The sequence below is a fragment of the Peromyscus maniculatus genome, chromosome 5 (assembly GCF_049852395.1).
Source record: "Peromyscus maniculatus bairdii isolate BWxNUB_F1_BW_parent chromosome 5, HU_Pman_BW_mat_3.1, whole genome shotgun sequence".
Classification (NCBI taxonomy): Eukaryota; Metazoa; Chordata; class Mammalia; order Rodentia; family Cricetidae; genus Peromyscus; species Peromyscus maniculatus.
In genome coordinates this window covers 76,957,054-77,076,108 of record NC_134856.1, presented here as the reverse complement: position 1 = coordinate 77,076,108, position 119,055 = coordinate 76,957,054, and the positions used below count along the sequence as shown (strand labels likewise).

Below are 119,055 nucleotides of genomic sequence, written 5' to 3'. Positions count from 1 at the left end.
CCGGTAGCCAGAATATTCTTAAGCACTCTTTTTCCCCAGTCAAACTAAAAAATACCATGAACAGAGTGCAATTTGAACCCTAAAAGCAAAAGTGATTGACAGAGTCTGGGTCACCCCTGTATCTTTCAGCATTCACTCAAGCTTCTGAGTACACACTGGTCCATTCTGTCTTCAAATAGATGAACTGGGCATGGTGCATCCGATGTAGATTCACACCTATGTAAAAAGCAGTGACTGTTCCCAGAAAGTGGAGCTGCAGACCCACCATCATCACTTTATGACAATGTGGTGGGTGTCTTGGTAGGTCATTCTAGAAGTATCAGTTGAGCAGAGAGCCTGTGGATCTGCTGTCTGCAGGAGCAGATCCACATTTTAAGATTACACCTGGGGAGGCAGTCTTCAAAAAAAGGATACAAAAGTTAGATATGGAAGTGAAAATGATAGAATATAATGAGATCACAAGAAATTACCACATTCTTGAGAGCAGATGATGATGCCAAACACCACAAATTGCATACAGTTGTGTACTACTGATTGAAGTTTATCTCCTGATATATTTCCTCTTTACTGGTTTGCTGTAATAAAATATCTACGGTCACCCAGACAGGAGGAATGAAGTTTCTCTTAGTTGTGAAAGCTGGAAGGAAGAGATTTCTGCCTGGTGCGCAGCTTTGACCAGGCAAGCCCCAGTTCTCCTCTGGTCCTCGTTTCCTGATGCCCTACGCACCTAGGCATGCCTAGCCATTCCGGGATGATTGAATAAGACAGTCTCTGTCTTGTTCTCCTTGCTGATATTTCCTGTTATCTGCCCCCTGTCTTTCTTTTCTTTTTCCTTTACTTCCTTTTTTGAGACATGTATTTATGTCTCCATCTTCCAAGTGCTGGGATAATAGGAGTTTACCACCATTGCCAGCTCCCTCTGGTTTTTGTATCCATGGTTGGATCTTGTCTTACCAACCGCTTCTATATTCATAGCCACATAAATTTTATTCCAGTCTTAATGTCTGTTTGCTTTGATTCCCCCAAATGCTCAAGGTCATCCCATCACTACTCATTACAAGGAGAAGATGATAGGGGCCAGTTGAAACGAAGAATCTAAAGCAATTATAATTCAGGGTGTCTTGGTGCATGCTTGTTATCCCAGAGCTTGAGAGGCTAAGACTGGCTAATCTCTCACGAGTTGAAATGTATCTGAGCTACACAGTAAGCACCAGAACATCCAGACTACAAAGATAAATGCTATCTCAAAAAAAAAAAAAACCAAAAAACTTTTTGATAAAAATTAAAACTGCTATAGCTAAAATGTCTTATAAAAAAATCTTTATTTTAAAAACAAAACCATAGTAACCAGGCATGGTGATTCACTTCAGGCTAAGGCAGGAAGATTGTGAGTTTGAGAGAGACAAGCCTTGGCTGTAGAACAAGACTCTGCCTCCCACCACAACCATCACTACCACCACCACCAACAGAACAACAACAACAATCCCTGCTAGGGTCTTAGAAAAGACCCATGTAAGCCAATGGATCTAAAGTATAAGAGGCAGTGGCCTTTTTCTGAATGCCAGGAACTGTCTGGGAGAAGCCATTTGCATGTACCCCTGAAGAGGGTCTCGGAGTGGGGGGGATCTCAGGGGAAGGAGGATGGCAGAGGTGGGGCTTGGAGAGCTGCTGGGATAAGAGGCCTTGAGCAGAAAGGGAGAGGGATGTGGAGGGGCAAGCTGGCCTGGGACTCTTCTGTGGATTCTGATGGGCTTCCTTCTCATTCTCCACCTGCTCTCAGAGCACCCTCATGTGTTTGGACTCAGGCTCTGGTCATGTGACCTACCCAAGGGACCAAATAATGAAAGCTTCCTGTGTGACCTGGCCTAATTTAAGAGGCACTTTTGCTTAATATACATTTAAACCCTGGGCCATAATCTAGTATAGCCACAGGGAATTCAGCTCAGAGGCCTCCACATTTCATGTCACAGAACTATTATGTGCATAAACACACAATGATCAAAAATCACCATATCGAGCCTGGCGGTGGTGGCACACGCCTTTAATCCCAGCACTCGAGAGGCAGGTGGATCATCTGTGAACCTGAGGCCAGCCTGGTCTACCGAGCAAGACCCAGGAAAGGCGCAAAGCTACACAGAGAAACCCTGTCTTGAAAAAAAAATCACATTATTCCCTTCTCAATAACAAACCAGAATCTCTTGCATGCTCTTTCTTTGCAAACCCTTGTGTTACTAGGAGAATAAAAGGCCCACATGAGTGAGAATTTCTCAGCTGAGATCTTAGGGAGAGCCAGTTTTGTTAAACAAGTGTGTTAGGTTGTGATTGTAATCACCTGGCCCTCACCTCGGACCTCTTCGATCAGAATCTGGGTGTGGGACTCAACAGAACAAGTGAAACTCTCGTGTGTGTGTGTGTGTGTGTGTGTGTGTGTGTGTGTGTGTGTGTGTATGTGTGTGTCTCAGTTGATTAAGTGCTTGCCCGGAAAGTATGAAGACTTGATTCCCAGATCCCCAGAATCTGTGTAAAAAGTCAGCATGGTGGTAATGAGCGCTGGTAACCCCAAGGCTCAATGGTCAGTTCAGCCTAATCTGTGACCTCTAGATCAGCAAGAGACGATTCTTCCATGGAGGTGGACAACATTCCTGAGGATGACATCTGAGATTGTGCTCTGGCCTCGGTGTATATGTTTGCATAAAAACAACAACAAGCAGAAGAAAAATTCCAGACAGTTTTACTGGGTAATGAGTGGCTTGATGGGCATCCTGGGATTTGATTGACACCCTCCTAAAGCAGTGCTGAAACCTGCTAGTTAATGAGATAGTGTTGACAGGTGGGCTGTTTCGTGGGCCTAGGTCAGGGACACTTGCTTTGGAGTTGTGATTGGGTTCCTTAGGAAAGAGCCATCACACACACAGAATCTTAGTCTTCATGCCTTCTACCAATGAGGACCAAGCCTTCCTTTCCTCTGAAGCACCATGGAGAGGTCGCTAGCAAGATGCTCATACCTGGAATGTGGATTTCTGCTGGAAAACTGGGACAGTAAGTAGTCCTGTTCTTTTAAGTTACCTACTTCTACTACAGCAGCACAAAGGGCCTCCAATGGAAAGAAATAGGATTAAAGAGTTCTAGCTGATAGTGTGAGTTATTCCTCCCCATTCCTGATTAGTCTGAATTCCTGAGAAGTAAATGTAGTGATCATTTTCACAGTTACAGGAAGAGCAGTGGACCAGTTTCCTAGTATAGCATGACTGCTCAGAAAAATAACTAATTTTCCTTGAAGATGGGCTTTAACCAAAAATCACTGTGTTATTGCCCTTTTTACGTTTCTGGGTTTTTGTAGGGAATACGTATCATGTCCAAATATCACATAAGAAAATGGCTTTAAAATATTGTTCTTGGTTAAGACTCAATAGATGTTATCATAAAAATGTACCAGGAGGAGACGGTTTCAGTTGGAAATTTTACCCAAACCACACCACCAAGTACCAGGAATGCATGTTTTTTTTTTTTTTTTTTTTGGTTTTTTCGAGACAGGGTTTCTCTGTGTAGCTTTGCGCCTTTCCTGGAACTCACTTGGTAGCCCAGGCTGGCCTCGAACTCACAGAGATCCGCCTGGCTCTGCCTCCCGAGTGCTGGGATTAAAGGCGTGCGCCACCACCGCCCGGCTGGAATGCATGTTTTGATATTAGCAGTTCTTTGGCATTCTTTAAATAGTATTATTATTATTTTTTTTTCATTTAGAAGGGATCCCTGACAGTCAGTTCTTTTAAGAACAGGTGACAAGGACGTTAGAAGGCTCCCTTTTGTGGCTGGAGACACCGAGTGCTGCTAATTAATTTATGTGGTGATAATTACTGATCTTGAGCTAGTCCTGAGTGCCAAGTGGAAACCCTCAGCTGCCCGGCTTTCTTCTTTGGGGTCTGACTAGTACCCTGGGGATGTTAAGGAACGCTTCATAACTGCCAGCCTTTTCCTTCCTGGTTTTCAGATTTTATTTGTTTAAAATAATGGCTGTTTATTTACTTTCTGTAAGGACAAGAAACTCCAAACTCCTCTGTCCTTGGTGCATGGTTTTGGTGGTAGTGGCGGGGGATCTCCTGCTGTCCACTAGAGCCCTGGGAACCTGTTCCTTTGAGCCCATGCTTGAAATTTTGATGAAATACCTTGGCCAGAGCCCTGGAATCTGCATGTCACTCAGCTTCTTAGGAGAGTAAAGAAGGCCTTCCTTAGTCTGACAATTTGACAAACACTGTGTTTGAAGTCATATTGGATTAAAATAGTGTTTCTCCTAATTGTTAGAAATCTGACATTACCCGAGGGCACAGGTCAATAAACCGGTAGCATCTCCATTTTTTTCCCCTGTCAGGAACTATAGGTGCTAAATTCAGCTCCTGTGCTTGATGCAGATTGCGTCATAAATGGTGCCCAGTCCTGGTCCCAGAGTAGCTGTGGGGGGCAGGGGGCAAAACAGCTTGACCACACAGCTGCCATGACAGGCTTAGAGGCCCAGACACAGCTTCAGGCAGACCCCACCCAGAGGGGGCTCTCTGCTCTCACTGCTGCATCAGACAGAGCCCAAGCTCTGAGCTTGAAAATAAAGGCTCTTTGCTCTCACATATGGGATTTGGTCTCTGTGGTGGTCTTTTGCGGGGGGAGTCCTCACAATCTGGACACAACATAGCATTATTGGGAAATGAAGAAACTTTTGAGAGATAAGACCTTGTGAAAACACCTTGCTACTTAAAGGTATATTCTTGAAAGCAATTGCCCCTCCCCCAAGTCCCTGTCCCTTCATTTTTTGTTCTCTGGCTCTTTATGAAGTGGCTTTGCTCTTCCACAGATGTTGCCTTAACATAGACTTCTGTGATGATTTCAGTGAGAATGGCCCCTATAGGCTCACATATATTTGAATGCTCAGTCACCAGGGAGTGGGGCTGTTGGAAAGGATTATAGGGATTAGGAGGCGTGGCCTTGCTGGAAGAAGTCTGTCACTGGGGGAAAGGCTTCACAGTTTCAGAAGCCCATGCTAGGTTCAGATTCTCTCTGTATGGATCAGGATATAGAACTCTCAACTCCTTCAGCACCATGTCTGCCTGTGTACTGCCATGGTGGAAATGGACTATCCTCTGAAACTATAAGCAACTTCCTAATTAAATGCTTCCTTTTATAAGAGTTACCTTGGTCATGGTGTCTCTTCACAGCCATAGAACAATCCCCAAACAATGGGTCCACTTAGCCATAGGCTGGAATCTCTAACACAATGATCAAAATAATGTCTTTCCTTCCTCCTTCCCTCTTTCCTTTGCTTCCTCCCATTTTCCTCTCTTTCTCCTCTGCCTGTCTGATTTTGAGACAAGGCCTTGCTGTATAACCAAAGCTAGCCCAGAACGTGTATGTAGCTCATTCTGTCCTCAACTTTTCATGGTCCTTATGTCTCAGCACCTGAGTATTGGCATACAAAGATGAGGTACCACACATGATAACCTTTCCCTCTTCATAAATGAATAGTCTCAGCTATTGTGTTATAGTGATAGAAACCTAAGAGCATGACAAGTTTCCATTGAGCTCCTTCTCTTTCCTGGCATTATACTATTCCCAGGTCCCTGTCATCAGCACCCTTAATGAGTATGTGCAAGCAAATATTTCTCATTTGTCTAATCCTGGAGTATGAACTCCAAAAGAAGAATGGTCTGCTATTCTGTAGTTCTGGGGCAGAACTTAAATCTCTGTAAAAAGAACCACATCTCTACCAAATTGGTGATAAGAGTGAAGTGTGCCCCCAGGGTGATGATGCTGACCTCATGAGAATTTCAGACTCCTTGGGTCAGAGTTCTCTCATCTCCTAAAAGGAAGGAAGCAGGAACTTCTGTGCTGAGAGCACAGAATGAGCACATCTTGTCAACACAGCTTTATTCTCTATTTAAAATAAAAAGGCAGAAGTAGAAACTGCAGCAGCTTCTTAGAAATGGCAATACACATTTTGAAGGAAATCCTGCCTCTTTCCCCTCAAGTGTGTGAATATCAAGGTACCTTTTGCTATAATATAGTAACCGATTTGGTGCTCATCAAGTGTGTGTGGGGGAGCAGTAGCGTGTAGTCTAATGGATTCTGTACAGTCCTCCTCTGCCATGTACCACCCTAGTGACTGATTCCAAAGTCTGAGGTCCTGGCTCTTACACTGGTGGGGCAAAGGAGGACCTAAAGTGTGCAGTGGAAAAGGGTTGATGTGTTTTAGGAATCTGCTTCTTTAAATAGAAGCATTTATTTGGCTGGTAAGGTTAGACTCTCTGGGCAATGCTCTGAACAGAGAGATGGACTAAAGCCCATCTGCTTTTTGTGTTATTGAGTTTGAGTCTCATAACAAGTTCTGGTTTCCTTTTATTACTTGTGTATGTATGTTTGTATGTGGGCATGGTGTACATGTGCACATGTGGAGGCCAAAGGAGGCCTATCATAGGTATTGTTCCTTGGATGTTGTCTTTTTTTTTTTTTTTTTTTTTAATGAGTCAGGCTCTCTCACACAAATTCACCAAGTAGACTGGGCTGGTTTGTCAACAAGTTCCCTGTCTCTGCCTCCCCAAACCTGGAATTACAGTGTGTGCTACCTTTTTAAAATGTAGGTTCTGGGGATGGAACTTAGGTCCTGGTACTTGCGTGGCAAGAGTTTTATCCGCCGAGCCATCTCCTCAGCCTGACCATAACCAGGAACAGGTCCTGAGATATGTGCTTCCTTCAGAACAGTGGGTTCCGTGTTGAGTGCGCTCTGCAACCTTTGCTGACAGCCCTCTGTCCGAGCAGGCACAACCACCTGACTGAAGTGTCAGCAACGAGTCTCAAACACTTGTGACCTCTGCATCACAGGTGCGACTCCTCTTTTGCAGAGGGTATACCTCCTCCAGGCAAAACCTGCAGGACACGAAGAAAGCAGACTCAGTCGGGACCTTCGCCTGAGCAGCTGACTCGAATCTACTGCCAAGTAGCAAGGAATCTGGCATTCGTCCCGAGCACCTCGGCCAGCTTGAGCCGATGAAGCCCAAGCTCCCCTCTGCACCCCCTCACAGTGTGGGATAGTTTTCCTGTTTGTTTTTGTTCCTTTCTTGTTTTGTTTAAAAGTCAGATTTCTTCCTTGAAGGGCAACAAACAACGCGGGCTCTGCACATAGACAGGAGTGAGGGGAATAAGCTGAGGAAGTAGAGGCTGTATCAGGTCACCTTTCCTGAAGTTGATCCTTGCACAGTCCAAGCCGCTGTGTTCTTTTGGACTGTCTTCAACCGACTACGTTGTGCGGTGCCAAGCCTCAGGATACCAAAGAACTGCTTACAAAACACTTGCTCCTTCACAAGAAGCAGACTGGTTTAGCCAAGAGAATATCCCTGCCAAGAAATCTCACATAGGCTAAGATCAAAACTAAAAGCCCCAGCACATGAGAGTGAGTTCTTGGTAGAACAAGGCACAGTAGGTCCTGCTCAGCCTCCCAAGTGCTAAGATTACTGGCGCATGTACACCCTGCTGAGATCTGGAAGACTCAACTGTGGAGGTCGGCTTTCAGTGTGGGTGGGTGTCTCTCTGTCCACTGAGGGCCTGGAAAGAACCAAGGGATGAGGAAAATGAGTCCACCTCTTTGCTTCTAGTCGTCCTGTTTAATCTGGGAGCGGCAGGCTTCACTGCTCTTGGACTAGGAGTCATGCCACTGATTGGTCCACCTTGCTTTGTGGGTCTTAGAACTTAGACTGGATTCTACCACCTGCTCCTCTGGGTCTTCAGCTTGTAGGGAGATTTTGGAAATCTCAGCCTTCACAAATTTGTGAATCAAGTTTTCATAATCTTACTAGGATACATATCAGATATAGACCTTTATAAATACATCTCTCTATATGTACACATGTATATATCTATATGCATCTACACACATGCATATATACACAATTTAGTTTAAATAGGGGCAGAGAACAGACTAGAACTGAAGAAAATAAATAAGTGAATGAAGGAAGGAAGTGGGATGATCCTTCAAATTCATTTTAGGAAATTCCTGGGTATGAGATAAATTAAAGGATGCCGTGACAGGGCTCACAACAATCTAAGAGTCATGAGTTGAGCATTTAACCTTCTATGCCAGGGGCGGTGGCTCTTGCCTTTGCAATGTTCCTGCTTTCTTCTGAGGAAAGCTTGAGCAGCCCAAACAAGGAGACACATTTCTGCTTAGAGATCTGTTATTAATGAACCAGAATATACTGCGACCTAGTTTGAGGGTCCATTATGACTCCCAAGGACTCCTTGACAGCTGTGGCTAAATACCAGTTGGTACCTAGTGATAACTATTTCGTTCAAGGATATCCCTAACCTCTGTGGTCCACTTGATTTCACACAGACATTCCCATGTTATTATAAAGTTCAAAGCCAATTTAAATTTTATTGACCCAAGTTTTCCATGTTCAATAATGAGTTAAGGCTTTCCACAGAGCACTGAATATCCCCTCCTTAATTTTTTTCAGTGTTTGAGAATTTCATACATGCATATAACATGTTTTAATAAAATCTCCATTTCTTCCTTTCCAATTTTTTCCTACCACCCCTACCATTTTTCCTTCCCAATTTCAACTCCATGGTTTTTGTTGTTGTTTTGTTCTTTTTAAACCCACAAAGTCTGCTTAGTGTCCTTTCTATATGAATGAATATAGGATTGTCTACTGGAGCCCCTTTCAGGGGCTGCATCAATGAAGAAACTTGATCTCTCCCATCTTCAGCAGCTGTCAATTAACAATAGCTCCTTTGCTATTGTGAGGATCCACTAGTCTCTCCTTCTCCATGTTTGAATTTGAGCTGGCTTGATTGTGTGCCTGCAGTCACAACTGTCATCAGTTGTGCTCTGAAGATATATTTCTATTGTTACTGTGGTGGTTTAAATGAAAATGCCTCCCTACCATGGACTCATATATTTGAGTGGTTGGTTCCCAGTGGTTGGACTGTTTAGGAAGGATTAGGAGGTGTGGCTTTGTTGGAGGTGGGTCACTAGGGATGGGCTTTGAATTTTCAAAAGCCCACACCAGGCTCAGTATCCCTCTTTGTTTGCCTCCAACTTGGGAATAAGATATAAGCTCTCTTAGCCGGGTGTTGGTGGCGCACGCCTTTAATCCCAGCACTCGGGAAGCAGAACCAGGCGGATCTCTGTGAGTTCGAGGCCAGCCTGGACTACCAAGTGAGTCCCAGGAAAGGCGCAAAGCTACACAGAGAAACCCTGTCTCGAAAAACCAAACCAAAAAAAAAAAAAAAAAAGATATAAGCTCTCAGCTACCACCCCAGCACCATGCCTGCCCACTCGCTGCCATGCCCTCACCGTGATGGTTATGGAACTCACCCTCTGAAACTGTAAGCAAGCCTCCAATTAAATGCTTTCTTTTATTGGCTGTCTGGGTCATGGTGTCTCTTCACAGCACAGAACAGTAACTAAGACAGTCACCCTCACAGAAAATTTAGGATCATCATACAGCTTATCCTACCACCCATGTAGCAGAGACAGAATTTGAGCCTTGATGGCCAGGCTCTGAGTAATCAAGCTAGGGCTCTCAAGTAATCAAGATAACCTTGAAAGAAAAAAAAATGTTAGGAGAACAAGGACTTTTATCTGTGAATTTCTTTCCCCCAGCAAGAGGAAGAAAAAAAGGGTAAGGATAAAGTGGAACTGGCCATGAGGTGGAGCCAAACCAAAGGCCAAAAGAACCCAAAAGCAAGAGTCAGTGTCAACCAGAGGCACAATCAAGAGGAAGTGTCCCAGAGTGGGGAGAGCAAGGTTCAGTGGGCTTCCCTGCTCCCTCCACATCTCCCTTCCCAAGACAGGAATGGCCCTGGGACTAGTGTGCTACTAAGGGCCTATTTTTCCTAACATTATCAGCCCTGAGGACAGCCAAGGCAGAATCTTACTGCAGTTGCTCTGTCCACCATTGTTCTTATCTCTCTCAACTTCACAACCTCAGAATCATGAACAAATAGATAATACATTGTAGGGTAGAGAGAAAGAAATTCTATCCCTTTAATTCTGTATAGGCTCTTTGACTACATTTGGCAACCCACTTAAGTCAGGAGCTGATTTGCAAAGCGAAAAGATCCAGAGTTTTTCTCATAGCATGGGGATCTTTACAGCAGAGTAAAATCCAAAGAAATGGCCAAACCATGATGCTTCTATATTTTTCAGGCAAAAATAATAATAATAAATTTGTGAAGGAAGAGCAGGCCAAATAACTAACTGGATTAGGCAGTAAATTCTAGGGATGTTACTAAAAGATGGGTGGAGGGGGGTTAGTACAGGCTAGTGGAAGATAAGGGCCACTTCTGAGTTTGTTTATTTAAATCTGTAACAGCCCCATTAATAGTCTCTGATGTTCACAGCCATTTTTCAGCTTTGGTGTGGGAAGGACATCTCATGCAAAAGAATCTTTATGGTTCCTGTCACATGGAAAGTCAGGCCAAATACCCTTGCCTGAAGTTATAGCTGCTTAAGTTATATCAGTTGGAAAAAAATTGATATGCCAATTTGATCTATTTTGTCCTAGCTTTGTCAATACTATATATGTATATACATACCTATGTATACACTCCTATGCATGTCCATATGTACTGCATGTCGCTAGAAAATATAAAAGTTAAAACAGTAGCATTTACATACATATAAACTTCCATATATAGCAAAAAGAGAAAGCAATATATACTTCCTCTTGTTATTTTATACAAATGCGAAATTATATGCCTTCTTTTTCCCTTAAGCTAGCTTTTAAAAATTATTCTTTAGTAGTACATCTAAAATGACTTGGTTAATTGGCTGCATAGTGGCCAACTGAAAAGACGTACCACAAAGTAACTGGTTCTCTGTAGTTAGCCAGTTGAAAGGGCCTGAACCTCCATGATAACTATATAGTTGTGGTCATTGTTCAACAGGTTTCTCTTTCCTTGGCCAAGGGAAAAAAGACTGAGAAGATATCCCTTAATAAAGTGCTCTGATTTGAAGTGATATCTGACTTGGGTCTTGAAAGAAATAGAAACCTGCAGGTTTAGAAGAAGAGGGGAGAAAAACAGGCCATTTTAGTCTGGTATAATTGCATGAGAACTTTAAAGACTCTCAAAGAAGCAAGGGATGTTGGCTCAGAGAAGGAGCCAAAGAGATAGAGACTGCATCATTCATTCCTGCTCTCATTGGGTTGATAGATACCTGCCAGCTGCAACTTAATGAAGAAAGGGTCTGTCTGAGCTCACACCTTGAGGTGCAGTCCATCATGTTTCACGTGGGAGGCATAGCGGCAGGAGCTGGAGGCAGCTACTGGGGGGTGTCTTTCTATGTACTGTGAATATGTGTTGCTATACTTGGTTAATAAAGAAACTGCTCTGGCCTTTGGAAAGTCATGTTATAGCCAGGCAGGAAATCCAAGGGAGAGGCAGGAAGAGGAAAGGAGAAATGGAGGAGACACTAGCCTGCCACCTAAGGAAGAACATGCCAGTAGACCAGTAATACCATGGCCAAGTGGCAATACATAGATGAATAGAAATGGGTTAATTTAAGATAAAAGAGCTAGCCAGCAAGAATTCTTAGCTGTAGGCCATACAGTTTGTAAATAATATTAAGCCTCTGAGTGATTATTTTATAAGCAGCTGCAGGACCATGGGTGATTGTGGGGAGTGGGTGGGAGCAGAGAAACTTTCAGCTATAGGCAGCTGGTCATGCTTTTTCCACAGTCAGGAAACAGAGACACAAATGTTCTTGGTCATCTGGCTTGCTTGGTTTTATGCCTTCCAGCACCCCCACCCATAGAATTGTGCCACATGTGTTTAGGGTAAGTCTTCCCAATTCAATAATCCAATACAGATAACCTATCATAAACATGCCCAAAGGTTTGTCTTCTAGGTGAGTCTGGAACTTGGGAAGTTGATAATTGACATTAACTATCATAGGACTTGAGGTATGTTTTCTAGAACGACACTATAGAGCTTGGATAACAATTAGAATGTGATAAATACATTTATGGGGGGGGCGGGCATAAATGTGCCAGATCCAAAGTGTCATAAGGACAGAGGATATTTCTATTGAGTCCTACTTGGAGCCAATACTCTTTGTCTCCAGACATACAGATGTTTATTTCTTCTAAGTCCCAGCTCAAGTATCACAGAATTTTGCTATCATTGTGACCTGATTTAAGGCCAGGTAGTTTTAAAATTCTGTTCTGAAGAATATTTTACTCTAGTGGAGTTCCACATACAATAAGAAATATTTTTCCAAAGTGCAATTATCATTACCATTAGATTTATAAATTATGGTACCCACCAAGTTTTTAAGAAGACTTTTGACACTAAAATAAATAGTTTTATTAAAAATAAACTGTTGATTTAGTTTAGTCTTCCCTCGAAAAAAGTGACAATTACTTTTCTGACTATGTAAAATTATATACATTTTTTTAAAATCAAAGTTTGGGAAGTATAAAAAATACAAACTTCTATGTTTCATTCACCAGTGGATATCTTTAATTAATACTTTATTAATATGCAATTACTTGGCCATAAAAGATGAAATATAGCTATGATTTATATAACATTATATATAAATGTTTCAGTGGTTTTTTCTTTTAGGTAATTTTTAATTGATTTCTTGCTGTGTATTCCAGATTGGCCTTGAATTTTTGATCCTCCTGTCTCAGCCTTCCTTCCAAGAGCTGAAATTACAGGTATGCACCACTAAGCTCCAGGACATTACTCACAGAGGCCAAAAGTAACATAAATGATATCTAATTGTTTCTCAGATACTGGAAGCATCCCTTTTTATATTATGACTAAATCCAGTGAATAATAAGCTTTGAACAACTTATTTGATAGAATACTCATCAATGCCATTAACTTAATTAGCATAGTGTCGAATCATTCTTTCTTAGCAATATTTGAGCTTGAACTTTTAAGAAAGTGTTCTTATTTTGAATGCTATTTAAATGGTAAAAATTTTAATGTAACTTACATGATTTGATATATCCATTAATCAAATTAAATATCTTAAAAGAATAAAGAATTCTATTTTTTCTAAGAACACTGTAAAAAATAGCAATGCTTTTGGTCTGAGAAATAAAGTTACATTTGATTATATTAGTCTCTTTTATCACTATGAAATGCCTGAGGCAGGCTAAATTTATATATAAAAATGTTTATTTTGATCACAGTTCTGGAGGTTCAAAGTTGGAGATAGAGTGGGCCCCTCTGGGTTAGCCTTTAGTGAGGACTTGGCAGTAGATGGCATTACAGAGAAGAATCGTCTCAGAACAAGAAGCCAGAGAGAATCAGGAGTGAAGCTCATTTGTTAAAGCTCTCTGAGCCATCCTGTGATGCTGTTTATTCTGTGAATATGTATTGCTCTCATTTTTAATTATAAAACTGATTGGCTGGTAGCCAGGCAGGAAGTATGGGTGGGACAACCAAACAAAGGAAGGGAAGAGAGCAGCGGAGTCAGGCAGATGCCAGCCAGCTGCTGAGGAAACAAGACATAAAAATGAGGTAATAAGCCACCGACCAGGTGGCTAAACATAGATAAAAATTATGAGTTAATTTAAGAGTCATAGCTTGTCAGTAATAAGCCTGAGCTACTGGCTGAGCATTTATAATTAATATATGCTTTTGAGTGATTATTTAGAAGCAGCTTTGGAATGGGGCGAGACAGAGAAAAGCCTCTGACTATAGTGTGATGATTAACCTCAAGCATTGATTTGATAAGATTTAGAATAATTGAAAGATGGGTCCCTGCATGTCCCTATGGGTGATTATGTTGATTAGAACACTTGCACTGGGAATATCTTCCCACTGTGGGTATTGTTCCCTGGGCTGAGAGCTTCAACTGCATAAAAGGAGAATGTTTGCTAAGTCAAAGCATTCAGCACTCTTAGCTTCTTGACTGAATACAATGTGCTCACCTGCTTTAAGCTGCCTTGCCCACCATGATGGACTATACCTTCAAACTATGATCCACAACCAAGTGTTACTTCTGTAAATTACTTTTGTAAGTTTTTTTTTTATCATAGTAACTGAAGAAGTAACTAAGATAAGTCCCATGACAACTATCCACTCTCTGCCAAGAACACCCATGATCTAAGACACTCCCACTAGATCATACTTCCTAAAGTTTTAATCTCCTAATACTGGCATCCCACTCTAGGGACCAATCTTCCAGTAATGAGCTCTTGGGGGAACATATTACATCCAAACCATATAAATGTTTATGTGCTAAATTTTCAAATCATAAAGTATCAATTTTTAGTCAGTGTAAAATTACATACCTGTAATCTCAGCATTCAGAAAGAATGCGTGTCTGTGGTTAACCTAAACTATCTAGAGAGTCTCTCTCTCTCTTTCTCTTTGTGTGTGTGTGTGTGTGTGTGTGTTTGTGTATGTGTGTATCTCTGTGTGTGTATGGGTGTGCACATGAGTGTGGAGGCATGACAATGATGTCTTAATCATGTTCCACCTTATTTTTAGAGATAATGTCCCTTATAAAAACTGAAACTCACTCATTTGGCTAGATTGATGGCCAGAAAGTTCAGGAATCTTCTGGCTCTTTTTTCCTGGCTCTGGATTACAGATAAACTGCCATTTCTAGCTTTTTGTTCAGTTCTGGGGTTCACACTCAAATCCTTGTGCTGGTGCTTGTGCAGAAAGCACTTTACCAACTGAGGTATCTCTCTAGCTCAAGAGAGACTTGCAAATGGGTGTGAAGTGTGGGGTAGTTTATAATTTTAGGATCAAGCAAATAAGATTCATTTTTTTAAAAGAAAACATCCCCAATGTTTTACTTGATTATTAAAGATTCTGAATAAATAAAAAGGTTAAGTCTATCTTTTGTTGATATTTGCAGCTAATCCAGGGGATTTAAAAATGGGTAAATTTGGAGTATGGTCAAGAGATGACGCAAATGCCATCTTCATCCTCACAGCAAGGGCCATGGATAACAAGAATGCTCTTTTGGATGCTGCAATTAATTTATAACTTCTTACCCTTTTTCCCTTGGTAAACTGGACCATATGGTATCCCATCTAGTGTGAGTGGGACCGATGATTCACCTTTAACCAAAACAATGTAGATGTTGCTCCAGTTAGGTTTCATCATTTGGTAACACTCATGTATGCTTGAAAGGGGACCCCCATTTAGGCAAGTCTTCAAAAGAAACCCTAGCCCTGGCTAAAAATGTTGCAACTTGTGACATACCCTGAAGTAGAGGATTCCTGACCCACAGAAATGGCAAGGTAAGTCATGCATCTTGTTGTGATTTATTTCATGCTCATTTGTCATACAGAAACTCAGGGCAGGCCTTGTTTACATAGAGACTCATTCCTAGTGACTCAGAATGTAGCTATGAAATTGAAGGCACCCACTACTTCTCCTAACACCAGCTTTCTGTTTTTGTTAGTTTCTCTCACGCCTGAAAATGTCACTTGAAGAAATAGTGTTGTAAAAAGATGGCAAGAAATATTGTTGTTGCATCAAGCTGTACTCGGGTTGATATTTGGCTCAAATCAGTGAAAACCCTGAAAGTACATTTACAAAAATGGGAGTTTATTGGTCTTACAATAAACTCCAAAGATGACAGCCAGCAAGTCAATGAGTGGCATGAATAGCATATTTTATCTCAGTTCTCTGAGAAGTGAACTTTCGAGATGACAAATATGTATCTTACAAGATAGAGCAGATACATGTCTAACAAGACTGATAGGCCCCTGTAGATAAACAGTGAACTCAGAAATAATAGATATATAATAGAAATTTCATTAAAAGAACAAAGAGTGAATGTAAGGTTAAAAGGCCAGTGAAAGAACACACTGGCCCTGAGACAAGATCCAAGGAAATACACCCTGCCCCTAACCAACTTAGAACTTGAAATCTAACCAATCCCTGAACATGAAAACAAACCAATCACCAAGCACAAAAATAAAACAAACCGTGAGCATGAAATCCAACTAATCTCTGAGCTTGTCTCAAGCTCAGGATTTGTGATTTTACCAATCCCTATCTTGAAAATCTTCACCCTGAAAAGCTCTGCCCCTAAGAAACCCTATGTAAGTCCTGTGCCGGTTCAATTTGCTGCTGCCCTTTTCCACCCTGGCAGAGGCAGCCACTCTCCTGGATTCCTGCCTCCACTAAATTTCTTGAGTGAGGTTTGTTGTAACGACTTTCTTTTGTTGGAGTGGAGCAGAGCTGTCACAACTTTGCCAGAGCCGAGTTGTAATGGCTCCCACCAGAGCTCACAGAGGAGAGCAAAACTGCACAGGGAGAAACTTTCCCTTAGAGGAGCAGAACTGTGAGGGTCTTCACCAGAGCAAAGCCGAACTGGAGTAGAGTAGAACTGTAACACTGTAGCTGGAGAAACTTTCCCTTGCTAGAGTTGAATTGTTACACTCCAGGAGAGCTGAGCAGAGCTGTAACACTTCCCTGGAGCAGAGTGGAGCAAACTGTAACAACCTTGTTGGGGAAACCCTCCCCCGCTGGAGCAGAGAGTTGTTATACTTACATTAGGGAAACCTTTCCTGGAGCAAAAACCGTAATGCCTTGCTGGGGAAACTGTTCCCCCACAAGAACATAGCTGTAACACTTCCGTTGTGATAATTTTCTCTTCATAACTAAAGGTATTCCTTGGCTTCTGACTGCCAGGATACCTTTCCCTTCCAAGCTGTAGCTGTTTCTTGGCTCCTAACTGCCAGGCTACCTTTCTATCAGAGCTGTAACACTTACAGTGAAGACCCAAACTATTGAAGATAATCTCTTTTGTCTTTAGTTTTTATCTTTGTTGAATAATTAATGTTTTTAACCTACTTGATTATTTATTTTTTTTTAGAAATTTTAATTTGTAACCATGCTTAATTTCTACATGGAAAAGAAACACTGTTGGAGAGTCACACATAAAATTCATAGCTATAGTTTCTTTTATCATTTCCTATCAACTTCCAAAGGAACTGCAACTCATAGGGCTAAATTGAATAAAAAAATTCTAAGTATTGGAAATACTATGACTTTGCAGTGTCACAGAGAGGAATATGTGACTGGTCCCTACCTGTAGCCACTTCCTGTTTGGTTGGATAGTCCATCCATACTCCGTTATAGCCTGGAACTGCTATAAAGTTTCATAAGAAGGTGTGGTTCACAGCTGATGGTGCTGGTAAGATGTAACTGGGTGATGAGTATATTAACCTCATCAGTGGATTACTGTATTGGGTTCATAGATGAATGGGGCTATCAGGAAGCAGAGCTGGTTGAAGAAAGTAGGTTAATAGAGGTGTGTCTTTAAAGGGTATATCTTGTATTCTCTCTCTCTCTCTCTCTCTCTCTCTCTCTCTCTCTCTCCCTCCCTTCTTGTACTCCCTGAGGTAAGCCACTTTCCATGTTCCCTGTTGTGATGTTCTGCCTCACTCCTTGCAGGCCTAGAAACAATGGAACCAAGTAACCATGGACCAAGATCTCTGAAATTCCGAGACAAAGGAAACCTTTTCTCTCTTAAGTAGCTTTCTTAATATTTCATTACAGTGATGAAAACTAACACATACACAGAGAAAACTATTTAGAGAAAAAATATTTAATTTGATTAATAATATATGTAGTAATAAATATCATTAGCAAATATTACAAATGGAGTAAGCTTTAAATCATATTTGTTTGAAATTTCTACCGCTAAATTGTCTTTCTCTGAAAATACTTGGGCTGAAGGGGCAAGAAGACAAAATGTAAAGCATAATGTGTTATTTCCTTTGCAATGTATCCTCATGATGTCTTAGTTAGGGTTTTTTATGCTGTGAAGAGTCATCACATCGTGACCACAGCAATTCTTATAAAGAAAACATTTAATTAGGGTGGCATGCTTACAGTTTCAGAGTTTCAGTCCATTATCATCATGATAGGGAACATGGTGGCCTGTGGGCAGACGTGGTGCTGGAGCTGAGAGTGCTGCATCTTGCAGGCAACAGGAAGTTGACTGATATTCTGGGCAGTACCCTGAACATAAGGAATCTCAAATCTACCTCCACAGTAACACACTTCCTCTAACAAGGCCATATGCATTCCCACAAAGCCATACTTCCTATGAGTGTCATGCCCTATGAGATTATGAGGGCCAAACTACATTCAAATTACCACACATGGGAACCGTCTGTCCCCTGAATTATAAATCTATTATCTACATGCAATTTGGGAACTTAAAAAGTATGGGTGAAAGATGGATCAGCAGTTAAGAGAGATTACTGCTCTTCCAAAGACCCTGAGTTTGGCCTGTGGTACCCACCCATACTTGGTGGCTCATAACTACCTACAACTCCAGTTCCAGGGCATCTTATGCCTGTTGTGAAACAATCTTTATACATTAAAAATATATATCACTCTCATTGGTTAATAAAGAGCTGACTGGCATATAGCTTGGCAGGAGAGCTAGACTAGGAGAATTCTGGGAAGAAGAAAGGTAGAGTCAGAGGAGTCACCAGGTGACAGAGAGGGAGCAGGACATGCTGGAAGACAGGCAAGGCCACGACCACGGCCACGTGGCAGCAGCACACAGATGAATAGAAATGGGCTAATTTAAGTTGTAAGAGGTAGTTAGTAATAAGCCTGAGTTATCAAACTGAGAATTTATCAAGAAGTTTTCATGTGGTTTTTCAGGAGTGACTGCCAAGACACAGAAACCCTGCCTACAAATGGTGTTCCAACATGGGGCTCGAATTTCCACATCAGACCTGACAAAGCTTTAAAGAGAATTCTATTTTTTTTTTTGAGACAGGGTTTCTCTGTGTAGCTTTGTGCCTTTCCTGAATCTCGCTCTGTAGACCAGGCTGGCCTCGAACTCACAGAGATCCGCCTGGCTCTGCCTTCCGAGTGCTGGGATTAAAGGCGTGTACCACCACTGCCCAGCTAGAAAGAATTCTAAACACACAAAAATGGAGTTGAGTGTGGCTTCTTGGTAACTGCCTTTTCTTGGGTGGGCTTTGTTTGATCATGGCAGGCAGAGGTGCGACTCCTTTAAGATATAGCTTCCTGGCTCAATGCTAGTGGTGAAAACGAGCCTGGCTCTTTTAATAAGCCTTGCCACTGAACACTTAAATGGGGTTCATGAGCAGCAAGCACTCTGCTCAGTGGCAGCTGACAGCAGGGATTCAAAAGCTCCCCAGAGTTGGGGACGGTAATGATGCTAGGCTCTCAGGGAACCAGGCAGCAAAGCCAGCTGTCAAAACAGAGGTGGAGGGCCTAGCCATGCTCCATGCTGCTTAGCAGTTTAAAGGCTCATGCAGTCAGAAAATGATGACAGCTACTCAGCAGAGACAGATTCAGACAGAAAAAAGAAACTCTAAACATGTTGCAATGTGTTTATAAATATACGTAGTCTTAGGAGAGAAAAGAGAAAGGGTAGAGACAGTCATAGATTAAAAACTAGTTTAAAAATATTAAAATAAAGTCCTTAAAATGGAATAGAGTAAAAAAATACAATAAGCCATGTAAAGATGGAGAATACACAGAGTCTGGATTCTGTATGTTATTGTGTTGACTTCAGATTTTCTGATTGCTAACAAAGGAGCAACAGCTGCTAAGACACACTGGAGAAAACTGGTGGATTAAACCAACCTATATATTTTTAAAATGTTTTGACTTCAAAATGGAAGTAAAAAAAATATGTTACAGTGGAGAAGAGGTTATGCTTTTATTTCCACAGGAGATGAGAGGCTATAGATTCATTACGGATTAAAGAAAATCAGGTTTGGTCAAGGAAGACCCCCTGAAATCCTGGCTGCAGACATATTAAAATTAATAAACCTGCAAGAACTACAAGACATGTAATGTATATTTCACCTGCTCAAATAAGAACCAAAAAATTATCTTTAACTGACTTAGGCACACTACATATTCCATACTTGTAATGTATATTATCTTTAAAAGTTTATGTATTTTCAGAACAAGGGGACCAAATATCAATGAAAATGGATGGCCTAGGTTATCCAGCATTTCAAAATGCCTCTGTTACACTTTCCTCAAAATTGTGCAGCTTCAAGGCTGCTGGCTGAGATGGTCCAACTTCACAGAGTACTGCAGCTGGGACTTCATTATTATCCTAATTTTCTCAAGGTTCCCCCCCAAAGTGCCAGTACCTCCAGACAACAGGAAGCAGTCTAGAGAAAACAATGCCCACATTCCCAAAACATTGGTTATGGATGTTTGTTATCATTTAAGGGAAGTTGGTTACAAATTGTTATTGGTCTTAGTTGAAAAAAAAGGGCTAAACAAAAGAGTTAAATTCAAAGATCTCTTTCTAAAGGGAAAAAAGGGGGTTATGATAAAGAAATGATGAGATAAAAGGGTAGATTATTGAGTCTACTTTAATCTGAAAAGCAACCATTAATCTCAAAATATTTTACATTGGTATGGATTTGGGTTCATTAATACAAATTTAAAGTTATTTTCGCTATACTATATGTACGTTTCTACTCTTGTTTGGGATATTGTGTTTATGTAACTCATTTAAAAATGTAATGTATAATGAAGAAATAAAGGGCAGTACTTAGATGTCTATAATAATCAAATTTGTGATAATTTTAGGTATGTTTTCCAGATTAAGTAGATATATTTAGATAGATAGATGGTCTTCAAACAGTTCAAAGACCTACAGAATATGGCATTTAAAATGTTTTAATAACATAAGACTTTTCTTAACAGTGAGACACATCTGCTCCTGGCAGCACCAATCTACTTCAGAGAAGATGATGGGCATCAAAGAAACTCCATATGGAGTTTGCTTTCTTTGTGGCAAAAGTTAGCCACTGGGCAAGAAACTGCCCTTACCTTAACTGCTGACAGCATGCTCTCCAAATTGGACAAGCCGGACACAAAAGAAAGCAACTGGTGAACTTTACCAATACAAGGTGGGACAGTTCTTCAAAATCCCTGCTTCACAGAAAAGTCTATCAAATATACTAGGCCTGTAGGCCAAAGTTGGATGCCCCAATGTTGTAGAAGAACTTTGGATGATTGGCCAGAAAGCCAGATGTCCCTGTCATTAGGTAACATTTCACCCTTCTGGGGTTTTTGATGGAATTGAAGACTAGATAGTCATAGTTAAAACTTTCCTTAATTATTATAAAGGCAAATTAGGTATAAAACTTTAAACTCACAAAGAAAAGGTAAATAATAGAGTATTTTCTCTAATTTTGCCAAATACAAATGGACTGGATATTGTAACTGTAATTCTTACTTGATAACTGTTTTTGTTGTCTATAATTTTACTGTTAAAGTTAAAACCTTCCCTTTTAATTAGACAAAAAGGAGGAAATGTTGTGGAACAGTCTTTGTACACTGTAAATATGTATTACTCTTATTGGTTACTAAAGAGCTGACTGGCCTATAGCTAGACAGGAAGGGATTGAGCAGGAGAGCTAGACTAGGAGAATTCTGGGAAGAAGAGCAGAGTCAGAGGAATCACCAGGAGACACACCGGGAGCAAGACATGCTAGAGGACAGGTAAAGCCATGAAGTGGCAGCTCATAGATTAATAGAAATGGATTAATTTTAGTTGTAAGAGCTAGTTAGTAATAAACCGAGTATTTATAAATAATAATAAGTTTCCATGAGCAACTGCTGAGGTAGAGAAACTTCACCTACAGATGTTCCTTTTTGGCCTCTGTGGGTGCCTGCACACACATGGTTCACATACATATATTCAGACAGACAGACACACACACACACACACACACACACACACACAATTTTAAAAAAACAAACAAGCCATGGGTCACATGACAACCAATGGTTGCTTGGCAAGGCATACACCAACTCTGATGTAGACAGGCTTAGATTTCGGGTGACACACACTAACTGACCCTGAGCATTTCAGAATAGTACAGTGAGGATTTTTGGACATTTAACAGGTTTTTGTTTTTGTTTTTTCATGATGAAACTGCTGATGCAATACTTAGGCATAAATCTAGAGACACTATTACAAATGACATCTGGCAGGGCTAGCATTTTGAAAAGAAGGAAGTAGGCAGCACAAAGTGAACACAGGGGAAAGTGGCCTAGAAGTAGCTCATACCGCAGTTCCGGATTATTGCCAGGAACAGCTTTGTAGAGACCACTGGGTGCCCAGGGAGAGAAATGTCTCCTGCCGTGGCATCAGATCAAAATGCACAATGTGTAAATTATTAGAAGCCTCAAGATATCTACATGTCTTAAAATCTGTCATAATCCACACAGAAATTCAGGATTATTATGGAAGCAAGACTCCATCCCTAGACTGGCTTACCTGGATGACTGTACCTCCAGGATGCCTCCAGCCTTGTTTCTCATCTTAAATCACTGCTCTCTCACATTTTCAGAGGTCCTTTTAAGTTCTATTTTGATCACAGAACATGTATAAATACACTGTATGGCAGAAGTGTGATGCTCGGGACGCATGAGAAAGCCAAGAACTGAATGAAAGAAAACTAGTCAGCAACAATCAGCCCCCCTTTCCACTGCAGCTTCCTATGTTAGAACAAACAAGCATCTATAAGTTAAGAAATGCTGCATCAGATGAGATGGGTCCCATATGTGAGCCAAATATATCACATATTTCAATAAAAAGTGAATTATCCCCTTCTCTATGCAGTTAATAAACATATGAAGTTCACTTCCTAGAAATTGTCTGGATTGAAAATAGAATAATTCCCTCCAAAATAAAATAAACAACAACAACAACAAAACCTTTAAGCCAGGCGGTGGTGGCAGCATATACCTTTAATCACAGTACTCAGGAGACAGAGGTAGGCAGATCTCTATGAGTTTGAGGCCAGCCTGGTCTTCAGAATGAGTTCCAGAACAGCTAAGGCTACACAGAGAAACTCTACTGTCTAAAAAAAAAAAAAAAAAAAAAAAAAAAAAAAGGAAACACACTTAAGAAAGGTTAATTTCCAGCTTTTCCAGCTTGTTGGGAAAATAGGCAAAGTGAACACAATTTGTGTCAGCTACACCTCAGAGTCAGAGAACCAGAGACCACATATGACTTTCAGGCTGGACACTGGCTAAAAGGATCTAGAGAGTGGATGAAAGCAATGGAGCAGGTTATGCTATGGGAGTTAGATGTAGCTGAGGATCTCTTCCTTACAACTGGATTAATGTATGAGGAGATTAAGACTAGCTAATTTTTTGCATAGGTAGTGAACTATCATTTCTTTAGTGACCTTTTAATCAGGCTCTTGAGAGTGGGTAGGCCAAGCCTTTACATGGTGGTTCCTAAGGCAGGGACAGCCCACTGGCCATGAGCACATGACTTTAGGGGAGTTTTAATTCAATGTTCTGAGGTCCAAAGGCCACAGTCTCTGAGTTCCTCAGCCCTTGCTAGACCCTCAGATTGGAAGTATTAACTTTGGTCTAACTCCTTGCCTCTTGGCTGAGTCCAGCCTTTAACTCCAGTTACCATCACCATGGTGTTCACGAGAACAAGGCCAGGTCTCTTTCTTTGACATCTGAGACAAAACCATGTACACAATGGATAGCTAAATAGAACCCTGGTGTTTTCTGAGACTATTATTCTTCCAAATATCCAACACTCCTAGAAACTTTCTTTTGTGATTATCTCACCCTGTTGTGCCCAGTTTTCATATTCAATAAGTGATTAGCCTGAGTCCCTCATTTCTATCTACTAACACTGTTTATGAAGTCCTTACATCTTGTAAACATTTGCAGCTAGTGAAATGAAGTTTTAAAGGGCCAATCTTTCCGCAAATTCTTGGTTTAATCCTGGGTCAAACAACGATCAGCTGGACAGGAGAATACTTTATCTAACACTGATCTCTTTCACTTTTCAAGGTAGAATTTTTTTGACCTAGATTCTGTCCCTTGAAAGGCAAATGACTGTAGATAATTCTAAAATATTGTGCTAACTGTTAATATAAAAGGATAATTCCCTAACTACATTTATTTAATTATCCTGAAAATCTGTCAGGCAGAAACTGTCCGCTTTTATCCACCTTCATTTTTTACCTTCTGAGCAGCCCTCTCCATAGCAACTAGAAATGTCTCTGGGCTGAAATAATCCTCTCCAGCTCCCAGCGTACAGTCAAGGAATTTTAAAAACAGAACTTTGGAACCACGAAATGCTCTCAGAGATTTAAAGGCCCTGGGAGCTCATGCTAAATAACCATTTCTCTTTCTTGAGGTAAGTGCTGGGTTTATGAAGGTTTGTGTCTCCCTCTAACTTTTTAAAAATGCTAACATAATAGTCTAAAACTGTCTTTAAGCCATAAAAATAATCTCAGGATCTTCTTATTACCCTCAAAGTCATTATTGACTCATTTCTGGATCCTGCAAGAGATGCTGTTAACATTTTGCACTCCTTATACAATCAACTAAAGACTTTTTTTCTCCAAAAATTTTGACTGATTCTGAAGACTCTTCCCTTCCTCTTAGAGACTATTGAGTAAGTAGATTTATCATCCTTCTGGAGCCTTGAAATGTTCTCATTTTTCTAAGATATTCATTATCCAGAGTCTTGATTTCTACTAAGCTCAACACTACTGTTTCCCAAATGTAACTAATTTTTTCTAATAAATTGTCCTCTTGAAAGATTCTAATTCAGTGTAATACTGGAAATTTATTAGAAGTCATTTTCTCTTTAATTTTCTTCACTGACTTCACAGAATTATTTTTTAATTATTATTATTTTTTTTTTACAGTGGGGTGTCCCACTCCAGGTCCTGTGCCAGGCACTGCCTGCACACAAGGGAAATGAATGTGCCCTCTTCTCAGCATTTAACTATTTGTGGATTTAGTGTCGGTCCAGTTTCCTGGACACTGTGAGTTGGGAAGTTTCCTGGGTGGTCTTTGGGGTTACATGCTACATACAAACCCCTGTTGTTGCCGCTGCCAATCGGCTTAGCCACCCAATTCGTGATTCCTTTCAAACATGTTGCAGGCACAATAACTGAAGCCTTTCCCTTTCCACCACAGAAATTCCCCTGGTGGTAGGTTATCCTGCGCATAGCTCCTACCTCAGGCCAACTCAAGCCAAAGGAAGAGTGGACATGTGCTTCCGGACAAATCCCCGGGTGTTGATGGTGCTGCTACCGCTCTGTCTCCTCAGCCTTGTTTCCTCTACTGAGATGAACAAAGACCTCACTCAGGATACTAGCAGCACTGGGAGTCAAGGCCTACTAGAAGTCTTGAGGGTCCTCTCTGCCGGTGACCACCAGTCCCTCAACCATCCACGAAGCCTCATCAAAATTCTGGTCGAGAAGACTGAGTGTCCACAGAGGACACATGGAATGCAAAGAGACTGCAAGCTGGTTAGTAAAATAAAGTGGGTTTGGGTGCTTTAAAGAAGTTGGAAAGGGAACAGTGGATCTCATAGAGAGCCGTCTATCACAGTGAATGGAGTACAAAGCTCTTCATACGCAAGGGGGAAGTTTAGCGTAGCATGATGATGTCTGGGGTATGACAACCCATTCAGCATCCTGCAAGGAGCATATCCAGACAACGGACTGTTTTATTATTGGGAAAATAATGCTTAAGCTTTCTGTACCCTTTCTGCTTTAGAGGCACTGGCTTGCTGGCATGCATGCTCAATCCTTCCTCCTTTCTGCTTTTCTGAGATCGTTTTCATTTTTTTATGTTTTAAGCCTGCAGTAAACGTGCATGGTGTTAGACAGAGGCGATTGCCTTTTCGTGAGACAATCACAACAAAATGGCATTTGTCTCACATTCAGCTCCTGGGTCCCTCTCCTGGGTGCCAATGGTGTTTTCTGAGTGTGTGTGTGTGTGTGTGTGTGTGTGTGTGTGTGTGTGTGTGTGTGTGTATGTGTGATAGTTAACACCTTGGTAATCATTAACAGTGAGGTGTTGGCTTCGGGAGAGAAATGCTGAGTTGAGTTGAAACTGGACCCATGCCTCTCACGGCCTGTTCCACAGCCTGTCATGCTGCTTTCGTTCTAACCTAGCAAGTGAACCGACCCTTGGCTACTCACCGAAGCAGTTGTGCCAGCCTCATGTTTACTCCATCGAGGCTTCCTCCTTCCCAGACTGAATCTTGACTTCCTTTTTTTTTGTTTTTGTTTGTTTGTTTGATTGTTTGATTTGATTTGTTTCTTGAGACAGGGTTTCTCTGTGTAGCTCTGGCTGTCCTAGAACTCACTTTGGTAACATAATCTTAAAAAGGTCTTATAATAAAAAACCCAGAGCCAGATATTGGGTTGAAAGCTGAAAGATCAGAGAAGCAGAACAAGCAAGGCACAAGTTCTTACCTCTAGGAAACCCTCAGTCTAAAGAGAGTGAGTTCCTGTTTCCTCATGCCTTATATATCCTTCTGTGTCCTGCCATGTTACTTCCTGGGATTAAAGGCATGTGCCACTGCCTGACCTTTATTTTTAATTTAGTGGTTGGCTCTGTGCTCTGATCCCTATGTAAGCTTTATTGGGGTACACAATATATTACCACATTTCCCCTTTTTTGTCTAAAATAATAAAAGAAGGCTATAACTAATATATGAAAAACTATATACAATAAGTATATACAATATATACAGGCAATAAATACATCAACAATGTCTAGTGCATTTGCATTTGACAAATTCAGAGAAAATACTCCATTATCTATCCTATCTTTGTGAATCCAAAGGATTGTATCTAATTCACCTTCTATCCTAATTTGCATTACCAACCCAAAACTATCTTTTGATGTCTTTCAAACTTACATACTTTACACCTCTTTAGTGAGTTTCTTTTCTGAATTTTTTTTAACAAGGAAAACTGTAACCTATCTAATCTTCAACTCCTTCAGAGACTCAGGAAGGAAATAATATTAACTAAGTAAACAAGAAGTACAGGCCAGCAACTTCCAAAAAGTGTGAGGAATAACAGAAACAGCTGGCTGCCTGCACAGTCACTCAAGGTTCCTTTGCAACATTAGGGCATCCATCTTCGGCCTACAGGCGTAGCATACCTGACAGACTTTTCTGTGAAGCAGGATTTTCTAAAGAGCTCTCCTACTTTGTATTGGCAAGGATCAACAGTCCTTTCTTTTGTGTCCTGCTGGTCCATTTTGGATGGCATACTGTCAGCAGTCAATGTAAGGGCACGTTCTTGCCCAGTGGCTAACTTTTGCCACAAAGAAAGTAAACTCCATATGGAATTTCTTCAATGCCCATCATCTTCTCTGAAGTATTGGTATTGCCAGGAGCAGACATGTCTCATATTCGTAAAAAAATCTATGTTATTAAAACATCTTAAATGCCATATTCTATAGATTTCTGAAGTGTTTGAAGATGATCTATCTAAAATACATTTCTCTTTAACCTTGAAAACATACCTAATATGACTACAAGTTTGATTGTAATGATTAACTATTAACTTGTATTTCTTATATCCTAGCTAGTAGGCAATAATAACCTTCAAGGACTAGCAATTTACATTGCATTGTTAAATGAACTGTATATGTACAATACCTTGAACAAGATTAGAAATGTATTACAGTATTTTCTAACAAAATCAATCTCAAATTTGTATCAATATACAAATTTTATATACAATACAAAAATCTAATCCAATGTAAATTATTTAAAACTAGTAGTTACTTTTTAAAAGTAGATTCAGTTATCTACTTTTTTATCTTATCATATCTATATCCTCCCCTTTTTTCTTGTCAGAGTAGATTCAATAACCTACCCTTTTATCCTATTATTTCTATATCTTTTTTTCCAGAGTAGATTGAATAATCTACCTCTTATCTATATCATCTTTTTTCTTTTTCTTTTTTCTTTTCAAGAACCCCAATTCTAATTTCCTTGGTTAGCTGTTTTTTTATTTCTTCACTATTATTAACTAACAATTTGTAAACAACCATCCTAAACAATGACAATTATTCCTAACCCATTGAAAGACCCAAAACCATCCACCCTACCTCTTGGAAATGTGGGTGTCATTTTCTTAAAATTTACTTCCTGCTCTCTGTGGCAAAGACATATTTAGGGGATCTTGAAAAGAAATTTTTTGAGTTAATTTTCAAGTCCTGGGAGAGTTAGCTATATCTTTTGTCCAGTCTCTGCATAATGGGAAAGTGCAGGGCTTGTCTCAAGTCCTTGATCGAGCAGTCTGTGAGTCTAAATCATCTCAGCTAGCCACCTTGAAATTTTCCTGAGCAGTTTGTAGTCCAAAACTGATATTTGGGTGGTATTTGTCATCTTAGTGGTATTATCATTGTCCTGATGGAATTGTTGTGGGACCCCATCATCTTTTTGGGGACTTCAAAAACGCTATTAGGCATAGTCATGGTTTCCTGCAGAAAGCTGATAGAAACTCAAACCCCAAATCATGTAGAGAAAGCTAGATGAAGCCTTTTTTCTAAAATTAGTTAGTACTCTATATGACCATTAACATCATGACAAAAGTCCCTGTTGGGCGCCAGATGTAACACAAATCTTAAAAGTTCTTTTAATAAGAAACCCAGAGTCAGATATTGAGGTGAAAGCTGAAAGATCAGAGAAGCAGAACAAGACAGCCACAAATTCTTACCTCTACAAAATCCTCAACTAAAGAGAGTGAGTTCTTGTTTCCTCATGCCGTATATACCTTTCTGTATCCCGCCATATTACTTCCTGGGATTAAAGGCATGTGTCACACTGCCTAGTTCTATTTCTCTCATGTAGCCCAGTGTGGCCTTGAACTCACAGAGATCCAGATGGATCTCTGCCTCCTGAGTGATAGGATTAAAAGTGTGTGCCACCAATGTCTGGTCTCTATGTCTAATTTATGTAAACTTTATCGGGGTACACAATATATCACCACAACTTTGTAGACCAGGCTGGCCTTGAACTCACAGAGATTCACCTGACTCTGCCTCCTTGAGTGCTAGGATTAAAGGTCTGTTTCACCACTGTCCAGTGAGTGTGCTTTAAAAACCCTCTCCAGATTGCTGTAACATGAAATTGGTGGGGACTGAGAATCCGTCTGTCATTAGAGTCTTTGGGTGTCATGAGAGGAGGTTCATCAAGTCCCACTGTGGAGGAGAACCTGGGTCTTAAAACAACTGTCAACATAATCCCTCTTTGTGACCCCATTCCAGACCAATGAAAATTTTAAGGAAAAACTTACAAATACATGGATAAGTGAAAAGATAAACAAATAAAAAAGAAGCATGTAACTGCTTCCAAAGTCAGTTGTGACTGGCTTTCTCAAGCCAGCAGAGTTCTAGGCTAAGGATGGGGTGAGGGAATGCATTTCCCAGTCACATATTTCTGGTTTTGCCTCTCTTGTGACAGAAAGGGTCTTGCACAGATGGATTTTTTTCTCTGCTCTTTGTGAATGGTAAATATTTCCATAATTATTAAAATGCTCAATGGTTCCCAGAGGAGATGTGTTATAATAATAGGCAGCTCGTCTGTGATGACATTAATAGATATAGATAGTAACAACAGACATCCCACTGGAAATAACCAGGAGTCATATCTTATTAATGTCCACTGAGAATCTGCTCCGGGACCATGTTTGTCTTTAGTGACATGAAGTGCCTTATTTAAGGTGGTTGAATATTAGTTTTGCTGGGTGAATTGTTCCTCATGTTTGGGGCTGAGAAGGAGTGGTTGTTTTATGGTTTTTTTTTTTTTTTGTGTGTGTGACATTATCAAGGGTTTGGTCAGTTCGGCTTCCACTGGAATTATATTTATTCCTGGGCTTTGAAATGCTCAGTCTGAGAGTGTTGCATGTGCATAGCTGCTCTTCCTCTTCTCTAGGAAACTGAGGAGAAGGAAATGTGATAGGAGAAGGCTTGATCCCCCTCAGGGTTCCTTCTGTAAGAAGCCTAAGCAATGTTTTCTTGTCCTTCATGAAAACCCAGTGGAAAAAAATCATTCAGTTTGACAGTCACTCAGGTTCTCACTCCAACCACAGGGTATGGCTTGTTGTTGAGTCTCTTCACTCGTTTTAGACATCTTGTTGACAGGTGAGGCAAGATACTCTGTGGTAAAGCATAAGAGCAAGAGGATGGGTTTGTATCTCTCAGTGTCTGGGAAAAGAAAGACTCAGGTTGGTGGTGCTATTGAATTTCTGAAAAGGAAAATGTAAAATGGGATTATAAAAATCAATATGAGGTTTCTGAGGACAGAGGCACTTAAAAATAAAACCATTCAAGTTGTAGTCTTTTAAAATGAACAGTTTGGTCCTCATCCTGGATTTCTTTATTTTCTTCCTTCCTTCCTTCCTTCCTTCCTTCCTTCCTTCCTTCCTTCCTTCCTTCCTTCCTTCCTTCCTTCCTTCCTTCCGTCCTTTCTCTCTCTCTCCTCTCTCTCTCTCTCTCTCTCTCTCTCTCTCTCTCTCTCTCTCTCTCTTTCTTTCTTTCTTTCTTTTTTCAGAGCTGAGGGCCAAACCCAGGGTCTTGCACTTGCTAGGCAAGCACTCTACCAATGAGCTAAATCCTCAACCCCGGCTTTCTTTATTTTTAAAAGTGAGAATAATCAGAATGTTTTTGTTTTTCAGTGCCAGGAAGAATTGAACCTAGGTCTTCATGCATGCTGGGCAAGAGCTCGGCCAACTGCCCTGTATTTCTAGTCCCTAGAATAGAGTTTTAATGGACTTACAGAGTGATTAAGTAACCCCCATAGAATAAACCCACTCACAGTGGGAATCAGGACCCTGCATACCTTCCTGGAGTGGAAATAGCTCTGTTCTGGAATATCTTCCTGTTCTAATCCTTAATCAAAGGCAATGAATCTTCTCTGGGATACCGCTGTATAGCAGTGGTTTTCAACCTTCCTAAAGCTGTGACCTTTTAATATAGTTCCTCATGTTGTGGTGACCCCCAACTGCAAAATTATTTCATTGCTACTTAATAACTGTAATTTTGTTATTGTTATGACTCATAATGCAAATATCCATGTTTTCTGATGATCTTAGGCAATCCCTGTGAAAGGGTCATCCGACCACCAAAGGGGTTGTGACCCAGAGGTTGCTAACTGTTGCTCTATAGGATCACATGGACACAGATGTATGTGCTGTTACATGGAGCTCACAATGTCTTCAGTCCCTGACAGTCTCTACTTTTAAAGGCAATGTGATCTTTTCCCAGAGTCTCTGGAGCAGTGACATTCCTTAGAAACCCCCTCCCATCTACCCCAGATATCCCCCCTGCCCAGCCCCATCTGTCTCAGATGCTTAAGATTTTAACTGAATTTTTCAAGCAGTTTTCAGATCCTTTCAAGGCTATGACCACTGTTTTAAGAAACCCATTTTAGCTCACACCCACTCCAACCCCCAGCTCATTGTTGTAACTTTGATGTGTGTGTCTGGTTAGTTTATCTGAACTCACTTCTATCTCTGTTAGTCAGAAAAGCCAGAGGTTATAGTGCATCCCTGCCACCACCCAACACCCTTCAAGCTCTTTGGCTGGGAAAGGAAATGATATAATTTCCTTTTTTAAAAAGTACCTTATAAAGGTCTAGGGATTTGAAAGAGGTTAGTACATTTACCGTTAACGCCAAAACAAATTTAAACACTGGTGGATTCTCAACTTCTAAAGTTTTCTTCTAGCAGGTAGCAACTGTGTTTTCTTTTTTAAACGACGTGTTTGTTTTTTTACTTTTCATGTGTGTGGGTATTTTGCGTGCATGTATGTCTGTGCACCACATGTGTTCAGTGCCCACAGATGCCAGTAGAGGATGTCAGATGCTCTGGGACAGGAGCTACTGACAGTTGTGAGCTGCCGTATGGGTGCTGAGAATCCATTTAACAGATCCTCTGGAAGAGCAGCCAGTGCTCTTAACTGCTGAGCCTTCTTTCCTGCTACACACACGTCTGTTTTGTCGACATATATTCTTTGAACAAGGTAGTTTTCATAAGGACAATTATTTAAGTATATCACATACCTTGGCTATATTTTCTACCAGTACCCTCTTCTGTCTAGTCTTACTATTCCTACTAACCACTTTCCCTTTCCCAAAGTGATTTATTTTCTCTTTCCCAAAGAGACTCCTTCTACTTTCATGTCTATACATACATACATACATACATACATACATGCATACATACAAGAAAGAAAAAGATGACAGATAGATAGATAGATGATAGATAGATAGATAGATAGATAGATAGATAGATAGATAGATAGATAGATAGATAGATAGATAGATAGATAGATAGACACAACAAGATGCAAACATATTTATCAGTTCTGAACCTGGCTTTTTTAACTGTCTTTCTGCTGTGACTATCGAAAGCTCTCATACTGCTCTCTGTGGCTGCAGTTCTCGCCTGGCATAAGCAGAGCTGAATTATGCATTAGAAGGAGGCAGTATGACTTGACTTCAGTGAGTGATGGGCAATTACCACCAAGAACCTGGGTAGGCCATTGAGCTTGTAAGGCAAGCCCTTGCTTGGAGTTTAATTTATCTTTTCCCCAGCTTCATTTCTTTATGAAGTCTTTAAAAATGAATTCTCTGACTCTGCATTTGTTTTTTTCTCTTTAAACCCCATGCTTCCACCTGACAGGATTGAAAGGGACATTAATGGATGATTCCCAAATGAGGCTTTTCTTCTTTAACACCTAATATTTTAAGCAGTGTGTGGCCTTGGGTAGATTTGGTTCCTATGAGATGGCAATACTTGTAAACTTTTGTTAAACATCCTCTCCCAAACACAGCTGTGCCAACAGCTAAATACTTTAATCACGAAACTGAATCGAGCTGTGATGAGTGGGGAGTTTTCAGCACCTTTCTCCCTATTGCCAACCCCAGTTGCCTAGGGGAGGAATTAACATTATTTTAAGCCTCCTGTAGCTTTCTTTCTTCAAGGCATTGCTCTCTGTAGCTTCTCTAAGGTATAGTTATAAAAACAAAGTGCTGTGGGATGTTCTGTATGGCAAATGTGTTGCTCTGATTGGTCAATAAATAAAACACTGATTGGCCAGAGGCTAGGCAGGAAGTATAGGCAGGACTAACAGAGAGGAGAAAAGAGAGAACAGGAAGGCAGAGAGAGTCACTGCCAGCCTCCGCCAGGACAAGCAGCATGTGAAAATGCCAGTAAGCAATGAGTCACGTGGCAAGGTATAGATTTATAGAAATGGATTAATTTAAGATATAAGAACAGTTAGCAAGAAGCCTGCCACGGCCATACAGTTCGTAAGCAATATAAGTCTCCGTGTTTACTTGGTTGGGTCTGAGCGGCTGTGGGACTGGCGGGTGAGAGAGATTTGTCCTGACTGTGGGCCAGGCAGGAAAACTCTAGCTACAACAAAGTTTGTTTTTTAGCGTATTTGATTCATAGTTATATTTTACTGCACCAAGCATCTGAAAAATTCAGGCAAAAGCTAGGTAACTCCTATTTGGTCTAACAAAATCTTGTCACGAAAAACAAGATGCTTCTAGAACTGGCTTGAACTTTTTAAAGTCAGAAGGAAGCTACTTTATCTCCCATGTTGTGTGCTTTGAGCTAACCCATTCTACAATACCTGACTGTGCAGTTTGGATGCACACTCCACTCTGTGCTGCCACATGCTACTCACTCCATGCTGAACATCAGGGAGGAACCAGGAATGGCAGGAGTCTCAGGCACACCACAGAGTATACGGAGTGGCTACTGCATCATCAGGGAGGAGCCAGGAATGGCAGGAGTCTCAGGCACACCATAGAGTACTCGGAGTAACTACTGCATACACTCCAGCGTGCCTGTTGACTGCATGTGATTGGTGTGGTGGCCTCATGTGCTTCCTAGACCCAGTGTTGCTGGAAGCTTTTTACTGGCCCAGCCCAGTACAACAACGACCTTCACTGAGATGCCCATTCAACCGTCTGCACCATCCTAGTCTCATTATCACTGGCATTAGACTCTTCAGTATCCTTTTGTCTCTCTCAACTTACCTCTCTTCCTACAAAGTAGAAAGGACAGAAAATGATTTGTTAAAAGATTCAAGGTTTATATAACTAACCACTACTAGATGTGTGTCTTTAAGCAAGTGACTTAGCATCTGTTAAATCTGGTTATTATAAGTTACACTATGGGCAAACATTTTCCATTGGAGAGAAATTACATGTTTCATTCAGTTCAATATCCTTGAATATTAAAAAATTATTTACTAATTTATTAACTATTAAACAATGGAATGATTGTTATTATAAAATAAATGCCCTATATCGTATGGCTATATTTGGTGAATTATTAAAGAGGTAGCAAATATTTTCCCATCAAAAAATAATAGAACAAAATTTCTAACCTCAAAAAAATAATCACACATGAGGCAGAGTCAGGCAGATCTCTGAACTGGAGGCCAACCAATGCTATTCAGTGAGACTTTGTCTCAAAAAAAAAAAAAAAAAGCCAAAAAAAAAAAAACCCAACCCAACCACTGTGCAATACATTTTCCAGCATTAGCTAGGTTATATTCTGAGAAACATCTGATGTGTGAAGTGCTTGTTGTATTGTTAGGCACAGCATTGTCACTCCATCATAAGTAACACTATCTGCAGTGTGGCTACACAAGGTTGTTTAGGACGCAGAATAGTTTCATCCTGATAGTTTCAACCCAGCTACTTTTCATGTCTTGGTTTCGGCATTATCATCAGCCACCAGTGCATCTATTCACTGTAGGAAAGGGGCCACTTCCCGAATACAAAGGGGAGCTGTGGCTTCACACTGAACATGGATTTTCATGTGAACTCTGTGTGTCCCCAGAAGTTGAATTGTTAAGGAAGTAGACTACAGAGCATTTGGTTTTGGGAAGGACACTTTCATGCTCTGCTCTGAAGATGGATGTCTGCAGTGTCTTCCTGATGTGTATGGCATGTACTATCTGTGACCCAGCATGTCACATGAGCCATGTTATTAGAACCTCTCAGTCTTACACTTCAAAGAACACATTACAAGACCCTGGGGTAATGATCCCCACAGTAGGACGAACCTCCCTGAAACTTGAGACAGACATTCCCCAATGCTTCAGCCTGGGGCTGTTGCTAGGCAACAGAGCTGCTTCTCAGCTGCTGAGAGAACTCCCCAACTGTCCCTGACGATAGCTTTTCTCTTGTTGAGAAAGCTTTCCAGTCACAATTCCTGTCATTTTTTTCACTGTCCAATGTTGTTACTTTGAACCCCTTAAGTCATTTGACTCTCTCAAATTAGAGGATCTACATTCCTCTGTGGCCTGTGGAAGAGTGCATCAGAGTGTAGGGTAGAGAAGTCTTTCCATCCAGCCTTGAAGGGTTCTGAGACTACATCAAGTGACTAACAGAATAAAGACAGATTAACAGGAGAAAGGTGTGTATGTTTTATTTGTATTGATATTTTATGTGGTGAAGACAGCTACCCAAAAAGACAAGAATGCCCCCAAAGAAGTAGGGCATATATATTACTTGAACAACAACAAAAACCCAAAACAATGAATTGTGGAGCTGTGACAAGAGGAAGGAAAAATGGCTCAGGGGTAGTAAATCATGAGGACTTATTAGGAAATATCAAAAGGAAACTAAATGATAGTAGGGGTGATTTGGGAAGTCTGTACAGATCAATAGGATTGTATCAGTTCCCTGGGATAAGAATGTCCTGTTCTTGGTACATAAAGGACACCCTTCTCAATGGAAATTTAGCCCTCACTTTTTAGATGGAAGGGAGAGGGCAGAGAGCACTTCCATATCCCAGGTGCCTTTGCTTCAAAATTGTCAATACGCCCAAGTGATGTATTTGAGGGATAATATGTTCTGATCCCCTTCAATGGAAATATGTTTGGCAATTCTCTTAGATAAGAATAGAAGAGGGCCAGTGGATCACTGCACTTTTAATACCTCCTAAGTACCAGGTTTTGTGCCATGTGCTGAAAAAATACCTGGAAACCTGACCAAATAAACACTTGTCCTTGTTGGAGAGAGACCAAATACACAAATTAACAAAAGAGTTTTATAATATAGCACTATGAAGAAAATGAGAATATAGAAATGTGCTGCCCAACACAGTAGATATAGCTACACATAACTATTGAATACTTGAATATGACTTGTATGAGGTCAGATGTGCTGGTAAATGTACACTAGATCTCAAAAACTTGTACCTACAAGTAAAACCATATATCATCTCATTAGCCATTTTCAACTTTTTGATTAAATGATTAAATAATTGTATCTGAAATATGTAAATTTTGAAAATTACTGAAATGAGTCTCATGTGTTTATTTTCACTATTAAAAATGTGGCCATCTAGAAAATTTCAAAGACATATGTGTCTTGCATACTGTTTCTATAGAACAACATTGTGAGGGACAAAGCAGATTGAGAGCTTTGTGGAAGGCCTCAGAAAGAGTGACATTTTTGTTTGTATGTTTGTTTGTTTTGGTTTTTGGTTTTTCAAGACAGGGTTTCTCTGTGTGATAGCACCAGCTGTCCTGGAACTCACTTTTTGAACCAGGCTGGCCTTGAACTCACAGAGTACCTATCTCTGCCTTTGAGTGCTGGGATTAAAGGCATGTGCCACCACACTTGGCTAAGAGCAACATTTTAAGACCTAAAAAATGAGGGCAACAAGAAGACCTCTAAGACAGTGCAAGGAGCTTGATGTAACTTCACAGACATGGAATCACAAGAGCAGAAGTTTAGAGAGACGGCAGAGAAAGAAGAAAACAAGGCAGAAGGGACAGTATCGACGAGAGTCGGGCCAAGGAGAGAGTTGGAGAGATTGGATTGGATGCTATGTGGAACAGGGCAGCTTTTCCCCCCCAGTGTTTGAGACAGTGTTCCTCTGTGTAGCCCTGATTATCCTGTAACTCAATTTGTAGACCAGGCTGGCATCGAACTCAGAGGTCCACCTGACTCTACCTCCCAAGTGCTGGGTTTAAAGGTGTTCACCACCATGCTGGGCCAAGAAGTTGGTTGGTTTTATGCAAAAGAGCAAATCAACATCTTGAGGACAGAGAACCCACTTTTACAAAAAGGGGTCCCCAGGAGGAGATGATGGTCAAATAAAAGTCTCACCATGACTCAGTCTTTGGATGTAGTTGCTAGGACTGACTGCCTTGCCCTCTATTCACAAGGCACAAGCACTCGAGAACTTGTGTGGATCATACTCTGGAGCTGTGTGCAAAACTTGGCTTTGTCTCCCTTACCTTCCCCCACAGTGTTTGGAACCAGATGTGCTGTTACTCACAGCTGGTGGAGGTTTTGAGGATGAACTTAGAGAGGAGGTGGTCCAGAGAGTTTCTCTCCTCCTCCTCTATTACATCATTCACCAGGAAGAGATCTGTTCTTCAAAGCTCAACATGAGCAACAAAGAGTATGAATTTTACCTGCATAGCCTGCTGGGCCTCAGGCAGGATGAAGACTCCTATTTCCTTTCACAGAAGGAGACTGATGACATCTTGGCTCTTACCAGGATGTACTTTGGCACGTCTGGTAGCCAGGTAAGAAGTGAAGAACTGCTGTCTGTATCCTGTTGAGGTGTAGGCTGGGACTTACTTATGTCCCTTATTCTTAGGAAATGGGTGGACTTCTAAGAGAGGAAGGTATTTCGAGTCTTAACTACAGGATAGTAAGTGACATAATTTAAAATTTGAAGTGGAAATGGAATGACTAAGTGGACGATGACTTTTAGCCAGAAGCTAGGTGGGTGGGTGGGTAGGCAGGCCAGGTGACAGGGCAGTTCTCATCTCCTGAATAACTATGACTCAAAGATTTTGATCAACGTCCAAGAGATGAAAGATCATGGTGGAAAGCCATATGTCTGTTTGTCTTGGCTTCTGGCCAGGGATGAAGGCAGGAACAACTTAAGAGATGTATTTATCATCAGTGATTTCATTGATGAAATAGCTTGCAGAAGCATTACTTGCAACAGTCAACCCTAAACAACACCCCTCTGCCACATAGCATGTTGTAGCCATGCACATGCTTGTCATGTCCCGTGTGCCCCCGCCCAGCCCTCACTCTTGGGAAATGGGCACCTGTTCTTCTGTTGCCTTCATCACGGTTCTAGGAAGGCTGGCTTCTCAAGTACGCTGTAAGTTTCGGCACACAAAGGTATCCGAACATAAAGTTTATTATTATTATTATTCTCATCTTATGCAGCTGGGGGGGCACTCATGGGTGAAGTGCTTGAGGCACGAACATGAACACCTGAGTTTGGATCTCCAGTGCCTCTGTAAAACCAAGTGTTTCAATTAATCCTGGAATCTTTGGGGTTGGAGGGACACAGGCAGATACTTGAGACTTGAGGTCAGCTTGTCTAGCCAAAATGACAAGCTGCAGGGTTCACTGACAGACGCTGTCTCAAAAATGAAGGTAGAGGGCAATAGAGGATGATAACTGATATTGACCTCTGGCCTCCACGTGAGTACACACAGGCCACATAGATATTTACACACATATACATACACCACACACACCCATCACCACCATCAACATCCTTACCATTATCACCATCATCACCACTATCATCATTATATTGGGGATCGAACCTAGGCCTTTGTGCATGCTAGGCAAGCACTACTCTACCACCGAGCAATACCCTCCACCCTATAAATCTTGAGTCATATTTCCAGAAGGGTTTATTGAGGATCCATACCACACTTTGAAGAGTATAAACATTAGTTATGAAATAGTGGCCATGGCTTTTCTCTCTTTTGAATTATTCATTGATTTATAAAAACAAGCTTAATTCTTAGTCTCCATTCTGTTGTTGAAAAGCCAAAGGTCTCTAACTGTCCTATTTCAGAAAGCACCCCTCCAACAGGCTGCAGATGGGCTGACTATCTCTTCTTATTGGTATGCAATGAAGAGCATATTTACTAAGCACCTTGCAAAGGTCTTTATGGCACCCCTAATCCTGTGACTGTCAATCTTCAGCCCATTGTTCCTGTTTCCATAAAGGTTCCTTGATGGAATTCAGTTTTTAGCCTGAATGAAGAGATATCCCTATATGTAAGATTTTTCATTGTAATTTCTCTATGATATAATATTGGCTTGAATCACCCACTAGGATTTTAGGCAATCTTGCACATTTACTGTCTTTTGAGACAGATTAAACAGAAATGGAAATCTAGTACTTAAAGGCAGATGGTGAGTAGCAGTAGGTTTCTGGTTATGCTGCACATACAGTCAATGTCCAGACTTTCAGTGTTTGTAAGATCAAACATTTTTAGAGAATTAGCTCACAGTACATAGAAAACTACTTTTTCCATGTGGTTAACAAGAACTAAATTACTATCATGAACCTTTCCTAGGTTTTAGGGCAGTGATCCTCCAGACATATCAATGTCTGTGTCTCCTAGAAGGGTCCTGGAACCTATTTACCCACAATTACCTAGGTAGTTAGTCAGTCCAGACTTGGCAGAAGGCTGTTGACATCTCTTTACAGGCTGTTGATTTGTCCTAGACAGCACCGCACACCAGCCCACTGCTCACATTCCCAACTTTTCATCTGTACAGGACTCAGCTTCCGCAGTCAGCCCCATGGTAGCCATCCCAGCGGTCCTCAGCAGACTTCCGGGGGAAGTATCTTTACATCTCAGAGTCCTCATCCAGTCACACTCTAAGACCAGATTATAAACATCACCCTGTTCCTTCACTCTCATGTGCACAAGGAACTATGTTTTACTGTCTTTGATCAATTCCCAGTGCTCAGGAGTTCTCTCTGCTGTTTTCTGGGTCTATGGTAAACATACATGGATCTGTTCATAGCTCATCCTAGCACCATCTCTTCATGGAAGATAGGTATTCACTACATTCTAAGGACTTTTTGTGTCAAAACAGTGGCTGGAATTCTCCTCTATTCTCAATAAAACCTTATGATTATAATGCTTTCTTTTTCTTTTATTCCAATCTCTACAAAAAAATTCACTGTGAGGGTCATACTGTTATATCTCAACTTGTTCCTTTCACTCATACTACTTCCCAAAATTTGTCAAAAATGTGATAGCACTGCTGGGGATGTAGCCCAGAGAAGAGCACTTGCTTAGTCTATGTGAGATCCTAATTTCCATCCCATGTTTCATTACTGCTGTAAATAGACATCTGCCTAGAGGGTACCACCAGACCTCAGAGAGAATAACTCCAATAGACTGTTCTATTCCTTCTCCAACATCACAAGAATTGAAGGTTGATGCAATAATTTATGCTTACATCCTCTTTGGATGAACCAGATCACCCCAGTTCATTGATAGTGGGCTTATCATAGTACAAGGCACACAGATATTTTAATAAATGAGAGAGGTTAATAATAGGATTTAAAGCAAAATTCTACCTTGTCAGATGGGCATAATTTAATCAGGAAAAACTAACACACACACACACACACACACACACACACACACACACACACACACACACAATCTACATGTCCTGTGTTCTGTAGGAATTCATGATTCTAGAGTGTACCATATACTCAGTGTAGTAAATACACACTAAGCTTGGGACTCAAGGCTGATGTAGAAGTAAAGGTGGTATCTTAGTTACTTCTCTGTTGATGTGATAAAATACCTTGACAAAATCAGCTTAAGGAAGTATAAGTTTATTTTGCCTCATAGTTCAAAGTACAGCCCATCATGGCAAGGAAGTCAGGGCAGCAGGGACTTGACTCAGCTGGTTACACTGAGCCCCACAGTCAGTCAGAAGACAGCAACAAATACATGTAACCAGCTTTTCTCCTTTTTATACAGTGTGGAATCCCAGCCTAGGGAGGGATGCTCTAGTGGATGGGTCTTTCTACCACAGTTAACCTAACCACGAAAATCTCCCAAAGGCACACTTAGAAACCCTTCCCACAGGTGGTGATAAATCTTTTCAAGTTGGCAATTAAAATTAATCATTGCAGGTTTCAGTGTGCCATCAAAGCTGGGATACAGAGTTAAAAATTATTTAGTTTACAAGAGTCCTTGAATTTGGGAGAAAATTCACCAAAGGAAAGGATGCAAGCTGTAAGAGCAGGGGATCCCCTTGAAAACAGTGCATCTTTAAGAGAGGAAGTGTAAAGAGTCAGGAGGGTGGGATTAGATTTGAAAAGGTCAAATGTTCCCTAAATCGAGTTCTTTCTGGGATAGCAGAGTGACGACTGTCATTTCTACAAACCAATTTTCTTTTAGATGAACAATTCCTCATGCATTGGGGGAAATTTTAGAGGAGACTTATTGAGTGTGACTCCAGAAGCTAACGTTTTCTCTTTGTTTTTGGCGCTAGTGTGTGGAAACTAAGACCCTACAGAGGACATCTGGCATTCAGGGCAGCAACGGTGCTGATGAAAAGACGCTTCCTCAGCTGGCCGCAACCATCCTTGCCCTGTCGCTCCAAGGTGTTTGCCTGGGGAGAGGAGACCTGCCTTCCCCAGATGACTTCACAGACTATATTTTCAGTTTCCTGAATAGTTCCAATTCCCTCCCCCTCTCTGGTAAGGTTGTTTTTCATGAATTTCATTTGCAAGTCATATCTGTCTAATTAGTTGTGCCAAAAAAAAAAAAAAAAAAAAAAAAAAAACAAAACAAACCAAACCCCCCAAAAACCAAAACCAAACAAACAAAAAACCAAAGGCTAGAGCATTTCTTTGACTGAGTTTGTTCAGGTCTGTTTTAAACACTGTTTTATCTTGGCATGTGATAAGAGAGCACAGATGGCCTCTCAGGACAGAAGTATATTGGTTGATGAAGCATAAACGTGAACGTGGCCCATTTGTGTGGGGATGGAAACTGTGGCTATAGAGTCAAATGGACAGATTTTAAAACCCGTCTTGAGAACTAACTAAACACTTTCCTGTTTCACCCCTAACGTTGGGCCTGAGATGGCAGAGCAGTGTAGGACGATGGAATAGTATGAAATGGTTCAAGAACAGTGTAGCAGCTTGCATGTAATCATGAAAGTAAGCCATTTGTGTTTACACAGAAGTAGCTTGTATGTTATTCATCTACTTCTGATAACCAGCATTTGGAGGCTCTGAGATGAAATGCGATGCCAGGAAGGAACTCTGAATGTTCATTTTGTATGTTTCTTTGCATTTAGTAAGGAACATGGCTTGAAAGTTAAGTATCTGAAATGGTTTGACAGTTCCAGTATCTGAATCCAAGTGTCTGTAGGTAGATTTTCTTTCTAATTTCATTACACAACATCAACCAAAAATGATCACTTCTCAGTATTAGAGAATGTTGAATCACATTTTCCTGAGTTTTAAAAGTATTCTTTTTTTTTTTTTTTTATTGAATCGGGGTCCAGATAAGACCCACAAAATGAGCTAGGAAGTGGGATCAGGGGGTGATGTGCTTTCAGTGAAAATGTGAGAAGCCGAGTTGAGGTCCTAGTATCTAAATAAAGCCAGGAACAGTAGTGATCTGTGAGCCCAATGTTCCTATGGCAAGATAGTCAGATAGAAGAATCCCCCAGAAGCTCATGGGCCAGCTAGCCTGGCATGCACACTGGGAACAAGAGACCTGTCTCTACCATGGTGGACTGGCACCTTAGACTTCCACATGTGTGACATGCACATATGTGCCTATACTCAAACAGATAAGCGCGCGCGCGCGCACACACACATACACACACACACACACACAAACTAAAATCGATACAATATAAAATGTTGGTATATTTCTCATTTCCTTTACAAGTGACATTTATCTCCACCCTCATTCTGTCTACTTTATCACAAATTATTTTGTTGGGGGAGTAAAGGGGTTTTGTCCTGTGGATCACTGATTGCATTCAGAGTTAACCTGAACTTTCATGCCTATCCTGTATGCTGGTGGTTGTATGTAGAGATTGGATTAGTTTTCAGGTATTTAGTGAAGAACATCATTTTATGGTTGGTGACTTCCACCAGAAGACTTAGAATATTTGCTTCTCTTCTGAATGAGGGTTGTAACCTTCAAATGACTGTCTAAATTGGCTATTTGAAGCTTATAAAATGATGTCCTGATGCTCTCATTATGGTTTCCTCTCTGCTCTCTGGTTCTTTTGATGCCCATTGGAAGAATTTGGAGGAGAAACACAGTTTAAAAGATAATCAGAGTTTATTTTATAGTAGAGGAAGGTACACCCTGAAGTGATGACCATAGTCAGTAGATAAGGGGCCTTTGTGAGCAGAACACCCAATAGGGTGAGAGTAGATGATGGCCAGAGACAGTTGTGTCAACCTACATTGTAGGTAGTTTTTGTATTAGTTTTAAGACTGGAATAGAAACCTTCCCATGGGGTATTTTTTTTTTACCTGTCTAAGTGATTGAAAATCCCATTTGGATTGACTCTGACGGGAGAGGGCTGTGGTCCACCCTTGTTCTTTATCAGAATGCTTCCTGCCAGATGGTAAAGTTAGGAGGTTTGGAGTCATAGAACCAGGTTTAGATAGTTATCAATTCATGACTTTTTGAGAAGTTTGGAATGTTACACTCTTCTCCCAATTATTACTCAGATCCATTCTTCTGGCCACGAATGAGAATTTGTAGTTTCAGACCTTGCTGTTGGTTATGAGTGAGGGGTACACCTCTGGTATCCTTCAAGTTTGATAATATCTAGCTACCTATTTCTTGATATTATAATTCTATAAAGGAAAAAATTTCCTCCCACACCAATTTCATTTTACTTGGGTTCCTTTTATTGCATATGTATCTGTGTGTGAGATGTATGTGCATGCATAGTTGTATGTGTATATACACATGTGTAGTATATATATATGTGCATATGGAGGTCAGAGGTTGGTGTTGGGTACCTTCCTTGATGGCTCTCCACCTTAAATGTTGAGGCATGGTCTCTCACTTAAACCTAATATACACTGATTCAGCTAGTCTACCTAGCTAACTTGCCTTGGGAATTCTCTGTCTCTGCCTTCTGAGTGAGCTACTCTACCTGACTTGCATTTTCTTGGGTGCTGGGGATCTGAACTCCAGTCCTCTTGCTTGTATGCACTGCACCATCTCGCCCACTCTTGGCTCATGTTCTTAAAGAATAAACTATTTCCAAGATTTTCCTGGCTTGTTTGTAGATTATAATTAACATTACTAAGTTGTTGAGCCTGAAAAACACTGCATGCAGGCACACTTATATACGTGTGTGTGTGTGTGTGTGTGTGTGTGTGTGTGTGTGTGTATGTGTGTGTGTGTGTGTGTGTGTGTGTGTGTGTGTGTGTGTGTGTGCACATACTTGGAGAAAAATGACAACTATAACATGTTACATATTATACCCAGTAATAATATATCTTTCAACGTTGTCATGCCCACATGGGTGTTTTATTATTTGCAAGGCATGGGTCTTCAGATATGTCTTTTTGTACTTATATTTAGGCAGCCCACTTTCTTCCTGGTCATCTTAAATGAGATTTTCTTTCATCGTGTCTTCTGATTGATGCTTATATAAGTGAGAGCTACTGACTTTTTTTTGATTAACTTTGTAATCTGCTCCACTAAAACCATTGCTTTCACAATGCTTTTCTGGGGAGTTTCAGATATATATTTGTATCATTGCCAAATATTTATAGCTTTGTCTGCTTCCAGTTCCTGTAATTTTGTTTGCTCTCTCATCTACCTGCTTTAGTTAATGATTGAAATACAGTGTTAAATAGTATTGTGTGTGACCTGTGTTCCTACAGTTCTGAGTTTGAAAGAAAAGACTGTATTACTTTTTTCATTAAATTAATATTTATAAATATATCTATAGAATCTCTTATATTAACCTACAATTTCACATTTCCAAAACTCTTCATTTCTTATAATAAACTTGAATAAACTGGAAATTTTACCCAAAGGAAGGTTTGAGTCATTTCTTTTCAACCTGATGAATTTCATTCTGGGGTTGTCACGATGGCTCAGTGGTAAATAGGTCTCACTGCTCTTTCAGAAGACTGGAATTGTGTTCCCAACATCCATATCAGGAGGCTTGCAGCTTGCTTGAAAATCCAGCTCCAGGGAACCCAATGCCCTCTTCTGGCCTCTGTAGGCAACTGTATACACATATACATACTTAGCCACACATATACATATATGACATATATACATATAAATATAAATAAAACACATCTTTTATAAAAATAATGTAATATATTTCTTGTCATATATGTGCACCAATAAAGAATTCTCTCATTTACTGTTTACCAGGATTTTGTTTCTTTCTAATTCATTTTGAGGGGTTGTTTTGCTGGGTATAAAACCATTGATTGATAACTGTTTCTTTCAGTTCTTTGAATATGTCATCCTACAATTTTTTTGGGGGTGGAGCCTTCATTGTTCAGATGGGAAGTCAGCCATTTGCTGCCCCACATATATAAATCACTTTAGCATGTGGTCTTGCAAGATTTTATCTTAGATTTTCATCAGTTTGACTATAATGTATCTGAACATGGATGTTAGCGTATTTAAGTTGCTTTGTGTTTAATAAGCTTCCTTAAAATGTGAATGAAGATTTTTATAACACACTTGGGAAGTTCTTGGCCATTCTCTTCATCACTTTTATTCCTGTTATTCTTTGTCCTCTCTTTCTGTGGCTGCCAATCCATGTCTGTTGATAATAAGTGTTGTTTTCTAGGTCTCTGAAACTTATTTCAGTTCCTTCTTTCTCTATTCTTCAGGAAGAATTACTTCTGTTACCCACTCTAAATGATCAATGATTTTTACCTTCTGCTTTCTCACATATATTGTTGAGTGCTTTTTGTGATTATATTTCAATTTTATCTCAAAACTACACAACATCTATTTGGAACTTTATGTAATTTTTTTCCTTCTTATTGAAAATTTCTTTTATCTAGTTTATTGCCATGCTTCACTTTAATTATTTAAATATGATTTTCTTTAGTTCCTTAAACATACTTTTGCTAACTGCCTGAGGACTTTGGGACTAAATCCAACATCCAGGTATATCTAGAGTTGCATTCATTGTTTGCTATTTTTCTTCAACATGGGTCACACTTTATCAGTTATCTGGAAAGCTCATAATACCTTTTTTTGTTGTTGAAAATTGGTCATTTGCAATAAAATTACTTGGTAAATTTTATATAACTGATTATACTGTTTAGGAAAATTTCAAAGACATTTTATTTACAGGTAAGAAGAAGAGTGATGCCATATAAACTGGCTATTTTATTTAATCATTTTCTGTATAATAATTTTAAAATCATAGAAATGAATTGAGGAAACTGAACTGTAATATATGTGTGCCATTAAGAACAGATTTAAAATAATAAAATCTAGTGAACCTCTCTGTCCTTATCTTAATTTCATTTATTTTCTTTGTTCTGCATATACATCTAAAAGGAAAGCATTTTGATTGACTTATATACATTAAAGAAATACACAATTTGCTGAAGATGTAGAGTACCTTCAGGGAGTAAATTTCCCAAAGATCAGGCCACTTTAAATTTTTAATTTGAATTTTATTACATTGTAGTTATTTTATGTATATATATATATATATATGTGTGTGTGTGTGTGTGTGTGAGTGCATGAATATGTTTATGTGTATATGTGTGTGCACATGCGTGTGCCACAGTTCATAAATGAAGGTCAGAGCAAATCTTCCTGTAGTTGGTTCTCTCCTTCTACCACTCAGGACTCAGGCATCAAACTAATTCATCAGGCTTGGCAGCAAATGCCTTTACCCTGAGCCATTTCTTTCTCCCCTTCATTATAATTTTTTTATAGCAAATAAAACACATGTCTCAATGAAACATATGTCCACTAGCTACTCACTTTTATTATTTCTAGGATGCAAAAATGTAGGGTTATTCTGGGAAGACTTGTTCATCATCCAAGTTTAACCAAGGTCTTTTAAGGGCATCAGCACCCACATAAAGTATGAATACTCTTTAGCTTTGTTCCAATATAACCATTTTCAGTAGAACCAAGTTTATCTTGTAAAACATCCGAGCTGTAGCCATGGAAATTGTGACTGTTCTAAATGTGACCTGTCTATTCCATGTGACACCAGATTTTATATGAAATTTCTAGGACTAGATCAACTCCTCAACATACTCTTTACCAGAGGGGCCTGTGCCAAAAAGGATTCCCCCCATCAACACCAAAGGAAACAAAACACGACAATATATAGTTGGGGAGACCCTAAGACACCTACAGCGACGGAGAAAGATTCCGATGATCCTTCTGTTTCCTGGGATCAGGTATTTTTATTTTTTTATGTTATCATTCTCTATTGCTGAAGGAAGTTGATAGTTCTGTCAGAATTATTAAACTCTTATGAAGATACTATACATTTTTCTTTAAAGTAGTCTCTCTGTGGTATGTTTATGGTTTTCTTTTCCTTTTTTTTTTTTTTTTTTTTTTGTAAGTGGATTTCTACAGACATAGAAATAGAGCCAAAATATTTAGCATTTCTCTCAGGTCCATATTAAACATATAAATAATTAATTTAGAAAAGATACACTAGCATTTAATATGAGCTGGTAGTACCTTGGCATGAAGAATGCCACACTGGGTTAAGATAGGCTTAGCCCTGAAGACTCATACCAATCAGTTTAGGATTTGAATATTACGTAAGTCCCAATAATGATAAGCATACAGCCTAAATTTAAGATAGATTAGGAAGAGATTCCTTTGTGCTTTGACTTATGGAAGCATATTTGTATAATAGATTGGTCCTTTCAAGTGGTTCTGGTGTTTGAACCTGGGGCTAGGTAAATACACTTATCTTTGAACTACATCCTTTGCCCTTTTAAAAATTTTATTTCTTTCTCTTGACATGTATGTGCATGCATGTTTGTGCATACCCATGTGTTTAGAAGCCCAAGAGGGTAGTGGAGTCTTCCTGATTGATTGTCACCTTATATATTGAGGTAGGGTCTTTCACTTGAATCTAGAACTCACCAGTTCTGTTAGTGTAGCAACCTGGTTTGATCTGGGAATCCCATCTGTTCTTGCAGTACACTTGAAAGTACAGGTGGGTTGCCATGTATGTGCATGCATGTTTGTGCCACTGAGCTACTTGGCTGGCCCCATGACTTGTATTTTAAAGATAAAAAAGTATTTAGATGTTCCTAACAATACTGGATGTTGTACCCACAGATTATGAATACATTGCTGTGGAATATCACATATTCTTGCTACCATGTCTTTGAAAAAGTCATTTTCTAGGCTGGAGATATCCCTCAGCAATAGATCACCTGCTTAATGTGAGGGAGGCTGGATTCAATAACCATCATCTCTTCTTGTTTTCTATCACCTTTGCTAGGCATAAAATGTGTCTATCAGACTTTACTTTTTCAAGCCATATCTATGGTATTTACCCAAAGGTGACAAGCATTTACCTCCAAGTTAATCTTTTTACATCCCCTTTGTGATAGTTTGAATGAAAATGACCTCTATAGGTTCATAGGGAGTGGCACTATTAGGAGTGTGGCCTTGCTGGAGGAAGTGTGTCACAGGGTGTGAGCTTTGAGGTTTCAAATGCTCAAGCCAGGCCCAGGGTTATTCTCTCTTCCTACTGCCTTTGGATCTGGATGTAGAACTCTTAGCTACCTCTCTGGCACCATGTCTGCCTGTATGCTGCCATGCTTTCTGGCTCTGATGATAATGGACTAAACCTCTGAACCTGTAAGCCAGCCCCAACTAAATGTTTTCCTTTGTAAGAGTTGACATGATCAATGGTGTCTCTTCACAGCAATAGAAACCCCAACTGAGACACCCTTAAAAGCCAGTTCAGTGCAACACAGTGCTGTCCCCCACCAAAACAACTGCCATCTTCATAAGACCAGCTATATCTCCTTCAAAGCTATCAATCATTTCTGTTGACATTCTCACATAGAATGAGAGTTTGGAGGGTCCTTGGACCCTCACCTTTGTGTCTAGCCACTCTTCCCAGGCATTTGTATGCTATGTTGCCATAACCAGATGTGTTCTGTGATGTGGGGAAGGGGCTAGGAGCATACAGACTGTGGAGGACTAAGGGAAGGGGAAGGAGACTCCATCTACTTATCCATGGGACAGCCATCATCCAAGCTGGGTGATGTCATAGCCTTTTCTAAACCCTTTGGCTCATCACGATTTATTGTTTGCATTACAATGTATACCAATGCCCAAGTCACCCAGAATTGTACCAGAATACGTTCTCCTTGTCTATGGGCTTTCACTATATTTTCTTTAATTTGATATCATATTTTGGGATCTAGAGTGTGCTTTCCAGGAAACTAAGGATTAGATTCTGTTATTTAGTCCTAGCACTTTTGAGCTGGGCTTTAGACATTGCTACACCACTCTTTTTTAGGAAACGATGTATCAACTCACTATGTGCTGGTTTTCCTACTTTTAGCCACATATTAATCCCTGCTTACCTCCTTTTTCAGAGGTCCTTGCATCCTCTGTTAGCTTTTCATTTAGGTCCCTGATTTGGGGGCCACTTTTCAACTTTCGTGGACCTACATAGATCTATCTGTGAGACCTGGGATTGGAAGATCTTAAAGAATGGGCTAGACTACAGTCTAATGCTTCAGACGATTTTACTTCAGTTTCTTTTTTCTTTTTTGGTTTTTCAAGACAGGGTTTTTCTGTGTCGCTTTGGTGCCTTTCCTGGATCTCACTCTGTAGCCCAGTCTGGCCTTGAACTCACAGATATCCACCTGCCTCTACCTCCTGAGTGCTGGGATTAAAGACGTGTGCCACCACTTCCCAGCTTTTACTTCAGTTTCAATGTACTGAATGCACTAATGCAACAAAGAAAGCAATGATTCAAGGAAGGCTGTTTGAGTTTACAAAAACATGATCAGAAAAACATGTAAATAAACTTCAATAAGCACATACTAAATATTAACAGAACAGCCCTTTCCTGGAACTTTCTCAGGACAGAACAATTTAAACACAATTACCTGGCATGTACTACAGATTATATCTGGGAAAGCATGAAAACAAGGCAGAGGGCCATATCCAGATCCAGGGTGCACTGACCAGATTGGATTCTATAGCTGTGTTCTGACATCTAACAAAAATAAAACATGTCTTATAAATTGAATGCAAATACTTGTCACAGGAGGCACGAAATCACATCTAAGAACAATCCAGGGAACAAAATGCACCTGAGGTAAAAGGCCTTTTGCCTATTTTTCCTGGAACCTCTCTCATAGTTTCCCAAGGCATTGTCTACCACGCATTATTCTTTTGGCTGTGTTTTGATAGTACTTTACTAAAAGGTCACTTTAGAGTGGACACTTACATGGCTATGTGCTTATAGAATAAGCGGACCATACTGTGAGAAGAAACATACACACAGAGAGAGAGAGAGAGAGAGAGAGAGAGAGAGAGAGAGAGAGAGAGAGAGAGAGAGAGAGAGAGAGAGATAAAGAAGATTCTTGGCCTCCAGGACAGGCCTGTATGTGCAACTTTGATACTTGGCATTCAGGACAGGCATGTATGTACATCTTTGGTTCTGATTTTTCAGTTTAGGTTATGGATTTTCCTTTGTACTCTGGGTTTTCTTGTTGTATGAGTGTGTGATTTTTTTCTCATTCTTTTGTAGTCTCCTCTTGGTTTTCTTGCTTGTGTGGCTTCTCTTTCATGAAACCAAATATTTTCTGGCCAGAAGAAAGCTTTCTTACCCACAGAGTCACCACCAAAGATTTTGAAATGGAGAGAAAACCACTAGGTGTTTCATAATTATGTCTTGATTAACATGTCTTCACTGAAAAGTTCTTATATTCTACACCATAGAAAATCAGGCCAGGCTTGTAAATCATTGCTTATTTCTAAAAGTACCGTACTGGTTGTGATTAAAGTCCACAAAGCCACTGGGTTCTTGTTTCAATAAAAGGACTCATATAAAAACTATATTTCATTCTCATTAAAACTTTCAGGGCCTGAGAAGATGTATCAGTGTGTAAAGTACTTATCCTACAAGTCTGAGGACTGGCACTAAGATACCCAGAACCTATGTAAAAGCCTGGTGGCCATGGTAACCCATTTGCAAGGTTTGGGAGGTGGAGATGAGGGATTCCCTGGTCAAGCTCTCTAGCAGACTAACTGAAATGGGGAGCTCAAGGTTCAGAGAGAGATGAGAGACTCTGTACTAAAGGTGGAGAGTGGTAGAGAAACATGCCCCATGTCAGCCTCAGGCCTCCACATGTACATGTATACAATGTGCATATGCATCCACATAAGTACACATGTCCTCACATTTGAACACAAATACATACATGCACAGCACACACACACACACACACACACACACAAAAAAAAAACCCTAAACTTTTTAAGTTGCAATTTTTGGTGCATACAACCCTAGTTTTTACTTTTAAATTGGAAAAACACCTTATAGTAGGTTTTAAAGGCATGTTGCATTTATTTTAGGGATTTCATCTAAGCATGCCTATGTAGTATGAAGAAACATGAAATTGTAGATAAAGCAGGTAACGTCAGTCAAAAATAACAATTATTTCTGCTGCTTTTTATAGAGAATGTTAACAGAGAAAGGTCACCCTAGTGTTGAACATACATATTGGCTACCTGACATAGCATTCCCTTCTAAATTTAACCTCTCATTTCATTTAAAAACATGTTTCTGGCTCAGGCTTGTTAAGTGAGATGGTACCAAAGCCAACAATTTCATTACTACAGGGCTCCCTTTTATCATGTGAAGTCACAACTTTGCACATACAAAGATTCCGCCATTGAAAAATGGGCAAAACAAAAATATGAAAACTTCCGGGTGTGTGTGTGTGTCACTGGTTAGAACATCATGCAATGCATTGCAAATCAGTCTCTACTTTCCAGAAAGAAAATATATATGCCAGAAATATGAAATGATACTCAGAATAATTTTTAAATGAACCTTGGAAGATAGCGAGCGGTAAACAATGCAAAGGTAGCAACTCGCGATCACGTCACCATGCAGCTGTCGCAGCCCTGTGTAGTTCTGGCCCCTGAAGTGGCTGTTGTATCTGATTGAAGGCTGAGGTTTGTAACTGTGTGTTTTCTTTATACAGGCTTGCTTCTCTGCTAGGCAGCTGGTGGAGATCTTTCTACAGAACCATAGTAGTCCTTCCATTTCTAAGGAGGACTTTAAGAAGCTAAGTCCAGGGATCATCCAGCAACTACTCAGCTGCTCTTGCCAAATGCCCAAGGACCAGCAAGCAAAGCTCCCACCCACCACTCTGGAGAGTAAGTCTGGGTCCCACAACCATGTGCACAATGCATGTAGTAATAGCAGGAAATGTAGAGTGCTCACTGTGTAGAAGGAGCAGTCCTGAGCACTGTACATTTACCAAATTATTTAGTCCTCCATATAGTGAGGAGGGACGATTGCTATCATTCTCATTTTACAGATAAAGAAACACAGACATGTATATGCTTAGTCACAGGTTAAAAATTATGGACTTGTTAACATGATGACATTGAAAGTCAAACCTAAGCAAGCCAGTCTTAGAGTTCTATTTCTGTTGGTTCTGATGCTTTTCAGTGAATTTTATGAGTATCCTAGGTGAGCCTCAGACTTACAATCCCCCTACTTTGTTCTCCCCAATGCTGGCTGGGATTATGGATGTGTGCCAACATATAAAATGATATTCAAAGCATATTTCGTATTTTTTATATAATTCATTAAATCAATTCTGTCCTTCATATTTGACTAAATGGTAAAGCAACTTACAATTTTATGATTCTTAGGGGGTCCGAAGAAGGATGAATAAGTAAAGTGCTTATGAGGCAAGCATGGGGGACCTGAATTGGGTTTCTAGCACCCGAGCAACAAAACAAAACAAAACAAAAAAAACTGAGTGTAGTGGTATGTGCCTGCAATCTGAATTCTAGGGAAGTAGAGACATGAGTATCCCAAGGGCTTGCAATCTAGGCAGATTGATGAGTTCTAGGTTTAGTGGGAGATCCTGTTAAAAAAAATACAAGCAATTGAGGAAGGTAATGTGTTGATTCCAGACTCCACATTCATGAATCTGTACACACACACACACACACACACACACACACACACACACACACACACACACATCTCTCCATAGTTTACACCCTTTAATAGTTGAGAAGTGACAGGGTAAAAGAGAAAACACACCAGGACTGGAATGGGAAATGTATACCTGAGACATATTCTTTAATCTCAGGAACTGTGTGATCTTAAGCAATTTCTAATTCCACTTCTTGGGACTGGCTCTTTTCAACTTAGTGGGAAGTAGATGATACCGTAGAGTGCTTTAGCAATCCCCACATCCTGGAACTTGTGAAACATGAGGGTGTATTGGGGTAAATGAAGGTACACAAGCTGGTCTGTGTTGGAGGTGCCAAAGCCAGGGAGATTACAGCCTCCCAGGAATGGCTGGTGGCTCTAGAAAGTGCAGGGACTTTACACTCTCCTGGATCCCACTGAGTCACCATAGCAGTAACTTGTAGTTGAAGTTTTCCTGTGTTCACCCAGCTCCTGCAGCCACTCAGACCCAAGTAAACACACAGAGACTTACATTACTTATAAACTGTATGGCCATGGCAAGCTTCTTGCTATCTAGTTCTTTTATCTTAAATTAACCCATTTCTGTTCATGTATAAGTTGCCATGTGGCTTGTGGCTTACCAATACTTTTACATCTTGCTTCCTCTGTGTCTGGCTGGTGACTCCTGACTCAGCCTTCCTGTTCCCAGAATTCTCCTCTCTGCTTATCCCACCTATACTATACTTCCTGCCTGGCTACTGGCCAATCAGTGTTTTATTTATCAACCAAATCAGAGCAACACATTCACAGCATATATAGCGATATCCACACAGCAGTAACTTATTGATTTTATAGGGAACCTACAAGGTGCAAATTGGATAAAGAGTTCAAAAATGTGTAGTACATTGAAGCTTTATGTAGTTATGACCTCCATCTCCCTAATATGGTGGCCAAGAATAGCCATGACACAGTGAAAATATAAAACTTCAAGTACTGACCATTAATGGACCATATATATGATATATATGAACAGATATGAATATACATATTTAGAGTTGTATACTTTGTGATAGACTGTAATGTCTACCATTTAAAAATTGAATTATCCAGCTACTTATCTCAAAGTTACAATGGATTCTTGAGTGGTAAGTAGCTCATTTGAAGGTTTACTGTGAGCAAAAGCATGTTATGTCTAAATACCTAAAATGTCCTAGCTGCTGGGAGAAAAGACATTTCACTAAAATGAGGAGCCTAGAAACTTAACACGTGTGGTCAATGATGCTCACGAGTGATGGGACAGAAGTGCAGTACCTCTGAGCACGTGGCATGGCCATACTTCCACCACTGGGTACGGTGCCTGGTGTGTACAAACCCCTTACAGAAAAGCTGTTTGAACATAAGACCTATGGGGGAAAAAGGTGAATGGTTTATCCTCTTTTTTACGAACATCTAGACTCTTCTAGAGAAATTTCTTTAGCAATATCCCATTAATAATATACAGCAAATAACCTCTCTTAATAGATGTCTCTGTTCGCAATTTAAAATGTGGCACTATGTAATTAACAGAGGCTTTGAAACTTAGAGCAATGGGAGATGTTGCATTAAAGTGGGATGAACACAGGGAGATGTTAATAAGGAAGCAGAGTTCTATGGGTTGTAACTCAAGCCTTACGTGCCACCTTCAACCTCATTTCTAGGAAGGAAACGTGACCATGTTCAGATCAAATTTCAGACCTGCTCTAAGTAGCTGCTCTGCAAAGGCTAAGAATTCAGTGTGTAGTTCCAGTTCTGTCATGATGGGAAATGTATATTGTTAAAATATCAGACACCAATCAAGGTACCATAATGCTTGGCTTGGGGCTGAGGGCAAATCTGCAGTCCTTTTACATAACGTCATAGATTTTTATGATTTCCAGGCTATCCCACCCACAAGAAAGAAGGCAAAATCTAACATAAAAGAGAATTTAAAAGCTCCAAAGTTATGGAAACAACCATTTTCCCGCAGCATCACTTTGTTGCTGCCCACAGGACAAAGAGAACAGGGAGATAGGAAGTGAGACATGTCCAGACTCTAATGTGTCCTATGAGTTTTTAGCCTGTTATGGTCTCTTGTAGGCACTATTAAAAACCTTGAGTTGCCCATGTTGAAATCCTAATAACTTTATGTATTTAGGCGAGAATAGTGGCATTTGTGAATAAAGTCCAGCTGGGGATGGATGGATGGGCTATGAAAATCTTCAAAGATATTTTAATAACATGGGAGTCCCTGTGTTCTTAATAAACTAGAATGAAATAAAACAGCTGTGTAGGTGCATGACCATCCCAGCCATCCTTAAAGTTATTAAAATTAATTGTTGTAAAATATGCACATCATTAAATTTATCTCCACTCCTTTCTTTAGATACAAAGTGCCCCGTGAGTTCTAAGCACACGCTGTACCACTGGCCTGTGCTCCTGCTCCTTACTTACTTTGGTTTGTATAATTCAGCAGTGCTCAGTATATTCACGTAGCTATGAAACAGCTATGTTTTCATATTTCCAAACTGAGAAGACCAGCTCTTCATTGTCCCCTAGAGCACTATAGAGAGATGCCACAATGAAGAGGTGGCAGAGAAGCTGAAAGATCGAAGACTGTCAATTTCCTGCCTGTTCTTGTTATACTACCAACTCCATTTATCCCAATAAAGTGGGAACTAGGAATCAACAAAAGTCCTCTTAAATCGAGCTTAGTGCTACATTAATATGCATCATTAATATGATCTGATGTGAAGGGTGAACCTTCTTGAAAACCTAAGTTTGGTGGGAAAAGAATATTACTTTTTAAAAAATAATATTCACAATTTTTTCTTGGACAATTTCATACATACATAGAATATATCTTGATTATAGCTACCTCTAGTTCTCTTCTTCCATTACCCTGAGTCCCCTAACACATCCCCCGACTTCCTGTTCTTTTCTTAAAATAAAACAAAAACAAAAAGACAAGCCAGGGGGTGCAATTAGTGTTGTCCACATGTTAGTGAGCCATCCAGTTGAGCTGGAGAAACCTACCAGCAGCCGTACCCCTGAAAAAGCAATGACTACCCCCACACACACCAATAGCTCCTCAGCTAGGAGTAGGGCCTCATGATCCCCTCCCCCAACATTCTTCTATAATAATAAACTTTAAGAGAATATTTTCTTTGAGACTACAGTGGAGGGACTACAGACAACTTGGCAGCAAAGAGGATATACAGCTCTTATGGAGAACCTGGATTTGGTGCCGTACACTCATGTCAAATGACTTAGGACTGCCTGCAACTCTAGCTCCAGAGAATCCAATGCCTTTGGCCTCTGTAGGCACCTACACATTGATGCACATAAACATCGACACTCATGAGTGTCGATGCCTATGTGCACACCTCCCTAAGGGATTGGGGGTTTGATAGGTCCTCCCCCCAATGCAGGCAGTTTGATGAGTCAGCATGGGATGTGAGGAAGACAAGGTCTTTATAGCTCATTTCCAAATGGGGGATTTGTGGGCAAACTAGGCAGAGTTACAGGAACACAACATAAGCATAACAAGTTAGTCACAGTGGCCTCCTGAAACAAAGACATGATTTGCAAGGTGGTCAAAACAACATGTAGTTGAAACAAAGGTAGAGTTGCAGGATGGTTATTAACCTTTTTAAACAAAGACATGATTGTCATCCCTGGATAAGGAAGTATATTTGTAGTTAAGGTTGCAGGAGGGGCATAACCCAATCCTTGAGAAACAAAGATTTAATCAGAAACTGGAGCGAACCTAATTTGTTTTTAACTATGAGATAGTTTTTAAGCCTAAGATGGAGGCAGGCTGGTTCTTCAACAACCCCCCTCTCCCACCCTGGCCAAGTGGGACAATTCACACAAGGTGGAGACTAAAACTCAGGACAATGAAACTTGGGGCATTATTATCTTTGTGGGCACTAGGACTGTGACCCAGGGACTGACCTCTTGATTTATTTTTCTTACACATTTAAACATAATAGAACTTGTGACCTTTATGATAAGAATGAACTCTATTGACTGATAAACAGAGCTTAGGGCTAGAGCCTAGAGGAAGGATCTGTGATAGGCACAAGGTGGAGGATGCAAAGTCCATGGGGATTCTCTCATGGGGATATGCTCTATTCACTGCAGGGTTAAGACCTAAAAAATGCTCAGCATATTGGGGGGATTCAGGTGGGAGCTGGCTCCTAATAGAATAGCAAAGAATCACCAAGTTGATTGACCACTTTTCACTCTGGCATTCCAGGTGACTAGGACTCATTCACTTGTTGAAGAAAACAGGCCTATGTGATTGACAATCCTGGTTTTTTCAATGCTTATTCTAAGCTATATTTCCTACATATATGTGCACAATTAAAAACAATAAAAATAAAATCTTTAAAACTACAATTAGATTTAAGTATTATGATAGCTGAAGTATTCCATTTCCTCCTCAATTTTTCCTTACACATACATTAATTTTTAAAAATAATCTTAACATCTTACTGTATTGGCTACTTTTATAGTTGCTGTGAGAAAATTCCCAAGGGAAGCAACTTAAAGAAGGAAGCCATGCTTTGATCCACAGTTCCAGGGAATAGTCCATCCTGGAGGTGCTTGAGGCGTCTGATCACATTACATACAAAGTCAGAAAGGAGCTCAGCTCACTTTCTCCTTTCTATTCAGTCCATAGGATGCTACTGTCTACACTTAAGGATGGATCTTGCCACCATGATTCACTTAAGCTAGAAAACCACCCAGAGATCTGTCTTCTAGATGATTCAAGATTCTGCAGGTTGATAATCAAGTCAAACCATCACATTTACTTTGCTGGTTATTAAAACACTGTTTGGAGGCCTAGATACATGGAATAAATTTTAGGGGTTATAAGAATTCTTCATAGAATCTAAAATGTAGACTGTTAGAATTTATATTTCCAATCGTTCATATTGATGGATCAATTTTCACCTATAAAGCCACTCATTTTAGTTATTGAGAATAGCATCAATTTTTACATGTCCAATCGTTTTGGACGATTTTAGAAAGAAGTTCTCCTGAAGTCTGTGCTCAGTTTGTTCATAAGCACTGGTCTGCAGTGGAGCCCCACTCCATGCTTCCCCAAAGTATCTCCCTTGCCTTTGAAGTGTTTAAAGTGATTAGATGGGAATCAGTACTTGGGTCTCCCTACGGGAGTTTATGGGAGTGTTGCATTTACCAGTAGGAAAAATGCCTTTCTCTGTGGGTGGTAAGTGTCTGGGCATTTGCTTGCTTAGGTGATTTTACATAAAACATGGGGTAGCTCTGCATGTACACCTGCATATGGAAGAGGGAATCAGATCTTATTACAGATGGTTGTGAGCCGGCATGTGGTTGTTGGGAACTGAACTCAGGACCTCTGGAAATGCAGCCAGTGCTCTTAACTGCTGAGCCATCCACAGGATGCCCATGGCTTGAGGGTCCCGTGATGATGGTGTGCCAGAGGCCAGAGGCCTTGAAATAGACCAATGACTCATTGCAATGAACATTTTGTGGGTTGGGCTGAGTGGACAAAAGGGTACACCACGTGACACAATGCAGCTCCCAGTGCCACTGGGATGAGTGAAGAAGTGTTGGAAAGATGGGGAGCAAGGTGGGTTTTTTTCGTTTTCTTTTGTTTTAATTAATTTGGGGGTGCATGCTGCAGGGGTGAGGGGCAGATTGGAGGGACTGGAGGAGAGTGGGATTGGGGTACACGACGTGAAATTCCCCAAGAATCAATAAAAAATTAAGTTAAAACAAACTAAAACAAAGAAACATGGGGTAGCTTCAAAGCCACGGTCAGGTGAAAACTTAAGTCTTTGCTGTAACAAAATCATCTGGGTGGCTTATGAACAACAGAAATGTGTCCCTCCCAGTTCTGGAGGCTGAGAGGCCCAAGATCAATGTGTTGGTAGACTCTGAGTAGAATTGATGGTGGTGGCACGGTCTGCTTTATGGTTCATATCATGGGACCAGCTCACTATCTCCCCCTGCTGGGAGTTCCTTATAAGGCACTTACCTCATGCTCTTGGACAGAGCCCTCCTGACCGACCTCTGACCTCCCAAAGGCCTCACTTTCTTTGTACTGTCACCTTGGGGGCTGGGTTCTAGGGGGTGGGTGAGAGTGGTAATAAACATTTAGACCACAACAACTCCTAGATGATCATTGACGTTCACTCTTCGCCTTAAAACTGAAAGTAATCTTTTACCCCATACAAAACTTAGAAAGCCATTGCATGTCCCAGCAAACTGTTATCGTAGGAGAGCAGATCTGGAATTTCTGCCAGCTGAGGCATGAGTGGACAGCAGTGTGCACTGACAGTCTTTGTCGCCTCCTTTGACCAGAGTACGGCTACAGCACGGTGGCTGTGACATTCCTGACGTTGGGGTCTATGCTTGGGACGGCACTGGTCCTTTTCCACAGCTGTGAGGAGAACTACAGTCTTATTTTACAGCTCTTCGTGGGCTTGGCTGTGGGAACGCTCTCTGGGGATGCCCTGCTCCACCTCATCCCTCAGGTAACCTTGTTCTTCTGTGGGAATCTGTTGGAGTCCAGCTCCGACCTGTTGAAGGGTTCTTGTGTGGGAGGAGAGAGGAATGAGAAAGTATTAGATAGAAATATAGGTGGAAATGGAGAAAAAAAGAACAGAGACACAGGATAGCTCCGGGAGGGCCCTGGGTCAATACCCAGCCATCTTGAGGTGTATTCCAAAGAGCTTTTTATACAATGCCAAGGGGTGAGGCAAAAGACCTCCCCCTTTCAAGATCAAAGCACAACGTACAGCCAAGTGTAGACCCTTTAAACACCTGGTAACCATGTCCATGGTCAAATCATTCTATTATGCAGTCCTGCTGGGTAAAGCAAGATTCTCTGACCTTGAGTAAGGTCATTTAGGGAGCCTCTGTGGGCACCCACATTCTTTCCATTGCAGATGGGTGGCATCTGGTTCTTCTTTCCATTCAATAACTTGAGATATTTATGCAAAATTTTTGGTGTGAACCTCAGTGAAAAAATACCAAGGCTGGGGTTTTCCTTGGAAAGAACACCTCTTGCCCTGAGCATCTTTGCACCAATGGAAGAGAAGAAAGAGATAAGCAGACATTGAGTCCATCTCCAATTATCTTTGTTTTTGAAATAAAGGTAGTCAGTGTAGATGCATTTCTAAACAGTCTTATTAAATAAAAAACATGGAGCGAGATATATGTATGGGTGAAAGTCTGGGAGAGATCAGGGAAACAGAGAAAGCCACAGCTAACCTTACCTCACAACTGGACAGCTTCCAAATGCGAGTTACTTCCTGTCTACCCATGCCTATGTGCCTTGCTGTTTTGCCATCTGGTTCTCTGTTCAGCTACATCACTTCTTCTTCCTGCCCAGCTCTGTCACTTCCTATCTGTCTGTACAGACCTCCATACCTCCATGGTTAACTAGGGTTGGAATTCAAAGCATGTATCACCACACCTCGCTCTGTTTCCAGTGTGGCCTTGAACACACAGAGATCCAGACAGATTCCTGCCTGCCAAGTGGTAGGATTAAAGGCATGTGCTAACATTGCATGACTTCTGTGTTATGGCCGGCTTTTGCCTCTGATCTCCAGGAAAGCTTTACTTATTAAAGCACAAATAAAATATTACCACATTTCAGCACAAATAAAATATCACCACAGGTCAGGTTATTAGATTGGATTAAGAAAGGTTCAGGAGGCAAATGTCACAGAACACACACACACACACACACACACACACACACACACACACACACACACACACACACACACACACAGTCTTTGAGTGTGATGCTGGCCTTTCTCAACTGCTTCCCTTTACCCTAATGCATCAGATCTGTTTCCCTCTGTTCTTGTGTTTTGCCTCAAAGTTTGATTTCTTGCCAATTGGATTTTTGCCTGGTTTCTGCCAGGGGAAGTATCACAGGAAATTCGGGGCTAAAGGAAGAGGGGCAGTAGCATTTCTTCTAGCTTTCTCCTGACTCTGGCTCTCACACCTGATCCAAAAGTAGCCATAGACTGTCAGGTTGTATCTGGAGGCTCCCTCCATAGCATCCCCTCTCTCAAAGCTTCAACAATGTCATTTTTTACTGTTGTCCCTCTAGAGCTACAGTGGAAATGGGTTCTTGGACGGCTGTTCTCTGGATCCCTTGTTCCTTAGCCCTGCCTGAGTCTGCCTTAGTGTCATTATTAGCATCGTTGTCTTTGTGTTTGAACCCTCAGAGTAGACTTCTCTTCCTCACAATAATAACGGTGTTTGGGTTATTTCTTTTCTTTTTGTGGTGTGTGTGTGTGTGTGTGTGTGTGTGTGTGTGTGTGTGTGTGTGTATGCACCTACATATATGAGTATATATGTATGTATTTGGACATGAGTGTGGTTGCTAGATATCAATAACAGTGTTTTCCTCAGTCATTCTTCACCTCACTGTTTGAGACAGGGTCTCTCACAGAACCTGGAGCTCACCGGTTTGGTTACACTGGCTGGCTGCTGAGTTCCAGAGATCCACCTGTCTTAGCTGCCTCAGTCCTGGGCTTATGGATACATGCTGTGGCACTCAGCTTTTCATGTGAGTGCTAGAGATCTGAAGTCAGGTCCTTGTTTTTATGAGATGAGTCCTTTGCTGACAGCCCTTGGATTTCTTTCCTCAAAAGAGCCAAAAGCACCAGAAAAGTGGCTATCTGTTGAAGTCCTCGGAGGCTTTTTTCTTTATCAGAAATGAAAGGACTAGACTTGAGATGTGCGCGAGGTGAGGTGGGAGCACTGCCCAGGAGGTCTGTTCTTGATAGGGATGGTGACAGCACACTAAAGATCATGCCTCCTGTGAAGTAGGAAATGGTCAACATTTCCACAAGCTGCTGGCAATTTCCTTGGGATCACTGTTGTTGCTTAGAGGCTCAATAATTATTTGATATTCAAAAAATGGCAAAATGAGCATTGGAGAAATTAAACAAGCCACTATTGGTTTTAATTTCCCTCATAATCTAATTTTCTGGAACTATTTCAAGACTCATGTATTGGCTCGAGGCAATGGCCACAGCCGCTTTCTAGGTCACTGCAGCAGATACAGAGATGTTTGTTGCCTGGGAGCCTGGGAAATGGCAGGAGGTTTCCTCCGAGGAGCAGTGCACAGCTGGGGAGCAAACCTGGACTTGGGGTGCATAGGAAATGCTGCAGATCTGCGCAAAAAGGTTAGCTTGTATCTATGACATCTGAAGGCAAAGTTTTTTCTTGAGAAAAGAGATGAGGACAAGCATTATTAGAAAGATGAAGAAGGATCTCCTGTAAAGTGTGTTGGAGAACTAGAGAAATCAGTGGTTCCTAAATGCGATCTGCATTTTCAAAGATCTTTACAGAAGTAAGAAAATACCACTGCTTGATGGATTTTTATCATTGCTAAATTTGTTCAACCTAAAGATCTATGTCTTAACCCGAGATTGTGATCTGTTCATTTATTTAATTGTATGATATTATAATGCTCCTAACTTTACGAAATGTTGGTTGCATGAGTATGAAGTGAGTGTATATTAGTGTTATTACCAAACAAGTTAGTACAAGGGGACTACCATATTCTGGTTTTTAGTTGTAACTGCATGTATGTACTTACCCATATATACAAGGTATCCATTGTGGGTTGCTTCTAAGACTCCTGAGGACATGAAAGCCCACACATGCTCAAGTCTCTTTGTGAAAAAACTGTATTGAACTTGCATATATCCTACATATAGCTTGTTACTTTAAATAATTTAGATCACTTACAATATGTAATGCAATGTAAAATGTCTGCAATACTCTACTATTCAGAGAATAATATAGTGAGAAGAAATTCAGTTATTTTCTTCTGAGTGTTTTCATTCTATATTTGGTGGATATATATATACCCCAAGACTATATTACATAAACATAAATGATATATATGCATTTATAATTTCTATTTTCTTTATTTGAAACTCAGAAACAACCTACTCTACAAACCCCTGAGCTATTTCACAAATTGCTATTTTTTGGGAAAGGAATATACTAGATGATAATTACTTACAAGTAGTCATAAAGTCAATGAGGGACTGAGTGAATGGAATGAGTAAGTTAATTAGAGGGAATCTCACAATGCCCTTCAGACCACTGATAACACTCCTGGTCACACTGTAGGTGGAGTTTTTCTGTGTCCCAGCAGTCAGCTCTGTCCTACCAATTGGCTTCCAAACAACCACACTGAGACTTATTATTAATTATAAATGCTCAGCCGATAGCTTAGGCTTATTTTTAGCTAGCTCTTATAACTTAAATTAACCCATTTCTATTAATCTATGTCATGCCCCAAGGCTTGTTTACCTCATCTACATACTGTTCATCCTGTATGCTCTGCTTCTCATGCTGTCTCCCTCACATCTCCCCAGCCTTCTCCTCAGCATTCTCTCTGCCTAGCTACTGGCCAGTTAGCTTTTTTATTAAACCAATGGCGGTAACATATATTCACACAATGTAAAGGAATATTCCACACATAGAGTATACACTCTGTGATGTGCTAACTTTCAGGTAGATTTCTCTATTCAGATAGAACAGAGTTAAAAGTTTAATTGCAGTAGTGCATGGGACACATTGACATGGGGACATACTTTGTGTGTGTCCCATGCAGAAAGCATATTGATACCTTATGAAGCATTACTATACACACAGAACTCTTGAAAAGAAACCAGCTAAAGATAAAATGTGTGAAAATGAGGCAAGGTGCTAACATAGAGCATTGGCATCTATTTATTCATTAGCAGAAGCTATTCAAAATTTGCCTTTGTTTTCTGCTGTTCACGTTTTCTTTGATACTGATTACACTATGTAATGGAGGTATTTACATACCCTACAGTACACTAAAATTTGAATGATTTCAGTTGCTATGGCATTCCCACAGACTAAGAGTTGAACTCATTCAACTTCTACGTTTACTCTTTGGTATTTAAGTCATTGAAAGTTATTTCCTTCTTTCATTGTTTTATTTTTCCCTTTATTGAAAATTGATTTTTTCTTTCATAGTACATCTTGATTGTGGTTTCCTTCTAGTCTTCCCAGATCCTCCCCATATCCCCTCCCATCCATATCCACGCCCCTGCTTCTGTCTCTCATTAGAAAACAAACAGGCTCCTATGGGATACTAATAAAATATAATAAGATACAACAAAAATCAACACATTAGAATTGAACAAAATCAACAGAAGGAAAAGCACCTAAGGGAAAGCACAGGAAACAGACTTATTCACTTGTACTTTCAGGAATCCCATAAAAACACTAAACTAGAAGCCATAATATATATGCAAAATACTGTAGGATAAAAAGAGAGAAGAAAATAAATAAAAACAGTGAGATAAAATTATATAAGATATGACATTATAAGACAAGGAACTTCGAAAATGCCATTGAGTTCATTTTAAGTTGGCCATCTATTGCTGGGCATGCAGCCTTCCCTTAAGAGTAGTTTGTTTTCTCTAGTGAGACATACTTGGAGGAAACTAAAGTTTTATTTGCAAGTGGTTATCAATTAGAAATCCTTCTGGGTTGGGCCATATGTCCACTTCTCCTTTCAGCTCTATGGCCCCAAATGGTGCAGACTAGAGTGGACCCCATGCATGCTGCTGCAGTCTCTTGTGAGTTTATATGTATATTGATCATGCTTTAGAGAGCTTTGTTTTCTAGGTGTCCTTCATACCCTCTAGCTCCTACATTCTTTCTTCCTCCTCTTCCAGAGGGTTCTCTGAACTTTGAGTTTAGATTTGATGAAGACAGCCCATTTTGAGCTGAGTGTTCTGAGGTCCCTCATTGCATAATGTCTGGCTATGGGTCTCTGTATTTGTTCCCATCTGCTGCAGGTGGAAGCTTCTCTGATGATGGCTGAGGAACTGATTTATGAGTATAGCAGAATGTCATTAGGAGCCATTTTATTGTTACTTTTTTCTTTTCCTTTCTTTTCTTTTTTCTTTCAGAATAGTAGTATTTGGTTTTACCCTAGGTCTGTATGTTGTGAATATGTGTTGCTCCCGTTGGTTAATAAATAAAGCTGCTTTGGCTCATGGCAAGGCAGGATAAGAGCCAGGTGGGAGCCGGGCGGTGGTGGCACACGCCTTTAATCCCAGCACTCGGGAGGCATTGGCAGGCGGATCTCTGTGAGTTCGAGGCCAGCCTGGTCTACAGAGTGAGTCCCAGGAAAGGCGCAAAGCTACACAGAGAAACCCTGTCTTGAAAAACCAAAAAAAAAAAAAAAAAAAAAAAAAAAAAAAAAAAAAAAAGAGCCAGGTGGGAAATTCAAGCTGAGATACAGGGAGAAGAAGGGAGGAGTTGGGGGGCAGATGCCATCCAGGCACCCAAGGAACAAGATGCCAGCAGACACAGCCATGTGGCAATATATAGATTAATAGAAATGGGTTAATTTAAGTTGCAAATGGTAGTTAATAATAAACCTGAGTCATTGGCCAAACACTTATAATTAATATAAACCTCTGAGTAATTATTTTATAAATGGCTGCAGGACCAGGTAGGATAAAGAAAAGCCTCTGCTACATAGGTCAATACCTGGGCTATCTAGTCTCAGGTTCTTGGTCACGAAACAGTGTTGGGTATGGGTTCCAGCTCATGGAGCGGGCCTTCCGTCAAGTCAGATGTTGATTAGTGACTCCCACAGGATTTGTGCCACCATTATACTAGCATATCTTGCAGGCAATACATCATTGTAGATCAAAGCATTTGGAGCCGACTTGGTGTTTACATTTCTCTTTTGGTGGCATGCAGACTGCCTTCCTGTGCTAAAGATAGAGCATAGGGCTGAAAACTCTACAGAGGCACCAGCTTGACTTCTCCATGTTCCGTGAGTTATATAGTTATATATAGTCAGCAATGGGAGAACTTGCTCTTTCTTTTGTGGAGAGTAACCTATAGTCTTGGCAACAGCCTGGGTTGTTTGAGGATTCCCATGGGACCCCTTTGGCCAACAACTCAATGAGATGTAACCCAATTCCAGTACTGGAAGCTTCATTTGGTGACAGGAGATGGCCACATGGGGCTTTGTCTCTCCCATTATTTGGCAGTTTCGTTTAGGTTGCCTTCATATGTGTATATGTTTCAGGAAGCATCTAGTGTATTAGATTTGCATACTACCCCTCAAATGGTCCTTAATATTAGCCATATCTTCATGTATTCACTTCTTTATTCCCCCCTTACCCCCCAACTTGATCCTCCCATTCCAGTCCTCCACATCCATCCATAACTATCTATTCTATTTTCCTTTCCTAGGGAGATCTATCTGTGTCCCCTCTCCCAACCAGTCCCTTACTCTATGCCTAAGTCTTTGGTTCTACAGATTATAGCTTGGTTATCTTGAGTTAATAGCTAATCTTTACATATAATGAATATATTCAGGCTTGAAATATCTGAATTAAAAGTGTATTTTCCTGCTTCAAAAGTCTGGATTAAAAGTTGATCTTCCTACTTCAAATTAAGCAAAATCTCAGAGGTGTGCCCTCCATTTTTGGGATTTAGTTCGAGATGTAGTCAAGTTGACAACCAAGAATAGCCATTACAAATTCACCTTTTGTCAACTTGACACACAATCATATCTCCTTATGTTGTGATTAATTTCCCAATGGAAACAATAACCAGGTCATAATAATACCTGAACATGATATAATTATCCCATGTGCAATCACATATGCATTATATGTACAACCAGGTCATAATTATGCCTAACATACTCTAATTGTCCCTCATACAACTGCAAATGCATTATAAACTTAGAATAGGTGGCAATGTCCCTTGAGGGACATTCTTTTAGTATCTCAAACCTAAATATGATAACCATTGACAATATCTGTACACATCCTTAAAAAAATAGAACAGAAACACCCATGTCAACTATGATCCTCATTTCTGTAACTGGTCCCATGGATTTAGCTGGTGTTTACAACCACCTTCCTCTACTACCCATTGTGTGTTTCTTCCACCTTCTGTAAGCACCTCAGCATGTCTTGGCTCTTTTCCTGGAGGAGTGGCCCATACCTTCATTCCTCATGGGTCTGTGCCCTTTGTCACCCTGCCTGGATTAGGCTGTCATAGTTTCCCATTGATTTTTAATCACTGGACATGGTATCACCAAGAGATGCCCTAAACTATCTCCTGCACTTGAGATATAATTTTTCTTACCACATGGTGAGAAGAAATCCAATTTCTCCATGGTAATCTGGATCAAACACCCCTCTTAACACTGGTATTCTTTCCTTAGCCTGTTGATTTAAGGGCATTAGAAGCTCAAAGTAACCAGGGGGAAGTCTGAACTTCCAGTTCAATGGAATGTTTGTTGTGGCTCCTGGGAGGAGTGCTCCTCTCTCTGGAACCCAAATCTAAGGCAACAGGACATAAGAGTTCTGGAAACAGGAAACAAAAATTTTCCTAGTGGGCCATTAGGAGTGATAGTGAGTGGAACTATTCCCTTTCCCACTCCTTGGTTCCTGGATCCATGGACCCTGGCTGTGGGAGAAATCATACCATACATTGGATGCTGATTCAACACACATACTGCTTCTGAAGAACCCTGTCCCGGGCCTCCGGGCTGCTGCCACCTAATTGGCACTGTAACTGTGTCTTCAAAAGGCCATTCCATCTTTCTATCAGGCCAGCTGCTTCAGGATGGTGGAAAACATTGTATGACCAGAAGATTCCATGATCCTGGACTCAGCATTGCATTTCTCTGTGTGTCAAATGATCAAAGCTTCCTTGATCAGAAGCAATACTTTGTGGAATACCACGATGGTGGATAAGGCTTTCCATAAGCCCACCGATGGTGGTTTTCATGGAAGCATTACATGAATGAAAGGCAAATCCATAACCAGAATAAGTTTCTCTTCTAGTAAGGACAAAATGTTATCCTTTCCATGGATGAAGTGGTTCAATATAGTCAACCTGCTACCAGGTCACTGGCTGGTCACCCCTGGTGCAGTGCCATATTTGGGGCTCAGTGTTGGTCTCTGTTGTTGGCAGATGTGGCACTCAGCAGCAGCTGCAGCCTTGGTGAGTGGAAGCCCATGTTGTTGAGCCTATGCATAACCTCCATCTCTGCCACCATGGCCAACTTTGTTCATGAACCCATTTGGTAATGACAGGAATGGCTGGGCAAAGAGGCTGATTGTCCACAGTACATCCTATCTACTTGATTATTGAACTCCTCCTCGGCTGAAGTCACCTTTGGATGAGCATTTTTTTGTGGAATATAAGTATGTTCACATCCTCCACCGATTTGGAATGATCTACCCACATACTTCTTCACCAGATGATTTTCTTACCAAATTTTGAATCATGCTCTTTCCAAGTCCTTTACCATGCAGCCAACCCATTGGCTACAGGTCATGAATCAGTGAACAATTGCACGTCTGTCCACTTCTCCTTCCAAGCAAACTGTATGACCATGTGTACTGCCAGAAGTTCTACCCAATGTGAAGATTTCTCTTCACCAGTGTCTTTCAGTGTTGTCCCCAGAAAAGGGTTGTAATGCTGCAGCTGTCCAGTTGTGAGTGGTGCCTGCATAACATGCAGAACCATTAGTAAATCAGGCCCTAGTCTTTTCCTCAGTCAGCAAATCATAGGGAACACCCCATGACACTAAATGTGCTTACCTGACATCAGATAGCATTTGTAATGGGAGTAGAAACCAGAGGCATTTAGGTAACTTCTTCATGTAACTTTTTTGTGCCTTTAGGACCTGCTCAGGCCCAGTCATGTATATACCACTTACATTTAGTAATAGATTGCTGCTGTGCATATCCTACTTTATAACTTGGTGGGTCAGATAACACCCAGCTCATGACAGGAAGCTCAGGCTGCATGGTAACTTGGTGGCCCATTGTGAGAGGTTTAGTTCCCACTGAGGCCATATAGTAGGCAAACAGCTGTCTCTCAAAGCAAGAATAAATCTGTCTGCAGATTATGATAAAGCCTTGCTCCAAATCCCAAAGCTGGATTGAGGTAGATCAATTCCCATCTTCCTGAGGTACCAGCACATTGATTTCCATAGTGGCTGTACAAGTTTGCAGTCCCACCAACAATGATGAGTGTTCCCTTTACTCCACATCTTGGCTAGCATGAGCTGCTTTTGGATTGATCTTAGCCATTCTGACAGGTGTAAGATGAAATCTCAAAGTGGTTTTGGCTTGCACTTCCCTGATGACTAAGGGTGTTGAACATTTCTTTCAGTGTTTTTTGGCCATTTGAGTATCTTCTATTGAGAATTCTGTTTAGATTTATACCCAATTTTTAAATTGGGTTATTTGTTTTCTTGATATCTAATGGTTTGAGTTCTTTACATACTTAGATATATATTATATGTATTAGCTAATATATATATATATATATATATATATATATATATATATATATATTAGCCCTCTATCAAATGTGTAGTTGGTAAAATATTTTTCCATTCTGTAGGTTGTCACTTTGTCCAAGTGACACTGTCTTTTCCTGTACAGAAGCATTTCATTTTGATGAGGGCCCATCTATTACTTGTTGATCTTGGTGCCCGTGTTAATGGTGTTCTGTTTAGAAAGTCTTTTCCTGTGCAGTGTGTTCAAGGCTATTCCCGACTTTCACTTCTGTTAGGTTCAGTGTGTCCAGTTTTACACCAAGGTTTGATTGATTTGGAGTTGAGTTTTGTGCAAGGTCATAAGTATGAGTCTGTTTGGGTTCTTCTACATTCGGTCCTCCAGTTTGGCCAGCGTCATTTGTTGAAGATGCTGTCTTTTTCCCATTCTGTATTTCTGGCTTCTTTATCAAAAATCGGGTGTCTATGGGGATGTGAGTTTATGTCTGGGTCCTCAAATTTGATTTTGTTAATTGACATATTTGTTTTTGTGCCAATATCATGCTATTTTTTATTACTATTGCTTTATAGTACTACTTGAAATCTGATATGGTGATACCTTTCATAGTTCTTTTATTATTTAGGATTGTTTCAGCTATCCTGGGATTTTTGTGTTTCCATATGACACTGAAAAACCATCCTTTTAAGATCTGTGAAGAATTTTGTTGGAATTTTGATAGGGATTACACTGAATCTGTAGATTGCTTTTGGTAGAATGGTCATTTGTACTGTGTTAATCCTATTGATCTATAATAAATTATTCAATTTCTCAAAGTTTTTATTATACAAGTCTTTCATTTGCCTGGTTAGAGTTACCCTAAGATATTTTATATTATTTGAGGTTATTATGAAAAGTGTTGTTTTCCTGATTTCTTTCTCAGTCTGTTTGTCATTTGTATTTAGGAGGGCTGTGAATTTTTGTGAGTTAATTTTGTATCCAGCTACTTGGCTGTAAGTGTTTATTAGCTGTAGGAATTTTCCAGTGGAATTTTTAGGGTCACTAATATGTGTACTATCATATCATCTGCAAGTAAAAATACTTTGACTTCTTCATTTCCAATTTGTATAGCCTTGATCTCCTTCAATTGTCATATTGCTCTAGCTAAGACTTTAATTACTATATTCAATAGGTATGGAGAAAAAGTGGGCAACATTTTCTTGTGGCTGGTTTTAGTGGAATTGCTTTGAATTTCTCTCCATTTAAGTTGATGTTGGTTATGGGCTTTCTGTAAACTACCTTTATAATTTGAGGTATGTCCCTTGTATCCTTAATCTTTTATCATGAAGGGGTGTTGGATTTTGTCAAAGACCTTTTCTCTATCTAATGAGATTACCATGTGGTTTTTTTTCTTTTAGTTTGTTTATATGGTAGCTTACATTTATTGATTTACATATGTTGAACCATCTGTGTATCTCTGGGTTGAAGCCTACTTGATCATGGTGGATGATTCTTTTGATGTGTTCTTGGACTCAATTTGCAAATATTATATTGAGAATATTCACATTTATGTTCATAAGAGAAATTAATCTGTAATTTTTTCTTTGTTGGGTCTTTAAGTGGTTTTATTATCAGGGTAACAGTGTCCTCATAAAGTAAGTTTTCATGCCAAAAATTGGCAATGTTACTTCTGTTTCTATTTTGTGAAATAATTTGAGGAGTATTGGCATTAACACTTCTTTGGAAGTCTGGTAAAATTCTTCACTGAAACCCTCTTGGATTGGCTTTTTTTGGAGGGGGTGGGAGACTTGTAATTACTACTTCTATATCACTAGGGATTATAGGTCTGTTTAAATTGCTTGTCTGATCTTGATTTAACTTTAGTAAGGGATAAGTATTGAGAAAATTTCCTTTAGATTTTCCAATTTTTTTGGAGTACAGGTTTTCAGAGTATGTCCTTGTGATTCTCTGGATTTCTTTGATGTCTGTTGTTTTGTCCCCCTTTTCATTTCTAATTTTGTTAATTTGTGTGTTTTCTCCCCTCCTTTTTGTTAATTTGGATAAAGTTTCACTAATCTTATTAATTTTCTTCAGCAACCTGTTGGAAGGCTTTTCTGGTCAGAGGTTGCAATTTATCATGGCCTGGCAGCTTTCCCCAAAGCTTGGCAACATGAGGACTCCCTCTCCACCATAGAGACTTCCTGCTCCCTGCCTGCCCTTACCTAGAGACTGTCTCTGGGACCCAGGACTGACCTTATCTGAAAGCCTCCTCTAAGCCTGGATGCCTGGTTTATCTCTAGTGTGACCCTTGGCACAGTTTCCTGCTAGAAGCCTTTCCCCTACTGCACATATGGTAACTAAGACTTGTACTAGGAGCTTTGTATAGGACCCAACTGCCACATACAAAGCCTTATGATAGGAATGTGCCACTTAATGCAAATTAGGGTTTGTCCCCAGATTCCCCAATCCTACATACATCCCATACTCTGAAATAAAGCTGAGCTGATTCACCAAAGTCTTCTCCCAGAGGGCTGTCGCCATTGTACCCACAGCCTTCTGAACCCTGTTCTCTGCTTCTGCTTCCTCCTTCATTCATGGACCAGTGCACCAACAATCCCAAGGAAGAAGTAAAATCCCAGAACCAACTGTTGGTTTCATTGATTTTGTATTGTTCTCTTTGTTTTTATGTTATTGATTTTATCCCTGAGTTTAATTATTTCTTGCCCTCTACTCCTTTTGGGTGTGATTTCTTCTTTTTTGTTCTAGAGATTTCAGGTAGGCTTTTAGATGACCAGTATTAAATCTCTAATACTAGTATTAGATCTCTCTACTTTTCTTATGTAAGCACTCAGTGCTATGAACTTGCCTCTTAAAACTATCTTCATTGTGTGCCGTAAGTTAGGGAATGTTGTATATTCATTTCATTCAATTCTAGAAAGTCTTTAATTTCTTTCTTGACTAACTTTTTATGTAGTAGAGAGTTGTTCAGCTTTCATGAGTTTGTAAGCGTTCTGTTGCTTTTGTTGTTGTTGATATGAAGCTTTAATCCATGGTGCTCTGATAGGATGCAGGGTATTATTTCAGTTTTCTTGCATCTATTGAGATTTGATTTGTGCCTGATGGTCAGTTTTGGAGAAAGTTTCCTGAGATGCTGAGAAGAAAATATATTCCTTTGTGTTTGGGTGGATGTGTTTGGTTTTTCATGTTTGGTTTCTGACATCAGTTAGCTCCAGCATTTCTCTATTTAGTTTTTGTCTGGATGACCTGTCTATTGGCAAGAGTGAGTACTGAAGTCTCCCACTATCAGTGTGTAAAGATCAACATGAGATTTAAGCTGTAGTAGTGTTTATGACCTTGGGTTCCCTTGTGTTTGGTGCATACATGTTAAGAATTGTCATGTCCTCTTGGTGGATTTTTTCCTTTCTTGAGTATATAGTGTCATTTTCTATCTCTTCTGATGAGTGTTGGTGTAAAGTGTATTTTTTTCAGATATTAAAATGGCTGCATCAGCTTGCTTTATAGGTACGTTTACTTGGAATAGTTTTTCCATCCTGTGGTGATTTCTATCCTTAGTGTTAAGGTATGTTTCTTGGTTGCAGCAGAAGGATGGATTCTGTTTAGCATCCATTCTGATAATCTGTGTGCTTAAAAAAAAAACAACTGGGGAATTATGATCATTGATGTTGAGAGAGATTGGCAAGGTTTAGCATTTTTTGATTACTGCTGTTTTGATGTTCTCTCTCTCTCTCTCTCTCTCTCTCTCTCTCTGTGTGTGTGTGTGTGTGTGTGTGTGAGAGAGAGAGAGAGAGAGAGAGAGAGAGAGAGAGAGAGAGAGAGAGAGAGAGAGAGAGAGAGAGAGAGATTTCCTCTCTTTTGATTTGCTGGTCTGGGATTACTTATTTCTTGTGTTTTCTTGGGTGTGGTTAACATCTTTAATTTGGGGTTTTCCTTCTGTCCCCTTCTATAGGACTGGATTTGTAGATATTTATTGCCTAAATTTGGTTTATTGTAAAATGTCTTATTTTTTCCACTTATTATGGTTGAAAGTTTTGCTGGGTATAGTAGTCTGGACTGACATCTGTGATCTCCTGGAGTTTTCAGCACATCTGTCCAGGCCCTTCTGGCTTTTTGATTCTCCACTGAAAAGTCAGGTATTAGTGTAATAGGTCTGCCTTTATATGTTACTTGGTCTTTTTTCATTGCAGCTTTTAATATTCTTTCTTTATTCTGTATGTTTAGTGTTATGATCATTTTGTGCCAAGGGAATTTTCTTCACCCTCATCTATTTTGTGTTCTGTATGTTTCTTGTACCTTGATAGCATCTCTTCTTTAGGTTAGGACCATTTTCTGGGCCTTTGACCTGGGTTTCTTGTCCTTCCTCTATTTCTATTAGTCTTAGATTTGGTCTTTTCATAGTGTCCCATATTTTCTGGATGTTTTGTGCCAGGATTATTTTGGATTTAACTTTTTTTGGTCAAGATATCCATTTCTTCTATCATATCTTCAATGCCCTGAGATTCTTTTTTCTAATCTCTTGCATTCTTTTGGTGATGCTTGTCTCTGAGGTTCCTGTTTGGGTTTCTAGATTTTCATTTCCATGTTTCCTTCAGTTTGGGTTTTGTTTGTTGATTCGATTTCCACTTTCAGATCTTAAAATGTTTTATTCACTTCCTTTCACTGTTTGTGCTTTCATAGATTTCTTTAATGTATTTATTAATTTCCTCTTAAAGGACCTCTATCATAGTTATAAAAGCTTTATTAAAGTCTTTGTCTTGTGCTTCAGTTATGTTGCAGTTTTCCGGGTCTACTATGGTAGGGTTACTGGACTCTAGTGGAGACATTCTGTTCTGGTTGTTATTGATTGTGTTTTTATACTGGTATCTAGACATCTGGGTTTGGAAGATTGTAATTCTAGGTGCTGATATCTGCTTTTGTCTTTGTCAGGTGAGTGTTTTGTTCCTTCGTTTCTGTTGCCCTCTCTGGTTCTTAGGTTGTGGTGGCTATGTGGTACCTGTTAAGAAATTCCTCTGGGATATAATAGGTGCAGCTGTTGTTGGATTCTGGTAAAATGTGTGTTAGGAGGTAACACTTAGGGATGGGTATGGGCTAGGATAGGGAGCTGAGGGGATCCACAGGAGAGAGAAAAACAGGGTGTTCCACCAAGATCTGCTTAGTCCCCTGGCAATGAGGGTAGAGAGTAAGTGAGGAGAGGCCACAGTCTGCTAAGGAGCTGAAGAAAGCCTGAGGGATTTGAAATGGAGGAGAGGAGAGAAAGTAAAGACTTGAAGCATGCCTGCCTGCTTCTCTGGTAGGTTTGGCTGGTGGGTTTCCAGGAAAGGCTGCTGGAGTGGGGGCTGGAATAACAGAAGGAGTGGGGCGGAAGATTGAGGAAAAGATCTGAGTTATCAGCTGGAGATAGAGACAGAGAAGGAAGGGGGCAGCACATGGTTTGCCACAGAGATGGGGGTAAAACTAAGAGGCATTGGATGTGGAGGAGAGGATGGAGCAGTGAAGAGCTGCAGTTAGGTCACCAGCTTCCCTGGCCAGAGTGGGGCCTGGGATAAAGTGGTAACTAGAGCAAAGAAAGGTTGGAGGAGAAGATCTGTGTGTTTAACTGGAGATGGGGGGCAGGGAAGGAGGTGAGGGTGCAGCAGGAGGTCTGTTACAGAGATGGGGGGGGGGCAAGTGGGGTTGAATTTGAAGGAGAGGAGGAAGAGTGAAGATCTGAAGTTAGCTTCCCTGCTTCCCTGGCGGGAGTATCCTGTGGGTTGCCAGGTAGTGCCTGCTGGAGTTGGGAGGCTGGGTAAGGTAATGAGTAGGAGAGAGAAATTTGGACTGGAAGATCTGTGTGATCCACTGGAGATGGGGACAGAGGGGAAGTGAGGCCACAGCAAGTGTTCTGCCACAAAGCTGGGGATAAGTCTGGGAGTTGGATTTGCAGGACTGGAGGGAGAGGTGAAGTTCTGTTGTTAGCCTACCTGCTTCCCTGGCCTGAGTCTTCTTTCATTTTTTTTTAAGGTTCTTGGTTTACATAAGCAGGAAGCCTCAGAACTTGGACATTTCCATGATAGCCAGAGTCCTATTTGGAAGCTGTTAGGATTGCTTGGAGGCATCCACGGATTTTTCATAATAGAAAAATGTTTTATCCTTCTTGTACCACCAAATACCAAGGTATATGTCTCCTTTATCCTTTGCTTTAAGGTTTTATTATATTTATATTGATTTCAGAAATACTTCTTTAAACGTAAAAGTAACCAGTATGTTGTAGTGCATGCCTTTCATCCCAGGAATTTTAGAGGCTGACAAGAGGTTCACAATTTCAAGGCCAGCCTGAGCTACGGAGCAATACTCTTTCTTAAAATTATAAATAAATAAATAAATAAATAAATAAATAAATAAATAAATAGGGAGACTAGGGATGTAGTTCAACTTACAGTGCTTGCCTAGCATGCACAAGGCTCTGAGGGTTTGAGCCTCAGCACTATATGAACTGGGCGTGATAGTACAAGACTATAACACCAACACTTGGAGGGTGGAGGATGGAGGATCAGTTCAAGGTCATTCTCAGCAATATAGAGAGTTCAAGGCTAGCCCAGGCTATCTCTAACTAACTAAATTAATTCACTATCTAATTAATTTAAAGATTAAAAAACTAAAACACTGGGAATCAGTTTGGTGGTAGAGTGCTTGCTTTGCATGTGCAAGGACCAGGGATTGATCCCCAGTCCTGAGAAAAAATTAGTGACATTTCCATGAATTCATCTATGTAAGGGAAGACGTAGCAGTTTCAATAACCTACAGATCATCTGACTAACATGTTCTTCTTAAACTATAGTTATTAATGTTTTTTAAAAGCCTGTTACTGGGCAGTTGCTGAAATCTTTGGTTTTACCCTCATGGTTGTTTAAAAAGTTGATCATTTCAGATTTGAGAAGTGTGAGGGCCTAATGTCCACAAAGCAATCCTCTGACCGCCACACAAGTGCTGTGTCTCATGTGTGTGAGACACATTTAGCAATATTAATAATAATGACAACATATGTTTAAGGTCCATGTTATTGTACACAATAAAAGGAATACAGATGTTCAAATGTTCACAAATGTTTAATTGAATAATAATGTACTTGGGGAGACATTATATACAATTTGATAATAATTTTTGTACCTATATCAGAAAGAATTAAAATTCAATTTTTCTGCAATCGTAATTTTTAGTAAATAAAACAATAATATTAAACTACTTCCATTTCAACCTCTTTCAGTCACAGCTAGACTTTCTGAAGTCACATTGTTAATATATTCTGAGTATGTGCAATGTTTTTCCAAGGTGAGATATTTTAATAAATACTTATCACTACGAGATTTTCCAGGTAGTTTTTTCATGTGTCTTCTCCAGAACTTTGATAAGCTAAATGATAGAGCATGGAACTGAAAAAATCTACATATGTGTGCTTCTGGCCTCTGGCTAATTTTGCACTGTCCCCATCCTACAGGACCTGCCATTGGTAAATGGACACGTGGGACATGCCCACCACCTTGCACTCAACCCTGAATTAGATGACCGGTCAGGTGGAGGCAAGTCTGTTTCGACCATCCAACTGGTAGGTCACAGGTCTGAAGTGGTCTATAGTTTCAGCTGCCTTTTCTGTGTGCTTGCATGCATAGAGGAAGCTCAGCGGGGTAAATGAGCAGGACCTCCTCCCCATTTGCCTGCTCTTGACCATTAGGAACACGGTTTGGAAAACTTTGCCAAGCACCTGAAAGCTATTTTTCTTTTATTTTCCTTCCTTCCTTCCTTCCTTCCTTCCTTCCTTCCTTCCTTCCTTCCTTCCTTCCTTCCTTCCTTCCTTTCCTTCCTTCCTTCCTTTCTTTCCTTCCTTCCTCCTTCCTTCCTTTCTTTTGCACAAAGCACACTATCCACAGATAACGTGTTAACTCACCACTGTCTGAATTGTGTAACACCCACGGATCGGGTTGACACAATAATTTTCATCATTTTAGTTACTTGTTTTCACAAGCCAGTTGACCTTTGGGTTTTCCATTTTGTATAATTCTAAGTCATTTCTTGGTTAATGAAAATAAATGTTGGGCAAGGGATTTGCTAGTTTGTCTAGGAAGAGAATGTTCCTTTTATAATCTAAAAGAGAACCTATTTTGTCTAGTGATGTGTGCCATAGTAAGTACTATTGATGCGGATGGATTTCTCACAACAAAATTTTCCATATTAATTTTAAAAATAAAATTCAAATCAAGTTCAAAAATAATCTTATTCTATTTCTTAAACAAAAACATATAGGGACAGGGGAAATGGGAAATAGCATACACCTGTAAACTTGTGAGCATGACTTTTGTATGGAGGTCAAAATTTAAGGAGAAGCTTTAAGAGAAAAGATGCTAGATACACATGTAATATACACACAGCATGAGAAAGGAGCCAGAGATTGCAGATCTAATGTTAACTCTGAGATGGGGACATAAAAGAGTTCCCTTAAAAATGATTTTAGTTCTCTCTGCATATATGTAATAATTGTGTAGTTTGATCTATTTGTGGGACTCCTGGTAATTGGAGCAGGGCTGTCCCGGGTGCTTTGACTGGCTCTTGGGAATCTATTCCTCATGCTGGATTGCCTTGCCCACACTGAACACAGGGAGAGGTGCTTGGTCTTACACAGTTTGATAGGCTGTGCTTTGCTGATGCACAGGGGAGGCCTGCTCCTTTCTTAGTAGTGGACTGGGAGGTCAGAGGGGAAGAATGAGGAGAGAGTGGGCAGAGAGGAGGGAGGGAGACTGGGTCAGGATGTAAACTAAATAAACTAACTAAATAAAATTATTTTAAAGCTGATCATCGTGGTGTACACACTTAATCCCAGCACTGGAGAGACAGAAGCAGGCAGATCTCCTTGAGTTCAAGGCTAGCCTGGTCTACATAGTGATTTCCTAGCTACCTGCATAGTGAGATCTTGCCTCAGAAAAGCATAATAATAATGATGGTGATGATAATAATTAGTTAATGAAATAGAAATTATTTTAATGTTTTAGTATATTTATTGTTTAGGTACATTAAAATGTGGTGTGACAGAGGATAACCTAAGGCTAGGATTAGTTTGAAAAATCATATTCCTGTTATCTTTATTATTGGGATTGAAATGAGGGGTCTGGAGCTCCAACATCTCTGAAAGCAAATCTCTGAAGATGACTTAATGAGCTTTGAACTGTCTGGACACTCCTTACCCTAACATAGTCACAATTCATTTTTCATTTAAGCAGAGTATTGAAAGAAAAATTGAGTTAATATCAGATTGATTTGATTTTCTTCCTTTTTTGGGGAAAGTGTAAGTAGAAGAAGGAAACTTTATTATTTCTCCTCATGTATAATGTCTTGGAGGCTTGCCTCTAAATTCCATTATACTGTGAGATGATATATAGATTTCAGGTAAAGTGGATGACGTAAATATTTGAGTTTATGTCTTTTAGTAGAACCATAGAGCTTATGATCATAAGTACATGTCTGGATAAGGTATAATTAGCATACTGGCTTTTTTTTCTATGCTCACTCATTTCAGGCAAGGAGATCTACTGTGCCCTATAACCCCTCCCCTTTCTTAGCCCTCTGTAGCTGGAATCTTAAAAAGTTCTTATTAATAAGATCAAACCTGGAGCCAGGTATTGGGGTGAACGCTGGAAGATCAGAGAAGCAGAACAAGCCACAGCCACCTTGCCTCACCAATTCCTCAGCTGATCCCGTTTCCTCAGACTAGAAGCCTCTCAGTCCTCATCCAAAATGAATCTCAGCTGAACTGTGCTGCTCAAAGCCTAAAAGCTGAACCAGCCAAATGCTTCTTGTTTTTGGTCTTCACGCCTTATATATCTTTCTGCTTTCTGCCATCACTCCCTGGGATTAAAGGTTCACTTCCTGGGATTAAAGGCTTGTGAGTCACCATGCCTAGCTGTTTCCATTGTGGCCTTGAACTCAGAGATCCAGGCAGATCTCTGCCTCTGGAATGCTAGGATTAAAAGCGTGTGTGCCACTATTTTCTGGCCTCTATATCTAGTGGCTGTTCTGTTCTCTGACCCCAGATAAGTTTATTAGGGTGCACAATATTTTGGGTGACACAATACCACCACAGCCCTCCTTCTCCCCAAATAGTCCATCTTTTGAACAGCTGCTGTTACCTGTGAACTTCAGCTTTACTTTTATGTAACAATGACAATGATACCTCAAGTTTTTGTCTTATGTTAAATTGTTGTCAGTTTCCACAACTTTGGCTGAAAGAATTATATGCATTCACTTTTTAAAGGAAATATTTAGTAGTGGATAAAATGTATCCTTGGTGATATTCCATTTATACAGCTAAGGGAAAGTCATAATCCACACTGGGATGAGACTTTTTGGTGATGTGACTGTTGTGGGTCACTCATGCTCCTCCAAGTATCCCCTCATTCAAGTCCCTAGAAGTAAGCCAACAAGCTCAGCTGTGGTGGAATGGTTATTTTAAAAGTATCCTCTTTATAATTTAGAGTAAGAATCTTAAGTATAGACAGAGAATAAAGATCACAAATTGAGCTACATACAGTCCAATTTCTGAAATTAGAATCTTAACTTGTGCCCATGGCCATTTCAGAATCTCACAAAGTTGAAAGCTTTGAATAATCTAGTTGTCTTTTGTGTCTATTGTTTGACATTGTATATGGGCAAAATTCTCTCACTGCCTGACAAAGCAATAAGAGAGCATTGTGCTAAAGAGAATGAGTAAGACTTTGGGTTTACTTGGGTTTTTCTTCTCTAGCCAGAGTGTTCTATCCACTTATGGACTGAGAGATAAATACAATGACAGCCTTCAGGAGACATGTCAAATCAGGTCAAGGACCATTTTCTAAACTTTTGTCTTTAGTAAAGGCTTATGTAACTTAAAAGGTTTGAGTGAACAACAGGTTAGCTCAGAAGCATCAGTCCTCTGTGGAGGATGCAGTTTCTCCCTGCACATGGGTAGTACAAAGTTTATGTTCTCCTCATAGACCTTGCTCTACTTTGTATGTTGTATATGTAAGATGGCAGTTCTAATATGGATCTGGAGTAGTAAAATGTTTTTTAAATGTCAATGTAACTCTTTAGATGTTTCATGTTTCAACCTCATGTGACAGTTACTCACCCTTCATTAATTATATTTTAATTTAACATAGAAAGGCCCAGAAGATTCACAGACAGCTGAGCTACCCATTGGCGATGTGTTAACCTCCAACAGAAAATGTGAGTCCCAATTTTACGTAGTTAAAATTTAAATATAAAAACTGACACAGAAAATGATTATATCTGTTTTTAAACAAAATATGTCAAACCTAACAAGATTGCATAGTGGGTCTCTATTTCATGATGAAAAGGTTTGCAATAAGATCACCAGTAAGCACCCATTCTTGTCTGCCTCCTAAGAACACCACATACCAATATTAACTTCATTCCATTATTTACAATTGATTTCTTCAATTATTTAATGCCACTTTCTGAAATCTTCCATTAGGGTATATGCATATGTATTTTCTAGGGTTCTTTTAAAATCAAACTTCTATAGTAATTCACTATTACTTTTTTTTTTCAAGATAGGGTTTCTTTGTAGCTTTGGAGCCTGTCCTAGAACTTGCTCTGTAGACCACGGTGGCCTCGAACTCATATAGGTCCACCTGTCTCTGCCTCCAGAGTGCTGGGATTAAAGGCGTGTGCTACCATGGCCCGGCTAATTCACTGTTACTTATGGAGGCAGAATTACATTCTTATTTTCTCTAAGGAGCTGTCTCATTTGTCGCACTGTCTCTGGAACAGCCACATCCCAGTCAGTGGTTTTCACTTACGTCTTATTCTAAGACTCATTTATTTGTCTGATGGTTAACTATCAATATTTATTCCTGTGATTTCCTCAATTAATTTGTTTCTTTTGTGGGGAGGAAGATTTTTATTTGAGACAGGGTCTCACCCTCTAGCCAGACTGGACTGGAACTCATTATGTAGGCCAGCTGACCAGTCACTCATGGCAACCCTCTTGTCTCAGCCTCCTAAGAGCTGGGCACACAGTCGTGAACCATCATGCTTGGTTTGTTTCTCTTATTTCTGAATTTAACGTATGTACTTTCTACCTCCATTCTTCTTTGCTTATGTTCTGGATAAGCCTTTGAAGTTTTGTTTGTATTTGGTGTGATTCTCACCAGTTGCTCTTACACCTGCCCTTTTCCTATTTATGTTACTTTTTCTGTAACAAAAACTTCATGATGTTTGAATACTAGTCAGTCATAACTAGCTACTCCAATTCTACCATAGTAAATTAGGTGATCGAGTATAAAAAGTTATCATGGAATGAAAACTTCTTTTTTAACTTCTTATATTCAAGGTCCTGGGGTAAACACTTGGGATGGATGATCTCACTCAATTCTCCCATAGCACGATGAAGTAAGAGTAAGCACCGTTAAGTTATACAAATGAAGAAGCCAGTTGTTGGATAAGTTACACAGCTAGTGAGCCCTAGCATCCAGGAACAAAGGCAATGGCATTACATCAAAATTTCCTTGTGCTCATCCATGCATACATAGATGGATTCTCTCAATTTTTTTATTCATTCAAGATATATTTTGGGGAGTTGAGGCAGTAGCTCAGCGGTAAAGCATTTGCCTAGCATGTATATGACCCTGGATTTGATCACCAGCATGGACAAAATAGTCTGAAGATGTGCTATGCTGAGGCTTTGTGTATGTTCTGGAGAAGAGAAGAAGCATATCTTCATTGTCTGTAGTTTGCCACGTAGCTTGGAATGTAAATACTAATAAGAATAAACACATATTACTACCATAGATGTTATTATGACAATGCTTGCTTTGTTTTAGCTTTACTAAGTCTTGTAATTTACTAATTTGTTTAAAATATTTAATTTCATATTCTGTACCATTCTCCTTCCAGGACACTGTTTAATTCTTTTATAAATATCTTTAAAAAATGTTTTATGCATGTGAATATTTTGTCTGCCTGTATGTCTGTACTCTTTACAAGTGCAGTGCCCTTGGTGGTCAGAGGAGGGTGTTAGAGCCCCTAGAACTGGAGTTAAAGATGGTTATGAGCCACCATGTAGGTGCCGGGAATCAAACTTGGGTCCTCTGGAAGAGTGCCTAGTGTTCCTAACTACTGAGTCATCTCTACAGCTCAAGGATATTATTTAATCCTTGTATAATTTTTAGTCCCAGCATGAATTTGGAATATTTGGCACAGAGAGGGTCTATGTCAGGCTTTGTTGTTTTTACTTTTGAAATAAAGGAAAGGGGGTGGGGATATGTCAAGTCAAATTAGGAGCAGAGTGTGGAAACCACACCAAGGAGCAGCAGCCATTTCATGGCAATCATCTTCCCACTGCTGGGATCATGCTTGGCATACAGAATGGACAGTGAGTAAATCCAAATTAGAACACTCAGCTGCCGTTTGCCAGGAAAACACCAAGTTAGCTTTGACTATGTGGTCACTTCTTTTGTGTTGCCTCGTTGGTAGGACTCAACTTGTATTTCAGAAGAAAGGATGTGAAAATCCTCTCCACGGTCTGATTTAAATAAGCAAAACCCTAAATCGGATTAGTTCTAGCCCATGCTTCATGGCAGAGGATCTCAGATAGTTTAGACATGCGTGACTCTGAAGACTGCCAGGTGCATGAACAAACGTGAAATATTATATTTTGGTGTCAAGTATATTAAATTGTCAGCAAATGCTTATCTCTCATTAAATGCATAAAAGATCATGCTGAATATGCATAGATGTGTGGTGTGTTGTTTGTGGTTTACATGCAATTGTGTGCATTTGACTTGTGTCTTCTTACATTTCCATATTGTGACATTTAGAAGCCTGTAACTAGAGATAAAGTAATAGACAATGAAAATAGGCTATCTAGTTTCCTAGAAAGGGCTAGATTGCTGAAAATCTTGCAGTTGAATGTGTTCTATCAGTATCAAAACTACATGTAGGCATAAGGAAAACACAGTTTTATTTGCAGGCAGCTCTGCTATAATATATCACTTTAAATTAAATTATTTTGTAAAAAGAAACTTTGTTCTTGAAAACTGGCAGGAACAGCTAAGTGATATGATAGTGTCATTAGAGGCTGAGAACTTTCAGGCAATGTTGGAGTGAACCTCCTGAATTCAAAAATTTGGTATTTGTCCTGTGTATTTATGATGACTTCCTGAACTTTCTCCAGTTTAAACAAAGGATTAAATAAGTTAGTAAGCCCTGAAAAAGGTATAGGTTTGTTCTATACTTTTGTTTTCCAAACTGGAGATTAAATCTAACCCCTCACACAGGCCAGACAAGAGCTCTACCACTGAACTATAGACCCTAACACATTAATTCAATTCTTAGTATTTACAAACAAGTATGAGCTTTAGAAGTCAATTTCACAGACCATCTTTGTAAGATAGTCAATGCAGCTATCTCTTGCTTGAAAATATAAACTATGTCCATCACTTAATTCAGTATACAGTGTGTCAAATCACAGTCTTACTACAAAATACAACAAACAGTACCTCTCATTCTTAATCCATGAATGCCAATGACTGAGAAACTGCCCTCTTCCTATTTCTGCTAAGTACAATTATCCAGAAAATATATTCAGTTCTAGTAGTGGCAACAGCTGCTACATACACCTCTTTCACAGCATATTTGAAGCTGAATAATGAAGTTTTAAATGTCTATTCTTATTAACTGAAATAACCCAGGTAGCTTACTGTCAGAACAAGTGTTATTCTCAAAGAACTTTTTGTTAGTTGCTCAAGTTCGTAATTGGTTTGCATTATGCAATTGTTTTTTTAAAATAGAAATTATTTTTATTAAAATGCATTATTAAAACCCATTTTGATCATCTTTTCATCAACTACTAAGCAGATAGCAAGCACAATATAATGTAATTCTATGTAAATGAAAACATCTCTTTATTTTGTTCAGTATCTAACTGGTCTGGTACTGAAAGCTATTTTGCAGATAGACAAGTACAGAGAGTAATTGTTACAAAGATAATTTGGGAGCTGGATGAGTTGATTGTGATTCTGTTGTGGACACAGTTGGGGAGCAAAGAAGGCAGTTTAGGAGAGTCATTTACCCCAGTCAGATCAGGCAACACAATGATCTCATGATGACAGAAAGTATACCGAGCAGACTGGTACAGGAGCATCAGGATCAGAGCAAGAGCTCTGGATGGTCAGCATCACGCCAGTGGTACCCCAGTGGGAGAGTTGACTCAATCTACTACCATTGCTGTGAGCCAATTTCATTGCAAATTTCTATACATAGATGATTTATAGATGATAGAAATTTCTTTTCCAGTGTCTGGAACCTGAATGGCCAAAGTCAAGGTGAAGTAAGGGCCCCCTTTATGGTTCAGGGATGGTGTCTTCTCACTGTGCCCTCACATGGCAAGCTGGGTAAGGCAGTAGCCCCATCTTATCACCTAGCAACTTCCCTAAGGCTCTACTTCCTCATAGCATCACATCAGAAAGTCAAGTTTCAACATATGAATAATGTGAGAGTCATCAGCATCCTGCACACATCAGGGTTCTTAAGTTATCTTAGACTGCCTTGCAAAGAGCATGGAAGAAAAGGTATTGATAATGTTTTAGGGTTTGTACCACTGCTTTGGATTTTATCTTTGGCATATGTATTAGTTACTTTTCTATTGATGTGACAAAACACCGTGACTGAGGCAACTTCTAAAAGAAGGCGTTTAGTTGTACTTATGGCTTCAGAGGGTTAGAGTCCATGATGGTGGAAGAAAACCATGATGGCAGGAATAGCAGAGAGCTCATATCTCACACAACAAGTAGAAGGTAGAGAGGGCACCCAGAATGAAACGGAACCTGTCCCTGGAGATGCCTCCTTCAGTTGGGTAGCATCTTCCAACCCTTACCAAGCAGCTGCACCAATGTGGGACCAAACATCAAACATATGATGTACAGTGCCCATTCTCATTCAAATCACTTAGCTTAATAAAATGAAAAGGCCAAATGTCAGCACATCATTTATTTTATAATTGGTCAAAGCAGTTAAAACACCATGGCCATTTCAAGTTTACTGAGTACCACATTTCATTTCCAGTTCTGGCTTTTTTTTTTAAAGCAGAGTATAGTAGAGCTGATTAATGAAGTGCAATGTAAGAATGTCAGAATGCATGGGAAAGGTGCTTGGATGGGAAGGAACTCGAATCTGTAGAGCTTTGTTAATACTTCTCACTCCTTCATTTGGTTCTTTAGGCAAAACTATCAGCTTATTGGCAATCATGATACTGGTTGGGGATAGCCTGCACAATTTTGCAGATGGCCTAGTAATAGGGACAGCCTTCTCATCTTCACTGGAGTCAGGAGTGACCACAACGATTGCTATTTTGTGTCATGAAATTCCACATGAAATGGGTAAGTGTTCCTGCCTCTTGAGGGTGTCCTATACATCCCCAGCAATAGTTTGCTTGGATTCTTCTCTAGACTTTAAAACATGGTTACATTGTTTTTCAATTTTTAATTTATTTAAACCATAGCAGAGCAAAGCAAAACAAAATAAAAACCAACCAACTAAACAAACAAAGACATTGTACCTCAAGATAAAGCTCAAGGGGGCTCCTTTTCTTCTTTCCAAGGGTCAGGAATCATGCCCCAGGAATTCCAGCTAATTCGGTACAGAAGAGAGTCATTCAGAGAAGTCTTACTCTAAAGAACTTTGGCATAAATGATAAAGTCTGCATGTTAAATATAGTAAACAAGTTAAGAGAGAAACCATTGTGCCAGAAAATGGGCCTGTGAGATAAAACAACATTTAAGTTAAAATAGAAGCATGAATCAACCTGATTAATACAGAATAATTAAGGCTAAGCATAAAACTGAAGCAACATGTATAAGGTACCAGATATCTAGGAGACACTTTTACTGTATAAACTTTGTAACCTTGTATACCAAATCTGCTTCCTAGGAACCAAGACTGACTAAAATAAGGATTGCTGAAGCAGGCCTAGAATTAGTGAAGGGGTTGCTGCCTACACAGGTGTCCTAGAGAGAGGCCTCCAGCCAATTAGCTTTATTGTCAATTTGACACAGCCTAGAGTCACCTTAGAAGGGTCTGTACATTGAGGGATTTCCTAGATGAGATTGGTATCCTGTGAACAAGTCTGTGAGGGATTGTCTTCATTGTTCATTGATGGGCTAGGAGAACCTAGCCCATGGTGGGCAACACCATTCCCTGAGCAGGTGGTTTTAAGCTGTATAAGAAAGCCAGATAAGCATGAACTGGAGTGAGCCAGCAAGCAGCATCCCTCCAAGGTTTCTGCTTCAAGGTCTTGCTTGAGTTGCTGCCCTGACTTCCCTCAATGATGGACTGTGACATGGAAGTATAACACAAGACAAAGCCTTTCTTCCCCTAAGTTTTTAGAGTGTTTAATCAGAGCAAGAAAGAGGACATGCTCATGCTTATGCTTTCAATTTCAAGTTCATGTTGTCCCATGGGCCACCCTTGCCCTCTTGTGTTCAATCTCCATTCCCCAAAGTCTCATTACCAAGTTATTATTGACCCATGTTAGCCAAGGTCCTTTCTGAGCCCATTAAAATTTAACTGTTCTTGGAATCAAACCCTATGGCCATGTGTTAAGCTACTACACTAGTGGCTAGTGGTGTGGTACTTGACCCTCAACCTCAAATCATGGGGCAGTGTAGCAGTGTGTAGAAGGCCAGTATGGTGGTATCACAAGCTATTCTGGGATGAGTTATGCAATGGAATTAGGGAATGGAGTCCCATGTGTTATCTCTTTAATTTCAGCCTCTGTTTGGTGATGGAGACTGAGAAATAGACACTCTAGATTTGCAGGTAGAATGTTCATCATTTGGCACAAAGATATGGAAAGACAAGAAGGGATGATATTCTCTGGTCATTGTAGAAAACAGTTTTCTAAAGAAAGGTTTTGTTTCTCAAATCAACTTTTAAAGGATTTAAAAATCTCTGATTAAGCAGTTTTCCTCTTTCCCTACAACAGACCCCAAATAAATAAGTCATAAAAGCCTGTATTGCATCACAATTCTCCTGGCAAGGGTCTAGGCCAAAGCAACAACAGAAATGAACTGAGGAACATCAGCCCAGAGAGTGTCTTTAGGTTCCATTTTTCTGAGTTGAAAATGCTGCAGGGTATCAGAGATTGGAGAACGGACCACAGACCTCTCTGGATGGGCTGTATTGAGGAAAAGGATAGATCCATTTCCAGCCTCAACTCAACTGGGCAGTGAGCCCCAGAGATGTGGGTGGCTGTGCCTCACTAACTGATCATTCATCTTTGCTCTCCTAATCAGTTCCATTTGCTCAATTCAAAACATAAACTAGCAGGACGTGAATTTGTCAAAAGCATCTTTAAATAAATGATGGTCATTCCTGCCCCCCCCCCCCACTCCCGCCCAAACTCCAGGAGACTTCGCTGTGCTCTTAAGTTCGGGACTCTCCATCAGGACTGCCATCCTGATGAATTTTATAAGTGCCCTGACTGCCTACATAGGACTCTACATTGGTCTCTCAGTGTCCGCTGATCCACATGTCCAAGACTGGATCTTAACAGTGACTGCTGGAATGTTCTTATATTTATCCTTGGTGGAGATGGTAAGATTTATGAGTTTTCTCTTTTGTTTTGCTAACACCCAAAAACGTAAAAACCAACTGAAAGAAAGGAGGGAAAATCAATTAAAGGGGAGAGTGGTAGGAGTTGAGGAATGTAGATAGATAGAATAGAGATAAATACTCTGTGGAAGCCAAGAAGGTGGGTTGTAGGCAGAAGACACATCACTCAAGACGCAGAAAATGGTGACATTCTGACAGTGATCTGAGAGGAAAGTACCCTGTATCATAGTCCCTGACTGGGCAAAAGACCAGTGACCCGACTTTGTGTCTGTACAAAATGCCTTGACTTGCAGCTGAAAATGGAAAGTTCTCTCAAACAGCCCTTCTGCCTCTATAATGCACAACAGTTCTGCCTCTATAATGCACAGCAGTTCAACCAAAATTTGTCAGCAGATTTATAACTAACTGTTGGACTTAGTTAACCAACCATATGTTCTAAAAATATGATTTCATTTTTGAATATGGAAGGACTGTTATTCTCATGAAATAAGGAAGATTATGATAGCCATTTGCTGTCTGTAACTGCAACATATTTCCTAAAGACATCCTTGCTAATGATAATGAAACTTTGCTCACTAATTTTCATTCCCTATAATCTTGTTTTTAAAAATGGAACCTAGGAAAATTTGCCCACTCCTTCCCTCCCTGCTTCCTTCTTGGCTCCTTCTTTCCTTCCTTCCTTCTGTCCTCTTTTCCTTATTTCCTTCTTTGCTGTACAATTCTGCTCTCCATAAGATGGGCCATTTTTCCTTAAAGTCACCATCTGTTGGACTTGTTCACATTTTGAATATCTTTAGGGTGGGGCTGGTGAAGTGGCTGAGTTGGTAGAGTACGTGGCTAGCACGCACAGAGCCCCAAGTTCAGTCCCCAGCACTACCAAAGCACTATGGAGCTGCACACCTGTTACCCCAGCACTTAGGCGATAGAGGCAGATGACGTGAAGTGAATATTCATCCTTGGCTCTATAAGCCTAAGCTACAGGCCTTGTCTCAAAACTCAAACAAAAGTCTTTAGAGTAAAACCTTAATTATCAACCCTTCTTATGAGTTAGAAGGCAGCAAAGAAAAATGAAAAGAATGGCTAAGTCATCCTGAACAAAAGCAACTTCTGTTATTCCCTGTATCCTGGAGAAGATAAAGCAAAATAAACAGGCTTGAAGGTAATTTGTGGAGCACATCCTTAGGGATTGAGTAGGAAGGCTGCAGAATCCAGTTATTTACTGTCCAGGAAGTAAGTACAAAGAGTTGTTTCATAAGAAAAAAAATCAGGGAACATGAAGCAGAACTTCTACAACCAGATTACCAGAGCATCCTGAAGGCAGACTTCAGAGAGGTTCCCATGACAAGTGCCAGCATTTGAACCCTGTGCTTCTGAACCCTGGTACCTTTTCTTAATGACTGAGAATCAAGTGGACAAAATCAATACCAGGCATGCTCTATATTTACAAATGTTTTTTAAACATTATTTGCCATGCTAAGAAAACATTTTCATTTTGATAATGAAGCTAAAAGTGGATCAAATTCTACCGCTGACCTCTGTCTCCCAATCCAAGGCCAGTATCACTCCTGTGTTCCTCCTGAGATATGGAATCTGGATTTCTAACCTTTTGTAAGTTGGAAAACACACACCACTTCCCATCAAATGATGTGAGCTACCCATTGTTCAAACATCTGTCAGTCTTCACGTTCAATCCTGAGTCTCCTGCTTCAGCATTCTCTTTCATCCTTTATGGGTTGGTTGCAGGGTTCCCTTGAGGTTCATTTTGTGATTGGATCACTCTTCAAGGTATGATGGATGTATATGTGCAGAGTCAATCCCTCTCCTTTGCTGGGTTATATATACTTCCAAAATAGATCCGGAAGATTGTTTGTCTCATCTGTCATGTGGAAGCCCAAGCCAATGCTGTCATTTTCCTCTCGCTGTTCTTGCTGTGTATACCATAAGGGTAAGGGAGAAAGCAAGGTGGCCGATGGCTTAGGGGAGCCCAGCTAGCATAAATTTTGACCTTACTGCAACTTGCCATTGGCCAAAGAAAAGCCAGCATCCTGGCAAGAAGACAGGAAAGAAAATACTGTGAATTTCCTGGGGCTGCTTCTAAAATCCAGGTCGCTTGCTCTCACGGCCTTCAGAGTAAATTCTAAACAAATACAGATCTTTCACATAGCAGCGACTTTAACTGTTGCTGTACTCTGGGGCTGTGCCAAAGAAAACAGTCTGTCCATTTAAAAAGAGGAAAACATGGTTCAGAGACTGTGAAATAGCAAAGAAAATAAATGAAATGTAACTAGAGGGTTGAAGGATCGTCTTAGGGAAATGAGGTTTGCTAATCCTTTAGTGCACCAGGCACCTTCCAAGGAGAGTTAATGTGAGAAGATAAGCTACATGTTTGGCTTGTTTGTTTGTTTCAAAGAAATGGAACTCCTAAAGAGAAGGAACTGTGGGCAAAAAGGGGCCATTAGCAATGGGGTCAAGTTGGAAGGACATCTTCCCCAGGGAAAACTGCCAGCCTTCATTCTCCCAAGTGGGGTGGCCTAATCCAAATACATGGACTCCAAGTTGTGTTGAACCCTTTCTAAAAGACATGAAGAGTTACCACAGCTCTGTGCGGCCAGGGGAATCAACATTCTAGTATGAAAATCTGTGTCCCAACTGGGTTTTCCTCAAAGCGAGGACAAAGACACATGAGAACAATTCTTTTGGGAGGAGACCCAGGGCAAAGGGCAGGAGGAGGGAAGCAGGGAAGGAGACAGTTCAGCAGAGCAGGGCTTCTATTCAGTTGATGGCTACAGGTTCCATCACTCAGGACCTTCTGAGACTTAAAATATGCCTTTCCTGAGACAAGAAGGAATCTCTCTCTCTCTCTCTCTCTCTCTCTCTCTCTCTCTCTCTCTCTCTCTCTCTCTCTCTCTCTCTCTCTCTCTCTCTCTCTCCTCTCTCCCTTCCATCTCTCTCTGTGTGTGCATATGTATGTGTGTGTTAGGGGTCAGAGGTCAACCTCAGATGTTATTCCTCAGGAAGGGCCCATCTTGTTTTTGTGGCAGGGTCACTCACTGGGAGCTGAGGCCCAATGATTAGGCTAAGCTGGCTGGCTAGCAAGCCCCAGGGACCTACCTGTCTTTCCCTCCCCGTTCTGGGATTGTAAGTGCATGTCTCTCTACCTGACCTCTATGTGGTTGCTGGGGGCAACACTCAGACTTCTAGGCTTGGGCGGCAAGCACTTTACCAATGGTACTATCCCCTCAGCTTTGAAAGACGCTGTTATTTATGGGCTTTTCTCCCACTGTCCAAAGATATTCCTATAGGCCTTCTCTCTCCACACTTCTGTGCTTGATGGACAAAGATGTTTCTACAGGAACCCCAATGCCGTGACATCAAGAATCCCAAGAGAGAGGAAGGAATGAGCATAGGAATAGAGCAAGGAACTGTGCAAGACTGATCATGCTCTTCTGGACTCTTTGCTGCAGTGCTGGGAAGGGAGATGGGGCTGAGAGTATGAAGAGACCCAAGTAAAAGCCACTAACAATTTCCCCGTCAGAACTGCTCGTGCCCTCATTGGAATTTCAAGCTCCCTCTATCCCGAGGTTTCTTTCTGCCAGTACCAGCCACCCAAACAGTCCACAAAGACTTAACACAAAAATTGTCAGAAAATGTCCAAGGCTTTGCTGCTCTTGAGGTCCTGTTTGCTGCTTGTCTTCTAGTCCTCCAGAACACACTCTGATTTCTCCTTACTTCCAGATAGTATGGGGGCCAGCTGGGGGTCCCTTCCTGGGAGGCACAATCCAGGTGTCACTGAGTGGTCTGAGCCTTGGTCATTACCTTCATGTTTCCTCCAGTGGCCTGCTCACTCCTGCTAGACAGAGATGGCCAGTGCTCCAAGGAGTCTTCCTGTTCCTAGATAGATTTTTCACAGCAGAAGCCCCGGCTCCTTACAGTAGTCAGCGGTGAGTTCTCCCATCACCATAGCAACTTTCATTGTTGGTTGAGCTCTTTATGGATTCCCCAGATGTTCAAATTGTAGTCATAGCTTCCAGTTCATTGGGATCTGCTGCACTGTCTCCAGGCACAGTCTCTGGCCTGGTACTGACTACATTTATAGGAGCAGGAAGCACAACCCTGACAAATGGAAACACTAACAGCAACAGTGTTGAGGAGTTGAGAGTCTGTGATTTGTTGCTGTGGCTTCTGCTGTAATTTCTAGTGTTTCCTCCTTTATGCTCTGAATTATAGTTTTTTTCTTTATTTTCTTAGTTTATGAGGTAGAATGTAGTATCTACCATGGGTTTGAACTCTTTTCTAGCATTAGCATTTAAAGCTATGCATTTCTCCATGAGGCATCTCTTCTGACTCCCATATATTTTATACTTTCAGGGTGCTCCTTTTGAATTGTTTTTAAATTTCCCATGTATTTTGTTTTCTTTTTGATGCATAGACTATGTGGAAGTATATTGTCTAAGCAATATTTGGAATCTAAATGCCTTTCAGTTGCCAATTTAATTAAATGCATTTTTAGAGCAGGCATGTTTTTCTTATATTAGTGCAGAGGTGTGTTTTGAGACTTGTATATCACACAGTCCATTTTGGTGAGTGATATTTTAGTTGTGAGATACGGAGTCCTGTAAGCACCAGTTAAGTTGACTTGATTAGGCGTCTGGGTTCTATTTTCAAATTAATTCCTGATTTCTCCCACTGGTTTAATGCTCAATTATCAGTTTCTATTTGTAGGTTTGCCCACTTCTTCTCTTGGTTCTGTTGATGTTGTTTAGTGTGTCTGGGTTTCTGTCATTTGCTACACATAGATTTGGATATTTTCTTTCTCATTTTAGGCTCCTATGACAAACACCACAGTCTTGGTGGACTGAGCAACATAAATGTACCGATCACAGCTGTACAGCCTGGAAAGCCTAAGATCAAGTTTTTGGCCTGTTCGGGCCCCACTGAAACATTCTTCTTGGTTTTCCGACAGATGTCTTCTTGCTGTGTCCTCATGTGGGGATGCGACAATGAATGGAGATTTGAGAATTTCAATCTCTCATCTCTAGCAGTGGTGCTAATTCTACCATAATGGCCTCACACGAGTGACCTATCAATTTCTGATGTGGTCTGAATATGATGTGTGTGCCACAGGTTCACATATTAAATGCTTGATTCACAGCTGGTTGGATGATTTGAGAGGTACCAGTACCTTGAAGAGGTGAAGCTTGGCTCTAGGAAGTAGGTTACTAGAGGTGTGTCTTTCAAAGGTATATTTTCTATCCTCATCTCCTTTCTCTCCCTCACCCCCTCTATCTCATAGTCCTGTCCACCATGAATGAAAAATCTCCATATATTGCCCACTCCATGATATTCTGCCTCAACACGGGCCCAGAATCACAGGACCAGGTATCCATGGGATCAACCCTTTCAAACTGTGAGCTAGAACAGATCTTTCTATAAGTTGTCAGTGTCGGATATTTTAGCTGTAGAAAAGCAGATGACAGGCATCCTAGGACCCCATCTTCAAATACTTTTATAATAGGTAAATAGGTTAGGGTTTTAACCTGTAAGTTCTGGGAAGACCACACCTAATCCACTCCTCTCATGGCTGCTGTGTTTCTCTGGTGAACTGACACTTCCACCATCTCTACTATCTAGGAAAAAATTCTCATCTTGATGCCTGTTTTCCTTAACTACTGCTGAGGTGTTCTATCTTTATACCTTTCACACGTCTTTTGAGAATTAAGTGGTACAGTTCAGGTAGAATGTTTGAAAGGAGGACCTAGCAGAAGTGTTTGACATAACCAATCATCTTTGATTATTATCGATTTACCTTGCTTGTTCAAGTTCTCCAAATCATTAAAACAGTTGTCCTTTGACAATTTCATACATGCATATAATATGACAGTTTTGCATATGATATATGGAAGTGTTAACAAATATATATAATATATAGTCTCATACAAGTATATAATATATGACAATTTCACACATATTTAATTATATCAGTCAAAGTTCTCTAGAGGAACAGAACCTACAGAATAAAACTATATCCTATGTATTCAGAATTTATCTATCTATCTATCTATCTATCTATCTATCTATCTATCTATCATCTATCTACCTAGATATAAGATTTATTAGGATGGCTTTCAAGGGTGGTCAAGCTAGTCCAATAATGGCTGTCTACCAATGGGAATTCCAAGAATCCAGTAGTTGTTCAGTCCATGAGGCTGGTTGTCTCAGCTGATCTTCAGTAAATGCTGGAATCCCAAAGAAGCAGGCTCTAATGCCAGTGAAGACTTGCCCATGAGAGCAAGCAGGCAGAGTGGAAGCTTCTTTCTTCCATGTCCTTTATGTAGGCTGCCACAAAAAGGTGTGGCCTAGATTAGAGGTGGATTTTACCACCTCAAAAGATCCAGATAGAAGTAGATCTTCCCACTTCAAATGATTTAATTAATAACAGCATCCCTCACAGATGTACTCAGCCACTTGAGTTTTAGATAATTCCAGATGTAGTCAAGTTGACAACTGAGAGTAGCCATCAAAATATTTGACAATTTTATACATACATAATATTTGATACTTTTATAGATGTTTATAATATATGACTTTATTTGTGTATGTATTTTATTATAGTCACTCATTTTTCTACCCTCTCATCTTTCTCCCACCTCCACTACCTTCCTCCCACCTAGTCTCCATCCCACTTTCATGTTTTTTGGCTTTTTTGGCATATGTATGAAGTTGTCCACTGGACGATGAGTAACTCATTAGTGGCTGTATCACTGAAGACAATGACTTTCTCTTCCTCAACAACCCTGGATAGCCATTAGGTCCCTTGGGTGATATGGGGATCCCCATGAGCCCCTCCCCCGTCTATGGCTGAATGATTACTGGTTTTGTTTTATGCATGCCCTATGTGGGCAGCCACAGCTATTCTGAGTTTGTGAGTGCCACAGCCATACCATGCCCACAAGACAGCATTTTATAGCCCCTCCCTATCATGTAGCTCTTTTATTCTTTCTGCCCTTTCTTAATAATGTTCCCTGAATCTTGGGGAGGGGATATGGGTGTCCTGTTTAATCATGAGTATTCAACAGTGACCAGTTCTCAGTATCCTGACCAGCCATGAATCTTTGCAATAGATCCTGTTTAATACAACTTTTAAAAATGATTTATTTTTGTTTTTTATGTACATTGATGTTTTGCCTGCATATGTGTCTGTGTGAGGGTCATTGGATCCCCTGGAACTGGACTTACAGGCAATTGTGAGCTGCCACATGGGTACCAGGAGTTGAACCCAGGTCCTCTGGAAGAGCAGCCAGTGCTCTGAACCATTGAGCCATCTCTCCAGCCTTGATCCTGTTTGCTGCAAAGAGAAGTGGGATTTTTATTCCTAGGATAGCACTAGTCTATTGGTAGAGACAAAATATTTAGAGGCAGTTTGACAACATGCCCTTACAGCAGTAGGTTCATTCCTAGTGCTTATAAGTCTCACCACCTATGAGCCTTTGTGACCAGGTCTTCTGCACTAGACATGAACTCCTATGGAGCAGTCCTTAGATCTATTCAGAAATAAGTTGGTTTCCTCTATACTCATCATGCCATTATTGTACCAGTAAGCAGCCTTGCTTTGCAGTTGATATTGTAGCATGCAAGGGCTAAACTTGGGGAAGACCATTGCCAGCTCTTCCTTTCCAAGTGCCCACATAGCAATGTTCATCACTAGTAGAGGCTAGCTAGCAGGGAAATACCTTCCAGTTCAGTTCTAGCCTGGATTCTTTTATTCTGCAGCCATGATGTGTGTTATCTTCAGAAATAGACTACTACCATCCAGTTCTGGTGGACAACTAATGACAATAACCATAAACCATACAAATTTTTTGTAGACAGGGGCTTCCTAGCCAACCACTCCCAGGGAAGTATCCCATATCTGGCACTGGGATTTTCATTTAATAAACCATGGCTTCTGGAATCAGCACTATCAATCTATGCCTGGTACTGTCATGCAAAGTTTTTTTTAAGACAATATTTTTAAATTACCTTATAAAGTGATGAGTTTCCATATGGCTTCATTATACATCCTTAGTTTCTCTTAAATACCTTCCTATACTCCATATTCTTCCCATTTCTCTTTATACCTTACCATCCCCAGTATTCCTTCCCTCTATTTTCATAGTACATGTGCTCTAAATCTTAATTATAACTAGATTTATTTGTTTGATAACTTTTTCAAAGTCTTGCATTTGCCACGAATATTTTATGAGAAATAATATTTATACATAGAATATTCTATCAAAGTTATATACATATAATGCCTCTTAATCTGTAGGAGCCTGTGACTATGTTAACTAATGTCAAAAGGCACTTGGAAATGTCATTGAGGTTTAAACGTTTCAAGATGAGTCTTGAAAATAGGAAGCCTTGATCTGGCTATGATCAGGGGGGAAAAGAGCTAAAACAATGAGACGAAGGTCATAGACATGTAACATTGCTGGCTTTAAAAACAGAGAAAGAGGCCAGAAGCCTGGGAACATGGACACTCTCTAGTCCAGAAGATGGAAAGGACAAGGAAATTGACTCTTCTCCAAAGCTTAAGAAAGGAGTCCAGCCCTAATGGCACAGGAGTCTTAGCCTGAAAAGACTTGTGCTAAAATTGGGACTTACAGACCTCTAAGATAGTACACTTTTATTGTTTCAAGGCACCCAGTTTGCGGTCATTGGTTAATAGCAGCCATTGAAAACTAATCCATCCCTCGGTATCAACTTCTGTTTAGATGTAATTTGAAATGGAGACAGCTTTGTAAATGCATCTTTTTCTGTCTGCAAAACTAAAATCCCTTCTGAGAAAATTCTCAGAATTGAAAGTGCACTGATTTCTCAGACTCAGCATCTCTCAATTTAATAAATAGCTTGGATGTGAGCAGGAATGAACCCTCAAAGTAACTTCTTCAGCAATTTGGATGGAGAGGCTTCATTTTTTTTAGTGAATATCATGTATTCTATAATGCATAAATTAGTTAATTTTTAAAGACATACATGGTTATGCCAGGGAAAGTTTATTTTTGGAGCTGAGGCAAAGTCTCAAACCTTCAGGCATTTTTCCTAAGGTTTTAGATCCTGCAAGTCAGTTTCTATAGCAACAAGTGAGTAGAAACCTCAAGGGACTCCAACTGCACTGTAACTAGAGATGTCCCTGAAATTGGGGTAACTGGACAACTGCCCAGGGTCCACTTTGTTACTAGACCTCTAGTGGATGTGGGAGAGCTCAAACTCACTGAGGTGGCAGTGCAGAAAGAAGGAAAACCGGGCAGAGTTCAGGTACCATTTCCATGAAGATCCTAGGCATGGCAGTCGAGAATGCAGGCAGTTCTTCACGGCTGTAGTTTCGGTATTCAGGAATCAGTTAACCACAGACCAGAGATCCCAGGAGAGGATTCCATCTGCACTGGACACAGACATTTCTCTTGTCATTCTTCTCCAAACAGTGCAGAATAACAATTATTTATATGGTATCTGCTCTGTGTCAGTTCTCTGTCTACCTGCTCTCTATACAGTTGATTTATAGTATAGGGGACGATGTGTATCAGTTATATGCAATCATTGAATTACTTTATGTAAGGGGCATGAGCATCTTCCAATTTTGGCATTGGAGGGAATTCCTGGAATAAGTGTCCCCTGGAGGCTGAGGAATGACTATATACCCAGGTTCTTTCTTATCAAACCCCCTACACACACACCACCCACCAATCAATCTACCACCAGTTTTCTGAATCATTTTCTCTGCCCTCGCCCCATACTTTTTTAAATGTTCCTTTTCAATAGCTTGTCCTTTTCAAGACTATCAATAATTTTCCATTGAATGTATGCCTCGTGTAATATTGGACGAAGAAAAGCCACAGTGAAGGGCATTGTTTAGAGGAATTTACTACCTTACTGCTACTGTCCTCGGGAAAGGATGTGCCTCTCAGCAGGGACATCACAGCCAGATTTTCCTGCAGCATTTTCCAGCTTGCCAGGAATATTTTCTGTGTGAAAGGAAGGGGCAGAATATTTTTAATTTGAACCTTTAAAACCTATGTGAAAAAGGAAGACCTCATTATTAAACTCAGCCAGTAAATGAACTGTTGGTAGTCTTCTAGGCTGCTTCACTATGACTACAGTTAAGCAAATGTTATATACTTACGGTCACTGTTACCATCATTTCAAGACAGCAAATTGGATGAGAAGGATGCAAAGCAGACACATGTCTAGGCTGCACTTCTGATCATGTGACTACAAAATTGAACTGGATCCTCCATTTTTAGACTTTTGATTTAATTGTATCCTTAACATTGCTTTATTTTTATTTATTTTTTTTGTGTGTACATGTGTGTATGTATGTATTAGGGGATATGTGTGCGTGTTCATTTGTACAGGTATACATATGTGTGCATAGGCATATAGAGGCCAGAGATGAAATTTGAGTTTGATTCTTCTGTTATTCTTATGCATGTACACATGCATGCGTGCGTGCGCGCGCACACACACACACACACACACACACACACACACACACACACACACACAACCTGCTCAGTCCATTTAGTATTACATGTCTATCTATGATTTCAGGGCTGATGGCGTGGTATTGGATGACCAATTAGAGGCCTCTTCCTGGGAATACACTTTATGCTACTCTAAGCACTTCTTTTCTCTATCATTCTTTGCCACTTTACTTTTCGAGGCAGAATTTCACACTGGAGCCTGGGGGTCTCTGATAGGCTAGGCTGGCTGGCTATGGAGCCCCAGGGATCCTCCTGCCTTTGATTCCACAATGCTGGGAGTATAAGCATATGTCAGCACATAAAGCTTTTTATCTGAGTGCAAGGGATGGAACTGTGGTCCTCAAGCTTGAGAGGTAAGTACTTTACCAGCTGAGCTATCTCCCAACCTACCACCCCTTCCTTTCCTTTTATTTCATTAACTTTTTCTACTTAAGAGAAACACAATGAAACTCATTCAATATCGACCACCACCAGGTTGTCTAACAAATAAGCCCTTTCTGATCCGAAAAAAAAAAAAAACCTAGTAAATTATTTTATCTAGAAGTATGACAATATATAAGTAAATCCTATTGACTGTTGTCCATTCACAGAAAGGAAAAATTTAAAGGCATGTAAGGTAGCCTTTATGTACACGTTTGTTTTCAACGAATGTTAGACAGTATATATCAACGGCATTGTATTGGATACTCACTGAGAAAGTGTACCCAGCATTCAGAGCCCATTTCAGAAACAAAATTAATATTATTTGATATTGATAGCTAGTTCTTTACAGAAGAAGTATGAATCCTTTTTACAAACAACTTCAAAAGACGTCTGATCTTTCTGTAAAACAATGACAATCAGTTAAATATACTTTTGACACTTTCTAATAAGATACTAACATATCAAGCTCAGTCTGTAAGGCAAGGAAACCAGCTCCTGGAGATGTTGGTACTTTCTCCCTTACCACATGTCTTAGCTGCTCCTTTAAACCATTCTGTGAATGCCTGAACACACTTACATGTGCACATTTTCCAGAGTATCATTTTTAAAAATAATTTTAATCAATAGATACTGATGTTGCTATGAATAGTGGTCCTGGTCATCTTTAGCTATCCACTTGACTCAGACTACAATCATCTGACAGCAGAATCTCAACTGAGGAATTATGTAGATCAGGCTGCCCTAGGGGCATGTCTGGGAAGGATTGCTAATTGATGTAGGCTGGCCCAGGCCACTGTGGGTGGCACTATTCCTTTGGTAGGCAGTCTAGACTGTATAAGATAGTTAGCTAAGTGTGGGTCTGCAAGTGAGACAGCAATGAAATGTTCAACCACGGTTTTCCCTCCAGTTCCCACTTGAACTCCACCCCTGGCTTTCCTCCAGAATAGACTGTGACCAGGAAGTGTTAGCTGCATAAACCCTTCTTTCCCCTAAAGTGCTTTTGGAAAGGATGTTTTATCACAGCAACGGAGATGAGACCAGAATGGTAGTTCTTTTAATATTATTAGATAAAAGCATTTTGGCTAAATCTACCTGTGACTATATGGCAACAGATGGCCTAAATCATTACATTTAGACTGGGCGAATTTCTAAGAGTGGAATTGCTGGGAAGTACGGCAATTTGACAGTTAGTTTTTTGAGAAACTGCCAGACTGTTTTCCTCTGTGGCCACACCAATTTAGATGATCATAATCAACAGAGGAAAGCTTAAATTTCCCCATATGCTCACCTATGTGTGTTGTTTTCACAAACATACTATTTATTTTTTTAAAGTGATTAGCTGCTATGGATTATATATTAGCACCTTTGCTAATCCACACATTAACTTTGATCCCTAGAATGATGATATTAGGAAGGATGGCTTTGATGGGAGCCAGGGTTGATGGGGTCAGGTGAATGGAGCCTGCCCAACAGGCTTAATGTCTCATAAGAAGAGAGTGAAGCGGGTGCTCTCTAGGCTATGTGAACATACAAGAGAAGGCAGACTTTCATAAACCAAGACTAGACTTAAAATCCCACAGTCTCTATAGGTGACCTGGATTTGGATTTCCCAAGCTCCAGAGCTTCATGAAGTACTGTTGAAGATGCCCAAGTGGTTAGTACACCATAGCTGCCCTAGCTGACCGCAGAAGAGACGGTCTGCTGATGTGAATCTGTCTCCCTGTGGTTTTCACTTGCTTTTCCCTAAGGAGGAGTGACTCTAGGGAGCATTTCCTGTGGTTTTAGCCATCTGTATATCTTCTTGGACAAGCTTCTACTCAAGTTCTCTGCTTATTCCTGCTATTGAATTCGGAGCTCCTTATATATTCTGAATACCGTCTTTATTGGACACATGCTCTGCCAATATTTTCCCATGCCATTGGCTGCCTTTTAAGTCCGCACAAAGATTATTTTTTTTCAATTTATAAAGACTACATTTTCAATTTAATTTTTTTGAGAATTTAATGTACTAGTACTATTTTTATATCATTTCCACACTTTTTCCCTCCAACTCTTCCACATACAACAACTACCTCTAAATTATTGACCTTTCTTTAGTTATTATTTTCACAAACACATATATGTATCCTGCTAAGTCCATTTAGTGCTGCTCATATGTTTATGTGTTTAGGTTTGATCACTCTGGATTGGAAAACCCAAAAGGGGGTCACCCCTAGAGAAGACTGGTTCTTCTTCTCCTAGTAGACACTAATAGCCTGCAGCTCTTCATCTAAGGGTGGGGCCTTCTAAGATTTCCTTCATCTGTGTTCCATGTCAACTGGTACCATTCTGTAGGGCATTTTTAGGGAACAGATTGTTCAGATTTAATGGGTGCAGATTTCCTGTCATATGTAGAAGATACGATCTTGTAGCAATCGCCTTGTTCCTCTGGCTCTTGCGGCCTCTGAGCCTCTCTTCTAGGATGTTCCCTGGCCCTTAGGAGTAGGAGATGCCCTGCAGATGTACTGATTGGGGTTGAGCACCCCACGATCTGTTCTCTGTGTTTTGACCAACTGTGAATTTCTTCAATAGTTTCTACCTGCTTGAAAATGAATTTTCTTCTATGAGAGTGAGAGCTGTACTTCCCTGTGGGTACAAGGATACATTTTTATTATGTTCACTTGACCTACTTTTTTCTCTTCTTGCCTTTGAGTTTTATGTCTTAAAAAAAAATCAACGATAAATCAGTTTTCATGAATCTTCCATACTTGCTTTTAAGAATTTTGTAATTTTGAATCTCATATATTTAGGTCTTTGATCAATTTTGAGTTAATAGTTTGACTCAGAGTCTAATGTTTATATTAGTTTTCTCTCTGAGTCTTCTGTGTCCATGGATTTTGACAGATATATGATGACATGTATCCACCACTGTCATGTTATACAGGGAACTTTTACCTCCCTAAATGTATCCATGCTCTCTCTGCTTATCTTTTCTTTCTTTTCTAACATATGTAAACTGCGTTTTTTTTTTTTACTGCCTCTGTACTATTGCCTTTTCCAGATCATTATATAGTTTTCTAGTATGCTGCCTTTCTAGTTTGTCTTCATAGACTTAGAAATGCACATCTAAGAAACCATTTGTGCTAGCTGATAGAGCTGTGTCTATGGAACTTCAATGTCTGGGTCCAACTAAGGAAAACAGACCCAGGTGCCTGCAAGAGTTGCTTTTTGAAGTAGACATTATGAGCTTGTTTTCCTATAGTGAAGAACACATGAGGACAGGAAGAACATAATACTCATAGTCATCATTTGAGATGCATCCAAGAAACTTTTCTTGCATGTGTACATATGTGCAGGGCATGTATGTATATATGTGTATAGATGCATATGTGTATTGTGCACACATGTTGCATACGTGTGTGGAGACATGAAGTTGATGTTTGGTGTCTTCCTCTATCACACTCTATTTTACGTGAGTACAGTTTGTCTTTGAACCCAGAGTGAACCAACTGTGGATAGTGAACTGGTTGCCTTGCTGTGGGAATCCCCTATCTTTGCTTCTTGAGTGCTGAGATACAGGTGGCAGTTACACCCATCCAGGTTTTATGGGAGGTCTGGGGATCTGAACTCCAATCCTCACACTTGCATGGTAAGATCTTTATCCACTGAGTCTGATCCCCAACCTTCTACTGATTTTCTTGATGTTAGTCATCCTGGTTAGCATGAAATGAACTCTATCTCCAAAATAAATCAATAGATAAATGCAGGGTAGTTCCAGTTTCTACTTCTATGATAGCTAAGAATGTCAAGTATCTGTTTCACATACCATTTCATACAGCCATTTACACACACACACACACACACACACACACACACACACACGCACACATGCACACGCGCACACACACATGCACACACAGAACTGTCTGTTCAGTTACTATTTATGGATTGAATGATTTGGAGCTTTTGTGTTTAATTTTGAGTTTTCGTTGTGTGTGTTTGAGTGTGTGTGTATGTCTATATATATGTGTGTACGCCTGTGTGTGTGATGTGTGTATGTTTGCATATGTGTGTCTATGCATTCATGTGCATATACCTGCTCTACATTATTCCCTTGAGACAGTCTCTTGCTGAACCTAGAACTATGCTGGCAGCCAGCAAGCACCACTGTACTTCACACAGTGTTAGGTTGTGGAGTACAGCTACGCTTGGTTTTGTGTTGGCAGGTGCTGGAAATTCAAACGTAAGTGTTCCTGTTTATGTAACAAGTACACGCACCCACTAAGTTCTTTGTCAAATCTAGTGACTAAGTCCCCATCACGTGTGTGGCTGGCAATGACTCTTCCCATTCTGTTGCCTGTTTCTCCACAGTTAGCTTCCTTGCTGTGCAGAAGCTGTTTGATTTTACACAGCTTTACTTGTCAATTCTTACCATTATTTCCGGGGTTATTGGAGCCTTTTCAGCAAGTCTTCAGTGAGATTTGTGTTCTGACGTGTTTTCTCTTAGCCATTACATTCAGGTCTTCGGCCCTTTTCAAATAGATTATCTTTACACAGTGATAGGTCAGAACCTAGTTTCAGTCTTCTCCAGTGGATGCAGTTTTCCTAGTACCACTTGTTAAAGAGGCCATTATTTTCCCCAACGTGTGCTTTTGGTGTCTTTGTTGAAAATTAGATGAATTTATTTCTGGGGCCTCTTTTCTATTTCATTTTTCATAAAGTTTTTATTTTGCTGCTAACTTACACACTGTTCTGTAACTATAGGTCTGCAGTACAATTATAATCAAATATTGTGTTACGTCCAACACTGTTCTTTCTGCTTCAGACTGACCTAGCTATTTGAGTGGTCATTTGTATTTTCAAACACATGTTAGTTTTTTCCCATAGTTCTGTGAAAAAAAAAAGTCATTAGAAATTTTAAAGAGATTGGATTTAGTTGGTAGATCAGTTTTCATAATATAGACAGTATTTGTTCTCCCAGTCCATAGGCTTGAGAAGTGTTTTGGTACCTCCTTCAGTTTCTTATCTGTCTGTCTGTCTGTCTGTCTATCTATTTATTTTTGGCTTTTCAAGACAGGGTTGCTCTGTGTAGTTTTGGTGCCTGTCCTGGATCTCACTCTGCAGCCCAGGCTGGCCTCGAACTCACAGAGATCCACCTGGCTCTGCCTCACAAGTGTTGGGATTAAAGGCATGTGCCACTGCTGCCCAGCTGTCTTCATTGTTTTTAAAGTTTGCATTGTAGAGGTCCTTTATCTCCTTGTTTAGACTTATTTAAGGTTTAAAATTTAAGTTATTGTATATGAGAATCTTTCCCTGATTTTTTTCTCATCAGTTTATTATTGGTTAGAATTATTAGAAAATTGTTATTATTAGAAAAGTTACTAATTTTTATATGTATATTTTCTATCTTGCTATTTTACTGTGTTTATCAGACCTAAGAGTTTTCTGGTAGAGAATATAGTATCTTTCAGTATATTACCATATCATCTTTTCCTCTTTGTATCATTTTGTATTTCTTAGCTCGAGCTACAACTTCAAAGACTATATTGGATGACTAGAAAGTGGATACCACTATCTCATTCTTGATTTTAAATTAAATACATTAATTTTCCCAGTATAATGTTGGAAAGGACTTAGCATATATAGGCATTATTATGTTGAGATATTATTCTTTTATGCAATCCTAGTTTTCATTGCTATGATAAAGTATTGACCAAAACCAACTTGAGGGAGGAAAGAGTTTATTTGGATTACACTTCCGTTTCGTAGTCTATCTTTAAGGGAAATCAGGGCAGGGACTCAAGCAGAAACAAAAGCAGAGACCATGGAAGGATGCTGCTTACTGGCTTGCTCAGTTTGCTTCCTTGTACAACCCAGGACCTGCTTAGGGATAACACTACCCATAGCAGGCTGGGTGCTCCCACACCAATCATCAATCAAGAAAATAACTGAAAGACTTGCTTGTGGGCCAATCTGGTAGAGGTAATTTCTCACTCTTCCTAGATGATTTTAGAGAATCTAACTTGTGTCAAATTGATAAAATTAAAAAAAACAAACAAACCCAAATATCCAACCAGCATGTATTCCTAGTATTTTTTAGGGCTTTATCATGAAAGGACATTGATCTTTGTCACAGGTCTTTTTTTTCATTCATTGGGGGTAATCATGTGATTGCTATACCTAAATATGTGTATGTGCTGTGTTACATTTATTGATTTGCATATGTTGAAACATCCTTTCATCCTTGGGATGAAACTAACTTGATTGTGGTATATGATTTTTTCAATGTGTTGTCAAATTTGACTTGCAAGTATTTTGTTGAAAAATTTGAATTTACATTCATCAGGAAAATGATCTATATGTTTCTTTTTCATCCATCATTTATTAATTATTTTAGAAATTTATAGAACTGGTTTGGTAGTGTTCCTTCCTTCTCAACTGTGGGACTTTTCTTAAAATTATATATATATATTAGAATTTCATATGTTATTATATACTTACATCATTTCTAATTCTCTCACTCCATTACCCAACTCCTCCCAGCTCTTCTCCTCAAATTCATAAATTTTTCTTTAACTTTCACTGTAGACATATATGGAACTATACATATAAACACACATACTCACACATCCTTAAGTGCAGAAGCTGTTTACTTACGTGATGCCATCTGCATAGAATACAAGACCAATGACCTTCTCACTGGCAGAGGTTCTGTGGCTGTTATAGACAGGTACATTCCTTTCTGCCATTTGTTAGTCACTCCAAGTAAGCAACTTCCTATATAGTTGAAGATGACTTCTGATGAAGCTGTGAGTCCACTTAACATTTGTTGCTCAAATGTATATGTGTTTATGGCTGACCACAAGGAATTGGATCATCTGTCATCCTTTGGGAAGACTGATTCTCTTTCCTCAGCAGCCATTAGTTGCCTGTAGCTCTTCATTAAGGGATGGGGTCTTGTGAGACTTCTCGCATCCATATTGGCATGTCGATCGAGTTGTCATTGTGAAGGTCTTGTTTGGGTGACTGTATACTTGAGATTTCATTTCTGAAGCTTTTCTGTCATTTGTAGATAACATTATGTCCCAATAACAACATGGTCCTCTGCCTCTTACAGTCTTTGTGCCCCCTCTACCACGATGTTCCCTGACCCTTAAGTGTAAATATTGTATATTTATCAGTTAGAGTTGATACTCACAACTGTCTATTATTCTCTGCACTTAACCAGTTGCAGATTTGTGTGATAGCCTTTGTCGGTTGCAAAAACCAGTTTGTATGATGAGGAGGGAGAGATACTCTTATCTCTGGGTATAAGAATAAGTTTTTGGGCATGCAGTTAGAAATTGTGAGGGTTTAGGAAAGTGGCAGCGGTGGGTTCATGACTTCACCAGACATAGGTAGTTTGTAATACCAGACATGAATTCCCTCCTATTGAATGAGTACAGTTAGACAGCTGTGGGTTAACCCCAAGATGTAAATGCTATCATTGCCCCACTGGGCACATCTTGCCATGTTGCTGTGGTTGGCGGGCTTTACAGCTGTGTAGGACTGTTGATTTCTTTTCTCCCTTGGAAGCTTGCATAGCATCTTTGGATACTATGAGAGCTAGTCCTCAGGAAGGAGGTTTCCGGGTCAGTTATGGAATATTTTGGGGAATGCTGTATTAGCTCTTCTATCACAATGTGGCAGAACTTAACAGTAATGCACCCATTTCTAAAATTGTCTTTGTTGGGAGACTAATGCTTCTTCAATATTAATGTTTGTCAAATATTCACTTGAAAGGCTTATTTTTGCTTGATTTAATTTTAGAGGAGTCTAGAACTTTATCAGTTTATTATAGATTTTCCAGCTCTTTGGAATTTCCTACAATGCATTTTGATCATATGGAGAAGACACAGTGGCAGGGACATGAGGAACCTGCCTTTGTTTGTTGCAAAAACAAGTTTGTATGATGAGGAGGGAGAGATACTTTTATCTCTGAGTATAAGAATAAGTATTTGGGAATGTAGTTAGAAATTGTAAGGGTTTAGGAAAGTGGCAGCAGTGGGTTCATGGCAGGCAGAGAGAAATGCATGCTGGTGCTCAGCTCACTTTCTCCTTTTCATTCAGTTCTGGGTCCCACACCATGGATTGATAGTGCTACACTCACATTCAGGCTTCTCTGTTAGAATTTTGTGGAAAGACCTTCATAGATGTGCCATGAGTTATGTTTTCATGATGATTCTACATTTAGCCAAATTGACAATAGAAAAAAGAACTGTTCTAGGTAAAGATGAGTTTTCCCCAGAAAATTAAAGTTCCTTGGGTATAAGATGTTAATTTGAGTCGAGCAACTTAATAAACACAGTAGTAAAAAGAGGCAAGTTGCTTTTCTACTTGAAGGCTTCAAATTTTCTAGCAGAACCATAAAGAACATTTTCCTTAGTGCGTCTCTGAGCAAGATGCTTTTACTGAAGTTATATTCCTGTCTCTATACCTCAGTGATAATATACCTTATCCATAGTTTCAGTTCCTCTTATTTTATGTTATAGACTACAGAGAGATTAAAAATGTACAATATTACAGTTCTACTGCCCTAGACTGCAAGGAGACTTTTCTTAATGAAAGACTTGGGGTGGCAAGAGTTGTGCATTTCAATTCTTGTTAAGAATTTTCAAAATGGGGAGAAATATATGCCCTTGAAAATTAATTCCCATTATTTCTTAGAAAAGTTACTGACTGAAATGGGGAAGACTCTGAGTGGATTCTAAGAGTTGAAAAGCAATCAGACATGGCTTGACCTTTAATATTTCATATTTGTCTCTCTTATCTTAAAAAGACTTTCCATAGGATTTTCTGGCGTTTTTGATGCATGTCCAAGACACACTGTGACTCCTGTGTCTACCCATGGACTTGCTAAAAGAACCCAGTGTTGTTTCAAAAGCAAATTTGCTGCTGTTTGTTATCAAGTCATTTTAGCGGTGGACAGGAGACATTCAGACAGATTCCCCACATCAAAATTAAAACTTCCATCTGGGGATTGAAATATCATAAAACTTATAAAAATATGACTTTCATTGTTTGTTCACATCTGCAGCGTAAAGCAGTCTGGCTTTGTAGATTTTTAATTCACATTATATGTCTTAGAAACATGGAACCAGTGCTATGGTGTCTTTGTGGTAAAGATGCTGCAGAACCAGAAAGATGCTGGGTTCTGTCCTATATCTTTATCATTTCCTGTATATGAAGTCATGGTTTTCCATCTAGCGGAACACCTTTCAACACTGTTATTTCCCACCTTTTTTTCTAATGACATAAGAAGGCATTTTCATAACAGGCAAGGGTGAATTTCAGATTGAGTTGGCCTTTTTACTCCTGAATGACCTCACTTGGCTCTTCCCTGGATCTAGTATCGCATCTGCAAAGTAGTGGGTAAGCTATTATGTTCCCAGAGACAGGATTCCACATAACTGAAAGGAGCTAAGCACTTTATCTCTCACCGGATTGTGAGGAGTAAGGGATGCAGAGGAAACACAAGGAAGGGATGCATAAATAGAATGTGCATCAGATTTTGTAGCATAAGCATTTTAAAAGTATATTCTATGTAAATGTTGTTCTTGGAGCTTGAAGTATTTGTGGTGTTTGCTTGAGCGTGATGCCATCTGCATAGAATACAAGACCAATGACCTTCTCACTGGCAGAGGTTCTGTGGCTGTTACAGACACATATTCCTTTCTGCCATTTATTAGACACTCCAAGTAAGCAGCAGGTCTATAGGCTTAGGATAACGAGAACAGTAAGAAATTAAAAATTGCTTACATTTTTGTTACTTAGTTTTTGGGACAGAGTCTCACGTATCCCATGCTGGCCTCAAACTTCCTATATAGTTGAAGATGACTTCTGATTTTACTTCCTCCACCTCCTGAGAGCTGGGATTGCAGGCACATGGCACTATGCCTGGAGTGTGCTGCTAATTCAGCCACATCCACTAAATGACAACCATTTTATTTGGAAACTAAGTAAGAGAGAGAATCTTAGCTCAGTATTTGGAAATAAGTTTATTCAAAATATGAGCCATTAAATGACCATAGGTGATATAATTGAAATATAATTATGTTGCCTAGCTTTGGAGTTAACTGTCAAAAATTGCTTTAAATTATTGACATTCAAAGATATTGGGCAAATTCAGTTGGTATTGCTGATTCTTTAAGAATATCACCACAAATTCATTTTTTTTTTTTTTTTTTTTGGTTTTTTCGAGACAGGGTTTCTCTGTGTAGCTTTGCGCCTTTCCTGGAGCTCACTTGGTAGCCCAGGCTGGCCTCGAACTCACAGAGATCCGCCTGCCTCTGCCTCCCAAGTGCTGGGATTAAAGGCGTGCGCCACCACGCCCGGCCACAAATTCATTTTTAAGCTCTTAAGAATAAATAATGCCCACTATACACATGAACTTTAATATAATTTGGATATAGATTAATTACCATGGTACTAGAAAAATTGTTATCTGTTTCTGAGTGTCATCACAAGGGACCAAGGTGACCATGGCATCTAGTGGAAGCCAAGGAGACAGCTGAGCATCCAATAGTAGTTCTCAGTGATGCCAACATTAAGTTAGATCTCCAGGCCACTCTGACCTGAGTCTCTATGTATTCCAAAGGAAACAATCATGCCATGATATTCTCTCTGACCCTGTTAGGGTGAGGAATTTGAACTAATCCAAGCCCCAACCCCACTGGGCTCTTCCTACAAAAGCCTGGATGCAGCTTTCTTCCCAAATGGTGCAATGACATTTGATAGACATGAAGTTATTTCCACTTGTCTCTTCAAGAATAAAATACAATCCTAGGAAATGATTTCTTTGTTCTAAAGGTCATGGGGACCTTGGTCTTCTCTTTGACAGTCAATAACCACGAGTGCTTTGCAAAAGCTAGTACATTTAGATGTTTCATAAGCCTAATGGAGCAATCAGAAATTGTACCTTTCATGTCTTATTTATTTCACATTTAAACACATTCTGAAGACAGGGGAAAAGTTGGCTTGCATTAACAGCTATGTCATTTTAAGACTTCTGACAATGTGAGAGTCCTTCCAACCACCAGCAAGTGGCTCCATTTAGCTTACATTTCAAACTTGTGGCAGGAATAGGTACTCAACCCTGGTAACTATTTGGGGAATTCTGAAGGTTATTAAGTTCTGAATAACAGTCACTCATGCTTTCCCACCAAGCTTTTCTCAGCAGTTGAATATCTCTGGATCTTATTCTGGTTTTTCGTTCTTTTTTTAGCTGCCTGAAATGACTCATGTTCAAACACAACGACCCTGGATGACGTTTCTCCTGCAGAACATTGGATTGATCCTAGGCTGGCTTTCTCTTTTGCTCTTAGCTGTATATGAACAGAATATTAGAATATAAGTTAAGATTCTCCAATATCTTACAAAATGAATTTATCCAGTCCTATCTCATTTCTTCCATGTACTCTATGCTGATCACTAAATTTGGTATTTTTATTTTAGGCAAAGAATCTGTCTTTTATCTTAACTTGCTGATTATCTATTGTAATTTTTTAGAATTATATAAAGGTTGAGTCTGTCTTGCATTGAAATGTTTAATTTTGTTTCTGACACTGTGGTGGACCACAGTAATGGTTAATGTTAGTAAATTCTGAATTCTAGTCAACTGCAAAGATATTATTTCTCTAAGAAGAATGTTTATTTGTTGTATTTGAAGCATACAGGTGCCCTTTGGGATAAAAATCAGCTGTAGCAGTCTTGTGGGGTTTTTTTTATGTTAATAATACATTTGTGATTTATAGACCATAAGCAAATAGGAGAATAGAAATATAATAAAGGCTAGTTTTAATGTGGTGGTTTCAATTAGCTTCTGTTGCTTTCTATACAAATCCTGTCTTTCAAGCTGCTATAGTGTGTTCACCTGGAAGAATCAAGGCCTGTTATCAGCGGTAGATATGAATAAACAATTTGGGAAGCTCAAAAGATATAGTAGGATGTCTACCTGTTCTCCTGTAAAAGTCAGCACACATCTGTTCAAGGCAAGAATTGTTGGATGTTCCCGAATCAATAAGGTAACAAAGAGTCAGGCAGGAATCCAATGACTCGGCTCTCATAGGTTATATAATAGGCTGTGTGTGTGTGTGTGTGTGTGTGTGTGTGTGTGTGTGTGTGTGTGTTTGTGTGTGTGTATGCATGTAATCTTACTGATGAGTTATATCTCTGGGGTCACTTTAAATGGGATATCAGTAGGTGAATTCATGAACAAGGAACATTACTGGTAACCTAGAATATTATTAAAATAGAAAACAACTCAAGCTTTAATAACATTGTCCTTTGGAACATGGTGCCTACTGTTTTTCTTAGTTTAATGATGGGTCTTGACAAGGGAAAAGGTTGTTTTATTATAATTGTGACTCACGGCACTCAGTTATGTATCTCTCCTACCTCTTACTCACCAACTGGTGAAAGTTCTTTGTCATGCCCCAACCCAAACATAATCTTTTAAAACTACTTTGATTTCAAAATGAAGTGGACTTCTCCATCTGTCTTTGTACTTGCCTAGAGACTCTGGGTTATTGTGTATGAGAACTCAGTGTACACCAGAAACAGCTAAGGACTTTGCTATAGAGAGCACAGATGACTGGCTTCATCAGAACCTCTGACTCCAGGGGTCTGAGAGAGTCCTGAGTCCTTGACTGAGAACTTTCAGGCATTGAAAGCAGCTGGCTGTGGCCAGACTTTGAATGCCACTGACGAAAGAAATCACATGGACCTGGCTTTGAGAACAGAGCACAGGCCTATTACCCAAGAGCTGTGTGCTTCTGACTAAGTTGGTTAACACTTCTGTTCTTTGATATTTTTCCTCCAAGGGAAGCACAGAGAGCCTCAGCCTTCTGATTGTGGAGAGTAAGCTAAACTGAACAAACACTCCTTTGTACAGGCCATCCTAGGGGAGAAGCTGCAAATGAGAAGTACCAGACACTATCTGTGTTTGTGTTTTAATGTCCAGGTTCTGATTTGGACATGTAGCCATCATTTAGGCTAACTTAATTGGAAGAGCTCTGATGGATGACTGTGGTTCTGGTCCAAGGTTAGAGAAGCCTTGGCTAAATTAAAATTTGAGATGTGAGCTGTGTACTCTATAACCTTCAAATGAGAGTGATTTTGATACCAGTGGAGTTGGAATCGGTGTGCAGAGGGGCTTGAGTGGAGCCAGCTATCAGGACACATTCTGAGTACTTCGCAAGCTTATCACTTGTGTTCTCTGATTGGGAGCAGAGACCTGGCCACTCAGAGGTCATCCTAAGGATAGTAGGATGTAGTAGCTTTTGAGGGCACCTTTTTGGGTTCCCCTTTTCTCCCCTTCACCTTATCATTGATTTGTTGATAATCAAAATGTGTTCCAGACAGCATACCCTAAGTAATCTTAGAGTTGCTAAGCCGGGCCAGGGTGGTGACTCAGTGTAAAAAGCACTTGCCACATAAGCCTGATAACCTGAGATAGACCCCAAACCACACATAAAAGGTCAGATATGGTGGCCTATACCTGCAATCCCAGCCCTCATGCAGCAAGATGGGAGACAGAGACAGGAGAACTGACTTCACATTCATGGGCCATCTAGCCTGGAGTGACAGACAAGTGGGGTTGGGCCTCAAAGCCAAATGGAAGAACAGAAACAATTCCCAAAATTTGTTCTCTGGTCTCTTTATGTGTAATGTGGCAACTATGTACCAATATTCGCATATACTGTTTTTTTTTTACTAAAATGTTTCTAGTCTTCAAAATTGAGTGATAATAATAAAAATAAGATGACAGTTCTATACCCTCTAAAAATGAACCAAGTCTAAATTTGGGGTGGGCTGACAGTGGTTCCCTTTAGGCTAAATATACTTTATATGCCTTAAACGCAGATTTTTCAATAATATTGGGGTGTGTCTGTTTCCTAGGACTCAATTTAGGTTTCTACTGTATTTCTGCTGGCGATTTGTTTACTTCTTCTTCCTCTTTCTCCTCCTCTTCCTCCTTCCTCCTTTTCTTGTTCTTTTTCATAAATCACTGGACTAGAAATGTTGCTGGGGAAAAATGAGAGCGGACCATGTAGTTTTCGTATTTGAGCATCTATCATCTACTGACAGGTCTGTTTTTAGAGACAGAGGAATTGGCCCATGCAAAGTCTGGGAAAGATGGCTTCGCTGTTGAAGGCTGAGGAGACCATAGTCTTAGGTAAATGCGTCTGTGAACTGTGGCCACTCCCAACCGTCCTGCCACCTTCCCGGTTTGCAGGTGAGACTTTGTATCTCTTTTTGAGACTCATTTCTCAAGACATAGCACAGTTACGACATTGTTTCTTTTTTGGACTGAAGATAAAGGTCATGGTCACAGGATGCTAATTACTAAGGTTATTTTGGGCTCATCAATTGAGTCATTAAGAACGGTGTCAAAGTGAGATCTAGGTTCAAATCTCGGCCATACTGCTTGAAACAACAATTTCTTTTTTTTTCCCCCCATGAAATAAGGTTGTGGTGATGTTAGTATAGAATACTGCTTGTGAAACACTTTGCACAGAGCCTGCAAAAATATTAATAATGATTAAAAACACCCCTCCTCCTTGATACTTTGTTTTCCTGATAGCTTCTACTCTTTCTCAGCTCTGTACCCTTCACCAAGAAAGTACTGTTTTGTTGGTGTAGAATGGAGATTGAACCTTTCTGTATACCTGTGCCCCTGGGCTAGAGGCTCCACAGTAGAGAGCTTGTTTGCTTAGCATGAAGAAGCCCCCAAGTCCAATCCTCAACATTGAGGAAAAAATATTAAAAATCTGTATCCATCTATAATTCTCTTTAAAGCCTCCAAGCCAACTTCCCCTAGGGAGCCAATACCATCCTGAATGTGTGTGTGTGTGTGTGTGTGTGTGTGTGTGTGTGTGTGTGTGTTTGTGTGTGTTTCGCTTTGACTCGCTTCTAGAGAATGGATGGGGCCTCCTTTGGCTTACCCTACTCTGCCCAGCCTCCCAGGCAGGCTCCATCCTGTGTCATAGTACTTACGCTCAGCAGGCATCCCCTTAACATATTCTTTCTCTCTCACAATAAGTGAGAATCTATTATGCTTCCCTGCAGTTATACTTCTGAGGGTGAATAATGGAACCTGGCTGAGAAGAACATGTCTGAGGTCATGGCTGTTGTCACGACTTGATTTTGACTGAAGGAAAACAAAACTAAACAAACAAACAAAAAAAATAGTTAAACTGAACCTCCCTGTTCCAACGCACCTGCTGATGGGATGAAGCCAGCCCCCAAAAGAAGCAGGAAAGCAGGGCATTGGCTTGCTGGAGGCCTGCTCTGTTTAGATAAGGCAGTTTCCTCAAGCTGAGTGTACAAACAGTCTGCACTCCTAGGAGAGGCACCCTGGGCTTCAGGGGCTGAACATACCCCAAGCCAACGTCCTTTAGTGTGGGGTAATAAACCTTAGGTTGTCATTTACCTTTTAAAATGCAAATGGAATGTAGGAGAAGTTTTGAGAGGCCAAGTGGAGACCCTAAGCCAGGAGGGGCCTTAACCCCCACACCAGAATGTCTTTAAATGATCTATTCAATATATCCATCCAGTGTTCTTGTCCCCAAGATGGATTATCTGCTTCACAAGACCTTCCCCACATGCTGTCAGCCCACATTGCAAATCTGTAAATTCCTGATGCTTCTCTGTCTTTGTTATGTTAAACCTCTCCACATTCCTAATCATGCTGAAATATGACTGTGTGGTGTGTGTGCGCACGTGCGCAATATACATATAAGAATGCAAAATAAAACAAAGCAGGGATGTAGTTATAAAGGTCAAGGTCCAGGACTCCAGGCTAAAAGCTGAGATTTAAGCATGGGATTAAACCTTCTCCCCCACACAGTACAGTACAGTGCAGTCCCCATAGAATCAGAAGGGAATGCAACTGAAAATCTCACAGTGCCGAAGACTCTCTAGGGAAAGCCAGAATATGGGAAACAAGAATAACTTAGGAGATGCTCTGACTGCAGAGATGGCAGGGAGTACACAAAGCATAACTCGTGGCCGGATCATCACAAAACCCTGCTAAAGGTCTATTCATGTCACGTCCTTTTATACAGTAGGACATGTTGGCTCTCCTCAAAAAATGACAAGACAGTCAGCAAGACAAGAGAGTGTAGGTAGAAAGACAGCGCAAGCATCATCACCAGACTCAAGAGGGAAAGAGATATTGGAGTTATCAGACTGGGGACGTAAACAGGTGTGGTTAATAGGATAAAGCTTATGGTGCAGAAATGGGCCATCTTTAAAGCAGAGAGGAGATGCCATTAAAGGTGGTGGCGCACGCCTTTAATCCCAGCACACGGGAGGCAGAGACAGGTGGATCTCTGAGTTTGAGGCCAGCCTGGTCTACAGAGAGGATTCCAGGACAGCCAGGGCTACACAGAGGAATAAAAAAAAATAAATAAATAAAAATTAAAAAAAAAGAAAAAAGAAAATGAAAAAAAAAGAAAAAAGCAGAGAAGAATAATGTAGGCAGAAAAGACACTATGAAGAATAAATAAGTAGACATGGAGGTTAGAGGTACACTCCTAGACTATGACTAGCACTAAGGAAGGAGCAATAGAAACATCACACGAGTTCAAGTCCAGCCTGGTTTACATAGTAGTAGAACAGTCAGCATTCAGTGTGTAACTCTTTCTCAAAAAACGAGAGGAGGGGGTGATATGGTTATAAATCCTTAAGAGAGGAACCAGAAATGTGAAAAATACCTTGGGTGATTCTTTAAATCAACAAACATGTCCAGCCAAGGAGCCAGTCAACTTGAAGGAGTGTTCCTGAAAACATCCAGACCTGAATACAGAGAAAACTGGAAAACACAGGACAGAATGTTCCAGAGCTGTGGATCAATTAGGGAGGATGTGACATACAGGTAAAATCAGATGATGCAGGGGAGGGGAGAAAGGGAAGGAATGCAGAGGTGTTTGAAACAATGATGGTTTAGAAATAATAACACTCCAAGCCATGTGCTCAGGAAGATCAGAGAGCATCGAATGGGATGAATAACAATATAAAAATCTACACATGGATGTGCTCTTTTCAAGCTGCAGGAAACCTAGACAGAAAATACAAGGAAAAAAGCCAGAGGCAAACTTAAAAAAAAAATCTACATAAGAACAAAAAAAAAAGGATAGGAATTATCATCAGATTCTCTTCCGCATCCATGTGAAATAATGGATGGGCCAGGCCTTAACTCAGTGGTGGAGTACTTAAATGCATGAGACCCCAGGTTCAACCCCCAGTGCTGAGAAAGAATTAAGTAAAATATTTTATTATTTTAATGTAATGAGACAAGGTTTCCTTATAGCCCTGGTTGGCCTAGAATTCACTGTGTAGACCAGGCTGACCTTGAACTTACAGACATGTACTTGCAAAGACATGCACCACCATGCCACGTATTATACTTGAAAGGATAAGAACCCTCAACATATACTACTTCATCCAACAAAACTGTCCTCAAAAGTAAAAGAGAAATAAAAATTTCCAAAACAGGCATTGAGAGGATTCATTTTCCATGTACTCTTCCTGTAAGAAATCTTCAAACAGATTTTCAGGAAGAAACTGCTTTAGAGGCCAGAACTTGGATCTCCATCAACAATGAAAAATGTAGAGATGAAATGAATGAAAACACAGTGAAATCTTGTATTTTTGTACTTTTAATTGACTTTTGACATCTACTAAAATGATTCACCAAGCTTACATCTAAATAAAAAAATATACGAGGTTAAATCAATGTTACTAGGTTTTACCAAAACTTAAGGGCAGTGAGATGTTTTCAGTAGGTAAATGAATGAATAGACCCCGAGCTCGTCATCTGATTGAGTACAGTTGAGCAGAATGAATGGATGAGTTATCAGGGTTAGGGAAATAGGTTAATTGAAAAAGTGCTTACTGTGTCAATATGACGGCCTGAGTCCGGAGCTCCGGCACCCATGTAAATGTTGGGTGGATGTGGAAGTGCCCTTGTCATCCAGTATTCAAGAGAGAGAGAAGGGATACCTGATAAGCTGGTCCCAAATATAAAAATGGTTAAATTAATGAACTCTGGGTTCAAGTGACTCTCAATAAATATGGTACAACTTAATGTTGGTAAAAATCCTTTGAAGAGACCTGTAACATCAATCTTCAAAGGTCTCATAATAAAAAACCTGGAGCCAGATATTGGTGTGAAAGCTGAAAGATCAGAGAAGCAAGGCAAGCCAGCTTCTACCTCTACGAAATCCCCAGTCTAAAGAGAGTGAGTTCCCGTTTCCTCAGGCCTTATATACTTTTCTCTGCCCAGACATCACTTCCTGGGATTAAAGGTGTGTGCCATTACTGCCTGGCTCTGTTTCCAGTATGGCCTTGAACTCACAGAAATCCAGATGGATCTCTGCCTCCAGAGTGATAGGATTAAGGGTGTGTGCCACCACTGCCTGACCTCGATGTCTAATCTAGTGGCTGGCTCTGTCCTCTGATCCTCTGGCAAGCTTTATTGAGGTACACAATATATCACCACAGAGACCACATAAAGTAAAGTCTTTCTGGTTATGATTTTGATGTTTTTGCAAAGAAGTGTGTATAAAGGCATATGTAGAAGTTGGATTTAAATAATAATGACTAGTAAAGATTATTTATTGAATATTTGTATGGTGCTCACTAAGTGCTTTATCTTTGTTATCTCATTGGTTACTTAAGTCCCACACAAAATACTTTCGAAATGAGCGGCTTGAGTCAGAACAGTTCAGAAACTTTACAAGGACAAGACAATAAGGACAAGGCATTGCCAATATGATTCTGTTATCCCAAATGTCTTCTGCCCGACACCAGGTAAGAGTGAAGGGAAGTGAAGGAGACAGTTTGTACCTGCTTCCTAGAAGTGTACAAGTTACTTTAGTATGGGAAGGTCCCCCAGATGGGGAGGCTATTAAAGAGAAGGGAGCTTGGAAACTTCTAAGACACCAAACATCTGAGAACAGATATTGCTGTAAGAGGGGCAGATTGGAGAATGAAAATGTTTTTGCCCTACAAAGATGCAAACTTTGTTCTACATACAGTTCAGGAAAGGGAAGCATTTTCCCATGTATTTTTGGAGCTGTTTGGGATTTGCCAACTGTATGTGAGTATGCTCTTCTGAAATATTCACACTACTGTGTTTGTACTCAACAGAAACTCCAGAGTTAACTCTTGCTTGTCTTTGCTCCAGAATTAACTTTTTCATGTAAACATATGAATAATGTAACAAATATGCCAGCTGCCATACATCTTTGTTGTCTTGACAGTGAATGCAAAATTAAGATAAACTATGTAGAAAACAAATCAGGTCACATAATTCTCCTAATCAAAACATCTTGTTTCTCTCTATTGCCTTCCAGACATACCCTTGTTGATTTACATGAAATCAAGACCGCATGTGAGTTACCTTACAGATGCTCCTGGTGCATGTCCCATCGTCTTCCTTGTGTTTTGTGCTCCCACAAAATTGCATGCCTGTGTGTTTCCTTTGCACACCTGTGACTTCTCACCTCTGTGTATTTGCCAAGGAGTCTTTTTGTCAGACATGATTTAGGCACATCCTCCCCTGGAAGTTCTCTGAACTCTGTAGGTCTCACCAAATACAGTAGGTTCATCTCATATGAGGACCTCCATCATGCCTTCTTTGCTCTACCGTGTATCAATTTTTACACAGAGAACACATGGAACAACTGATACCCTCCAGTTGCCAGCATGTTATTAATGTGGAAATCCAATAAAGTTTCTCAACACTGTATCATAAAATCGGTTTTGTTCCATATGGTTTTGCCTGCCTACATGCTGATTACCACTTGTTTAAGGGAGAACTGTTTGGTGTCTGATGTTTGGTATGTGAGATGTGTTATATGTACTTTCAACATATAATATTTTCAACTTAAGTAACCCGATTAAGTCAAGAAGAATCTGTAGTCTATTTACCAGTACTATACTTCATTTATCAGTCCCAACCTTCATAGATTGAAAGCAGCAAGAGAATGAGTTTTGAAGTGTACCTGTTTGTTTTTTTGTTTGTTTTTTTTAATCTTTTGGCTCTTTGAGAGGCCTGCCAACCAGCTCTCCAAATAAATCACACACAGAGTCTTATTCTTTCTTATGAATGTCTGGCCTTAGCTTGGCTTCTTGCTAGCTAACTTTTCTTAAATTATCCCATCTATCTTTTGCCTCTGGACTTTTTCCTTTTCTTACTTCTGTATATCTTACTTTCACTCTTCCTCCATGGCTGGCTGTGTAGCTGGGTGGCTGGTTCCTTCTTTTCTCACTGCTT

General features: G+C 40.1%; 1 protein-coding gene across 3 annotated transcripts; it reads left to right on the top strand.

Annotated features, from left to right (window-relative positions):
• Window positions 1-24,061: 24,061 nt before the first annotated feature.
• Window positions 24,062-118,535, top strand: Slc39a12 (solute carrier family 39 member 12). Of its 3 annotated transcripts, none has more exons than XM_076572695.1 (16): window positions 24,062-24,169; window positions 24,961-25,295; window positions 37,084-37,365; window positions 41,132-41,339; window positions 46,870-47,039; window positions 51,846-52,020; window positions 59,168-59,340; window positions 75,172-75,324; window positions 76,646-76,753; window positions 80,334-80,400; window positions 85,416-85,574; window positions 87,602-87,789; window positions 109,996-110,794; window positions 112,860-113,007; window positions 117,456-117,587; window positions 118,133-118,535. In XM_076572695.1, exons 2-13 carry the CDS (start codon window positions 25,035-25,037, stop codon window positions 110,122-110,124), a joined length of 2,073 nt encoding a protein of 690 aa, XP_076428810.1. In that variant the 5' UTR covers window positions 24,062-24,169; window positions 24,961-25,034; the 3' UTR covers window positions 110,125-110,794; window positions 112,860-113,007; window positions 117,456-117,587; window positions 118,133-118,535. The 3 variants fall into 3 exon arrangements, with proteins under 3 accessions (XP_076428810.1, XP_042134013.2, XP_015863701.3); XM_016008215.3 differs by having other exon boundaries at window positions 24,101-24,169; window positions 25,094-25,295; XM_042278079.2 differs by lacking the exons at window positions 87,602-87,789; window positions 112,860-113,007; window positions 117,456-117,587; window positions 118,133-118,535 and having other exon boundaries at window positions 24,067-24,169; window positions 109,996-110,701.
• Window positions 118,536-119,055: the final 520 nt, after the last annotated feature.

Bases quoted from the DNA above. Each gene is read 5' to 3' on its own strand.
- Slc39a12 (XM_076572695.1), top strand. From the start codon at position 25,035: ATGTGCTTCCGGACAAATCCCCGGGTGTTGATGGTGCTGCTACCGCTC. The intron at 85,575-87,601 runs GTAAGTGTTCCT...CCCAAACTCCAG, and splicing joins TGAAATTCCACATGAAATGG to GAGACTTCGCTGTGCTCTTA. The intron at 87,790-109,995 runs GTAAGATTTATG...TTCTTTTTTTAG, and splicing joins ATTTATCCTTGGTGGAGATG to CTGCCTGAAATGACTCATGT.